General features: G+C 45.6%; 4 protein-coding genes and 2 long non-coding RNA genes across 14 annotated transcripts; 2 read left to right on the top strand and 4 right to left on the bottom strand.

Moving 5' to 3' along the window:
* Positions 1 to 7,394: 7,394 nt before the first annotated feature.
* LOC308570849 (uncharacterized protein) lies at positions 7,395 to 21,932 on the bottom strand. The gene is made up of 11 exons (XM_081165861.1): positions 18,346 to 21,932; positions 16,877 to 17,149; positions 15,032 to 15,146; positions 13,240 to 13,529; positions 13,061 to 13,145; positions 11,380 to 11,603; positions 10,534 to 10,778; positions 9,389 to 9,511; positions 8,796 to 8,937; positions 8,642 to 8,692; positions 7,395 to 7,716 (listed from the first exon to the last, which is right to left on the bottom strand). The coding sequence occupies exons 1-11, from the start codon at positions 18,698 to 18,700 to the stop codon at positions 7,436 to 7,438; spliced, it is 2,184 nt and encodes a 727-aa protein (XP_081021987.1). The 5' UTR covers positions 18,701 to 21,932; the 3' UTR covers positions 7,395 to 7,435.
* Positions 21,933 to 23,329: 1,397 nt separating this feature from the next.
* On the bottom strand, positions 23,330 to 29,140 carry LOC308570873 (NACHT, LRR and PYD domains-containing protein 1a allele 5-like). Of its 2 annotated transcripts, none has more exons than XM_081165916.1 (8): positions 28,511 to 29,140; positions 28,348 to 28,412; positions 26,924 to 27,147; positions 25,945 to 26,189; positions 25,000 to 25,122; positions 24,694 to 24,835; positions 24,533 to 24,583; positions 23,330 to 23,684 (listed from the first exon to the last, which is right to left on the bottom strand). In XM_081165916.1, exons 1-8 carry the CDS (start codon positions 28,658 to 28,660, stop codon positions 23,404 to 23,406), a joined length of 1,281 nt encoding a protein of 426 aa, XP_081022042.1. In that variant the 5' UTR covers positions 28,661 to 29,140; the 3' UTR covers positions 23,330 to 23,403. The 2 variants fall into 2 exon arrangements, with proteins under 2 accessions (XP_081022042.1, XP_081022043.1); XM_081165917.1 differs by having other exon boundaries at positions 28,619 to 29,138.
* Positions 29,141 to 35,465: 6,325 nt separating this feature from the next.
* On the bottom strand, positions 35,466 to 82,817 carry LOC308570843 (uncharacterized protein). Of its 5 annotated transcripts, none has more exons than XM_081165844.1 (13): positions 81,673 to 82,812; positions 78,289 to 78,343; positions 69,326 to 69,621; positions 69,091 to 69,236; positions 55,437 to 55,501; positions 53,911 to 54,143; positions 47,958 to 48,217; positions 47,002 to 47,127; positions 46,688 to 46,829; positions 46,523 to 46,573; positions 44,661 to 44,715; positions 42,689 to 42,970; positions 35,466 to 36,385 (listed from the first exon to the last, which is right to left on the bottom strand). In XM_081165844.1, exons 1-13 carry the CDS (start codon positions 82,667 to 82,669, stop codon positions 36,379 to 36,381), a joined length of 2,715 nt encoding a protein of 904 aa, XP_081021970.1. In that variant the 5' UTR covers positions 82,670 to 82,812; the 3' UTR covers positions 35,466 to 36,378. The 5 variants fall into 5 exon arrangements, with proteins under 5 accessions (XP_081021970.1, XP_081021969.1, XP_081021971.1 ...); XM_081165843.1 differs by lacking the exon at positions 35,466 to 36,385 and adding an exon at positions 36,479 to 36,887 and having other exon boundaries at positions 81,673 to 82,811; XM_081165845.1 differs by lacking the exon at positions 35,466 to 36,385 and adding an exon at positions 36,479 to 36,887 and having other exon boundaries at positions 53,920 to 54,143; positions 81,673 to 82,806.
* On the top strand, positions 54,274 to 55,410 carry LOC308570925. The gene is made up of 2 exons (XR_014001232.1): positions 54,274 to 54,651; positions 55,301 to 55,410. It is a non-coding gene; the product is annotated as an uncharacterized lncRNA (long non-coding RNA).
* On the top strand, positions 61,731 to 68,931 carry LOC308570922. The gene is made up of 2 exons (XR_014001225.1): positions 61,731 to 61,848; positions 67,870 to 68,931. It is a non-coding gene; the product is annotated as an uncharacterized lncRNA (long non-coding RNA).
* Positions 82,818 to 83,995: 1,178 nt separating the features above from the next.
* LOC308570848 (uncharacterized protein) lies at positions 83,996 to 108,646 on the bottom strand. Of its 4 annotated transcripts, none has more exons than XM_081165857.1 (13): positions 107,971 to 108,645; positions 100,991 to 101,045; positions 94,180 to 94,475; positions 93,935 to 94,095; positions 91,993 to 92,057; positions 91,044 to 91,267; positions 90,129 to 90,382; positions 88,481 to 88,606; positions 87,646 to 87,787; positions 87,480 to 87,530; positions 86,699 to 86,768; positions 85,957 to 86,247; positions 83,996 to 85,585 (listed from the first exon to the last, which is right to left on the bottom strand). In XM_081165857.1, exons 1-13 carry the CDS (start codon positions 108,473 to 108,475, stop codon positions 85,573 to 85,575), a joined length of 2,253 nt encoding a protein of 750 aa, XP_081021983.1. In that variant the 5' UTR covers positions 108,476 to 108,645; the 3' UTR covers positions 83,996 to 85,572. The 4 variants fall into 4 exon arrangements, with proteins under 4 accessions (XP_081021983.1, XP_081021984.1, XP_081021985.1 ...); XM_081165858.1 differs by having other exon boundaries at positions 83,996 to 85,589; positions 107,971 to 108,644; XM_081165859.1 differs by having other exon boundaries at positions 93,935 to 94,080; positions 107,971 to 108,643.
* Positions 108,647 to 113,305: the final 4,659 nt, after the last annotated feature.

Below are 113,305 nucleotides of genomic sequence, written 5' to 3'. Positions count from 1 at the left end.
AGACCAGATGGATCTCTGCAGGAGCCCACAAGCCCAGTGCTTATATACGGATTCATCCATGCCCAATCTTTCTCTATGTCGCTACCTACAAGGAAGAGACCACTTTGCTACAGTGCAGATTATGTCTCCATAACATGCAATGCTTCAATGTTTACTCTTGCTGTGGCCCAGCCTTTGTTTACAATAAGCTGCCTGAATTCTTCATGCTACCAGCAAACGTTATTAGCTGGGTTGGTTGGCATAAAACTAAAGTTCAAAAATACAGCTTCACATCTCCCTACAATGTAGGGCAGGGCTAGGTATGAGAAAGCAACAGGTGTGAATCAGAGAAATATAGAGTCCTTGTGCCCTGGGAAGATGTTTGCAGAAACACTTTGGAGGTTTGTACTCAAGATCTATTGATGCTGAGGAATCACCATGCTATAATAAATCAGGGTGATTTCAGAGGGACAGACATGCTACAAAGGGGGAAATACAAGCCTGGGTTTAGAAAACAAGCACCCCTATTTCTCTTTCTGTGTTCCACCACATTATATTCAATTCAACTTAGAATTCCTGCTGTTGTGGGTATTTTCAGATGGTGTGTCATGGCACCCTGGGGTGACTTGAGGAACATTCAGGGGAGCCCTCCTTTCATTAACTTGCAACCCTGATCTTCCTGCACTCTCTCTCTCTCTCTCTCTCTCTCTCTCTCTCTCTCTCTCTCTCCCCGAGGAACATTAAGGTGAGCTGGCAGCTTTAACTTTCAACCCATTATCTTCCCAAAATAAAACAGTGACAAAAAAGTGGCAAACACTTTTGCATGACTGTTTATATTTTGAAAATTTCCCTCCTCCAAACAAAAAACCCTCCCCAGCTTCAGTAACTAACAGTTCCTTAGTTTTATACAGAGGGTTTGAAAAATGCAAGAAACCAACAAAGTAGCTGTCAGGGAACTGCCATCAGAGCATCAGGTGGTGGAGGGACTCAGGCAGGATGAAAGAGACTCAACTGCTGAAGCAGGGACCAGCAGGGGGAGGAGTGGGTCTCTGAGGGAATGCGAGCAGGAGGGAGGGCTCAGGGAGGCTTCCAGCGAGAACAGTGGGGAGGTATCGGAGTCTCCCATAGGGAGACCCATACCTCGCAGGAAACTGTCACGCCGTGAGTCCAGGAGACGCGTTTCCGTTAAGGAACTTCTTTGCTGGAAACGCTTCCGCAGACAGCCACTGTCGGACTCTACTAGTGACTAGAGCAGACATGTCTGAGGAGCTCCGTCACACACGGAGGTTTGTGGGGGCGCACAAACTCTGAGGGAGCACGTTTTCACGCACAAGCAGCTAATCAAACCCTCACAGCAGTCCGACAGTCTTTGTACGCTGCCTGTGCAAGAGAAGGCATCATGAGCGAACCAACCGGAACCGGAGGAGCAGGGGCTGGAGCTGGTCCAAGCTTGGAAGATAGATACCGAGCGTTGGAGGTTCAACTGGCCCTGCAGACGGCGAGGCTGGAGGAGAGAAGGGCTCAGGATGCAGACAAGAAGGGGAGAGCCACTCAATTCCCCAGAAAGGTACCAGGATTGGTGCAGAAATTTGGGGGGGACCCCAAGGACTACCATGCTTTTAGGACAGAGATGCAATATGCCCTTAATGTGCAGTTCGATGAGTTCCCTGATGAGGAATCGCGAGTTGCTTTTGTAATTGGGCATCTTGAGAAAGGGGCTAGAGACTGGGTTCGACCCCTAATGGCAACGCACAATGACATACTAAAGGACACAATGAAGTTCTTTCGTGCAATGGATATCATGTTTTCCAGCGATATTGAGGAAGGGGTGGTGCGCAGACAGCTAATGGCTTGTAAGCAGGGGAGTCGATCTGTCCGTGAATATTGGACTGAGTTTACCATGCTGATTCACAGACTGAGTTGGGATTTATCGGCGGCACCCGTTCAAATGCTATTTGAAGAAGGTCTTTCTTCGGGGGTGAAAGACGAGCTGGCACGGAGCCCCAGGGCGGAGTCTATGGATCAGCTGACCAAATCTGCGCTGACCATAGGAGCGCGGCAGGAGGCAAGAGCCTTGGAGAGGCGGGAAGGGAGAGGGGAACGTTGGAAGGAGTTCCGCATTCCAGACATTCCTGAGCCAGCTTTCCCGCCGGCAGAGCCGATGGAAATCGGAACAGCGCGCGCGCGCGCATTTTCAAAAACCAGCGAGGGAGCTAAGAAGGAGGGAAAGGGCCCCCGGAAATGCTATCTCTGCCAACAGCCAGGCCACTTTGCCAGAGTCTGCCCCCAGAGGAAGGAATGGCAAGGGATGGTGGGAGCTGTTGAGGGGGGAGAAGAAGGGGGAGCGGAGCAGGTAAAAGCCAACGCCTGGTTGCCACAATTGGGGCACTGCAGCCAGGCCAAAGAGCAGTGAAAGTGCCCGTGCCAGAAGCTCCTCGACCTGCTCTAGTGATTGAAGTGTCGCTAGAGCTGCAGAATGGGCACCCCCTAAAAATAAAGGCGCTATTGGACTCAGGCAGCTCCTGCAATTTTATGAGCAAGGAGTTTGCTGCTGAACACCAGATACAGACCATCCCTTTAAGCAACCCCCTGCAGGTGACCACGATTGATGGCAGGGAGTTGTTGGGAGGAGGAGTCCGCTTGCAGACTGTCCCAATGATAATGAGGGTGGCAAGGCACACAGAACTGATAGCGTTTAATGTGGCCACCCTGGGAGGCGCTCCCATTATTTTGGGAATGAGCTGGCTAGCTCTACATGATCCGCTGGTTGGCTGGCATCAAAGAGTGGTGTCCTTTGGTTCAGCACATTGCCTAGAACACTGCAAAGGGGAGAAGGGTTCAGTAGGGGCCCAAGCCACCCTAGCAGGGACTGAAGTAATGGGGAAGGTGAAGGTACCACCACAGTATGCAGATCTCAGCGACGTGTTCAGCGAGAAGGAAGCTGACCAACTACCACCTCATAGACCCTTTGATTGTCAGATCAATTTACTCCCTGGAGCACAGCTTCCCGTGGGCAAGTTGTATGCCATGTCAGACAGGGAAATGCAGGAGTTGCGAGGGTTCATTGACAAGAACCTGAAGAGAGGCTTCATCAGAGAGTCCAAAGCAGCAGGGGGGAGCCCAGTGTTCTTTGTGGACAAAAAAAATGCGGACAAGCCGAGACTTGTATGTGATTTTAGGCGGCTGAATGCAGTGACTGAACCGGTGGCGTTCCCTATGCCCAGAATTGATGATATTTTGACCATGGTGAGGAAGGGAAAGATTTTCACAAAGCTGGATCTAAGGGGGGCGTACAACCTGATACGCATAAGGAAAGGGGATGAATGGAAAACCACCATGTTTACCCCTTTGGGGGCGTTTGAATACCTCGTTATGCCATTTGGATTACAAGCAGGCTCCGCGTGTTTTCAATCTTTTATGAACCACGTGCTGGGCCCTTTGCTCTACAAGAATTGCGTTGCCTTTCTAGATGATGTGTTGGTGTATTCTGAGAATGAGGAGCAACATGTGAGAGACGTCAGAGAAGTGTTGAGCAGACTGCAAGCCAACAGGCTGTGGGTCAAACTGGAGAAGTGTCGGTTCCATACCAAGGAGGTGGAATTCCTGGGGTACCGCCTGTCAGACAAGGGATTGGCCATGGATCCCGGCAAGGTACAGGCAGTGCTGGAATGGAAAACACCCAAAACCAAGAAGGATGTGCAGAGGTTCCTAGGGTTTGGAAACTTTTATCGTAAGTTCATCCGCAACTTCGCCCATCTGACGGCGCCCATCACTGACTGTCTCAGCAGTAAGAAGAAGTTTGTATGGACGGCGGAGGCGGAGCGAGCGTTTGAGGAACTGAAAAGGGCCTTCGCCTCTGAAGAACAACTTCTGCATGTGGATTTACGAAAGAAGCTAAGGGTTGAAACAGACGCATCTGACAGAGCCATAGGGGCGGTGCTTCTTCTGCAGCCGGGGAAGGAGGAGTCGGAGTGGCGTCCGTGTGCCTTCTTCTCGCGGAAGCTGAACAAATCCGAGAGGAACTACACGGTGTACGACCGAGAACTGCTTGCTATCCATGAGGCGTTCCGGAGATGGAGGCATCTGCTAGTTGGTGCACAACATAAAGTGCAAGTGTGCACGGACCATAAAAATCTAGAGTACTGGAGAACGGCGCGAGTGCTCAACCAAAGGCAGTTGAGATGGGCCCAAGAGTTCTCCAAATTTAACTTTGAGATTTGTTATGTGCCAGGCCCAGAGAATGTTAGGGCGGACGCTCTCTCACGCAAACCTGAATATTTGGAGGGGGAGGGAGCACCCGAAGAAACCCATATCATTCCAGAGGACCGCTGGGTGTGTGGGGCGACTTTGGTGGGGCAAAGGGAATTGGTAGAGGGTACGGTGCAGGATGCATACGCCCAGGGGAAACTCAGGGATCTCAGAGGGGAGGAAGACAAACCCGGTGGTTTTGAGGAGAGAAATGGGGCATTGTATTATAAGGGAGCGTTATATATACCGGAAGGGGAATTGAGGGAGAAAGTACTCAAGCAGCTGCACGATAGCCCCACAGCAGGGCACTTTGGGCAACACAAAACCATGTGGCTGGTTACCAGGGAATTTTGGTGGCCCAAGGTCAGGGAAGATGTGCGGGAGTATGTGAGAGGGTGTGAACAATGCCAAAGAGCCAAGGGGGAGAGGCAGGCGTCGGCTGGTTTATTAGAACCACTGCCCACACCTGAGAGACCGTGGGAAGCAGTGGCAATAGATTTCATGACTGATCTGCCAAGGTCTAGAGGGAAAACAGCCATCATGGTTGTAGTAGACCTGTTAACTAAAATGGCCCACTTCATAGCCTGTTCACATGCGGTTACAGCAGAAGAAACCGCCAAATTGTTTGTAGAGAATGTGTTTAGGTTGCATGGCGCCCCCTTGAGGGTGGTTTCAGACCGAGGGAAACAATTTACTTCCAGGTTCTGGAGGAAGCTCATGAGCTTACTGCATGTAGAGGTTAATTTCTCGACGGCCCGTCATCCTGAAACCAACGGGCAGGCGGAAAGAGCAAATGGGGTTCTCCAACAATATTTGAGGTGTTATGTTAATGACAGAGAGAATGATTGGGTGGAGAAGCTGGCGTTGGCAGAATTTGCCTACAACAATGCAGAGAACGTGTCCACGGGGATGAGCCCCTTTTTGGCTAATCACGGGTGCCATCCCAGAGCCTTCCCAGGGGGGGAGGGGGAGAACTGGAGCGTTCCAGCTGCAGAACAGTTCGTGGAAGAAATGGAAGCGATCCATCGCCAGCTCCAACTCAACTTAAACAGGGCTAAGGAGGAATATAAGAGGCAAGCAGACAAAAACAGAAGGGAAGGTGAAAGCATCAGGGTGGGGGACCAGGTGTGGCTGTCAACCCAAGGGTTGCCATTCAAAGGAGGTTGTAAGAAATTAAGACCCAAAAGGCTGGGTCCGTTTGAAGTCATACAGCAGGTCAATCCAGTGGCTTTCAGGCTCCGGTTACCGAACCACATGAAGCTGCACCCAGTTTTTCACAGGTCGTTGCTGTCACCGTATAGAGGAGACAGTGAGGGGAGGGTCACTAGGGGACCAGCAATGGAGGAGAAGGAACACAGCTACCATGTAGCGGAGATCCTCGATTCCAGGTGGAAGGGAGATCAAGTAGAGTATTTGGTAATGTGGGAAGGGGAACCGGAGTCGGAAAACACCTGGGTTAGGGCAGAGGATGTCAATGACGAGGTTTTAATAGAGACTTTTCATCAGAGGTTCCCACGTAAACCTCAGCCTGTAGCGAGGTTCCGAAGGGAATACTTTGCCACCACCGACGAGGAAGAGGAGTTGGAGGGGTTCCCAGATTCTGAAGAGGAGGAGGATTCAGCTGGCCAGGACGACGATCGATGGAGAGAATTGTTCGAGACGTCAGAAGATGAGGAAGATTCGTTTCGGGGTTTTAGCCCTTCACCTCCCAGGGGGGAGGAATTGGGAGGGGGTGAGGGGGGCCCTGGAGGGGAGGTGGATGTCAGGGAACTGCCATCAGAGCATCAGGTGGTGGAGGGACTCAGGCAGGATGAAAGAGACTCAACTGCTGAAGCAGGGACCAGCAGGGGGAGGAGTGGGTCTCTGAGGGAATGCGAGCAGGAGGGAGGGCTCAGGGAGGCTTCCAGCGAGAACAGTGGGGAGGTATCGGAGTCTCCCATAGGGAGACCCATACCTCGCAGGAAACTGTCACGCCGTGAGTCCAGGAGACGCGTTTCCGTTAAGGAACTTCTTTGCTGGAAACGCTTCCGCAGACAGCCACTGTCGGACTCTACTAGTGACTAGAGCAGACATGTCTGAGGAGCTCCGTCACACACGGAGGTTTGTGGGGGCGCACAAACTCTGAGGGAGCACGTTTTCACGCACAAGCAGCTAATCAAACCCTCACAGCAGCTTGATGGTGTGTGTGTGTGTGTGTACGCACGCACACCCACCCCATAAAGAGGGATTTAAAAATAACCCTGAAAGTGAGCAGTGTCTTTTGTTTTTCTTACTCCTTCTACCTTCAACATTCCCCCTCCCCTTCATCTCTACCTCTCCCCCCAGGCAACCCCCTCCTCCTTAAGAGTCAGCCAGCTTTATGGGGACAGGGAGAATGTCGCAGGAAAGGATCATGTCTGCATGTTTGTCCAGTGCTATGTGTTTCTTGCTTTTCCTTCTGATCCTAATCTTGTTTTGCGCTCTCCATGCCCCCCACCCAACCAAAGGGAAGCTGGGCTGCCATGCAGAGTCCATCAACTTGGCCCTGCAGAGCGTTGCTTGGCTTCCCGTCGACACATGCCTCCCCACTACATGTGTGCCAAAAATAGCGCTGAAAAGGGGTGGGATGGAATGGAGAGATTCCCCAGTACGTGTGCCTTGTAACAGAACCCCAGCATCAGTGGCTCCCAGAGGGGAGCTGCAGAAAGGGTGTGTGGTTGGTCAAGGAAGCTGTGGACTCAAAAGGGTTGAAAACCACTGGGAGATGAGAGACACAAGAAGTGAGGAAAGTGTGTGGAACTGCTTGGAGGTTGAGCAAAGGACCAGCAACAAGCAATTGTCTTCCATTTGTGCAGGGGCTTAGACCATGAATCAAAGTGGTATGTTATGATCACAGATCCTCTCATCTCACATAGGAGATCAGTATCACTGCAAAGGAAGCAGTGAGCCTCTGTGGAGCACATTCTGAATGTGAGGAAGCCAGGAAAGCAATTCACCCAGCAGTCTATGTGCCCAGCTCAGACCAAGCTGTCCATTTTGCCAGTCATTGAAGCCCCCACTACCAGGATCCCTCTGGCCTCTGCGAAAATATCATCAGAACGTGCAACAACTTCTTTGTTGAGATAGGTCTACTCAGAGAGCCAAAGCTGACAAGTGTTTTAATATGCACTTTACTTTTATAAATAAAATGCCTTGAAAGGGGTCTTGCCTTCTGCCTTCCCTTGGGGCCTCATCGCCCTTCCAGGTCTTTCACAAGGTATGGGATTTTGGCCTTCAGTGCCTCATACAGCTTATTCTTGCACCAGAGGTCCCAGCTTGGCACAAGCTTGTAGAGCTCTCGCATCTTGTCTGGGTTAGTTTCCTGAGCAATGATTTTTTGGTATTGCTCCTCACTGAGGACGGAGCCATACAATCTATCCAGCACCGGTTCCACTGAGGTGGTCCGTTGGATTAGAGCCTCCCTGTGCCGCTCGATGAAGAGCACTTTGGAAGAGTTTAGAAGCTGCGGCCCTGCCAGGAAAGCGAAAAAGAATGGAAATCTTGCTACACGTTCACACTGCAGGCTTAAAACTTGTTGCCTAACTCATTTCCTCCTCCCCCACACCCTGGGAATTGTAGTTTCATGAGGAGAGAAATTGCTAACAGAGCATTCCTAGTAGCTCATCTGCCCACAGCTCCCAGAATTCTTTGGGCAAAGCCATAACTGTTGAGGAAGTATAAAACTGAAATACAGTAAGTGAGAGCAGTTGCAAGGGAGCCAGGGCTGGGGCCAGCCCTACCATTTGGGAGAGTGAGGCGGCATCATAATTTGGGGTATCATGAAACAACAGCCCATTGTCAGACAATTAATTCATTACAGTTTCACATAGTATTACAAAGCAAGCAGGAACAATGAATAAAATGAGCATGGTGGGAGATGAGCCCAAGACTTCCAAATCACGTCCAAGTTTCTCTTGGATATGCTAAGAACAGATACTCATTTTAAAATGGAGAAGCTCACACTGTAAAACTTCAAGAGAGGAATTCAATGTCAGCAAAGGCAGTTCTGCTTGCCAGATGGGACAATTTCCCGACTCCTCCCTCTGAACTCTGTTCTGCAGAGTTTTATGACCCTCCAGAGAAGATTGAGGTGAGGAGGGTGAGGAGAGGACAAAGTCCCATTGCCCTGGTGGTGCCTTGTGCTGCCATGCTGAATTAGTTGAATCTGGGTGGGAAACGTCTGTAAAAAAACCTAGCTGACTTGAAAGATTTTCATCTGGCACCAAACCAAATGATAAGCCCAGACCACCTTATCCAGGAGGGCTGTTGTTGAATAAAGTCACAAACATTACTTTTTATCTTCCTGCAGTTCATCTGCTACTGTATCCTCAGCCCTCTCTGCTCCTATTGGGAGGAAAGTGGGATACAAATACAAGGGAAATTACAACCTGCTGACCTTGTGCTGGGTGTAGAATAGGAGAATCCAGCTCCCCTGAAATTAACTCTTCTGAAAAAGAATAAGAAAGAGGCAGTCAAAGAGGGAATGCCACCAGTGGTCCTTTTCTATCCTGCCTCCTTGATCCTGCTATGATCCCTTGATCAAAACTCACTTTTTTTTAAATGCGCCTCCCAAACAATTTCAGTGGTGCCCTTCTTCATCAGGTAGAAGTTGAACTTGTCTTGCATTTGCTCAGCAGACAGTTCTACGTACTGCTGCAGTTTCTCTGCATCCAGGTATTGAAACTCCAGTTCCTGTGGGAAAGAATGAAACCTCTGTAAGTGTGAATCTGGCTTAGCCCAACCCGCCATTCCGAGGGAGTCAAATTAAAGGGTGAAGAGGGATTCTGGTTGAATTTCTCCCATTCTCTCTCTCTTTTTTATAAGATATTTATTGAAAATTTTAAAATACAAATGAAAACAAAAAGACAAACATACAAAATAACAAACACTTATAAAAACACACATTAATTTTCATTTACATAAATTCCATACCCTTATTTCCTCAGACCTCCTCATACTTCCCTTCTTTGTACTCCAGTTCAATTTGTTAATTCAGCAAATCCTTACCATTAAACTTTTACCCATTTATAATCCTTTTTTTCATATCTCTTAAAATATTACCGCTGGAAACCACTTTTCTCCCATTCTCAGACTTCACAGTTTGACTCTCCCCCAGTAAAACTTTTCATCACATTTGTCTCACCTCAGGATAGACTGTGACATCCTCTGAAGCCTTCAAAGATACCTGAGAACCAATCATTAGAGGTTTCAGGGTCACAGGGGGTTTCTCTATTCTCTTTGAATTTACTTCACGCTTTTCGACCGCCTGGGAATGGCAAATAAATTCACTTTTTAGATATGCAAAGAGGGAACCAAACTTCTTGAAGACTGGATCCCTACGACCTTCTTGGCACCGTAACACCAGCTAAGGCAGGAATGGGGAACCTGATGCCCTCCAGATGTTGTTGGACTCAAATCAACCCCAACCAGCTGGGGTCAGGGATGATGGATGCTGTAGTCCAAGAGCATCGGCAGATACATAGATTCCACATCTGCAGTATGAAGAAGATTAAACCACTATGGCGCCAGAAATTACACATGGGGAACTCAAGCCAGAGCTCTTGAACTGGGCAGCCTGAACTAAGCCTGAGCAAGTTGGCAGAGAGGTACCAGCAATCCTGCGTCCACCTGCATCTTGTCTTGATGAGACCATGCAGGAAACCACAGAAGCCATAAAACCTCAATATTTGAATGAAGCATAAGAAGGCAATTTTAAGAAAAGTTCAGATTGAGAAGGTAATATGATAATGTGCTTTATCTCCCATGTGCCAACACTGCAAATCAGGAAGAATGTTTTTCCTCAAGAGTTCTTATAGACAGCTCATAATTATCAAGCTGATTCCTTAATGAACAAAGCTGAATTTGTTCATCAATAAATCTGAAGGAAGCCTTACTTATTTCCATGAAGGCTTCCAAGAGAATGTGCTTAGAATTTTGTTTTCACAAGTCAGTGACAACAACGTTTGTTTAGAGAACCAGGCAGGACATTTGGCCTCTAGCAAGCAGGGTGGCTAACAAAGGAAAAGGGTGTATTTCAATATTCACTTTGAAACAACAGTATTGGTGAGAAGCTAAGTCACCCAGTGGAGGGCAACTGTGAATCTTCTCTCTAGTAGCATGTTGATGTTGGCTAGAAGTTTGGTAAAACAGATCAAGTCCAACAAAGGTAAGTACAGTTCATGCGCCCCAATGTATAATTTTGCATAGGTATTCTCTCATGGTTAGAGTGATCTAGCAAAAGATCCAGGTAATCTGCAACACCAATCAAAGTTGGAGATTCCCAGTTACCTTTACTATAGAAGGGTCATTGGGCAGGAGGTACAGGTGAAATGTTGGTGTTTCCAGTCGAAGTCTCTGATAGAGCAGTACGACAGTGTTGATCTTTTGCTTAAACCACTTTTTGAAAATGACTCCAAGGGAAGAGAACTTGGGGTTTTCCAACACAGCATGGTGAGGCTCCACTCTGTCTGGCTTCTCCAGCCTCATCTCCCCTTCAACAAAATGTGCAACGTAGACATGGGAACTGTCGTCACCTGAAAAGACAAACATGTTAGCAGTGGGAAAGTGGGAAATAGGGAACCCCTCCCTATTCCAGCTCCTGCCAACCTAGCAGTTCGAAAGCACATCAAATTGCAAGTAGATTAATAGGTACTGCTCCGGTCGGAAGCGTTTCCGTGTGCTGCTCTGGTTTTGTCAGAAGTGGCTTAGTCATGCTGGCCACATGACCCGAAAAAACTGTCTGCGGACAAACACCGGCTCCCTCAGCCAGTAAAGGAAGATGAGCACTGCAACTCCGGAGTCGTCTGCGACTGGACTTAATTGTCAGGGGTCCTTTACCTTTTTATTTCATGCAAACGTTTGTTTTCTTATTGTCTTTTAAGAGGTTTATAACATTGTTTCACAGGGCAATATGCTCCCATGGCAGCTTACTACAGAATGCAAATCATAGAAAATAATAAAACAGCACAGTTGGAAAATTTTGAGAAATTACAAAAGACTAGTAAGCCAATACTACTGACTTCTAGAATCCACACCGCAGGCCCCATAGCATTCAGGAAACGTCAATGGAAGTTATTCCTGTTTAGGATTGATCCTACTATGGTTATAATGCTGGGAACATTCCCCCTGCCATACCTTCAAGACACAAGAAGTGAGGGACGTGAATGGCGGCCACAGCTTCTACTGCATCTACTTTAATGTTGAGCAGAGGGCCAGCGACATGCAACTCCTCAGTGGTCTGTTCTTCCAGGTGCTTAGGCCATGAATCAAAGTGGTATGTTACAGTCACAGCTTCTTTCGTGTCACATATGAGATCTGTATTACCGCAATGGAAGGAGCCAGCCTCTGTTGAGCGCACTCTGAATGGCACAAAGAGAAAGATGAATCAGGTTGAACATTGTATTTGAGAGCAGAAGCAGTAAAGGAGTCTAGAAATGTTGTGAAATGCTGAAAAGCTGCAGAATCATTTAGCATGCGGAATCACTGAATCCTGAGGATGAGTTATAAATATTGTATCTGTTTGCAGGCAGACCCAGTGTCCCTGGTGTATCTGTCTGCAGTGACTGTCTGAGCTTTGTGGTGCCTGTGCACATTGAAGACTCTGTGTGACTCAGTAACTCTGTGTATGCTCTAAAGCTAATTTAATCTTCTGTTCACTATGCTGTGAGAGCCAGTGAGGTGTTGTGGTAAGAACGATGGACTCGTAATCTGGTGAACCGGGTTCGCGTCCTCGCTTCTCCACATGCAGCTGATGGGTGACCTTGGGCTAGTCACACTTCTCTGAAGTCTCTCAGTCTCACTCACCTCACTGAGGGTTTGTTGTGGGGGAGGAAGGGAAAGGAGAATGTTAGCCGCTTTGAGACTCCTTAAAGGGAGTGAATGTCAGGATATTTATTTTAACTCAGTAAAACTTTTATTCTTTTACTGAAGAAGACTCTGCATTATTAATTTACACTGCACGTCAAACATGAATTGGGAGAACTTCCACTGCTGGTCTAATTGATATTTTTGCAGGAGATGCTTCACACACTGAGTTATGGAGGTAAAATATTGACAGAAGGACGTCTCCTGGTCAAGCATCACTCATCTGAAGCACAACTGCTATGAGGCCACCCAAAAAGTAAAAAAGGTGGTTTTTCATATACAGAGAAGGTGTTTTTAAAATGGTGCCTTCATGCAGAGCAAAGCAAGCTGGTGAAAGTAACTACTCATCTTCTGTTTACCCTTGTGTTGATGATACGAGATCATCAGGGAAATTTCTCATACTCGGTAACCACGGCAAGAGTTCTGTAACCCATGCACCCATTTAGCTCTAAACACCAGACCAAAAAGCACAGTGCTTTAAAGTGATGGGGAGGGAAACCATGCATGCCACCTTGAACTCTTTGGGAGAAAGGTGGGATATAACTTAAACCATATCAATAAAATGATTTTAAGGGGGGGAAACCAACAGTTCCTCAAAAAAAAAAAAATGCAGAGTTCCATATTTTTCACTCTCTTGGAAATAATAAGCAACAGCAATGCTCCAAGGTAATGATTTTCCAGCTGTGTTTGAGGTACCCAGGAGTTCCTCAATGAAGAGATCAGGATTGGTGGGTAAGCTTCCTTCAGAGAGAATTTGCCCACCATGGCCAACTGTTCATTGCAACGTGAAGAACATACTGTAGATGTACTCTGTGTATGTTTTAGGGAGCACCACCATATCTGATGATTGTGAGACCCACAGAAACCAGATGTGCTCTGTGGAACAATTAAATGTAAAAACCGTTCCCTGAATGGAAAAGGTGTTTAAATGTCTGATGGAGAGATCACTCACCTGTATGCTTCGTTGCCCCTTTCGGAGTCCCAAAGCACCTCTGGCTCTATTGGGCCAGCTGCCTTAAGTGGAGTTTGATCCAAATCTGTAAAAGGAGGACAATTATTTGCCTGATGACTTTGCAAGGAGGAAGTTAGTTGAACTGCCTTTGAAGTTTAAGAACTCGAAGTCAAACTCACCATGCATTGCAGATAGCAGAATCAGAACAGTACCTGGATGTGCCATTTCTACACATTCCAGGAACCTGCAACAAGCTTGCTCCCCCCTTTCCTGGATTAGACTCAGCAATTTTTCACTTTTTAAAATTTTCAACATTTCGCAAATGTCTCTGTATTCTTTCAGAGTGATGACATAGAAATAGTATAGCACATCTACAAAATGTTCAATATCCGGTTCAAGAATTTCCATTAATTGTTTTCTTCCCTTGCAGATCATCTCATTACTAGAGATTGTGGATCTTTCCAATGACCTGTGGAAGAAACATTTATTTTATTTAGGTGACAGAAGGTGGGGAGAGGAGACACAACCTCCTCAATATTTTCTCCCCACCACTGCCCACCCACCTGCCTTCCCATCTCCCTCCCTTGGTTTTCTGTCTACCCCCAGCCAGGCATCACTCTCTGTTTCTGGCTTTCCTCCAGGAGGAGCAAAGTGGGACACAGCAGTGGCGGGGGGTGGTGCATGTGAGTGTGTGGTTTGTTTGTTTGTGTGTGTCTGTCTCCTACCTGGCTTCCCATCCCTCCATCCATTGCTCACTCCCTCTCTCTGTGTGGCACCCTCCTGCAGTGAGGACAGTCCCCACCCAACCTACCATGGTGGCAGCCTGAGCAAAGATGAGCATGCCTGGCCAGTGGGTGATGACAGGCATGGGCAAGGCGGATGCCTGGCTGAGAGGAGGCAGCTGACGTAGGGACAGAGGGAGGCAGAGCAAGCACCCTGGCCATGCTGCAAACACCAACACCGACTGCCTACACTCAATGCAGCTGCCTGGGTGCACACTGGCCTGACACCAGACTTAGTGCACCAAGGGGAAGTAGGCAGGCCTGCCCCACCCATATTTTGTTGGCGCCACTGTCTCTCATACGGAATCAAACTGTTGGCCCACCTAAATTCATATTATCAACATGTTATGATGAAACTATGCTAATTTGTCATATTATTATGAAGTTGCTTTTGTAGTGTTTGAAATTGGCTTATGGGTTGCTTTCTAGCCTCCCACCTCAGGGTTGCCTCAAGTTTATGTGAACCATACCACTCCTTGCTGTGGTCCTTTCCTTCAACCTTCCCCCAATCTTTGGGTTCCCTGCCCCCTAGGGGTTCTTTTCCCCAAAACAAATTCCAATCCTTACCGTGCCCTCCCAACTCGTCCCTCCACGGGCCGGGAGTGAGATGATAATCCCAGCCAAGCTATCCTGACTGTAAGCCATTCACTGAGGACCACTTTGTCCCCCAAGCAACTGGAAAGTTCCCTGCCCTCAGACCAGCTTAATGTGGCATACAGGGCTGGAGGGTTTAAAAGGTCTTTCAGATACCAGGAGTCATTTGCTGGGGAGGCTGTAGCTCTTGCTTTCCTGCTTCAAGCAGCAGTTGGACTAGAATAGATGGCCCACCGAGTTCCCTCCAGGACTGGTATTCTATGACACAGGCAGGATACCTGCAGCCAGTGGACCACAGGTAGCCCTCGGATGCACTCCCTGGGGCCTTCCAAGGCCTGCCCAATGGTTGACGCAGAAAGTGGGAAAGGTCCAAAATAGCAATTTTCAAAGTATTTTTTCCCCAAGCAGGGGCACACACACATTTATTAAATTAGTGCTAAAGCATTTTTGTTTTAAGCAGGAAAGCTTGTATTGTTTTAAGATTAATGGATTTTACGTTTGTTTTGGATTGGAAGGGTTAGCTGAGAGGGGGAAACATTGCTATAATTGTAGCTAAAATGGTGGCTTCCGTCAATTATATAAGTACAGAAATTACCCTTTGGTGGCTTTTTCTGATGGAACAAGTTCCTCCAGAGCTTGATTAACTTTTGACGACAAGAATTCAGCTGACCGGTGCCTTGAAACATGCATTTCGCAAAGTCGCTCTGCTGCTAGATATTGAGAAAGTGAGTGCATGTCAACGGCTTTACTGAGTCCTTTTCCCTTTCTACATATTTTGAACCATTATTTGGCACTGACACACAGATTTGGCAAAGGATTCACTTCCATCTCATACAGGTCAGTCTGGGTGACCTAAAGCTTAATGTGGAATGCATACTTCTTTCCAACACTATTTTGGCTGTTGATGTCATGGGTGACATACTGAAGGCACAAAGGCAGACAATACCAACACTACAGTGGGAAGACTTTTATTAGCCAAAAATTGGAAATTGCAAGAAATACCAACAATAGAAGATTGGCAGATGAAGATGTTGGATTTTTTGGAGCTAGCCGACCCGACTGGAAGAATCCAAGACCAGAAAGAAGAGGAGACACAAGAGGATTGGAAGAAATGTAAAGAATATTTAGCTAAATATTGTAATATAAGATAACTAGAAAATTCTTGGAATCAAGGAATAGGTTTTGGGGTAGAATAAGAATATGTGTTAGTAAATATTAAGGATTAGAATATTAATAAAGGAGAAGAGGTTAGTAAATGTTAGGAGTCAATATTATTAAAAATATGGAGAACTGTCATACAGGTGAGATAAATAAATTCAGTTAGAGGGGATGCAAGGGAGTCAGTTATAATGTTATGACAATTAAATATCTGAAGAAATATTTTGTGTGTGTGTTTAGCTTACTGTCTTGTGAAGTGTTTTTCTTTGTTGTGTGTTTTGTAATGTTTTTTTGTCATAAATGTGGAAAAACAATTTTAAAAATGGGGGGGGGAATAATCAGAGTGCTTGTCTTGTGTGGGAGAGCCTATCGACCTGACAACTCATAGCATATGTGAAAAGGATCTAGGGGTCTTAGTGGACTACAAGTTTGACATGAGTCAGCAGTGTGATACAGCAGCAAAAAGTGGCTAATGCTATTCTCGGCTGCATCAACAGAAGTATATTGTCCAGATCAAGGGAAATAATAGTATGACTTTATTTTGCCTTGGTCAAACCACATCTGGAATACTGTGTCCAGTTCTGAGCACCGCAACTTAAGAGGGATGTTGACAAGCTGGAACGTGTACAGAGGGGGGCAACCAAGATGAACAAGGGTCTGGAAATCAAGCCTTATGAGGAGTGCTTAAAGTAGCTGGGTGTGTTTAGCCTGGAAAAGAGGAGACTGAGAGGAGATATGACAGCCATCTTCAAATATTTTACGGGCTGTAAACGGAGGGAGCATGTTTGTTTTCTCCTGCTCTTGAGGGTAGGACACAAACCAATGGCTTCAAGTTACAAGAATGGAGATTATGACTAAATACCAGGAAGAACTTTCTGACAGTAAGAGCTGTTCAGCAGTGCAACTGACTCCCTTGGGACGTTATGGTCTCTCCTTCCTTGGAGGTTTATCAGCAGAGGTTCTAATGAATCATCAACTTGCTTCCAATAAGTTGCAAAGGGAATGTGCTCTGCTATTTATCACTAGCATGAGTGAGGGGGGATAATATCAAAAAGATATGTCATTTCCAACCTTCCTTAACATTCCCAAAATGTCAAGAAGACATATTCAGATTGGCACATAGGTGTCTCTCTCTCTCTCTCTCTCTCTCTCTCTCTCTCTCTCTCTCTCACACACACACACACACACACACACAAAACAAAAACAAAACCCTGTTCTAGAAGCCTCCTCTCCACCCAGTCCCATCAGACTCAGCCCACATTCTCCCTTCCAAGTTCCTTACCTTCCCTGGTGGAACTTGGGGGACATTCTGGCAGGGGCTCACGGTCGAAGGCTTTCAGCACCTCTGAAGCCACTTCCACAGCATAATCCTCATCAAAGTATGCAAGAAGCAGTTCTGTGAGCTCCCAAGCATTTGCTTTCTTCAGCAGTTTCCTGGGGATACTGACATAGCCTTCCTTGATGGGGAACATGCTGAGATCCTTCTTGAACTTCTTCAGATCTGACTCCTTCAATGTATTCAGTGCGGCCAGCAGCCATAATTGTGTAAACTGCACTGTGGTGATTATTGATGTTAGTAGAAGTATTGAACAGAAAAATCCAGCATTCCTACATTCCCCTTCTCTTCCTGTTGGAGCACTTTCAGACTGGACTAAGTAGGGAAGGGCTGTGGATTTGTAGTAGATCACATGCATGCAAAGGATCCCAGGTTTAATCACTGGAGGATCCAGAAAGGGCTTGGAAAGATTCCTGCCTAAATCCCTGGAACGAACTAGATGGACCCAGTGACCCAATGTGCCCTAAGGCAGCTTCCCATCCTTCTAGCCTCTCAGGTGATTGAAGGAGCTCAGCCTGGCCCGGAAGAGAGAAACTGATCCAGGAGGGTTTGAAGACTCCCTTAACTTACAGGCCTCTTCTTAACACTTTAGCGGCTTCTACAATTATTTCCCACCCTGTTTCTGATGTTCCTTCTTCCCCGGTGGGGAGCGGATGCCGTGTAGTGTTTTGCCTCAGGTGCTAACATGTCTTGGGGCAGCCCTGGTTCAGATGGAGGGCAGAGGGGTGTGGGAAGGCGCCACCTCACTTTACACAGGGAAGATTTACATCCATCATTCCACTCACTTTCACCCTGGACCTCCACCTCCCCCCACTCCTGGAATTTGGGTCTTTTCTCCTGCTCTGGAGGGTAGGACTCCAGGCAATGGCTTCAAGTTCCAAGAAAGGAGATTCCAGCTAAACATTTGGAAAAAGCTTCTGACAGTAAGAGCTGTTCAGCAGTGGAACAGACTCCCACAAGAGGTGGTAGACTCTCCTTCCTTGGAGGCAGCGGTGTAGCGTGGGGGGTGCAGGGGGGCTGGCCGCACTGGGCACAACATTTGGGGGGGACGCTCGCACTTGAGTGCTAAAATCCACGGGTTAGGGGGCGCAAATTACTTGCCTTGCCCTGGGTGCTGACAACCCACGCTACGCCACTGCTTGGAGGTTTTTAAGAAGAGGTTGGCCATCTGTAATGGAAGCTTTAGCTGAAATCCCTAAATTGCAGGTGTCCCTTGGGGTCCCTTCCAACTCTTAGATCCTATGATTGTTTGGAATGTTGCCCAGGAGGATATGCGACTCTCCTGTTGGAAAGGTTTCCCCACCCAAGGACGAAGGCAACCATGGGAAGGAGCTGAGCTCTCGGTACTGACAGAACCCGCGAGGCGTCAGCACCATCAGTCGGATCGAGCCCCCGCCCCGCTCCAAGTCCCTTACTTAGCCAGGTGATACCCGAGGGATCGTCCACCGGCGGATTGTAGTCCATTGCCTGCAGCACCAGGGCCGTCACCTCCACAGCATAAGCCTCACCGTAGTAGCTGAACAGCAGGTCTACGAGCTGCAAAGGCATGGCTTCCTTGAGCAACTCCTCGGAGATTCTTCTTCCATTGACCGGGAATCTGAGCAGTTCGCGCTTGAATTTCTCCCACTCCCCTCCCCCCTCCTTCAACTCCTGCAAGACGTCCAGAAGGAGATACCTGGCGGATTGCAGATTCGGGTACTCAGGATTTAAGAAAATGAGGGCACGCATGTGATTTGTGGAAAAGAAGAACTTAGTCCCCATTGCGCTCATTCTCCGCCAGCCACAGCCCAGCCAAAGCCTCGGCCAGAGAAAAACTCAGAAGATCTGGAGACTGTGCCAAGGCAGAGAGGCAGGTGGGCGCGATCCCCGGGCCAACTCGCCGGGAAAGAGAGAGGCCTGGCCGGTGAGCAGCAGGAAACCCGCTCCGAGAGCCCCGTCTCTTGCCCTGCGCGTCGCCTTCTTTTCCCTTTGGCGAGGAAACTCTTGGAGATCCTTCCCTCCGGCAGCAGCAGGAGACTGGAGGGCGGGAAGGGCGGAAGGGGCGTCTTTCCAGCAGCTCGCCTTCCGGCCTCCCCAGCCCAGCCCTGCGTTGGAAGAATTTGGCTGAGCGGTTCTCGGGGGAAGACCTCCGAAGGCAGCCCTCGCAAGATTTGCAGGGGCGCTTTGGCTGCAAGACGGGGGTGAAGAAAATCCGCTCTTGCTCTCCCTTTGCGCAGGATCTGAAGCCGGGAGGAGCGGCGAGGAGGCAGAGCAGGAAAATGTGGGGGCGCGCGAGAAAAACCTGCTAGTCTTTTGGAAATCTAACGCACCCCACCCAAAGAAAAGGAATCTGTTATTTTGTTCAGGGTGCTGGGACTTGTAGATCTCTCAGAGGTGAACTGTGGTTCCCAGGATTCTTCCTGGGCGTGGGCTTGAAATGCGTGCCTTCTGCCACTTGTGCTGCGCTCTCGGATGCTAGTTTCTAAGGGCGGCAGCTGAGGAGACTGGCACAGAAAAACCAAAGAGCCCACCGGAACATTTTCCACACACACAATCACACACACAGCGTGGCAATCGAGCGCACTGGAATATAACAAACCTAGGCAGTGAGTGCTTTTATTTTTAACTGCATGAGGCATAATCCTGCCACAGAAACTTTCATTTACTTGCAGCGTGGCAGCCAAGATATTAAACCTGGTGGGTGGGGGTCAGGAGTGCCAACTTGAAAAATACATGGGGGGGGGCGGAGAAGCCCAGCCCTGCATTATCGATCACATGAGGCGATGCACACACTATCAGTCTGCATTTCTTAGTGCAGAGTGTATTGATATGATGTGTAGACATCTTTCCTATTCTACTTAATTCAAGAGGGTTCTGGAAGCTTCTCTGTGTGAAAGAAACAAGCAGAAGTCACCATGATTACTATTTCTCTCCTTTTTGAATGTTTGGTTATCTGCTCATCCAAGTCTTCAATCTGGTAAGGTCACTGCTGTTTCTTTCTCCTACAATTTTTACCCATAACCCTCAATCTGCTTTTCATCCTCAAAGTCATGGATTTTTTTCAAAAATTTACACATCCTTCATATATAATGCTACTCCTCCACCCTTCCTGATTGGTCAATCCCTACAGTCCAGTCATAAGTCTCATCCCACCTAGTTTCAGTAATGCCTACCAGGTCGTATTTGTGATCCTGGATAAAAAGCTCCAGTTCATCTTGTTTGTGTCCCATGCTTTGTGCATTATGGAGAGACAAATGAAATCATGAGTTGTTCTCTGCAGCTGCTTCCTTCCTGCAGTTTCTTGCCCTTTAGCAGGTTTCTAGAGCATCACCTCAGTTTCCTGTGACTAAACTAATATCTTTAGTCAGGAGATACTTCAGCTGAGATTCCTGCATTGCAGGGGGTTGGACTAGATTACCCTTGACGTCTCTTCCAACAGTAAGATTCTATGATTCTAACCAGATTCACCCACCCAATGCTGCAGATTTTGCATACAAAAGGGTTGCAACAGGTAACCGGCCCACTTATCCCAGTAATTAATATCCAGATTCTGCACCCACAACTTGTATGCAGACAAGTCTCAGACCTGAATGCAGGACCTCCACCTTCTCCCTGAAATAATGTGAGGAGGGGAGAGAGGAGTATCATCAGCATCTTCTATGGCTGGAGGGAATTTTCTAGGTCATCTGGCCTGATGCAGAAAATCCAGCCCTACAGCATTTTCAACAGGTGGCTGTCAAGAGTCTGCCTGAAGACCTCCAGCAGGGGTGCCAACTTGAAAAAAATATGAACAGGTTGCAGATTTAACATATAGAAGAGAACAAGAAGAATATACCACAATATGTGGTACACACAAACCTTTTGAATGTCAATGACTGTCAACTTGGGGGGGTCACATATTTTATGAGGGGGCGAAGGGTCCTTGGCCACTAGGAACTGGCTCCTATGGCCTTCAGTGAGGGAGCTCCCCACCCCAGGAATTGGCTCCATGAAACCATATGAGAAATTTCCAAATAAAACTCTTCCAGCAGTTTCATGCAAATGCTAAGCTGCATCAGAGACCAGATGGATCTCTGCAGGAGCCCACAAGCCCAATGCTCATATACGGATTCATCCATGCCCGATCTTTCTCCACCTTGCTGCCTACAAGGAAGAGATCACTGGCCCAGCCTTTGTTTACAGTAACCTGCCTGAAATCCTCATGCTACCAGGAAACATTATTAGGTGGGTTGGTAGGCATAAAACTAAAGTTCAAAGTACAATGTAGGGCAGGTGTGAATCATAGAAATATAGAGTCCTTGTGCCCTGGGAAGATGTTTGCAGAAACACTTTGGAGGTTTGTACTCAAGAACTACTGATGCTGAGGAATCACCATGCTAAAATCAGTCAGGGTGATTTCAGAGGGACAGACATGCTACAAAGGGGGAAATACAAGCCTGGGTTTAGAAACCAAGCACCATTATTTCTCTTTCTGTGTTCCACAACATTATATTTAATTCAATTTAGGATTTCTACTGTTGTGGTTATAACATTGTTTTTAAACTAGTGTGCCGGGGCACATTGAGGAACATTCAGGGGTGTCGTCCTTTCACTAACTTGCAACCCTGATCTTCCTGCATTCTCTCTCTCTCTCTCTCTCTCTCTCTCTCTCTCTCTCTCTCTCTCGTTCTGAGGAACATTCAGGGGAGCTGGCAGCTTTAACTTGCAACACATTATCTTCCAAAAATAAAACAGTGACAAAAAAAGAGGGAAACACTTTTGCATGACTGTTTATATTCTGAAAATCTCCCTCCTCCAAACAAAAACCCTCCCCAGCTTCAGTAACAAACAGTTCCTTAGTTCTACATAGATGGCTTGAGAAATCACCATGCTAAGGTAGCAAAGTAGCTTGATGATGATGGTGTGTGGGTGTCCACCCTATAAAGAGGGTTTTAAAAATACAGTGGTACCTCAGGTTAAGAACTTAATTCATCCTGGAGGTCTGTTCTTATCCTGAAACTGTTCTTAACCTGAAGCACCACTTTAGTTAGTGAGGCCTCCTGCTGCTGCTGATAAATAATTACCTGACATTCAGAAGACATCTTAAGGCAGCCCTGTTCAGGGAAGTTTTTAATATGTAATGCTGTATTGTTTTTAACACTGATTGGGAGCCGCCCAGAGTGGCTGGGGAAACTCAGCCAGATGGGCGGGGTATAAATAATAAATTATTATTATTATTATTATTATTATTATTATTATTATTATTATTATTATCATACGCCGCTGCATGATTTCTGTTCTCATCCTGAAGCAAAGTTCTTAACCCGAAGTAATATTTCTGGGTTAGTGGAGTCTGTAACCTGAAGCGTATGTAACCCGAGGTACCACTGTAGCCCTGAAAGTGAGCAGTGTCTTTTGTGTTTCTCACTCCTTCTACCCTCAACACCACCCCCTGCTCTTCTCTACCTCTCCCCCCAGGCAACCCCCTCCTCCTTAACAGTCAGCCAGCTTTATGGGGACAGGGAGAATGTTGCAGGAAAGGATTGTGTCTGTATGTGTGTCCTTTGCTGTGTGTTTATTGCTTTCCTTCCCCATGGTAACAAAAAAAAATCTGCTTCTGATCCTAATCTTGTTTTGCCCTCTCCATGCCCCCCACCCAACCAAAGGGAAGCTGGGCTGCCATGTGGAGTCCATCAATTTGGACCTGCAGCACATTGCTTGGCTTCCCACCGACACATGCCTCCCCACTTACATGTGTGCCAAAAATAGCGCTGAAAGGGGGTGGGACGGAAGGGAGAGATTCCCCAGTACGTGTGCCTTGTAGCAGAACCCCAGCGTCAGTGGCTCCCAGAGGGGAGCTGCAGAAAGGATGAGTGGCTGGTCAAGGAAGCGGTGGACTCAAAAAGGTTGAAAACCACTGGGAGATGAGAGACACAGGAAGTTAGGAAAGTGTATGGAACTGCTTGGACCAGCAACAAGGAATTGTCTTCCATTCATGTAGAGCCGGCATAGGCAAACTTGGCCCTCCAGATGTTTTGGGGCTACAATTCCCACCATCTCTGACCACTGGTCCTGTTGGCTAGGGATGATGAGAGTTGTAGTGCCAAAACATCTGGAGGGCCAAGTTTGCCTATGCCTGGTGCAGGTGCTTAGACCATGAATCAAAGTGGTATGTTATGATCACAGATCCTCTCATCTCACATAGATCAGTATCGCCACAAAGTAAGGAGTCAGTCTCTGTGGAGCACACTCTGAATGTGAGGAAGCCAGAAAAGCAATTCACCCAGCAGTCTGTGTGCCCAGCTCACACCCAGCTGTCCATGTTGCCAGTCATTGAAGTACCCACTACCAGGATCTCTCTGGCCTCTGGGAAAATATCCTCAGAATGTGAAACAACTTATTTGTTGAGACAGGCCTGCTCAGAGAGCTAAAGCTGACAAGTGTTTTAATATGCACTTTATTTTATAAATAAAATGCCTTGAAAGGGGTCTTGCCTTCTGCCTTCCCTTGGGGCCTCATTGCCCTTCCAGGTCTTTCACGAGGTATGGGTTTTTGGCCTTCAGTGCCTCATACAGCATATCCTTGCACCGGAGGTCCCAGCTTGGCACAAGCTTGTAGAGCTCTCGCATCTTGTCTGGGTTAGTTTCCTGAGCAATGATTCTTTGATATTGCTCCTCACTGAGGACGGAGCCATACAATCTATCCAGCACCGGTTCTGCTGAGGTGGTCCGTTGGATTAGCGCCTCCCTGTGCCGCTCGATGAAGTGCACGTTGGAAGAGTTTGGAAACTGCGGCCCTGCCAGGAAAGCGAAAAAGAACGGAAATCTTGCTACAGGTTCACACTGCAGGCTTAAGACTGGTTGCCCAACTCATTCCCTCCTCCCCCATGCCCTGGGAATTGTAGTTCCATGAGGGGAGGGATTGTGAACAGAGCATTACTAGTAGCTCATCTGCCTACAGTTCCCAGAATTCTTTGGGCAAAGCCATAACTGTTGAGGAAGTATAAAACTGAAATACAGTAAGTGAGAGCAGTTGCAAGGGAGCCAGGGATGGGGCCAGCCCTACCATTAGGGAGAGTGAGGTGGCATCATAATATGGGGTATCATGAAACAACAGCACATTATCAGATAATTAATTTCACATAGTATTATACTCAGCTTTATATTTTATTGCTTGAAAGCCCGGGAATTGATAGCTCCTTCATTGTAGTGGGTTGAACTAGATGAGACTTGGAATCCCTCCAAATTCTATGCTTCTGTTATTGTCGTTATAATTACTGAACCCAGCTTTCTCCCACAGGGAGAGAAGAGACCATTTCGCTCACTATCCAAAAGCCATGAAAACTTTGCCCACAAGGTCTCTGTCCTTGGAAGAAGACGAGCCTATGGAACATTGTCTCACAGATTTATGTATTATGCTTGCAGTATCACTTCATAAACAAATGACAATAAAAGCAAGTAACAGTTAATATTTAAAAGAACTGACACTCGGTTTAAAACTGATAAGCTCACACTGTAAAACTTAGAGTGAGGAGTTCAAGGTCAGCAAAACCAGTTCTGCTACTGTTTCATCAGCCCTCTGTGCTCCTATTGGGAGGGAAGTGGGATACAAATACATGCAGAGAAATAATTAAAACCTGCTCACCTTGTGCTGGGTGTGGAATAGGAGAATCCATCTCCTCTGAAATGAACTCTCCTGAAATAGAATAAGAGGCAGTCAAAGAGGGAACGTGACTGGTGGTCTTTTTCTGTCCTGCCTCCTAAGATATGACCCAACCTCATGATCATCCCTTGATTAAAACTCACTTTTTTTCAAATGCGCCTTCCAGACAATTTCAGGTGTGCCCTTCTTCATCAGGCAGAAGAAGAACTCGTCTTGCATTCGCTCAGCAGACAGTTCTACGTACTGCTGCAGTTTCTCGGCATCCAGGTATTGAAACTCCAGTTCCTGTGGGAAAGAATGAAACCTTCGTACGTGTGAATCTGGCTTAGCCCAACCCGCCATTGTAAGGGAGTCAACTTAAAGGGTGAAGAGGGATCCTGGTTGAATTTCTCCCATTCTCAGGCTTCACCATCTGGGCTCTGCAAAACCTTTCATCATATTTGTCTCACCTCAGGACAGGCTGCGACATTCTTTGAAGGCTTCAAAGAAACCTGAGAGCCAATTGTCAGAGGTCTCAGAGTCACAGGGGGGTTCTCTATTCTCTTTGAATTTTCTTCACTGTCATTGACCGCCTGGGAAAGACAAATAAAGTCACATTTGAGATAAGCGGAGAGGAAGCCAAGACTAGATCCCTACAACTTTCTTGGCATTGTTACACCAGCTAAGGCAGGAATGGGGAACCTGATGCCCTCCAGTCAGCAAGAGTCAGGGCTGATGGGTTTTGTAGTCCAGTAACATCTGCAGAGACACAGATTCTCCATCTGCAATATGAAGAAAATTAAAGCACATGGCACCAGAAACTAAAATGTAAGGAGGAGATTCCCTGGCCCAGGGCTCTTGGACTGGACATCCTGGTGGCCGAGAGGTACCAGCAATCCTGGGTCCATCTGCACCTTGATGAGTCCATGCAGGAAACCACAGAAGCCATGAAACCCATGAAGAAGGATGTTCTTCCTCAAAAGTTCATTTAGATAGCTTGTATGAATTAAGCAGAATTTCCTCATCACTAAATCCGTTTACCCTGGAGGAAGCCTGATTTCAGTGAATGTTTCCGGAAGAAATCCATTGGGACTCACAAGGGAGGCTAAGGACTGAATTGTTTCACAATTCAGTGACAACACCGTTGTTTGGAGAACCAGACAGGGAATTTGGGCTTTAGCAAGCAGGTTGTTTAAGAAGTGAAAAGGGTGTATTTCAATTTTGGAAAAATCACTTTAAAGCAACAGTGTTGGTGAGAAGATAAGTAACCCAGCAGAGGGCAACTTGTTAATTTTCTCTCTACTGGCATGTCGGGTAGAACTGATCAAGTCCAACAATTGTTCATAGTTGGGGTTAATATGATCAAGTAAATGATCCAGGCAATCGGAATACCAGACTTGGAGGTTCCTCGTTACCTTTATTATCGAAAGGTCATTGGGTAGAAGGTACAGGTGAAACGTTGGTGTTTCCAGTCGAAGGCTCTGATAGAGCAGCACAACAGTGTTGATATTTTGCTTAAACCACTTTTTGAAAATGACTCCAAGGGAAGAGAACTTGGGGTTTTCCAACACAGCATGGTGAGGCTCCACTCTGTCTGGTTTCTCCAGCCTCATCCCCCCTTCGACAAAATGTGCAATGTAGACATGGGAACTATCTTTACCTGAAAAGGAGCCCAAAGGAAACATAGACAAACATGTTACAAGTGGGAAAGTGAAAAAAAAAATCACCATCACTTAACCCTCACCCTCTCTGTATCATGCAAGTATTTATTTTCTCATCATCATTTAAGAGGTCTATAGCATTGTTTCACAGTACTGTATGTTCTCATGGTAAAGGTAAAGGGACCCCTGACCGTTAGGTCCAGTCGTGGACGACTCTGGGGTTGCAGTGCTCATCTCACTTTACTGGCCGAGGGAGCCAGCGTACAGCTTCCAGGTCATGTGGCCAGCATGACTAAGCCGCTTCTGACGAACCAGAGCAGCACACGGAAACGCCATTTACCTTCCCGCCAGAACGGTACCTATTTATCTACTTGCACTTTGATGGGCTTTTGAACTGCTAGGTTGGCAGGAGCAGGGACCGAGCAATGGGAGCTCACCCCGCCGCGGGGATTCGAACCGCCAACCTTCTGATCGGCAAGCCCTAGGCTCTGTGGTTTAGATGACAGCTCCAACATGTCTTACAACAAAATAAAAAGCATCACAAAAACAGTAAAATAGCAGAACATTTTGCAAAATTGAAACAAATCAGAAAAGACAATTTAGCCAGCACTACTGATCCCTAGAACCCACACCACTGGCCCCCAAACATTCTGGAAATGTCAATGGAAGTTATTCCTGTTTAAGCTTCTTCCTATTATGGTTATAATGCTGTAAGGTTTTTCCCATGTAATACCTGAAAGAGACAAGGAGTGAGGGACGCAAATTGCTGCCATGGCTTCTACTGCATCCACTTTAATGTTGAGCAGAGGGCCAGCGATCTGCCACTCCTTGGTGTTTTGTTCTTCCAGGTGCTTAGGCCATGAATCAAAGTGGTATGTTATGGTCACAGCTCCTCTCACTTCCCATATGAGACCAGTAACACAGCAATGGAAGGAGCCAGCCTTTGTGAAGCGCGCTCTGAATGGCACAAAGGGAAAGATGAAAGGGGAATCAGGTTGAACATGGATGAAGAGAACTTCCTCTGCTGGTCTAATTGATATTTTTGCAGGAGGTGCTTCACACGCTGAGTAAGGAGGTAAAAAAAATTATGGAAGGAAATTTCCTGGGCAGGCACCACTCTGCACACTCAGGATTTTGCCACAGAGAAGCATGTTTATTATGAGGCTGCCCAAAAAGTATTCTTCTGATACTGAGAAGGTGACTTTAAAATGCCTGCGTTCATGCAGAGTAAAGCCAAGTGGTAGGATTAACTACTAATCTTCTGATTCCTGGTGTGTTGATGATACTAGAACTTCAGGGGAAACTATCATATTCATTGAGCAGGCCAGGGGTTCTACAAGCCATGAACCCATTTTGCTCTAAACCAGTATTTCTCATAGTGGGTGATCCCACCCCCTGCAGGGTGCTGGAATGATTGAGGGGGGCAGTGGGAGCTTCAGGTGCAATTGGGGGGCATTGAATAAAAATAAGGGGGCGGTGAAAGCATAAAGAAGAAAAAAGAAGAAAATTTTGAAAAAACATATGTTGTGTAATGACGCTTACCGCAACCTGGGCACTGTTGTGGGACACTGACAATGCCTCCCCTTGATCTGACGGTTGTGCTGGAGGTGAGGGGTTTTCCTGGGTTTGGGTGAATCCATTTTAGCTTCACCCAGGCCCAGGAAGTGGATCGCGCCTTGACTGCCTATTTGGCCAATGGCAGGCAGGCTGCGACACTGGCCCCACCCCTGGGGCAGATTGAACTGACATGACAGGCTTCACTCTGGTCCTCCTCATAGGTTTTTAATCCTGGGCCTAGTCCACCTCCTCATCCAGTTCTGAAAAACCATTTGTACATGTTTCATCCGTTCTGTAACAATGCTTACCAATGTAACATGGAGTTAAAGTTGTAGTGATTATTTTCCAAATAAACACACAAAATGCATGTTATAACTGATCAGTGGTCAAGTCCACCAGCGGGTCTTATATGCGCTACAGTACAAAAGTTTTAAATTGCATTTCCTTCATCATATTTAGAGGAACATGGGTGGAGACAGCAACCATATTTGATGACTGTGAGACCCACAGAAACCAGATGCGTTCCGAAGAACAATTCAATGTAGAAACCATTCCCTGAAGGGAGAAATTTTCAAGAGATTGGGGAGAGAGATCACTTACCTGTAAGCTTCATGGTCCCTTTCTGAGTCCCAAAACACCTCTGCTTTTATTCTTTCTGGAAGATCCTATAATAAAACCACAAGCATGAATGAGGATTCCAGAATCCTTCTCCCATCTGAAAACGGGACGTTCTTGTCTATTTCCAGCACCGCTGTGACCATACCAAGGAGCACTGCTTGAGGCCAAAGCCACAACTAGGCAGCCGCGCCCTCAGGTTGCCGTCGTGGTCCTCCTCGCTACCCATCTCCAGCCTTCGGAACTCCCCCTCTACCTGGGCTTCCGCGAAGCGTCCCCTGGGAGTCTTCTTGGCCATCGCGCTCCTTCCCCGCCAGCCCCAGCCCAGCCAGCGAAAGACCCAGATCCGGAGACTGTGCCAAGGCAGAGAGGCAGGAGAGCCAGACTCTGGTGCCCAACTCGCGGCGCCTGATGCCCCGGAGGAGAGATGCCTGGCCCGAGGGCAGCGGGAAACCCGTCGCTTGCTGCTCCCTTTGGCGAAGAAACCCTTTGAGATGCTTCCCTCCGTCCGCGGCAGGAGACTCGAGGGCGGGGCGAGCGCAAGAGGCGTCTTTCCCGGGAGCGCTCGCTCTCTTTCCCAGCAGGTTCTGAAGCAGGGAGGAGCGGCAAGGAGTTGGAGCAGGAAAACGTGTGAGCGTGAGAGAAGAACCTGCTCCTCCTTTGGGAATTTCAAAAACACACAACCCTCCCCCTCAAAAAAAAAGCAATCCTTGAAGTTGCTTGGGGGAGAGCTGGATGAGAGTGAAGCAGCCAAACAGCTGCTCAACGAGGAGGAGCACAGAAAGGGCGCCTGCAGGACCCAGGTATTACAATAAACAATTATTTTCTTACCCAGAATCATCTCTTTGAAATTGAAATTACAGAGTCATGAGAAATTGAAGACCAAAGTACGAGATTGGCTCCATTATTATCAAATAATGGAGGTTTATAAACAAGACAGGAAAATTGGTTTCCAGGTGGAGAAATCAAAATTAGAAACAGAATTGTTAGAACCCAATGCCAAGAATTTGTCTAGAATGTATAACTTGTTGCTGAAATGGAATACACAAGATGAAACAGTTAAATCTGCTATGATTAAGTGGGCACAGGACATTGGTCATAACATTATGTTTGCTGACTGGGAACAGTTGTGGACCACCAGTTTGAAATTTACGGCATGTAATGCCTTAAAGGAAAATATTATGAAAATGATTTATAGGTGGTACCTGACCCCAATCAAGCTTGCAAAAATTTACCATTTGCCTGATAACAAGTGTTGGAAATGTAAAGAAACTGAAGGTACTTTTTATCACCTTTGGTGGACGTGCCCGAAGATTAAGGCTTTCTGGGAAATGATATATAATGAAATGAAAAAGGTACTTAAATGTGCTTTCCCTAAGAAACCAGAGGCCTTTCTCTTGGGCATTGTCGGCCAATTGGTGCCAAAGAAAGATAGAACATTTTTTATGTATGCTACAACAGCAGCAAGAATACTCATCGCAAAGCATTGGAAGACTCAAGATCTACCCACTCTGGAAGAATGGCAGATGAAGGTGATAGACTATATGGGACTGGCTGAAATGACCGGCAGAATCCGTGATCAGGGGAAAGAGACGGCGGAAGAAGATTGGAAGAAATTCAAAATTTATCTTAAGAAACATTGTAAAATTAATGAAAGCTAAAATGTCGAGGTTTTAGGGAAAAAAGGGGTTTACAACTGTAAAAGATTAAGTAAAAGAAAAGAATATGGGAAAAATTTGATAAAACCAAAAGCTAGGATTTGCTGAAATAAGTTTGGAATTTGGGATGTAGAAAGGGGAGGTATGGGGAAGTCGGTGAAGTAAGGTTTAAGAAAAAGGGATACGAAATTATACATGTTTGTTTGTGTGTTTGTTTGTTTGTAGTGTGTATTGTTTGTCTTTATAAAAACTGAAAAACCAATAAAAATTTTATTAAAAAAAAACCCAGAATCATCTCTGTGTATGATTGCAACAGGTAAACCCTAATCTCTATCCAGCAGCCAAATGTTGCATATGAAAGGGTTGCAACAGGTAACTGACCCACTTTTGCCAGTAATTCATATTCCATTTCTGCACCCACATCCTGTCTGCTGACAGCCAAGAATGCAGGACCTTCACATCCTCCCTGAAATAATGTGAGGAGAAGAGAGAGGAGTATCCACAGCATCCTACACAGCTGGAGGGAGTTTTGTACGCCATCTGGCCTGATGCAGGAAATCTAGCCCTACAGTATGTTCAGCAGGTGGCTGTCAAGACTCTGCCTGAAGACCTCCAAATGAAGGAGCTCCTCACCCCAGGAATTGGCTCCATGAAACCATGAGAAATTTCCAGACAAAACTCTTCCAGCAGTTTCATGCAAATGTTAAGCTGCATCAGAGACAAGATGGATCTCTGTAGGAACCCAAAACCCAAAGGTCATATATGGATTCATCCATGTCAGTTCTTTCTCCACCTTCCTGCCTACAGGTAAAGATAAGAGGTTAATTAACCCTTGGACGGTTAAGTTCACTCAAAGGTGACTATGGGGTTGTGGCACTCATATTGCTTCAGGCCAAGGGAGCTGGTGTTTGTCTGCAGACAGCTTTCCAGGTCATGTGGCCAGCATGACTAAACCGCTTCTGGCACAATGGAACACTGATGGAAGCCAGAGCACACGGAAATGCTGTTTACCTTCCTATCACAGTGGGACCTATTTATCTACTTGCACTGGTGTGCTTTCAAACTGCTAGGTTGGCAGAAGCTGGGACAGGGCAATGGGAGCTCACTCGGATCGCAAGCCCAAGAGACTCAATGGTGTAGACCACAGTGCCACCCTACAAAGAAGAGATCACTGCCCATAACATGCAGTTCTTCAAAGAAGAGATCACTGCCCATAACATGCTTAATCTTGCAATGGGTCTGGCTCTGTTTACAATAACATGCTATCAGCAAACTTTATGATCTGGATTGGTAGGCATGAAACTGAGGTTCAAAGAGCAGCTTCACATCCTCCTACAATGTAAGATCAAGGGGGGTGGAGTGACTGTGCTGAGAAGACAGGTTGCAACATTTGGGACTTTTAGTTCAGGGAAAGGGCGAGTCAGAGCTGACATGATTGAAGTTCATACGGCATGGAGACAGTGGTTGGAGAAATGTTTTTCTCCCTCTCTTCCCTCTCTTGTATCACGAGAACCTGGTACCATCCAATGAAGGTGAGTGTTGGAAGATTCAGGACTGAAAAATGAAATTACTTCTCCATGCAATGCAGAGTTAAACGATGGAACTTGCTCGCACAAGAGGCAGTGCTGGCTACCAACCTGGATGTCTTTAAAAGAGGGTTAGACATATTAGTGGACCGGGGGCTGTTGTTGGCTGCTAGCCACAATGGCTGCCCTCTGTCTCCAGTTGGAGGCAGCAATGCTTCTGAATAGCAGTTGCAGGAAACCACAGGAGGGAGGAGTTGTGAGCCCTTGTGCTCAAATCCTGCTTGCTGGTTCCTGACAGGCAACAGTTCGGCCACTGTGAGACCAGGATGATGGAGTATATGGGCCATTGGCCTGATCCAGCAAACTCTTCTAATGTTATTTTGTGTCCTTTTGTAAACCTCTAAATTAACCATTATCTCTTTTCTCACTTGACTGTTGTAAGGACAAAGAAAGCAGAACCCTGAATCAAACTAGCCATGACCTTTTGTGGCAACCACACAGGGTCCCCGGACGTTTAACGGTCTAATGATCCCTGTGCCACCACTGTGCTCGCTTCCCCGCTGCCACCAACCAGTTACACTCTGGTAAAACACTGAGTTCAGTCAGTTATTAAAAGTGAACAAAAAAACAAAAACAAAACAAGTTTATTTTACAAACATTAACAAGTTTATGGTTTCTCAGATAATATTCCTGTTAACTTTAGTTTCTTTACCGGCCTATACCTTTCTAATACCTTCTGACGGATTATCTCAACTGTTTGACTGACTCCTCTTAACCGATTCTCTCTCTCACACACACCAGGCTAGCCCAACCCACAGACTTATCTTCTCTTGTCTCTTCTAACTCCAGACTGTCTTCTCAACAACTCTAACTCCTAAAAAAACCCCTCTGTGCTTAAACCTTATGCAGTTAACTCTGCCCCCTGGGTTCCCATTGGTTAGTCATTTTACAATTAGTTAACCCTTTCCCTGTGAACCCAGTATTATGTTACACACCTAGGAGGGCAAAAGCCACACCTATATATTGCCAGGCCTGATTTGAACCTGCTTTGTCACTTCTACACATTCCAGGAACTAGCAACAAGCTCTCCCCCTCACCTTTCCTGGATCACACTTACCGATTTTTAACTTGCCTTTTTGAAATGTTCAGCATTTTGAGTGAGTTCTCTGGGCCGGCGCTATCCTCAGTCTGTCTGAGGCAGGTGCCTCAAGCAACACTCTGGAAAGGGTGGCATATTTGCATCTGGGTGCTGTGCCCACTCCCTGCCCCCTTGCTTGTGGCGCTGTCACCTCCTACTCCCTGGGACAGTTTCTTCAGGAATGCAGGAAAGCTTTCCCTCCTCACCCACCGTTTTCCTTCTCCATTTCGTCCCCCTTGCTTTCCTGCTTTATTCCTTCTCCCTCTGTTTTCCTACTCCATTTCACACCCTGCTTTCCTACTTTCCCTCTCCCCCCATTACAATAATCATCCTACAATACTAATCTATTTTCCCCTGCTGTTCAAAGTTCACTCACTTTATTAAACGACAATTAATGTACCACCTGCTCTCTCTGAGTGTTTTATCAAATGACCTCTCAGCATTCCAAGGACACTTTTAGACTTTTCCATGTAGGATTCAGAGAATCATAGACTTGTAGAGTTGGAAGGGACCACGATGTTCCTCTAGTCCAACTCCCTACAATGCAGGAAGTTTTCACCCAAAGCGGGGCTCAAACCATGAGGCACAGAGGAGACTGTGGTGTCTTTATTATATTTGGTTTATTTACACATATACCATATACAGCCTGAGCCTACTGTTCAAAGCATTACATTCCAAGAGGGTCCCTTGCTTCTCCCATAGGTGCAGCAGCTTTGAATCCAAAACAGAAATCTGCTCTCCCATTTATAGCCTTTCAGCCCACATGATTCTTTGCCTCCACCTTCTTGCTAGTCACCACTAATAGACCCAAAGGATTTCCCCTCCTGTCCACACCAGGCAAACCTATTGGCCTTTGTTCATCTAACTCCCTTTGGCTCAGGGTGGGCTGCATCCAGAAGATTATTTGCCTGGTTGGTGGCTTTCTTGATTGTCATCACGCTGCCTTTGTTTGCTTATGACTTGACCATTATCAGGCTGCCTCATGAGTAAGCTGTCTTGTGTTATTTCCAACACTTGCTAGATCCAGGGATTTAGGGGGTTGCTTAAATACTAACCCTTTTCGGAATCTAGGGATTTAGGGGAGTCTGACCGCCTCCCTCAGCAAACTCATAACCATACATTGTGCTGCATCCATGGCTTTCTTGAATGAGGGGCTTTGCTTACCATATACAAGAGAATTTTAGTGTGGAAGAGGCAGGCCTGGAAATCTACTGCAAAAGTCCTCTAGAAGAATGCTATACCAGGACTGCCAGTTCTTCTCTCTCTCATACACACACACACACACACACACACACACACACACACACACACACACACACATTACACACTGCCTTTCTCTTTGTCTTACTGAGTCGTTTTTAGGAAGTACTTATATAATAATAATAATAATAATAATAATAATAATAATAATAATAATAATAATAATATTTATATCCTGCCCATCTGGCTGGGTTTCCCAAAAGAATTAAAAGCACAATAAAACATCAAACATTAAAAACCTCCCTAAACAGGGCTGCCTTCAGATATCTTCTAAAAGTCAGATACAGTGATACCTCGGGTTAAGTACTTAATTCGTTCCGGAGGTCCGTTCTTAACCTGAAACTGTTCTTAACCTGAAGCATCACTTTAGCTAATGGGGCCTCCCACTGCTGCCGCGCCACCAGAGTACAATTTCTGTTCTCATCCTGAAGCAAAGTTCTTAAGCTGAAGCACTATTTCTGGGTTAGTGGAGTCTGTAACCTGAAGCGTATGTAACCTGAGATACCACTGTAGTTGTTTATTTCCTTGACATCTGACGGAAAGGCACTCCACAGGATGGGCACCACTACCCAGAAGGCCCTCTGCTTGGTTCCCTGCAACCTCACTTCTCGTGGGGAGGGAACTACCAGAAGGCCCTCAGAGCTGGACCTCAGTGTCCGGGCTGAGCAATGGGAGTGGAGATGCTCCTTTAGGTATAACACATACTTAACACACAGAGTGAGTCTTTAAACTGTACAGCTTAGCACCAGCACATAGCCAAACAGGATCAGGTCCAAAACGAGTGTGATAATTTGCAGGGCTGATTTTTCTTTGGAAAAACAGCAAATTTTAAATTTGGTTAACAAAACAAACAAAAAACAAACCCTTGAGCTAACTTTCTGAAATTTGGCAGTTCATTCCCTCTGGAGGGACTACCATGTGTCCAAATTACATGCACCTATGGGGAAAAACAAGTAAGTTATGGCCATTTTGGTTCTCTCATTCTGAGTGAATGAGAATACTGATGATTCAAATATCTAGGTTGTGATTCAGATCCAGGGTCCTGATTGGTTCATATTGGGTCTCGGTTGCGCCTAATCAGGACCAGATCCCAAACTGATTGTACAATGCTTGCATCTGCATTTCCTGATAGTAAACACCACTCCCATCAATGCAGTCCATTGGACCAGCTGCTTCCAGTGTCCCTTGATGAAATGTGGCACTGATGCAACACGTTGGCTGGGGCTGATGGGAGTTGTAGTTTGGAACATCTGGAGGGCAAGAGGCCAGCCAAAGCTGAAACTCTTCTATCAGTATGCATTTTCCTGGACAGCTGGAAACTGTAGTTTCATTGGAAGTTTGGGTTTTTTTAGGGAGATAATTGTTAGCAGCTAACTAGACTACAATTCCCAGGATTCTCTGGGGGAAGCTGTTGTAAATAAAAATATGCCCTTTTCCCTTATGGGGTATCCAAGAGCCCATATAGAGTCCTTACATAGGTTCCCTATTGGTAGGAGAAAATAACAGAGGCCAACCAGAGAATATTGAGAAGCAAAGCAGCTAGTAAGCTTGATCTTTATTGATCTGTTGCAACAGGGTGCTCCCCTCACACGCAGGAGAGGAAGAGCACCCACAAAAATGCTTTGCAATGGCTTATAAAGACTTTTGAAATTCCCATCCTCTAGATCAAGACCACCCCCAGAAACATTATGCATACATCACAGAAGGGGTGTAACGTAAGACCACCCCTCAGATACATCCCACCTACATCACAGAAATTTTAATGTTGTTTTTCTCCTGTTGTTGTTTATCTCCTGTCTAGCAGGTTACTTGATTGGATTTCCTGGGGAGCCTGGCCATTCTTTTGTAGTGGTAAAATACTTATTTCCTAGGCCAGGTCACAGGCTCACACCTTATTCAAACACAGATTAGGACAGGATTTGTGAAGGAAGAGACAATGGGGAGGCTTTTCCATTTTTACCATGCAGAGAAACATTTGCTCAGTTTAGGAATCAAAATGGTTCCAGGTTGGCTTTCCTGTGCTGATCTATGTACGTGTGGTTATGAACGTTGCCATATATCTAAAACCATAAAATTCCTATCACAAAGCCAATGCATTATAAAACTGGCAAATGTTTGTGGTATTGAAGTGTTGTAGAGGATTCTGGGTGGCAGCCATGGTTGGGCTGAGACAAAACAATTTGGCTTCCAGATATTTTTGGAGATTGTCAGGATCAGTTACAGATAGGTAGCCGTGTTGGTCTGCCATAGTCAAAATAAAAAATTCCTTCCAGTAGCACCTTAAAGACCAACTAAGTTAGTTCTTGGTATGAGCTTTCGTGTGCATGCACACTTCTTCAGATAAAGCAGATAAAGGATCAGATAAAGCAGGAAAGGGATCACCATTGTTCCCTGAGGAGGGCTGACAAAACGCAGAGGTTTTAACAAAGAATGGCTAGTTCCTAGGAGAGAGAGGGAGAGAATTAATAAGTTTATATGGAAGCGTAACACTTTTTTAAAAATCATTTTTATTGATTTTCCAATAAAATCAGCCAATCAACATATCCACATCATTATCCAATTAAAAACAATAAACTAAAATAAAAAAGACCAATTTGCAGTCCAAATTGTTAATTATTAATTTTTCTGGGCTCCCCATAGTCTGGACTTCTGAAGAATATCTCAAAATCTTCGTTCCTGTCTCTTCTTGTTCTTTTCCTAATTTCCACATTCTGATCTTAACACTTTACAGCCCAGGCTATGCGATTCTCAATCATGTCAAAAAATCATATATCCTTTCATCCATCGAATACAGCTTTATTTCTGAATATTTTTTTCCAACTGTCTATTTACCACCACAGCTTTTCCTGACTTCATTTCAATCTTCCAATCCAGGCTGTTGTCCAAGTTTATCATTTGAAGTTTAACGACGCAGCAACTCCCAAGTTGTTCAATCACTCCAATCTGGAGAAGGATATTTTATATAATAATCAAAAGACACTTGCAAAAATGTACAAACTACTTTTGAATTGGCTAAGAACGGAGGAGGATATCAAAGAAATTACAGTAAAATGGGAGAGGGACCTGGGACATACAATCAAACCCAATATTTGGAATGAATTATGGACTAAAAATATAAAATTCACGGCTTGTTTCCTTATAAGGGAAAATCTTATAAAAATGTACTATAGGTGGTACCTGACCCCTGTAAAACTTGCAAAAATAAATAAATCAAACAATAACAAGTGCTGGAGATGTAAGGAACAGATAGGAACATACTACCATATGTGGTGGTCCTGTCTAGAGATACAAAGATTTTGGAATATGATTTATGAAGCGATAAAGAGATTGTTAAAAACTACATTTAGCAAGAAACCGGAAGAATTTTTACTAGGAATGGTTTCAGATAATATTCCCAAAAATAAAACCAGGCTATTTATGTATGCAACGTCAGCAGCAAGGGTTATAGTGGCAAAACACTGGAAAGATAAAAATACACCCGCTAAATATGAATGGGTAGTCAAATTGTGTGAGTATTTGGAGCTCACAAAGCTGACAGATGCAATACGAGATAAACCTAAAAAAATGGTGAAAGAAGAATGGGAATGTTGAAATAATTATTTAGGGGACAAGGGCTCAACAAGAAAGACCTGGTTATGTTTAGAATGATACCGCATAGAGAAATGCTCCCTGATACCAAGATGAGGGATTCCTTTGGAATGCAGATAGAGAGAATTGATAAGAATAATGATCTATTGTGAGCTTGACGGAAGGGTACAATAGATGAGCTTTCCTGTTTTGGCTCATCTTCCTTTTTCTTCCCGCCCCCTATTTTTCTTTTTTCTTTCCCATAGTTGCTTATGTTCTGTGCCATGTACTTTGATTTCTTTGTAGTTTTTTTAGCTTTTTCATTATTATTATTATTATTAAGGATTTTTTTTTTGTAATTTTGGTTGTCTATATTTATATGTATTTGTTTAAAGCAAAATAAAAGTATCTAATAAAAATACCGTATTTTTCGCCCCATAGGGCGCACCGGCCCATAAGGCGCACCTAGTTTTTTGGAGGGGAAATAAAGAAAAAAATTTATTTTCCCCCCAAGGTGCGAGGCTGGGGCGGGAGAAGCCCGAGCTTCCCCCGACCCCAGCCCCCAGAACAGGCTGCTCTCCGCAAGCCGTGGGAGCCCTCCCGTGGCTTGCACAGAGCTACCCGAAGCCCCGGCACAACTGCTCAGCGCGCCGGGGCTTCAGGATGAGAGGCAGCGCTGCGCAAGCCGGGGGAGCTCTCCCGCGGCTTGCGCAGAGCTACCCAAAGCCCCGGCGCGACTACTCAGCGCGCCAGGGCTTCGGGGTGCAGGCAGCTCTGCCCAACCCATGGGAGCCCGGGGGAACTCCTGCGGGCTCCCACGGGTTGCGGATAGCTTCCTGAAGCCTGGAGAGGGAGAGGGGTCGGTGCGCACTGACCCCTCTCCCTCTCCAGGCTTCAGCGAAAGCCTGCATTCGCCCCATAGGACGCACACACATTTCCCCTTCATTTTTGGAGGGGGAAAAGTGCATCCTATAGGGCGAAAAATACGGTAATTTTTTTTAAAAAAATCACTCCAATCCAGGCTGTTGTCCAAGCCTTTCTTTTGAGATTTAATGATGCAGTACCTGGAAGTGTAACACTTAAATATGGTACTGCCAGGAGAAGAAAGGGAGGATTCACAGCAAGTGGCCTAGCCAGTCTCCAGACCTTAATCCCATCGAAAATCTGTGGAGGGAGCTGAAGGTTCAAGTAGCTACACTTCAGCCTTGAAATTTTGCTGACTTGGAGAGGATCTGCAAAGAGGAGTGGGACAAAATACCTCCTGAGATGTGTGCAAACCTGGTGGCCACCTACAAGAAACGTCTGACCTCTCTAATTGCCAACAAGGGTTTTGCCACCAAGTACTAAGTCATCTTTTGCAATGGGATCAAATACTTATTTCACTCATTATAATGCACATCAATCTCTGACTTTTGTCTTCTGGGTTTCTGGGGGTTTCCCTGTTGTTATTCTGTCTCTCACAGCTACAATAAACCTACCATTAAAATTATGGACTGGTAATTTCTTCGTCAGAGGGCAAACGGGCAAATTTAGCAGGAGATCAAATACTTTCCCCCCTCACTGTGTATATATATATATATATATATATGTATATATATATATATATATATATATGCTTTCGTAGATTTTCACGGGTACAGGAATGTAGGTTTTGGTGTCTTCGGGTGTCTTCCCGTGTAAGAGTTGGGGTGTCTAGGCGACGTTTCGACGAGGTCTCACTCGTCATCTTCAGGCTGGTGCTTTCGGCTTCTTGTTACTAGAACAGAGCAGGATCTCAGTGTTTGAGTTCCTATAAATACTGTTGAGGGGGTGTGGTGTATAGCCTCCAACGTTCTGGGCAGAGAGGAAGTTCCTAGGTTAATGTGCCTTTTCTTCTTTTGTTCATTAATTACTTGAGGGATATCTTGAGTGATTACTTGAGTGATATTCTGGGTACCACTTAGGAGGGTCATTAGGTGTGGATTAGTTGCTAAAGCTTTCGTGTCTTGACCTCTTGACCTTGTAAAGAGTTTTTCTGAGAAGATGGCTGTACTGCACTTAGTTGTGCTCTGGCTTGGCTTCGTGTATAGGGGCGAGCTGTGGTTTTGTGCCCTGTGCCAGCCAGATCTGTGTAGGGATTGCAGGGGGGTGCAGCATCCGGAGGTGCCACTATGGTTTGGCTACTGGATGGTGTCTGTAATTTATCTGTGGAGAGGGTCTGGGTTTGGGTCTGGTGTGGTTGATTGGAGATGGCGTTCTGTGTGCCTCTGGTTCTGGTGTCGGTTTTTGTGGGGAGGGCTAATTTCCAGATGTCTGGCAGGCGGGACGTGTCGTCACGCTTGTTCATGTTGTGAGGGTGTTTCTCTATCTCGATGGCTTCCATGATTATTCTCTTGTGGTGATGTTCCATGTTAAAGAGCAATTTGGAATCTGCAAAATTAATTTCGTGTCCTGTTTCTTTCATGTGTTGGTAAAGAGAGGAAGTTTTTTCTTCTTTTTTGACGGCATTCTTGTGTTCTGCGATACGTGCATTTATTCGTCTGTTTGTTTGTCCAATGTACGTGGCTGGGCAGACTTTGCAGGGTATTTCATAGACCCCTTGGTTTTCTAACTGGATTTTATCTTTTGGAAGCAATTTACACAAAGAAGAACAGAAAGCACTCACCAACCTGAGGAAAGACAACAACATAATCATTCTCCCAGCAGACAAAGGTAATGCCACTGTTGTGATGAACACATCGGACTACCAAGCAAAACTATCAAATCTACTCCAAGACCCTACCTACCAACCTATAAAAACAGATCCCACCACCTATCTGGAAAAAACCACCAAATCCAAAATAAAAGCCTCTCCTATCAGTGAAGAAATCCAGCTAAGAATCATCCCCAGAGAAAAATCATCCAGATGCCCCAAACTCTACGGTCTCCCCAAGATACACAAAGAAGGAACACCACTCAGACCAATAGTCAGCTCCATAGGCTCACCTCTACAAAATCTCGCTAAATTTCTCGCTAAGCAACTTCAGCCCTATGCAGAATCTATCGCTTCACACGTTACAAACTCCTTCCAGTTCATAGAAACAATAAAGAAGCAAAACCTACATCCCGATGACCTACTTGTGAGCTTCGATGTTGTATCTCTCTTCACACAAGTGCCCATTAATGAAGCCTTGACAGCCATTCAAAACAAATACAATCCCCCCGAATACATCCTGGACCTGACCAACCACTGCCTAACCAACACGTACTTCATCCACAATGGACAAAGATACAAACAGATAGAAGGAGCACCTATGGGATCACCCCTCTCACCGGTCATCGCAAATCTGTACATGGAACACTTTGAAACCAATGCTTTAGACAAGTCAGAACACAAACCCAAACTTTGGCTCAGATATGTTGACGACACCTTTGTAATTTGGCCACACGGGAAGGAAAAACTAGATAGCTTCCTCACACATCTCAACAGCCTACACCCCAAAATACAATTCACTATGGAAATAGAAGCCAACAACCAACTTCCCTTCCTTGACGTCCTAATCTACAAAAAACCTGATGGCTCCCTAGGACACACTATCTACCGGAAAAAAACACACACCAACCGCTACTTACATGCACAATCACACCACCACCCTGCACAAATAAACTCCGTAGCCAAGACTCTCATCTCCAGAACCAAACGCCTGGCTGACAAAGACCACTTGACAACTGAGTTACAGAATCTCTCAAATGTGTTAATCGCCAACGGATACCAGCAAAACAGGGTTACGAAGCTAATCCAAAAAGAAACACCCCCCAAAAACCAAGACACAGAAGAAAACAATGGCATGGCCCTCCTTCCTTATATCAAGGGCACTACAGATAAAATTAGCAAAATCCTCCATAAACACAATATCAAAACAGCCTTTTGCACCAACCAAAAAATAGCCAATATCCTCAGAAACCCAAAAGATAAAATCCAGTTAGAAAACCAAGGGGTCTATGAAATACCCTGCAAAGTCTGCCCAGCCACGTACATTGGACAAACAAACAGACGAATAAATGCACGTATCGCAGAACACAAGAATGCCGTCAAAAAAGAAGAAAAAACTTCCTCTCTTTACCAACACATGAAAGAAACAGGACACGAAATTAATTTTGCAGATTCCAAATTGCTCTTTAACATGGAACATCACCACAAGAGAATAATCATGGAAGCCATCGAGATAGAGAAACACCCTCACAACATGAACAAGCGTGACGACACGTCCCGCCTGCCAGACATCTGGAAATTAGCCCTCCCCACAAAAACCGACACCAGAACCAGAGGCACACAGAACGCCATCTCCAATCAACCACACCAGACCCAAACCCAGACCCTCTCCACAGATAAATTACAGACACCATCCAGTAGCCAAACCATAGTGGCACCTCCGGATGCTGCACCCCCCTGCAATCCCTACACAGATCTGGCTGGCACAGGGCACAAAACCACAGCTCGCCCCTATACACGAAGCCAAGCCAGAGCACAACTAAGTGCAGTACAGCCATCTTCTCAGAAAAACTCTTTACAAGGTCAAGAGGTCAAGACACGAAAGCTTTAGCAACTAATCCACACCTAATGACCCTCCTAAGTGGTACCCAGAATATCACTCAAGTAATCACTCAAGATATCCCTCAAGTAATTAATGAACAAAAGAAGAAAAGGCACATTAACCTGGGAACTTCCTCTCTGCCCAGAACGTTGGAGGCTATACACCACACCCCCTCAACAGTATTTATAGGAACTCAAACACTGAGATCCTGCTCTGTTCTAGTAACAAGAAGCCGAAAGCACCAGCCTGAAGATGACGAGTGAGACCTCGTCGAAACGTCGCCTAGACACCCCAACTCTTACACGGGAAGACACCCGAAGACACCAAAACCTACATATATATATATATATATATATATATATATATATATATAAATACAAACTGCTTAGAGGTGTTTACAGCTAAAAGGTATGCAAATTCTGTTAAGTAAGTAAAATAAATGAAGAGCTGAAGGGCACTAGATTGGCTGGCCTTGATATAAGGCTTTCCTCCTTTCACCCCCATGAAGAGATGGCCAGAATCAATCACCCCCACCTTACAGTGGGTGGGGCATCAGGGGCGACTGGCCCTCTATTTGCCTTCCCTCCCAGCGAGTTCCATGAGATGGCCCTCCTTCTTTCTTACCTCTTCCTGGTGAGGCTGAGGAGCCTCTCTGCCTCATCCCTGCAGTTGATGGCATTGAGCACATCAACTGTCACCTGCACAGCATAATCCTCCATGTAGAAACCCAGCAGGAGTCGGCTCAGTTCCATGGCATTCGCTTTCTCCAGTGGCCCTTGGGGTATGTTGTCAAAGCGCTCTGCAATGGGGAGTTCACTGAGCTTGAACTTGAACCTGTTGAGATCATCCTCCCTCAGGTTCTCCAGGGTGAACACCAGGTGGTCTCTGATGGTCTTCTTCATCGCTCTGCATTGTCACCCCCAGAGGCAGGGAAAAACAGGCACAAAAATAGAGAAGATCAGCAAAGGGACATGGAAAGGAGCCACACCATCTGCAAGTGCCGCCAACTTCCATAACTGGAATTGACAATGAGGGAGCAGGCAGAGAATAGGTGTGGCCTGACATGCTCCTAAAGTAGCAATTCTCAACCTGTGGGTCCCCAGATGTTGCTGGACTACAACTCCCATCATCCCTGAGCTCTGGCCTTGCTAGCTAGGAGTGATGGGAATTGTAGTTCAACAACATCTGGGGACCCACAGGCTGAGAAAGGCTGTCCTAAAGTTTAGAGAGTCATCTTTGATCAGCCATGTGGACCAAGCATCACAATGCTGAGATCATAGCTAAACCTCCTCCTGCTCTTAAAGGTTAAAAGGCAACATCTGTCCACTTCAGGGTGTCCTGTGTGCTGTTTGAGAGAGCGTGTTTCATTCCATTTCAGTTAATGAACTGCTTCCTATGAAACTGCTGAATCTACTTTATAATATATAAAACCATTCCAGATCCAATACTACTGCCGACTGGGGGATAAAGATCTCCACCAGTTGAAAAAACAAGGTCTTCAAAAAGAGCATGGAGACAGTGCTTAACTGATGCGTAACAGCAGTGAGTTCCAAAGGGCAGCTGCTGCCAGAATAAAGACTCAGTTCAAAAACGGACCTCCTGAAGAGATGGTTCCAGCAGGAGGTTTTGTCCTGAAAAGTGTGCAGTAATCCCTGGGGTATAATAGGGGCAAATCCATCATTTTGGCATCCTGATTTCACACTGAGTAGTAGTAGTAGTAGTAGTATTTATTTATTTATACCCCTCCCCAGGTTTCCCCAGCCACTCTAGGCAGCTCCCAACAGAACACTAAGTACAAAATAAAAATTCAAACCGTAAAAAATTCCCTAAACAGAGCTGCTTTCAGATGTCTTCTAAAAGTCAGATAGTTCTTTATTTCCTTGACATCTGATGGGAGGGCATTCCACAGGACCGGCACCACTACTGAGAGGGCCCTCTGCCTGCTTCCCTGTGAAACTCATTTCTCACAGAGAGGGAACCGCCAGAAGGCCCTCAGCCTTGGACCTCATTGTAGTGTTTTGTACGAGGAAGTGTTTGACTGTGCATGTGTAAAGTGGAGATTTATGTGACACTGCATGTCTGAGTTTTGTGCCTTATGCCTGGTGAGCCTGCATGCTCCATAGGTGTGCTTCTGTGCAATGCATGCGCAGTATTTGTGTGTGTGATCTCTGTGTGTTGTGTGCACATACATTGGCCATGCCCACCAGTGGCCTGTGACCCTCAAAGAGGTATCTGACCATCCTCAGGCCAAAAAGTTTAGCTGGCCCTATCTGAAAAAATTATGTCTCCCCCTCTTCTGCTGCCCCATTCCAAATTGAGCAACAGGCTAGGCTTATAATCTCTTGGCCATGGAATAAGAAAAAGCAGCCGTCTCTCTCTTCCCTGGAGGGAACCTTCTATGCAACTGATAGGTAGAGTGACCCAATTTAGCTTCTGTTAAATTTGCATGTTTGTATGTTTCTGCCCCTCCAGAGACCGCACTGCAGCCCATGCATAAACAGCACCACCCCTTCAATATCTGCTGCCTCTCTGTGGCAGCTGCTTCATTGTCCCTAATAGCAGGACTGGCCTTTCATGAGGAACAGTTAAGCCCTACCTGCTTTCCACACTATGTCCTGATGCAGCATGGGACATAGTGAAGCAACAAGCACCTGGAAAAACGAGAGAGAAGGTGTGTTTATGAAACTTGCAGGGACTATGGGAAAATCATAATCACTGGACATGAACCCAGGATTTTCAAATCTCTCCAGCATTTTGCATCATGAACAAGTGTGTTGAGTTCACTACCAACAAGCAAATGGGAGCAGGGAAAGAATGTCAGGAAAATCGTAGCATTCCCAGTGTGTTCAATTTGCAAGGTTGCTGTCTTGACAATTTCTGGGCTGGACTGAATTATTTCTTTTTAAGAAAAATCCCAGAAAAAGTGTGCCTGGCATAGAAGCAAACCCTCTACTTAGAAAAATGTGATTGATGCTGTGTGGAGTGATAGTGAGGGTGTTGGGAGTTGTTAGGAGATGCTTAACAAATTACAGTTCCCAGGATTCCCCACCACTGTTGAAATGATGTAAGAGGGCTTTAAAAAAAAGTATGGTGTGGGGATGCAAGCCAACTATGGCTGGCTGTGCTGGCTGTTGACTCCCAATCTATCATGGCAGAGGTTTCCTGGCCGAAACTATGACTAATCAAATAAGACAGTCCTAATATTCTATGAAATGCATTTCTTAAGGAACTCTCTGTCCCCAGTACTGGAATTATGAATAGACAATAAACCTTTGTGAATAGTAGTTAAGGAAAGGGTTCTCTGGTTCAGGGGGCCATGCATATCTGGGGAACTATAGCACATTCCCCATTCTCACCAGAATGATGCCCCATCTTGATAGGAGTCTGAATGCACTCACACCTCACATAATAAATACTTCATTCATTTTTATCTGAAGTCTCACATCTCTAATCATGTCTTATTAATCATGTCATACTCATTTCTATCTTCTCTCATTTTAAAACCCAAGAAGAATCAATTGTTCTTAATAGTGCCATGAGCTTTCCTTTCTTCTGCGGGGAGAGTTCATACCACTGACTACCCAGCTTTTAAATCCATGAAAACTTTACCCACAAGGCCTGTGCCCTGGAAGAAGGCCCCTTTTAAGGACTTTGTGCTACAAATGTTACTTATTTATACCTTGCACTCAGCACTCAGCTATACAGCTGCTAATAAAACGTTTTATGAGTGTTGTTAAGTGCAATATATAAATGTGACACTAGATGGTGAAAGAGAGCTATGGAAAATTCAATGTAGATTTCAAAACATTTTTAAAAAAGCATTTTCACAGTGTTTTTTATATCTATGTAAATTTTACCTTATATTGCCACTTCATGACACAAATTCTCCAGCTGGCTCACAAGGAAAAGCAAAGCAACAAACACACACATTAACATGCAGTTAGAAAACCAATTAAACCAATTTAAAAGTGACAATTTAACAAATAACACTCAGCTGAAAACTAAGAAGCCCAGGCTGTAAAACATACAGGGAGAAATTAAATGTCACCCTCTTGCCAGACAGAGCTATCCCTCCCCAACAACCAAGTATACACACCGTACCCTTTCCGGCTATTCTGGGGGTTCTCCTTGATCTTCCAAAGTGCATTTTAGGGTAGTGGCGGGTGAAGGGAGAAAAGCCCAATTGCAGTATCATGAGCATTTGCACTGGATTCTGTTAGCACACTGGGTGTGCTGAATCCAAGCCAAAGCTGTTTCTACAAAATTTAGCTGCGTTGAAAGACCTTCATCTGGCACCAAAGGAGACTATAAAGCAATGGGGAACCTGCACCGGTAGGCGATTCCCTAACATTACAAAAGTGACTTATCTATGGTACTGTATCACCAGCCACTCTGTGCTGCCATTGGGAGGAAGCTGGGATTTAACTACGAGGAAATAAGTAATTAAAACCTGCAGACCTTGCTCTGAGCTTGAAGGAGAAGACGTCATCTCAGGAGACTTTAACTCTTCTGAAAGAGCAGAGGAAAGAGGCAGTCAAAGAGGGAATGTGACTGGGATGTCCTTTATCACCCTGCCTCCCAAATTATGGTCCAACCTTCCAATTTTCTTCCAACTAAGCTCACCTTGTGTCACAAGGGCCTCCCAGATGAGTTCATTCTTGGGCTTCTCCATCACACTGAAGTTGAACATGTCTTGCATTTGCTGAGCAAACAGTTCCACATACTGCTGCAGCTTGTCAGCATCCAGGTATTGAAACTCCACTTCCTGTGGGGAAGCATAAAACCTCCTTATGTGCAAACAAGGCTTAGCCCAGTCGACCAGTCCAAGGGAGTCAAATTAAAGGGTGACGAGGGATCCTGGTGGAGTCCCTCCTGTTCTCATACTTCACAGCCATGGCTCTGCCCTAGCAAAGCCTTTTATCATCTTTGCGTCTCACCTTGGGACAGACTCTGACATCATTTGTCTCCACAAAGAAGTGGCAGCCAATCGTCAGAGGCCTCAGAGTCCAGGGGGGTTTGTCTATTCTTCGTGAAGGGCATTGTGCTTCGTGCTCATGAACCGCCTAGGAAAGGCAAAGGTCACTTTTGAGACATGCAAGAAAGGTAACCAACTTCTGGAATACTGGATCCCTACCCCTTTCTTGGCTTTGTTGAAGCATGCAAGGCAGGGATGGGGAAGCTGCAACCTTCCAGATGTCATTGGATTCCTATCAGCCACAGCCAGTGTGGGTCAGGAATGATGGGTTTTGAGCCCAAGAGCATCTGCAGAGACACAGATTCTCCATCTTCAATATAAAGAAAACTAAATCTCATCAGAAACCAAAATATGGACAGGCAATTTTCAGACTGCATGGGGAGCAGTTTCTCTCATGTGCCAGCCTTGCACACCAGAAAGAATGTTCTTGTAGAAAGCTTGTAACTACTAAACGAAGCAAGGAGAATTTGCACATCACTAAATGCATTTACTTTGAAGGTAGTGCCACTGATTTCAGAGAAGGCTGGGTGTACTTAGAACTATAGAATAAACATATTTTGTTCGCACGATTGACTAACCATGCTGTCTATGGAACCAAGCAGGGCATTTGGAAAGGAGGTTGCCCAGCAAATGAAAAATGCTTATTACACTGTTGGAAAGCTCACTTTAAAAACCACTACTGGTGGCAACCAAAATAACTCAGTTGGAGAGCAACTGCTAATCTTTTCTCCAGCAGCAAGTTGATGTTGGCTAGCTGTTTGGTAAATTAGCTCAAGCCCAACAATGGGAGATACAGTTCATGAACCATGACACACTCGGAGGCATAATTTTGCATAGCTACTCTGTCAGGCTTACTATGGTCAGGCAAATGATCCAGGCCATCTGGAATACCAATCAGAGTTGGCGAATCCCGATTACCTTTCTCAGAGAAGAGTCATTGGGTAGGAGATACAGGTGGAATTTTGGTGAGCTGAATCGAAGCATTTGATAGAGCAGTGCTACAGTGTGGACCTTTATCTTTCGCTTAAACAATGACCATGACGTTCTCAAAATGGCTCCACGGGGAGAGAAGTTTGGGTTTTCCAACACAACATGATACGGCCCCACTCTGTCTGGCTTCTCTAGACTCATCCCCCCTTCCACAAAATGTGCAATGTGGACTTGGGAATCACTTTTGCCTGGAAAGCAGCACAAAGGAAAAACAAACAAATGTGTCACAAGTGGGAAACTGTGGACCATCTGTCACCTGGTGTCAGTAAAGTCAACTATTTATTCAAAGAAAGAAGGCAGGCCTAGTGAGCATAGCAACTCATTCTGGTAGATCTAGCCCCCATGAGGCAGTTCCCTAAGGCTCCTTTCCCCCTGGGTCCTTCCCAAGCAATCTGAGACTCCGTCGCCATATCTGTATTTGCTCTGCTCTTTTCATACCTCTTTCGTGGTGCAGGTGACATTTTATGTAGGTGAACAGTTATGGTGTGAGGCACCAGCTTGTGAAGGCAATTTGGGGGGTGGGGTGAAAACATTGTGACGTTGCATGCATGAGTATAGCACCTCCCTCCCTAAGCCAGGCAGAAGCTTCCTGGGCTTTGGGAAGGGGCACCAGGTCTCTGAAAGGATGCTGAAGCCCTGCTGCCTTCTTCCCAATGTTAGGTGGGCTTTGAAAAGGGGACGGGAAGGCTCTTGCACCCATCAGAGTAATGTGCCTCTCTCCCTGAGGCAGGCAGAAGCTTCACAGGCTTTGAGAAGAAGGTGCCAGCAGAACACTTAGTGAAATATACTCGGAGTCGCGTGTGGATTTCATGCTCTTTATTCAGCTCATAGTAGTGAGGAATGCAAGTTCCCCCAAAATATCTGCTTTATACACATTATTACACAATGGGCCACACGTGATTGGCTAATTCTGGGATTCTCCTGTAGGCCAATCAGGTTGTGGATTCACTTCCACCTGGAGCTGGATTGGGTGGCTCCTGCGGACCAATCAGACTGCTGCATTGTTCTAGGACCAATCAGACTGCTGCATTCTGGACCCTATTGTTCTAGGACCAATCAGACTGCTGCCTTCTGGATCCTATTCAACTCAGTACATAACACCCCTCCCCTCTAAGTTCCAGTCCTGCCCGGGAGGTCGCATTCATAGTCCTCAAGGTATGCCAGTGGCCTACGTGTGCGTTGCGGCCTGGGGTGTTCCCTGGTCCGGGCTCCAGGTTCTGGCTCGTGTTCCAAGGAGGCTGGCTGTGATGGGGTTGTTTGGTCTGGTGCAACCGGCTCGCTCAGTCGTGGTTCTGGTTCTGGTGTCCTTTCGGCCTCACGGGTCCTCTCTGTATTTACTGATTCTGCCTCTCCTGCTGGCCCCTCCTGCTCTATGGGCCTCACTGCCCCGCTGTTCCCTTGGGACTCCTCTGACCTGTCCTCCTCCTGGGTTTCTCCCGGGAATCGTCGCCGTATCTGGTCGCAGTGGCGGCGCCAGCATTCCCCCCCCCCTGTTAGCACTTCGTACAACACGGGGCCAGTGACCCTGGTGACTGTGGTGGGCCTGCCCCAAAATTCTTTGCGTACACTGGGTCCTGGGCCACAAAGGTCCAGGCGTTCCTGCCTCCCCCCACCGCTACCTAATCCTGAGCTCTGTCAGGGTGAAGGCAGTCCAGTCTGATTGCGAGGCGCCTGCCCATTAGTAGTTCAGCGGGGCTCCGGCCAGTGGTTGAGCTGGGGGTGCTGTGCTGTGCTAGAAGGAATGTGGCAAGGTGGTACTCCCAATCCCCTTGCATCATGCGGCGGATGGTGTCCTTGGTGGTCCGCACCATGCGCTCTGCTTGGCCATTGGTGGCATGGTGGAATGGCGCCAAGCGGATGTGGCGGATGGTGTTCTGCGCTGTGATGGTCTGGAATTCTCCTGACGTAAATGTGGTTCCGTTGTCTGAGATGAGAGTGTCAGGGAGCCCGTGGGTTGCAAACAGCCTGCGTAGTACCCGGATGGCTCCGGACGTGGAAGTGGATGGTACCAGTGTGACCAGCCATTTGGTGTAGGAGTCCACCACTATGAAGAATGTCTTCCCCTGAAAGGGGCCAGCGAAGTCCACATGCAGGCGTGACCATGGTGCTCGGACGGACTCCCAGGACTGGACTGGGGCCCTTGGGGGATCTGGGCGGGATTCTTGGCAGGCCTGGCAGTGTTTGACCCAGGTCTCTATCTCTCCGTCAATCCCCAGCCACCACACATAACTCCTGGCAAGGGCCTTCACTCTCACTATCCCTGGGTATGTCTTATGTAGGGCTGTGAAGACCCTTTTGTGGAGGAGCTGGGGAACAACGACCCTGCTTCCCCATAACGGGCACCCCTTGTGGGCCAACAGTTCATGTTTGCGGGTTGTGTAGCCAGTGAATTCTGGCCCGGGGCTGCTGCTGCGCCATCCCCTCCACACCCAGTCAAGGACCCGGGAGATGACCCTACCTTTCTTGGAATGGTGCACAACTTCTTGTGCCTAAATGGGGCAGTCGGGAAGCAGCTCCAGGCTCATAACCTCTTGTGCAGGTGCTGGGTCAGGGCCTGTTTCCGGTAGTGGTAGCCTGCTGAGGGCATCCGCATGGCCCATCGCCTTCCCAGGTCGGTGAATCAGTGCATACTGGTAGCTGGCAAGACCCTCCTTGTCAGTTTGAGAGTAGTTCCGCTCAGTTGCGTCGAGTGTCTGGGAAAAATACGCCACCGGCACCTCTCTTCCATCCAGGCGTTGGTGTCCCAGGACAGCGCCGATGCCGTAGGGTGAGGCATCGCATGCTAGCACCACCGGCAGCTTCTCGTCGAAGTGTGCCAAGACCAAGTTTGAGACGATCAAGTCTGTGACTGCCTGGAATGCGGCCTCCTGGCGCTGGCCCCACACCCAAGGGGCCCGCTTGTCCAGGAGTCCAGTAGGGGCTCTGCTACCGCTGCCTTGTGGGGAAGGAAAGTATGGTAAATGTTTAATAATCCCAAGAAGGCCTGAAGTTCAGTCTTGCCCTTGGGCGCTGTGGCATCACAAATGGCCCGTACCTTGTCCCCAGTTGGGTGGACCCCTTCTGCGTCCACCATAAATCCCAGAAAGTCCACCTGAGGCACTCCTAGTAGACACTTTTCCCACTTCACCTTGAGACCCGCCATCTGGAAACGGTGGAGAACAGTGCGGAGGCGGTCCTCAAACTCCTCTGGCGTGGGCCCGGCAATCAACACATCATCGAAGAAGGGGGTGACACCAGGAATCCCTTTGAGGAGAGAGTCCATTAGATCCCTTTAAGAAGAGAGTCCATTAGATTCTGGAATATGTCTGGTGCCACGCTGACACCGAATTGTAGCCGCTTTACCCTGAATGCTCCTCTGTGCGTCACAATCGTCTGTGCCTCTGCTGTGGCTTCATCCACTGGCAGCTGTTGATAGGCTTGGGCCAAGTTCAGCTTGCCGAAAATTTTTTACCCAGCCAGGGTGGCGAGGACATGGCTGACCACTGGCACTGGGTAGGCGTGGGCCGTGAGGGCCTTGTTTGTGGTACATTTGTAGTCTGCGCAGATGCAGACTGAATTAGGCTTGACGGGTGTGACAATTGGGGTTTCCCAGGGGGCATTAGGCACAGGCTCCAGCACTCCTTGCTCCACAAGCCGGTCCAATTCCTCGTCTATACGGGGTTTCAGGGCGAACAGAACCCGATGGGCCTTGAACCTGACCGGTCGTAATGGGGGGCATATACTGTCCCAATTTCCCATCGAAAACCTCCAGAAATTCCTTGCATATGGCATCCATGTCCACTTGTAAGCTAGTACGGTTCACCCCAGGGACGGCTAGCCCCAGTGGTCCAAACCATGCCAATCCCAGTAAGCTAATGCAGGGGCCCTTGACCACAAGCAAGTCCAGTTGCTGTGTCCATCCTCAATATTGCACCCTGAAGGTCCCCACCCCCATTGTGGGGACCTTACGTTTCTGGAAGTCCCGGAAGGTGAATGGGGCTGGCCTGAGTTTGGGACCCCCAGTAGGGCAGTTTCCTTAAGGTTCTTGCCGAGATTATGGATAGAGTTGAACCCGTGTCAAGCTCCATGTGGCACGGAGCCCCTTCTATCTGTACCTCTACATAAATTTTCTCTGCTGGGGTGGGGCAACTGGTATACCCGGCAGTCCATGATCTCTGTCGAGTTGCCTTGGTGTGTTGGGCCCCGGGGCCTGGGGCCCTTGGATCGGTCATCTGAGGCCTGGCCTCGGGTGGGCTGAGCCCAACACACCCAGGCAATGTGTCCTGATTTCCTGCACTGCCTGCAGTCTGAGTTGCGGAAATGGCAGGTCCTTTTCTCGTGACTCTCTCCACAGCTTACGCAGTTCCCTCCTTTTCGTTGAGGCAGCTGTGGTCTGTGCGCTGCTTGAGTGCACTGCTGTACTCGGTGCACCACCTCCCTGTCAGATCCTGAGTCGTCAGCGACCCTCGGTTCGGACAGGCTCGGCCGAGCCTCTTGCGTCGACCTCTCGGCAGCTTCCGTTGCCAGGGCTTCCTCCAGCGCGACCTGGAACATTAGGTCCTTCCTGGCGTAGAGGCGTCATTGAAGCTTCTCATCCTTCAGGCCACCGACGAGGCGGTCACAAAGCATGTCCTCCAGCTCTGAGAAGTTGCAGAACCGGGCGGCTTGGCAGAGAGAGGTCACAAACCCAGTTATGGTTTCCCCAGGGGCTTGCCGCTTTGCGTACAAGGCATTTTGACAAGCCACCACTGAGGGCTGCGGCGAGAAGTGCCCCTTCAGCCGTTCCATTCTTGTATTGTAAGGAACAGTAGTGACATCTTCAGACGCAAGGAGAGCCCAGGTGATTTCAAACGTCTCCTCTCCAAAGATGCTGAAGAATATCGCCCTCTTCTTGGCATCTTCTTCGTTGGTGACCCCCTTGGCCTCTAGGAGGAAGGTGAAATGGGAGGCGTACGCTTCCCAGTCTCCTGATGCTGAGCTGAATGCCGAGAAGCTGCTGTTGGATGCCATTCTGAGTTCCTTGGGGCCCGGAGCTGAAGCCCGGATACACGGTGTGAGGCAGCGGTGCGGCAGGTGGCGGTGCTGTGTGTGGCAGTCAGCTCAGCAGGATCCCATCCTCGTCGCCAGTGAAATAAACTCGGAGTCAAGTGTGGATTTCATGCTATTTATTCAGCTCATAGTAGTGAGGAATGCAAGTTCTCCCAAAATATATGCTTTATATACATTATTGACACAATGGGCGGCACGTGATTGGCTAATTCTGGGATTCTCCTGTAGGCCAATCAGGTTGCGGATTCACTTCCACCTAGAGCTGGATTGAGTGGCTCCTGCGGAGCAATCATACTGCTGCATTCTGGACCCTATTGTTCTAGGACCAATCAGACTGCTGCATTCTGAATACTATTGTTCAAGGACCAATCAGACTGCTGCCTTTTGGATCCTATTCAACTCAGTGCATAATACTTAGGAAACTAGCCTCTTCCCCCAAGTCCACTGACCACATGCCACTGTACCTCTTCTGGTTCTGGGAGACCAGTGGGGAAGGGAGCTTGTCGCAGCAGGGAGGAGAGACTCCCCTGGCTTCTTCAGCAGCCTGCCTCACATCTGTCTCCTGGTCCACCTCCTCCAGCCTCAACTTCAGCCTCTCCCTGCTCAGTAAAGTACCTCAGTTTTTTAATGTCTCTGTTGACGAACATTTTGGTTTTTGAACGGCATAAACCCGAAAGTAAATGCTTCGGTTTTTGAATACACCATGAAAGTCAAACAGGAAACGCAGCTTCCACTGAGTGCAAGTTATTTGTTTCCCTATCTGCAAACTACCTTAGTTTTTCAACGTTTCAGAATTTGATTACGTTCAAAAAGCGAGGTACTGCTGTATTTATTTTGTTGCAAGCTTTTTTACCTGTCATACCTGCAAGACACAAGAAGTGAGGGAAGTGAACAGCTGCCACAGCCTCTGCTGGATCTGCTTCAATGTTGATCAAAGGCCCAGCGACAACCCAGTCCTCCGTGTTCTGTTCAGCCAGGTGCTTAGACCATGAATCAAAGTGGTAGGTGATGGTCACAGCTCCTCTCACCTCAAATATGACATCAGTATAAAAGCAAAGGAAGAATCCAGCCTCCGTGAAGCACAGTCTGAATGGCACAAAGGGAAAAATGGAAAAAGAAGTGGATTAAACACCAGCTGAACACCCTCTGCATCTTCCTGATGGGAAGCAGCCTGCCTCACATCTGTCTCCTGGCCCACCTCCCCTCTAGCCTCCACCTCTGCCTCTTCCTGATGGGAAGCAATCCCCACTCCAAACTCGCCCCCCCAACCTTCCAGGGAGGAGGAAGAGGAAGACAGTATGGGGGGGGTGTCTTTGCTCTCCTACTGTTAAGGCTCGCTGGGTTCTGGAAGATGGAGGGTCTGGAATACTTTCTAATGATAACGTGTTAGCGGTGCGTTGCTCTGGCTCTCCCATGATTTCCCAAATTTCCCTCTCATCTGACTCTGAGCTGTGACCTCCCTCAAACCCCTGTTCTAAATCTATACTGTCTTCCTCGTCTTCCTCCCTGGAAGGTTCGGGGGGGGGGGCGGTCTCCACCACTCCTCCTCTGCCCAGTCCCTGACACAGATGTAGTTTGGGAATGTTTTAGAGAAGTGTTTCCCAACCGGTGTTCCGCGGCACACGAGTGTGCCGTGAGACGTTGCCTCGTGTGCCGCGAGATGCCTGGAGGGAGGCGGGCAAGTCGGGCGGCGAGAGGCGGGGCGGCGGCGGTGAGGAGAGGCCGCGCCTCCTGCTGCTGCCTGGCGCTCCTCCTCGCAGCCGGCAGCGCTGCCTGGGCGCCTCCGCGCGACTCTGCCTCGCTGGGTTTGGTCTCCCAGCAGAGATGGGTCACACGCGCACCTCCCTCCCTCCCTCAGCCTGCGCGGAGGGAGAGCCAGAGAGAGGCATCGCTCCTGCGCGGCGGGAGAGGGAGCAGCCGGAGCGATGCCCCAAACGAAGGCATGGGACCGGAGGGGAAATCCTCTCCGAGGAGGATTGAGCGCAGCTGAGAGAAGCCTTTCGAGGAGCTGCCGTGTCCCCTGGAAACCCCCTTCCCAGCTCTGCCTGCCTGCCTGCCCAAAGCTTGGAGGTTCCCCGGCAAGGGGGAGGGAAAAAACTTTCACTTTTGTGCGTCCCTCCCGGCGTGACGCTGCGCGCTGACGTCACGGGGCGGGGCTTTAATGGTGGTGTGCCGCGAGATTTTTTTTCAGTAAACAGGTGTGCCGTTGCCCAAAAACGTTTGGGAAACACTGTTTTAGAGAGTACCACCACATGTGATCATTGCGAGACCTTCATATACCAGATGTGTTCTGCGGAACACTTCTCTGAAACCTAAAAAGAAAATCAACTTTCCCTTAAAGGAGAAAGCTCTGCGAGATCTGAGAGAGACATTGCTCACCTGTAACTTTCATGACTTGTTTCTGAGTCCAAAAACACCTCTGGTCTGATTGTCTCTGGAAGATCCTGTTACAAAATAATTTATCATTAATATGGGCACCAGACCCCTTTTCCACCTGAAAGCAGGACATTCCTGTTTGTTTCTAACACCCATATGACCACACCAAGGAGCACTGCTTGAGGTCAAACCCACAAATACAAATATAGCTACTGTATTTTTTGCTCTATAACACGCACCAGACCATAACATGTTCAGTTTCGGTTTCAGTTTCTGTTAATTGGTTCTCGTGAGAAACTTGCAGATTCTAGCTTCTCCAATTAACTCAAGCTGGAGTCAATTTACTCTTGGCAGAAAGCCCAGGTCTGCTTGACCTAGAAACTACTCACTCTGATTGGTTAACGAGCAGCACTCAACTCTGTTATCTAGGGATTGCTAGCACAGTTTGATGTGAGGTGTGTTAGGAGTTAGAAGTGCTGTGTATGGTTATGAGAGAGAGAGAGAAAGAAAGAAAGAGAGGGTTTATTTTGCTTTTATTTGTATGCAGAAACTCTGCTGGTTTTATTTTTCCTTTTAATAAATCCTGTAAATAGTTATTCTGAGTCTAGCTGACTAGTCATTACTGCCGCAACTAGCTTCTTCGCTGTGCAGGAAAACTCTGCTACGTTTGGGCTAAAGCCAATAGGGCTATGCCTGACACTCCAAAGTTCCATGAGGTTATGGGCATTGTGCTGCCAGCCTGAGTTGTGGTGGTGTCAGCATCAACGGCGTTGGTTCCAGTAGTTCCAGAAGTTGTTGTTCTCTGGCTGGTTCCTGACCGTGGTGAGCTGGTGACGCAGCGGACACAAGGACAACAGCTGCAGCGTGTGAGTGCTGGGTGCTGTGGTTCCTGTTTTCTCTCTCGGTGGTCGTGAGTAGCTGGTTCCGGGTTCCAGGGACATCGCTTTCAAGATGACCTCACAACCAGTTCAGATGGCTTTTGAGCGTCTGAATGACTCCAATTACTTGCTGTGGTCGGAACGCATGCAGGCAGTGCTGCAGAGGGATCGTCTCTGGCAAGTGGTGAGTAAGTTTCCTACGAAGCCTGATGATGAAGACCTCGATAAAGACCAAAGAGCAAGGGCCACAATTGTCTTGGGACTGGAAGATTCCCAGTTGCCGTATGTGAGGGGAATCAAGACAGCTAGAGGTGTGTGGCAAGCACTTAAAGAACTCCATGTGCGTGAGACAGCGGTTTCCAAGCTGTTCATTCGCAAGGCATTGTACAAGGCAATGTTACAGCCTGGGGTTACAATGCAGGAACACCTACACAGTTTACAGTTAAAGTTTTCTGCGCTACAGGAAAGAGACTGTGCATTAGACCAGCAGGAGAAGGTGGCTATTATTTTGAGTTCTCTCCCGGAAAGCTGGGATAATTTAGTTTTGTCTCTAGAAGGCATACAGGAGCGTGATTTATCAGTCAGTTACGTTACTGGGCGTTTGATTGAAGAATGGCAGAAGAGGCAAGAAAGGTCGTTGGCTGCAGAGGCTTCTACAGGCGGGCGGTTTGGAAGGAGTTCTCATGCCGTGCCAGAGGTGAAGCAAAAGCAGCGTACTGGTGAGGAGTCAGCGTTTGCTGTTAGGCGTTGTTTCCGATGTGGGTCTTCAGCGCATCTAAAACGACAATGTCCGGAGTTGGTCAAGTCTCAGTTGCCGGTGCAGGAGCAGAGACGAGATCAGCAGCAGCAGCAGCGTAAAAAGAAATTCTTCAAACGAAAACAGTCGGCTCAGCTGGTGACCGGCGAGGTCAAGAGTGCTGATGAGAAACAAGCGGTCTGGGTGGTCGATTCGGGAGCGTCTCGCCACATCGTGAATTCAGATGAATTATTTGTTTCCAAGAACTCAGCACAGCGCAGCCAGGTGGCTCTAGCAGACGGAAGTACTTCCGAAGTGATTTCGGGGGGTGCGGTTTTTGTTCCTTGTCTTCGTGAATGCCTGCAAAATGTACTTTGTGTGCCGTCATTAAGGAGCAATCTGATGTCTGTAGATTGTTTGCTAAAAGCTGGGTTTAAAGTGTATTTTGAAGGAGACAGTTGCATTATTAAGAAGGCTGGTGAGATTTTAGGCACTGCTAAGTCAGAGGGAGGCTTGTTTTGGCTTAAAGCAGGATCTCAAGTTGCAGCAGTAGTCAGTAAATCTCAGCCTGCAGTGAATAACAAAGCTATACATGACAACTGTGTGCACTTATTGCATAGGAAAATGGGGCATGCTTGCTGGAAAAGTGTACTAAAAATGTCTGAATTGGCTGATGGGGGTAATTTAAAGAGTTGTAACAAGTACCTTGATTGTAATGTCTGTAAAAAGGTTAAAACCCACAGAGTCTCTTACCCCAGAAGTGACAGAGTTAGTGAGTCACCGCTACAGCTGGTTCACATGGACGTAATTGGTCCATTTGCTGTAAGCAGGGGTGGATCGCGTTTTTCACTAACAATTGTGGATGACGCCACGCGTTATTCTTGGGTTTTTCCCATGAAAAATAAGGGTGACGTGTTCACTAAGTTTAAAGGCTGGGTGGCATCTGTGGAAAGATTTCTGTCTGTTAAACTCAGAAGGATTCAGACGGACAGAGGTGGCGAATTTATGTCAAATGCCTTTAGAGATTGGTTACAAAAGCGTGGCATTGGGCATAGAAAAACAAACGTTTTTTCCCCAGAGGAGAATGGCGTTGCAGAACGAAAAAACAGATCTTTACAAGATATGATGTTTGCCATGCTTGATGATGCTGATTTACCCATGTCTTATTGGGGGGAGAGCATGCTCACCGCGTGTTATCTCCAAAATAGGCTCTTTCATCAAACAATAGGTACAACCCCGTACTTTAAATTGTTTCAGAAAAAACCCAAAATTGACCATTTGCATGTGTTTGGATCAAAAGCCTGGGTATTAATTCCGAAACAAATGAGGAAGAAGGGAGATCCTAAGACCAAACAGCTAGTGTTTGTGGGTTACCAGGAGCTGGGAAAAGGTTTCCGCTTTGCTGAAGGGACAAATGGCATTGTGATCTCCAGGAATGCCAGTTTTTGTGAACATAGTGGCTGGGAGAGACTACATGCCAATACTGAGGTTTGGTTTGAACCTTCCCAGGAGCTTCATGACTCTGAAGGTAGACACAGAGAATCAGAGTCTGAGGGGGAGGAAAGTTCAGATAAGAGCTCTCAAGAAAGTGGAGTTAGCCAGAGACCAGTTGCTAAGCAACAAAAGAGAGGTCGTAGTTCTGAGGAGGAAAGTGGGTCAGAAGAAAAATTTTCTCCCAGAAGATCTAAAAGACAAAACAAAGGAGTGCCTCCGGTGCGTTTTTCTCCTGATACTGCAAATGTGTTTAGTGTAAGTGCAGAACCCAAGAGTTTTCAGGAAGTGTTAAAGTTACCAAAAGAGAAGGCAGAGCGCTGGAAACAGGCAATGGAGGAAGAGATGTCCTCTCTGAATGAGCACAAGGTTTTTACACCAGTAGCAGCGCCTGAGGGGGCAAAGATTGTAGGCTGCAGGTGGGTGTACAAACTTAAACCTCTGGTGACAGGAGAGTACAAATACAAAGCTCGTTTAGTGGCTCAAGGATATTCTCAGAGGCCTGGAAAAGATTATGACGAAACTTTTTCCCCTACTGCTAAGGGGGACAGTGTAAGGCTGATTCTAACGCTTGGAGCAAAGAGAAAACTCCTGTTAAACCATTTTGACATTCAGACTGCATATTTACATGCATCAATATCAGAAGACCTGTATCTAGCCGAACCGCCTGGTTATGAGACAGGTTCCAATAGAGTGTTGAAATTAAACAAAGCTCTATACGGTCTCAAACAGGCTGCAAGATCTTGGAACAGATGTTTCCATGAGGCCTTAGTGTCATTTGGTTTCAAGCAGAGTACAGCTGACAATTGTGTTTATGTACGTGGTACAGGCAGTGATCAAGAGTTTTGTCTGATTTATGTAGATGATGTTTTGTATGCCTGTAAAACAGATAAACAAACTAAAAGATTTGCCAAGCAATTGTCCAGTAAGTTCAAAGTGAAGGACTTAGGCCCGGTTAGGACATATCTAGGGTTGGAAGTGTGCTGGGCCCAAGATGGCAGCTGTCTAATTAGTCAGCAGAACAAAGTTAAACAACTACTGACTACATACAGGATGCAGGATTGCAAAGGGGCAGCGGTGCCTATGGATCCAGGTTTCATAAAAACACTTCACGTAGATGAGAGTCCTGAATTTGAACATCCTGATGTATATCACTCTGTAATTGGAAGTTTATTGTATCTAGCACAGTGGTCCAGACCTGATATTAGCTACGCAGTAGGCATATTAAGTAGATTGGTCTCAAAACCCACACTAAATGCCTGGAAAGGGGTAAAACAAGTTCTGAGGTATCTCAAACAGACAATTGGCTATATGTTACAATTAAATTCTTCCGAGGATGAAATGTTGAGTTGCTACTGTGATAGTGACTGGGGAAATTTGCCAGATAGAAAATCTGTCACAGGACTAGTCATAATGGTCGGTGGAGCTTTAATCAGCTGGCGGTCACGCAAGCAAGACGTTGTAAGTGTGTCATCAACGGAATCAGAGTACGCCGCATTGAGTGAATTGTGCAACGAGGTGATTTATTTCAAGCATTTGTTAGCAGATTTAAATGTAAATTGTGGAGAACCAGTACAAGTTTACATTGATAATCAAGCTTGTATAACCTTAAGTAAAACAGAGGGTTTCAAATCGCGTTCCAAACATATCTCTGTAAAATACCAAAATGTACGTTGCTGTGTACAAGACAATGTAATCACCTGTACTTATGTGTCAAGTGAAGAAAATGTAGCAGATGTGTTAACTAAACCATTGGCAAAGATAAAGAACAAGCGAATGTGCAAGGGTTTAGGTTTGCTGGAAAAATAATCTCCTACATAGGTGTATTTGGTGTTAATTGTTCAGCAGAATCTGTGAGGGGGTGTTCAGTTTCGGTTTCAGTTTCTGTTAATTGGTTCTCGTGAGAAACTTGCAGATTCTAGCTTCTCCAATTAACTCAAGCTGGAGTCAATTTACTCTTGGCAGAAAGCCCAGGTCTGCTTGACCTAGAAACTACTCACTCTGATTGGTTAACGAGCAGCACTCAACTCTGTTATCTAGGGATTGCTAGCACAGTTTGATGTGAGGTGTGTTAGGAGTTAGAAGTGCTGTGTATGGTTATGAGAGAGAGAGAGAAAGAAAGAAAGAGAGGGTTTATTTTGCTTTTATTTGTATGCAGAAACTCTGCTGGTTTTATTTTTCCTTTTAATAAATCCTGTAAATAGTTATTCTGAGTCTAGCTGACTAGTCATTACTGCCGCAACTAGCTTCTTCGCTGTGCAGGAAAACTCTGCTACGTTTGGGCTAAAGCCAATAGGGCTATGCCTGACACTCCAAAGTTCCATGATAACACGCACGTAGTTTTTAGAGGAGGAAGACAAGAAAAAAAAATTCTAAATGAAACAGTGGATGTATGGTTTTTGTGATTCATGCTGTGGCCACAGACATGTGATCTGACAGTGAGTTTGGAGTAGCCCAATGCAAAAATCCTGAGGATCCATGTGGATCCATGCTTTGTAACCACATTTTTGCACCACTGCGACCCTAGGCAACTGTGGGTGCGTGATTTTTTGGTGCAAGATGTAGCCATGGACATGCTATGTGATCTGATGGTGAATTTGGGGTGACCCAATGCAAAAATCCTGAGGATCCATGTGGATCCGTGCTTTGTCACCATGTTTCAAATGGGGAGGGAAGGAAAAACACAGAAGGGACAAGGAGCACAAGAGGGGTGTGCGGAGAAGCAGCTGGTTAAGAATGCAGGGGAGGGGTTTAACAGGGGGGGAGGAAAGGAAGGCAAAAGTTCCCCCCCACCCAAGCCAGCCCTCTCTCTCTCTCTCCCACCTGCATATTTTTCGGCTGCCTGCGAGTCCCTAGAGCACGGAGAGGAGGAGGTGGTGGGCTGGAGCCTGCATGCAGTGTGACTAGGAAAGAATTAGAAGGAAGGACTCAATCCTTTCCTCTTTGTTGAGTTTGAGCAAACGCAGCAACAGAAGCGGGTGGGCAGTAAGACCCTGAGGCAGAATGCAGGAAAGCAGCAGCTTCCGCCTTCCCTCCGCCTGCCCGATCTTATTTTTGCCTGATTTTTGCCCCTGCGCTCCGGCGAGTCAGCTCCAGGGACCACACATTCGCTCAATAACAAGCACAGACATTTCCCCTTACTTTTTAGGAGAAAAAAATCTGCGTGTTATAGAGCGAAATTTACGGTACTTTGTTCTGCATTCATTTTGGCCATAGTAGTTCTCACTCAGGTCTTACAGTTTCTTATGAAAGGTTTTTTCTTTCACCTCAGCAGTATTCCCCCTGTTCCTTACACAGAGCCCCTGCACAGGTTTCTCCCTATAAACGTTTAGGGATCTTTCTCTTTCATCTAAAAAAAATTAACAATTATTGAGTTTATTTATAACATACACACACACTTGTCAAACTGGACATGAAAATAATAATACAGGTACAGAATCAAAAGAGAAACAAACAACAAATAGAAACAACAAAACAACACAACACAAAACAAAAAAGTACAAATAAACATAACGTACGAAAACGTATACAAAACAAATAGTCAATTTTATACATACACCCCCCACCCACAAATCATATTTCAGTTCTTCTTTTCTTCCAATTGACTTCCTTCATCCTCATCATGGTTTTTTTATCGTTTTTGGTAAACTGTCTCCCTTTTAGTTCATTATTACCCCTTTTTCTGTTTTTAACTTAAGTACCATAAACTATTTTGCAGAATTTAATGGAAACTAGTCCAAGTATTAATTTGAGGGCACTGCTTTTTAAGATATTCTCTGTATTCTACTCATTCTTTTTGGAATTTTTGATTGGGTTGGTTTGACTCCTAACAGCCTCTATCAATCTGGCCAATTCAATATAATCAAATAATTTGTCTTGCCATTCTTTTTTTGTTGGGATTATTTCTTTTTTCCAATTTTTGGCAATTAGTGTTCTTGCCACTCCCGTGGCGTAAAAGAATATTTTATTATTTTCTCTGGCAATATCTGTGTCTTGTTGTTGTTTAGTCGTTTAGTCGTGTCCAACTCTTCGTGACCCCCTGGACCAGAGCACGCCAGGCACTCCTGTCTTCCACTGCCTCCCGCAGTTTGGTCAGACTCATGTTTGTAGCTTCGAGAACACTGTCCAACCATCTCATCCCCTTCTCCTTGTGCCCTCAATCTTTCCCAACAGGGTCTTTTCCAAGGAGTCTTCTCTTCTCATGAGGTGGCCAAAGTATTGGAGCCTCAGCTTCAGGATCTGTCCTTCGAGTGAGCACTCAGGGCTGATTTCCTTAAGAATGGATACATTTGATCTCCTTGCAGTCCATGGGACTCTCAAGAGTCTCCTCCAGCACCATAATTCAAAAGCATCAATTCTTCGGCAATCAGTCTTCTTTATGGTCCAGCTCTCACTTCCATACATCACTACTGGAAAAACCATGGCTTTAACTATACGGACCTTTGTTGGCAAGGGTGTCTAGTTTCCTCAATAAAAAAGCTTCTGTTTTCTTAACAAAGTTTTGTTAAACGTTTTCTTTAACTCTTTGTACATGATATCTCAGAAGCCTTTGATTTTATCACATTCAACACATATGTATGAGACACATGTATTTGTTACACCTCCAACACAGATTTGGTTTTGTTTTATACATTTTACATATTTTTAAAAAGGTAAAGGACCCCTGACCATTAGGTCCAGTCGCAAACAACTCTGAGGTTGCAGCGCTTATCTCGCTTTATTGGCCGAGGGAGCCGACGTCTGTCCACAGACAGTTTTTCCAGGTCATGTGGCCAGCATGACAAAGCCACTTTCAGCGAAACTAGAGCAGCACACAGAAATGCCATTTACCTTCCCGCTGGAGCGGTACCTATTTATCTACTTGCACTTTGACGTGCTTTCGAACTGCTAGGTTGGCTGGAGCTGGGACAGAGCAATGGGTGTTCACCCCGTCGCAGGGATTCGAACCGCCGACCTTCTGATCAGCAAGTCCTAGGCTCTGTGGTTTAACCCACAGTGCCACCTATGTCCCGAATAAGTCCTTATATGTAGCCCAATTTAGTTCCATATTTTTCTTTTTTACCGTTATCGCTTCTAAGGGTGAAATCCACCAGGGTGTCTTCGGTTCTAGTAGTTCTTTGTATTTTGCCCATACTCTGTATATCAATTTTCTTATGATATGATTGGTAAATCCCCTGTGAACTTTCACCTTTTTGTATCCTAAATACGCATGCCACCCATAGCGGTTATTAAACCCTTCTAGGTCCAATAAGTCTCCATCCTGTAGCAATATCAACTCTATATATATATATATATATATGCAGGTTTTGGTGTCTTCGGGTGTCTTCCCGTGTAAGAGTTGGGGTGTCTAGGCGACGTTTCGACGAGGTCTCACTCGTCATCTTCAGGCTGGTGCTTTCGGCTTCTTGTTACTGGAACAGAGCAGGATCTCAGTGTTTGAGTTCCTATAAATACTGTTGAGGGGGTGTGGTGTATAGCCTCCAACGTTCTGGGCAGAGAGGAAGTTCCCAGGTTAGTGTGCCTTTTCTTCTTTTGTTCATTAATTACTTGAGGGATATCTTGAGAGATTTCTTGAGTGATATTCTGAGTACCATTTAGGAGGGTCATTAGGTGTGGATTAGTTGCTAAAGCTTTCGTGTCTTGACCTCTTGAGCTTGTGAAGAGTTTTTCTGAGAAGATGGCTGTACTGCACTTAGTTGTGCTCTGGCTTGGCTTCGTGTATAGGGGCGAGCTGTGGTTTTGTGCCCTGTGCCAGCCAGATCTGTGTAGGGATTGCAGGGGGGTGCAGCATCCGGAGGTGCCACTATGGTTTGGCTACTGGATGGTGTCTGTAATTTATCTGTGGAGATGGTCTGGGTTTGGGTCTGGTGTGGTTGATTGGAGATGGCGTTCTGTGTGCCTCTGGTTCTGGTGTCGGTTTTTGTGGGGAGGGCTAATTTCCAGATGTCTGGCAGGCGGGACGTGTCGTCACGCTTGTTCATGTTGTGAGGGTGTTTCTCTATCTCGATGGCTTCCATGATTATTCTCTTGTGGTGATGTTCCATGTTAAAGAGCAATTTGGAATCTGCAAAATTAATTTCGTGTCCTGTTTCTTTCATGTGTTGGTAAAGAGAGGAAGTTTTTTCTTCTTTTTTGACGGCATTCTTGTGTTCTGCGATACGTGCATTTATTCGTCTGTTTGTTTGTCCAATGTACGTGGCTGGGCAGACTTTGCAGGGTATTTCATAGACCCCTTGGTTTTCTAACTGGATTTTATCTTTGGGGTTTCTGAGGATATTGGCTATTTTTTGGTTGGTGCAAAAGGCTGTTTTGATATTGTGTTTATGGAGGATTTTGCTAATTTTATCTGTAGTGCCCTTGATATAAGGAAGGAGGGCCTCAGAAACCCCAAAGATAAAATCCAGTTAGAAAACCAAGGGGTCTATGAAATACCCTGCAAAGTCTGCCCAGCCACGTACATTGGACAAACAAACAGACGAATAAATGCACGTATCGCAGAACACAAGAATGCCGTCAAAAAAGAAGAAAAAACTTCCTCTCTTTACCAACACATGAAAGAAACAGGACACGAAATTAATTTTGCAGATTCCAAATTGCTCTTTAACATGGAACATCACCACAAGAGAATAATCATGGAAGCCATCGAGATAGAGAAACACCCTCACAACATGAACAAGCGTGACGACACGTCCCGCCTGCCAGACATCTGGAAATTAGCCCTCCCCACAAAAACCGACACCAGAACCAGAGGCACACAGAACGCCATCTCCAATCAACCACACCAGACCCAAACCCAGACCATCTCCACAGATAAATTACAGACACCATCCAGTAGCCAAACCATAGTGGCACCTCCGGATGCTGCACCCCCCTGCAATCCCTACACAGATCTGGCTGGCACAGGGCACAAAACCACAGCTCGCCCCTATACACGAAGCCAAGCCAGAGCACAACTAAGTGCAGTACAGCCATCTTCTCAGAAAAACTCTTCACAAGCTCAAGAGGTCAAGACACGAAAGCTTTAGCAACTAATCCACACCTAATGACCCTCCTAAATGGTACTCAGAATATCACTCAAGAAATCTCTCAAGATATCCCTCAAGTAATTAATGAACAAAAGAAGAAAAGGCACACTAACCTGGGAACTTCCTCTCTGCCCAGAACGTTGGAGGCTATACACCACACCCCCTCAACAGTATTTATAGGAACTCAAACACTGAGATCCTGCTCTGTTCCAGTAACAAGAAGCCGAAAGCACCAGCCTGAAGATGACGAGTGAGACCTCGTCGAAACGTCGCCTAGACACCCCAACTCTTACACGGGAAGACACCCGAAGACACCAAAACCTGCATTCCTGTACCCGTGAAAATCTACGAAAGCAAATATATATATATATATATATATATATGCTTTTTCTTCATACTTGCATCTGTACATCAAAGACATACCTTCCTTATTTTACATAAGTCAATTTTGTCAAAACGAAAATCCAACAAAAGAATATGTCTTCCTACAATACATTTAATACATAATCTTGACCTCCTGTCCTTCCCAGTTTTTCCACTCTAATAAACCTATTGCCTCAATATATTACTAATGAAATAATAATTTTCATACATATATAAATCTGTTTTCTCCCTTTTAACCTATATGACTCACAGAGATTACTCAAAGGCTGCTACCGAGTTCAGATTGCAACAATTGTTCTTTAAATATCTCCTTAGAGGTTCCCAGTTTGAAACGAACTCCTGTTTTGACTCCTCTTTGATTTTTTCAGAGAGACTGTCTAATTCAGCATATTCTACCAGCTTTAGTAACCATTCAGATTTAGTGGGAATTTTGTCACTCTTCCAGTGTTTTGCTATAAGTACCCTTGCGGCAGTGGTGGCATACAGAAACATTTCTTTTCTTCCTAACAATGTCTGGACCTGTAATGCCCAATAAAAATGATTCTGGTTTTTTCAGAAAAGTTACATTTAACATTGTTTTGAGCTCTCTCTATATATATATCATTCCAAAAGGTCTTAATCTATTTACATACCCACCACATGTGGAAGGGAGTTCCACCTGGTTCTCTACATCTTCAGCATGTATTTGGAACATTTTTGTACATTTTGGAAAGTTTACAGGTGGTTAAATACCATCGATACAGCATCTTTTGGAGGTTCTCCCTTAACATAAAACATGCCATAAATTTCCAATTAACTTTCCGTAGGTGTTCCCATTGGCTCATCTCTATGTTGTGGCCAAAGTCTTTGGCCCATTTAATCACTGCTGATTTGACCTCCTCCTCCTTGACTTGCCAGTCAAAGAGGAGTCGGTATGCTTCAGAAAGGGTTTTGGTCTTATAGTTTACTAGGTCGGATTTGAAACTCCATCGCAAATCCTTTCTTTTTATCATTTTTAAAAGTTTCAAATAATTGATAATATTGAAACCAATCCGACACTTGGTCTCATATTTCTTGAAAATTTTTAAGTTTTAACTGGTTTTCTTCTTCTTTTAATAATTATATATATACAGGCGAATTTCCGTTTGTGTTCTTCCTTCTCACTGCAAGTGCTTCAATTGGTGAGACCCACCAAGGCACTTTTGGTTCAAGAAGGTCTTTATATTTTTCCCAGACCATGTAGTGGGATTTTCTGATATGATTCAAAAAGTTGCTGTGAACTCTGAATTGCCCATAACCCAGGTAGGCATGCCAGCCATGCCTGTTGTTATACCCTTCCAGGTCTAACAATTCCGGGTTTTTGAGTGTGCACTACTCCTTTAGCCAGGTGAGACAGGCCGCCTCATAATACAGTCTTAAATCCAACAGGGAAAAGCCTCCTCTATCCTTAATATCAACTAAGATTTGATGTTTAATTCGAGGTCTTTTCCCTTGCCAGAATATCCACTCTTTTAGCCAATTTAAACAAACCGAATCTTAATACAAATTTAGGACAGGTAATGCCAATCCACCTCTGTATTTTTTACCTATTAAAAGTTTATGTTTTAATAAACTTTTATTCTTGGTTTTTTATACTGCAAAATAAATTTTGATAGGTCTTTTTGCCATAATTTGAAACAGCCCTTCCTCCAATGATTGGTATAATTTGAAATAAAAACATCATTTTAGGCAACATGTTCATTTTTACTACTGATATCCTGCCAAGAGTGATAGTCTTAACTTATTCTACATCTGCAAATCTCTTTTAATTTATTTCCAAATTTTTGTATAATTGTCCTTAAATAGGTTACTATTTTTGTTTGTTAGCCATATTCCCAAGTACTTAGTTTTATTTACTATTGCCAATCCTGATATCTTCTGTAATTCTTCATTTTCTTGCACAGGTTTCTCACTATTAGCATTTAGGGATCTTCCTCTTTCTGTTTCACTTTAGACAGATCACACTAACACACACGGCCCAAATGAGTATCCTGAAAACTCTCTCTTGGCAGCCATTCCTCCTCCTCACACACACAGAAAGAAGCAGAAAGACAGTTGAAGAAGACAGTTACTGGAATAACAGTTGGAAGAGAACGGAATGTCTCTTATGTGACCCACAGTCAGCCAATCACATGAGAGATACAGTGAAAGGACGGGCGCCCCCCCCCCAAAGTACACAGCCATTTAACATAAGAAAACATCTCCATTCCAGGAAATGGGAATGCAGTGCCACAGAATAGGTCTTCAAAGAAGCTCTAGTCTGTGTTCAGACGGACTCATTCTGCCAACTTTCTTGTAGTCACCCTCTCGACACACTTAATCATTACCAGCTCCCTAGAGAACCAGGCGGCTGGTTTGGCTCCAGTTCCTGAGCTGGGACACTCAGGAGTAATCTGTCTGGCTGTGTCTTGCAGATTTGGAATGAAATGTCTAAACAACAGCTATACGCAACTGCGGCCGCCCGAACCTTAATTGCAATGAACTGGAAAGGGTTCCAACGAGAATAGACTGGCAGACTAAATTACTAGAATATGCATAAATGGCACAATTGACTAATTGGTTGAGAGGTAATACAAAACAATCATTTATTCAAAAATGGGACATGTTTAAGATATATTAACAAAAATATAACAGCAGTGTGACATCTATGGCTACATTTGAGTGACCCTTGTGTAAAATAATAACAAAGAAATAAGCAAAATTGGTATATGTTGTAAGAATGTATAGAAAATATAAATAGATGAAGGTAATAATTATAAGTACACTCGATATTAGAAATGTTAAACGCACTGGGAGTTGACGGGAAGTCTATTATACTTTAGTAAGAATGTTGAACTAAAGAGATTGTATAAGGTTGAATCTTTTTTATATGTATATTTACATAAGATTACTTACATAAGATCATTTTTTGTTTGTTTTTTGTTATTTATGAAACTCAATAAAGCACTGAATTGGAAAAAAAATAATAATAATACTTTTTTTTACCCCAAGTGCTCAGAAAAATCTGTCAAAATCTTTCTAGAATTTCTACTTTTAGTTAAGCATTTTTATTCATTTATTTGATTGGGGGGTGGCAGCTGCCCCACCCCCACCCCCAGTCTGGGCCCATGTGTTCAGCCACTTACCTCACAGGGACACAGATTACACACAACACTTTCCCCACAAACTGCTGGGTTTTCCACCTTACTGCTTCTTCCTTCCTCCGCAAACAGGGGGGATTCTGACTTCAGCCCTGAGAGGCCTGTCCCCTGGACCAATTTTTTACCTGAGCCTGTAAAAGACAATTCTTTACCTGACATGACTGTTGCAAGGAGGAGGAACTGTCCTTGAAGTTCAGAAAGTACTCTAAGTCAAACTCACCATGGACTGCAACTAGCAGAATCTGAATGGAGCCTGGATGTTTCCTTTCTACTTCTTCCAGGAACCAGCAACAAGTTGCCTCCCCCCTTTCCTGGATCATATTCAGCAATTTTTGACTTTTCTCCTTGGAGTCTTCCCCTGCTTTCCAGAAATCCCAGTATTCTTTCCGTGTGATAATAAAGCCATAGCTTAATAAACCTATAAAGAATCCTAGGTCCTTTTCAATAATTTCAAGTAATTCTTTTCTTCCCTTGCAGAACATCTCATCACCAGTGATAACGACTCCTTCCAGTGACCTGTGGCAAAAACATTTATTTGATTTTAGGCATTGTTGTGGGGAGACAATTAGAGCTTGATTAGGAACAAGCTGGGGCTTAATTTTTCCACCCCTAGTATACTGCCCTCACTGATACTCTGAGCATGCTAAGCTCTGCTTTTCCTTTACAACCTCGAAAATATGTTGATATACTCCACACTGAAAAGAAATCATGATGTCATTTGCCACCCCTTTTTTAATGGCCAAGAATATACAAAGTATTCGTGATACATTTTGCACTCCTATCTAGGTTGCATCCAAATGAGGTGCCCTTGCTGACTTTGTTATTAGGCAGCCCATGATGAGGGTGAGGCAAGCTGCCTTGGGGGGGGGCATACCTGGACCCTCCTAAGAGGGGTTGCAGATCTGCCTGCCACTGCCTCTGTGACCAGCTCTTCCACAGACCCTCTTGCTGCCTCTCTTTCTCCACCGACCGCTAACTCACCACTTCCTCCTCCTCCTCCTCAACTGCACATCTGCCCTTCCTTGCAGGTCTCTGTTTTGAAAATGGAAGTGTTACAACTTCATCCACACCCCTAAGGAACAAGGAAGGCAAAGTTGGAATAGAGTGATTTTCAAAATGGAGACCTGAAAGGAAGCTGTAAAGAATAGATTTCAGAAATATACTGGCAGGAGAATGGGGCAGTCTTTCTAGCAGAAAGAAAATTTGGCTTGCTTATCTACCAAGTTAACAAGAGGCTTCAAAGCGACTCATTAGCTTGACTGCCCATCTTCCAGAGCCCCCCACCCACAGATCTGGATTCTGTATACATTTAGGTGTCGAATTTCAAAAGGGGGGGGTTAGCACGGACATCAAAAGAGAAGCGCAGAATGACCGCTCTGGTAAGTGTGGGGTTTTTTTAGAGGTCTGTAAGGGCTCTACAGACCTCAAAACCTCAAGGGGGATACCTTGGGGGGCGGAGCACCCAGCGGCGCCCAGAAGTGCTCTCCTGCTTCTCGGGTTTTTAAGTAAGAATCCGAGGACGGGATAGAGCTCTGGGCACAAAAGGGAAGCACCTACCTCGCGCTGTGCAGTCTCAGGCTTCTGATGAAAAGTGTTAAACTTCCACGAGGAAACTGAATTCCAAGAAACAAGATACATTTGAAATCTGACTAATGGAAGGAATTCAAGGAATTTGGTCAGCTGAGGGACATAAAAATAGAGTCCGTCCCAGCCACGGTGTTAAGATGGTGCAGAGAACAAAGACATGAGAACAATACGGAAGTGAAAGTTTCCTGCTGAGCAAGTGTAAGCTGAAAGTTCTCAGAGGCAGCGTTCTGAGGCAAGTATCATTTTACAACGCTGGAAGAGGGATAAGAGCTTAAAAGGAACTTTGTTTCTCCTCTTCTTTTGAGAAGACTTGGTGACTTGGCTGGAGAAACAGTAGCATTTTGAACCTCAGCTCAGAGATTTAGATACTTTGTATAAATCCTTGTATAAAGCAAAGGGGAAGAAGTTGGCAACATCGGAAGGGACTGACAAAGGAAAGTGGAGCAGCTAGAGTTTTAAAGTGCTGCAGGAATACCTATGTTTTTCTACTTCCCTTTGACTAAATGGATATAGAAGAGGCTTGAAAATAAACTGTGATTATTCTCATATCCCCATTGGAGTACGAAGGGAGGAAGAAAGATTAACTGGGGAAAATCTTCCTATATTTAAACACTGTGAGGATTAAGCCTTCAAGTGGCTAGAAAATTAACATTCTGGCTCCCTGATTGGATTACAGTTATATTTGGATTTATATGGACTTGTATGGATTTTTATTTGGACTCATATGTTGGACTGAGCCCACAAGAGGCGGAAGAAAAGAAGAGGATAGAAAGGACAGAAGAGGATCCTAAAACTGAAACAGTATCTGAGATGGTCAATCCATGCTGGAATAAACATTTAGGACTGAGTTGACAAATGATCAAAGTGTAGAAGGGGACATTTAAATTGTGATATCATCTGGGACAATGTCTATATATTTCTGATGTGTGCCATTTCCTGTTTTTCTCCTTTTCCTTTTCTTTGAAATAATATTTGATATACAGTTTGAAAAAATATTTGATATACAGTTGATATATGTTTAAAGGGGTGAATTTTGAAGTGTGTGGTTAAGACAAGAACTAAAAGTCACTGTGAAGAGAAGGACCCCTAGGGGCCATTGTTGTTTAAACTATAACTAGTGACAAATACAATTTCTAGCTCTCTGGTGTAACTGCTCCCCCTAGTGGTGAAAGTATATAACATTGAGTTATCTGTTTAAAAATGTCAGGGGAAAATGGGAAAAAAATGGAGGAACCCCAGGTGACCGAAGACAGTCAAAACAGAAAGAAATTAAGGATTTGGACATCCTTTGGCTAAAAATAAAGGAAGAATTTAAACAAAATGAACAACACATGGAGAAAAAATTGGCAGAAGTGCAAGAAACCCTGAATAAGAAAATAGAGGGAGTGGTGGGGGACTTGTCAAGTAAAATCAAAGACTTAACGGTTAGATCTAAAACAACAGAAGAGCTAGCAAAACAAACTCAGAAGGAAGTTAAGGAAAATAGAAAAGAGGCAGATAGAATTAAAGAGGAACTGGTAGAGGTTAGTAAAGTACAAGAACAGACCTGGGAAAACATGGCTCTGATGGAGATGAGGCAGAAACAGAAAAATTTAAAATTTAGAGGGGTAGAAGAAGCAAATGAAGATATTAAAACAAAAATGATCAAAGAATTGGCAAGATGGATGGATATGAAGGAAGAAGAAATTGAGTATACAATTGAGAATGTGTTTAGAATTAAGGTGAGATCAGTAAAAGCTAAAACCAAAAAACTACCTGGAGATTGTCTGATGATTTTTAATTCATTAGAGATGAGAAATGCAATTTTGAGAATGAGTTACAATAACAAGTTATTAATCGATGGAAGACCAATTATTATATTTAAAGAGGTTCCTGTTAGATTTCTACGAGGAAGAGATGGGTACAAACAATTGTTGACTTTACTGAAGAAAAATGGAATCCAACATAGGTGGGAGTTCCCTGAAGGAATCTCTTTTTACTACAAAGATACAGTGGTGCCTCGCAAGACGAAATTAATTCGTTCCACAAGTTTTTTCTTCTTGCGAGTTTTTCGTCTTGCGAAGCACGGTTTCCCATAGGAATGCATTGAAAATCAATTAATGCGTTCCTAGGGAAACCGCCTTCAGACCAGGTCCGGGGACAGTCTGTCCCCCGACCTCTTCTGAAGGCTGGGGGGGGGGACAAGGGCTTTTCTTCCCACCCCCAGCATTTTTAAAAACCCCGGGACAGCGGAGGACTTCTCTGCTGTCCGGGGCGATCTTAAAATGCTGGCGGGCGGCATTTTAAAATCGCCCCGGGACAGCGGCGGACTTCTCCGCTGTCCGGGGCGATTTAAAAGCCCCTGGGAAGGCAGGCAGGGGGGAGCAAAGACTTTCGCCCCCCGCCAGCCTTCAGAAGAGGTCCAGGACCTCTTTCTTCTTGCGAAGCAAGCCCATAGGGAAATTCGTCTTGCGAAGCAACTCGCAAACGGAAAACCCTTTCGTCTTGCGGGTTTTCCGTCTTGCGAGGCACCACTGTAAAAGATTTAGATTAACAGACCTACAAGAGGTAAAGAAATTTTCTAGAAGATATGAGAAAGAATTAGGTAAGATGGAAGGAAGCCTTGCTGGGCCCAGACCCACCGGAGCAGACCCCTACAGCGAAGAGGAAAACAAAAAGAATAAAAAGAAAGAAAGAAAGAAAGTAGATGAGGAAGAAGGAGAGGGAGGAGAAGCAGAAGAAGAGGAAGAGGAAGAGGAAGAGGAGGAAGAAGAAGAGGACACTAATAAAACCACCCGAATTTAACTTTTTCTCTCTGTAACAAAATTATTAAGGAAATGACGTTGAAATTGATAACTTGGAATATTCATGGGTTTAATGACAAATCTAAACGAAATAAAGTTGAACATGTTTTGGGAAAAAAAGAATGCTGATGTAATCTGTTTACAGAAAACTCACGTTGCTAAAAAACATAGACATATTTTGATTAATAAAAGACTGGGTAGAGAGTTTGTAACTTCCGATGTTAACAAAAAAAGAGGGGTGGTGCTATATATAAAGGAGAGATTAGATCCTAAATTGATCTCTAAAGATGAGGAGGGGAGAGTGATTGTGGTTCAATAACATTACAGGGTGAGAAGATAATCCTTGTGGGAATATATGCCCCTAATGGAAATAAAGCGGACTTTTTTAAAAGACTAGAGGAAAGACTGATAGAATTTATGGATCAGAAAAATAATTCTGATGGGAGACTGTAATGGAGTGGTAATGCCAGAAATGGACAGAATGCCAAAGAAAAAAGTATAAATGAGGGTAAACTCCCTAAGACTTTCTTTGAATTGGTTGAAAATTTTGGTTTAATAGATATTTGGAGGTGGAAATACCCAATTACAAAACAGTTCACTTTTTTCTCGGAGCCCCACCAAAGCTCAAGCCGGATAGATTATGTTTGGGTATCTAAAGAATTAGTCTCTAGAGAAAACAAAATTGAGATTACCCCACAAACTCTATCTGATCATAACTCAATCTATTTGGAATTAAAAGGTAAAGAACAATCCTCTTTTAGATGGAGGATGAATGATACATTGTTTGAGAACCCAAAAATAGTAGAGAAAGCGAAAGAGACAATAAAGGAATATTTTGACTGGAACTTACATAGAGAAACTAGTTTGGAAACTGTGTGGGACGCGAGTAAAGCGGTCATGAGAGGCTTCCTAATTCAGCAAAACAGCCATAAAAAAAAGAAAGAGAAAGGAAAAAAAGGAAATTTTGACTCAACTCATGGAAAATGAGAAAAAACTGGTAATAAAACCAAAAGATGAACAAACTAAGCAGATTATTAAAATGCTACAAACTCAGTATTCCATGCAGGTGAACCAAGAAGTGGAATGGAAATTAAAATTAATGAGACAGAAATATTTCGAATCAGCAAACAAAACTGGGAAGCTATTGGCTTGGCAGCTAAGAAAGCGTCAAAGTCAAAACATAATCAACAAAATCAGGATAGGGGAACAGCTGACGGAAGACCCAAAAGAAATAAGAGCCTTTCAAGGATTTTACAAGGAGCTTTACAGGAAAGAAAAAGAAGATATAAAAAAGATAGAAAGATACTTGGAAATACATAAAGGAAAACAGATTTCACCAGAAGAAAGATACACTGCATGCACACGAAAGCTTATACCAAGAACTAACTTAGTTGGTCTTTAAGGTGCTACAGGAAGGAATTTTTTTATTTGGACTATGGCAGACCAACACGGCTACCCATCTGTAACCAGAAGAAAGAGAACATTTAAATGCCCCAATAACAAACCAGGAAATCCAAAGGTCAATAAAGAAGATGAAACAAGGCAAAGCCCCAGGACCGGATGGGCTCACCGCTAAGTATTACAAATCACTTAGCAAATAGCTGATACCGGTACTAGGGGAAGTAATGAATGCTATTTTACAAGGAAAAGGAAAAATACCGAACTCCTGGAAGGAGGCATATATAACGTTGATCCCCAAACAAGACACAGACCATCAGAGTGTTAAAAACTTTAGACCAATATCATTGTTAAACAATGATTATAAACTTTTTGTGGATATTATGGCTAACAGATTGAAGACAATACTAAATGAATTAATTCATAAAGACCAAGGAGGTTTCCTACCAGGCAGGCAATTAAAAGATAATGTGAGACATATCATTAATATATTGGAATACCTGGAGGTAAGAAATGATAAGCCAGCCGTACTAATGTTCATTGATGCTGAAAAAGCATTTGATAATGTATCTTGGTCATTTATGAAGAAGAGTATGGAGAAGATGGGGATTTGTGACACCTTCTTAAGAGGAATTGAGGCAATTTACTCGGAGCAGAAAGCGAAATTAATTGTGAATAACACCTTGACAGATTCATTTGATATTACAAAGGGTACCAGACAAGGGTGCCCACTGTCTCCGCTACTGTTTATTATAGTGTTGGAAGTATTAGTAAATTGCCTGAGAGGAACATCAGAGATAAAAGGGGTCAAAATAGGTGCCAAGGAGTTTAAACTTAAGGCCTACGTGGATGATCTGGTATTAACTTTAGAAGAACCCCAAGAAAGTGTCAACATAGCATTGGAGGAAATGGGAAAATTTGGACAACTGGCAGAATTTAAATTGAATAAGAAAAAGACGAAAATGTTGGGCAAAAATTTGGAAAGGAGCAAGGTAGAAAGGTTGGAACAAGAAAGTAAAATTAAGGTGGTCAAAAAAGTAAAATATTTGGGAATTTGGATGACGGCAAAGAATATAAATCTATTTAATGATAATTATCAACCAGTGTTGAAGGAGATTAAAAGAGATTTAGAAATATGGGATAAATTAAAGCTGTCAATGAGTGGAAGAATGTCAGCAATTAAAATGAATTTACTTCCGAAAATGTTATTTTTGTTCGAAACAATCCCGATAATTAGAGGTCTAAGACAATTCAAAGAATGGCAAAAGACTCTCTTGCGCTTCGTATGGCAAGGGAGAAGACCAAGAATTTAATAATATTGACGGACAGGAAGGAAAGAGGGGGGTTCGCTGAACCTGACTTGAAACTTTATTTTGAAGCAGCTTGTTTATGCTGGATAAAGGATTGGATAACTCTGGAAAACCCAGACTTGTTAGATTTGGAGGGACACAACAATAGATATGGGTGGCACTCTTACCTCTGGTATGGGAAAGCAAAAGTGCATGGAGGGTTTACAAACCATATGATAAGGGGTGCTCTTTTTGAAGTCTGAGACAGAAATAAGAACTTGCTGGAAAGGAAAACACCGTGGTGGGTGTCACCAATCGATATGTTAACGGTTAAAAAACTGAACATGGAAGGGAGACGGGCCAAATACGAGGAGATTCTGATGAAATCTGAGAAAGGTTGGAAATTGAAGCCCTACAATTAAATTGCACAAAAATTGACAGGATGGTTGCAATACCATCAGGTCAATGATGTTCTTAAAGACAATAAAAAATTAAGATTTGAAGATAAGAAATCGAAATTCCAAACAGATATTATAGACAGTAAGCTCAAACCACTCTCGAAAATGTACAATCTTTTATTAGAATGGAACACAAAAGATGAATTCATAAAAGAAGCCATGACAAAATGGGCTATTGACTTGGGACACAACATAGACTATGATGCATGGGCTAAACTTTGGAACGAGACTCTAAAATTCACTGCATGCTCTGCTTTAAAAGAGAATGTTATGAAAATGGTCTATCGTTGGTATCTCACTCCCACCAAGCTGGCAAAAATGTATAGGACAAGTCGCAAAACTTGTTGGAAATGCAAAGAAAAGGATGGCGATTTTCACCACATGTGGTGGTCATGTAATAAAATAAAAGTGTTTTGGGAATTGATCTATAATGAGTTTAAAAATATGTTTAAATATACTTTTCCAAAAAAGCCGGAAGAATTTCTGCTAGGTTTGGTGGGAGAAGATATTAAGAAGACAGACCAAAGATTATATCTGTATGCAACAATAGCAGCTAGAGTTTTGATGGCCCAAAAGTGGAAGTTACAGGAAATTCCGACTGTAAGGGAATGGCAGATAAAGCTGGTGGAATACACTGAAATGGCAAAATTGACACACAGAATTCGCAGTCAGGAGGAGACGAAGTACCAAAAATAATGGAGTAATTTTATGGTTTATATAAGTGAGAACTGCAGAAATATGAAAACTTTGGCAGGATTGAATTAAATCTTACGTCACAGAGTAATTTTTAACCAATGAAACTGTGAATTATAGATTGGAATAAGAAAACTTGCGGAAGGGAAGGATGGAAGTTAACGGCTCTATGGAGCATAAAGTAGGATATATGTAATATGTAATAAGATTTGATGTTTTTGTTGGTTGGTGTTCTTAAATCTCAATAAAAAGCATTTGAAAAACAAAAACAAAAAGGGGGGTTGTGTGTGCATGTGTGTACATAACATGCATTGTGGAAAAAGATTTCCACCCCTGGTTAAAGACCCCTCTTAACTGCATGAGATTTCCCATTTCTTTTTCCTCCTCCATGAGAGGAGAAGCTGATCGAGGAAGGATGCTGCTAAATGAGGGTCCTCTCTCTCCTCCAGTCACAATGGCTCCTGCATCTTTGGTGGCTCTCAGGTCACCTTGTGTGTGTGTGTGTGTGTGTGTGTGTGTGTGTGTAGAAAGAGAAAGAGAGAGAGTCCCTTAGCAAACTACAATTCCTGGGGGAGAACCAATTTGTTTTGCCTCAGGCACCAAAATGTCTGCATGAAAACCATGCTCCATAATAATAAGCAGAAGCTTGAAGTCATAAAAATGGCTGAGAAGTTGCCCTCTGGACTCACACAAGCCTTTCTCCAAGGCTGCTTCTCCCATTCCCCCATTCATCAGGTTCCTGAGGACCACTGAACTACTTGTGTCTCTTTACTAGTACACCAACATCACCTAGCAACCCCGTTTCCTAGGAAGTGATACTTATCACTAAATCCCTTAGCACTGTCCATTCAAGTGACACATTTGCCCATCCTGGTTCCTGGATGAAGCTCCCTCCCAAGCTAAGATCAGATTCTCACACCATCCAATCAATGCTCGTCCACTGTAAGCTGCAAGTAGAATTGCAATGGGACTTACCACACAATGTTCTTTCGTACATTCCTCTGCATACCATGGGACATAGCACTGTACTCTGTGGACAGGTAAGGGAGAGGTCAAAACTGGCTGTTTCATCCCCCCCCAGCAGTATTTTGCTATATTTAATTAGCACCAGTGCATTTCTTGCTGGGTAAGCACTTTTCCCTTTGACTATTGATGTATGTGTGACTCTAGCCCTTTGGAATTCCAAAGGGTATTCCAAACGGTATGGATATCACACCGTGAAATGTATATAAGAGAAAGAGTAGGGGCGAATGGTCAATTGACACTTGACAGCTCTAGCTCTAACAACAAATGGAGTAGGACAAGCGTGCTTATCGGCACCTCTGCTGTTTAACATTTATGTAAATGATGTAATAACTAGAACTAAAACAACCAGAATTTTTTCCTGTTACAGCTTTATCTCATAAGGTATCCATCTTGCTATATGCCGGCAATATGGTGCTATGAACACAAACACGTGGGTATGAGGCGATTACTAAAGAACTTTGGGATAGTTTGTCCTAACAAAGGTTTGAATATAAATTATTCCAAGACAAAAGCTGTAGTATTTGAGGCACAGCCTGTGAAGCATAAATGGTTCCTAAATAGACAAATAATTGAACAAGTGAGACATTTCAATTATTTGGAGATTTGTTCTCCGATAGGAGTATTTGGTCACACCATATAGCAGCACTTAGGCCTTGAAGACATCAAGATCTGCACAAGCAATTCTTAGTTTTACCAGAAGCAAAGGCAGCAATATGATTGCCCTGCACTGAGAACATATAATGGTTAGGTGCTTCCACAGTTAACGTATTGGGGAGAAATTAATTTCTAAGAAGACTACTCGGTTTACCCACCCCCAACTCCAGCAGCTAGTATCGGAGCAGAAACAGGAACTATGCAAGTACAGTGTCAAATTCCTATGGTCTTATTTAGGTATTAGTTTAAACTCTGTAATATGGAAGACATTTTGTGGAACAACAAAAAATACAATGAAATATTTCTTAGGAGTCAAACTGTGAACAGCAAATGATAGCACCTGATATAATTCCCTTTTAAAAAGCTCTTTAAAACTGTTCCTTGAAACAAATCTGAAGGTTTTTTACGTGCAAAAAGTTATACAAACAATCCATAAATCATTATTCTCCACACAGTTGTATTTAATTAAACATGGTTTTGAGAACTATCTATATGATTTACCATTCTGCTCACTTAGGAAAGCATTCATTCATGGCTCTGCATTTTCAGACTATGCCCTCAGAGTATTTAGAGGGCGGCTACAGGAAAATTCTGGCAGAAAAGCGACATTGTATATGTAGCATCCAAGCAATAGACCTATACCACTATGTAGTATACTGCCCTATGTGCTCTGAACCAAGAGCTACGTACATTTGTGAACTATTGTGTAAGTTGCCTGAAATGGATGGTCATGTGAAGAGAATATATTTGTTGTCTGGCTCTGATTCGTTCGTGACAGGCAATATTTCTAGATAGGCGGTTGCAACCCCAAAATTGAGAAGAACATTCATCTAAGATTATATGGTGGACTGTAAAGTATGGTCAGCAATGTAATACAGTGGAACCTCGGTTGTCGAACATAATCCGTTCCCGAAGATCGTTTGTCTTCCGAAATGTCCGACAACCGAGGCGCAATTGCCGGTTGGCAAAATCCATTGAAAAAATGGAGAAACACGCCTCAGAAGCCGTTCGACTTCCGAGACATGTTTAAAAACAGAAGCATTCACTTCCGGGTTGTCGGCGTTTGAAAGCTGAAACTTCTGAAGCGTTTGCCAACTGAGGTTCCACTGTATAGAAACTTATTGGGCTTATTATTATAATTGGACTATTGGAATAAAAGAAAAAGAAAATGCCCTTGGTTACAGAAATGTAAACTACTGATATTTCCATGATCTTTCACTGACCATTTGTCTATGGAAAAAAAAGATGGAATCTTTTACTACCCCAACCTGCAAATATTGCCTGGGTAATAAATGCCAGAGGCAAAATTGAATGCAATTCTGGGGCATATTATGCCAAAGGTTGGGGGGGTTTCTCCAGAAGAAAAATGGTAAGCAGTCCCTGGATGGGGGGAAAAAATGGGGGGGTTGTACATGTGATAATTGCAGTGGCAGAGGAAGGGGGGTGCGGCAGGCGTGGTCCACCCCAAGTGTCACCACTGAAGGGAGTGACAAAATGCCAGGCAGCACTCACCGCGGGGCCTGCAGCACGCCCAAGCCACATGTCTTTCCTGCCCAAACGGTCCACCTACTGCCTGTCCCCCAGCTGTAGAGCGGCTGAGTAGGAGGAGGCAGGCAGAATCTGGAGGCCCCGTGGTGTGCCCCGCCCCTATGGGCAGTACACCCTGCCCTGGAATAAGTTTTTATGGAGAAAACATCACTAAAATTGTAGCTTCTGTCAATTATTTAAGCACATACATTGCTCTTAAAGAGCTTTCTGATTAAACCTTTCTTGAGCTCCTGAATTATTTTCCATGTACAGAATTGGGCTGATCTGAAGGAAGGTTAACCAAAAGTTTATTGAGGGGTGGAAACCCTTTTCCTTATTTATAATAATCATCTGATGTCATCCTCTAATAATGGGCATGCAGCATGTTCAGCAGACAGCCATTTGGAGACTGTGCTGTAGTGGCAGTACTGAATAGAAAATTCAGGGAACCTCCTTATACCATCGTAAAGCATGAGAATTCCTCCTTCTCTTCCTGGAGAAAGCTATTTGCAGGACATTCAGCAGGAAGCACTTCTGGAAGAGCCATGGCTCAGTGGCAGAACACCTGCTTTGCAGGCAGAAGGTCCCAGGTTCAATCCCTGGTGTCTCCAGGTAGGGCTGCAAAAGACTCCTGCCTGGAACCCGGGAGAGCCGCAGTCAGGCAATATTAGCAATCCTGAGCTAGATGGATCCTGAGGCCCATTTGGGACCTTCCTCTGTTCCAGAGATGTTAGGATGGCCTGCAAACTTTCTGAACTTACAGGCCTGATTAAAAATTTTTTGCAGGGCTCAAGCAGGAAAGAAAAAGGACTTTCCCTTCTACAAAGGGACAAACTTAACTGTGTGTCCAAAGAACAGCCAGCCCTTTTGCTTAAGGCTGATTCTTTGCTGTTCTGTGTGTCCTAAGGGCCCTGAAGGTATTTCTAATATTTTAAGCAATAGCAATCAGACGGTTGAAACATACCATATTCTTCCATATGCGCTAAATGCCTGGCGCTAAAGTAAAGGTATTTCCAAACATTCCAAGCCCATGGTTGTTTTTCCTTCCCTTCTTCGCGGCTGCAGCTCAGCGCTGGGCTGGCGCAACCAGGGAAGGAAAGATCTGTTGTCAGACTGAACGGTTGCGAAGGTCAGGATCCAGCAAAGCCTTACCTTCCCTGACCGAGAAGAGGAGCTTGTCCACCTCTAGCTTCCGGCCCAGGGTGCTCAGTACTTTGGCCGCCACCTCAATGGCGTAAACTCCGCCGTAGTAGCTGAGCAGCAGGTCTCGGAGGTGAGGGGCGCCTGCCTTGTGCAGCGCCACATCAGGGATGCGGACGAAGCCCTCCTCGAGCGGGATCTCGCGCAGTTTGCGCCGGAACCTCCGCCGCTCTTCTGGAATCAAATGCCGCAGGGAGAATTGCAGGAAGCGAGCGATACAGAACAGAGCAAGAAAAAGATTCTGATCCTCAAAGTGAAACTGCTGGGCGAACGAGTGCGGCAATCCCGACGTGTTGAGGTCCCAGTCATCGTCGTCGTCGTCGTCGCTGCTGCTGCTGCTACTCTGACGTCCACCACCCTCGAGCCATTGGGACCCCTGGAACTTGAGGAGGGAATCCACCTCCCTCTCCCCCTTCTTCTCGGTGAACTTGCCGGTCTCTTTCACCTTAAACATCTCGCCTTCTTCCTCCAGGGGCTCCTTCGGCCGCCCACCACCCACGAGCCATAGGAACCTCTGGAACATGAGGCGGTAATCCACCTCCCTCACCCTCTCCTCCTTGCCCCCCTTCTTCTCGGTGGTCCTGCCGGCCTCCTCCGTCTTCAGCTTCTCGCCTTCCTCCAGGGGCTCCTTCTGGCGCCCACCGCCCTTGAGCCATCGGGGCCACTGGAACTTGAGGAGAGGATCCTCCTCCCTCTCCCCTTCCTCCCTCTCCCCCTTCTTCTCGGTGAACTTGCCGGCCTCTTTCGCCTTAAACATCTCGCCTCCTTCCTCCAGGGCCTCCTTCCGCCGCCCACCACCCACGAACCATCGGAACATCTGGAACATGAGGCGGGGATCCTCCTCCCTCTCCCCCTTCTTCTCGGTGGACTTGCCGGCCTCTTTCGCCTTCAGCTTCTCGCCTCCTTCCTCCAGGGCCTCCTTCGCCCAGGGGTCTTCGGGGGTCGCCATGGCGCCCCTGCCCAGAGGAAAGTCTCGCCCCGCGGCAGAGCCGGAGAGGACGCAGCGTCCGAAGGAGGAAGAAGGAAGTGGGCGACGCCCTCGGGGAAGCGGCTCCTCCGCGGGCGCTTGGCGGGGGCAGAGTTCATTGGGGCGGAGACTCCCGAGGTTCCCTCCCTCGGAGCAGAGAATCAGTGCTGGACCTGGGAAGGCGAGAACGTGGGAAGGGCCTTCCCGGCGCTCCCAGAAGGCTGGCTGGCTGGCGGGGGGAATGAAAACACGCCGCTTCCTTCCAGGTTTGGCTCAACCTAATCGCCACCAGCATCTCCTCTCTCCCCCCGCTGCCAAAAGGAGCACATCCGCCCTTGCTGAACCGCAGGACCCAGAAAGGCAGAAACGGAACCGCCAGGTGAGCAAAGAAAGAGGGTGGAGCGCGCCTCTTTCTCAGCGCGGAAGGGAAGCCCTTGGCCGCCGCCTCTTCCTCGGAAAACCCAAAGTGCCTGCCCACCTTCTGGCTGCGGGATCCCGAAGACCGTCCGCCGGTGCAGGGGGGGCGCAACCGGGGGTGAGGGCAGCGGGGCCTAGATGAAGTAAAGCAATAGAAAGGACTAACTGAACAATCACGTCGGTTCTGCCCCCTAACAAAGGTCTACCCCCCCCCAAAAAAGCCCTGGCTACGTCCACACGCCGGTGCCTGAAGGACACCCTCGAGAACCTGGAGAAAGACGAGCTGCAGAAGTTCAAGTCCGCTGAAGGAGCGGATGCCAGACACGTGAGCCTGCTCCGGCTTCGCTACTACACGAAGAAAGACGCCCCACACCTGACCGCCCAGATCTTCAATGGGATTAACTGCAGCATAGGAGCCAGGGCCCTTTGCCCCTCCTAAAATATTTGAGGGGGCCAGGTCCACCTCCGAGGTTGACGGTCATTGCCATTCAAAGGGTGCGATCTTGTGATTATGTGATACCCGCACCTGCCCCCATTTTTCATTCTAGTTGGCTGCCCTGAACTGCAGCGACCAGGCACAGACTCCGGGAAGTGGATTGGACTAGGGATAGGAAGGAGAACTCCCCCAAGTTCTCTGGTAGGTCGGTCCTGATCAAATTATCTGGATCTGTAGGGAGCTGGTTAGAGGAGGGCTTTCTTCGATATCTAGCGCAGGTGCCCAGAAATCTTGGGTGGACTTCTGTGCATCCCAGACTATTCCTCTCATTTCTTTCAAATAACCAAATTCCCATGATGAAGTGTACCAAAAATTGAGAGAGACTTCTTGGACCAGTTTCCTTTGGATGAAAGAATATTGGAAGCTTATGCAGGCCTAATGAAAAGGACAGAATGTTATTGGTAAAATATCTTTATTACAAAGTACTTTTATTTACAATGTACAAACTGGAAAGGAGAAATGTTAGGAAGCCCTAAGGCAAACCAACCCAGGAAGTTCAGAGGTGGACAGGCTGTCTCTCTCTGGCTTCATCTCCTAGGATTGAAACCTGCTCCTCCTCCCAAGATGTACATCTCCCAGCAAGAGAAAAGGTCCTGTCAGGAAAGGAAGATGCACTGAACTGCAGCCTCAGGAGGGACTTTGCTCACCAGAGGCACTGTGCTTAGTGAATGAGACAGCTCTGCTGTGGTATGTCAAACACAAGAGCAGTTAAGTACAACATTCCTAGAGTGAACGTTTACACATGGGGAGGAATGTTTGTCCAGCCAGTGGGTAAACTTCCTCTGCATGTGACTAGAGGTGGTGTGGCCGCACCCGTGCAGGTAACAACAATAGCACAGGGCAGGGCAGCCATCTCTCTCTCTCTCTCTGGCTACTTTAGTTGAAGAAGCAACATCTGCTTAGCCAAAGATGCTCTCTTGGCCTCCAGTCAAGAGAGGACAAAGGCACTGTCTCCTTATGAGTTAGCTTTGAAAAATAACATACACCTGAAAACTAAGTTTGCCTTCTGGGATCCAATTGTGAACAGAATGTGAGTAAACTCTTTTTATACTTTTATAGAAGACTGTGTCGTGTCTTTTCTTTTATAAGGGAATAAAGGGGGAAATACCGGAACTGCTTTGTGTGGCTCATTGGTATTTCCCTGGAGGTCTGGAAATTGAAGCTCTGTTGGGAAAGGCTAGGGATTTTGTGGGAGAATTCTTAAGAGCTCAATGGGCTAAAATTCACAGTGGGTAGCATGATGAAGAGGTGGATCTAGTGTGTGGCAGCTGTGAAAAAGTCCAATTCCATGCTGGGGATCATTAGGAAAGGAGCTGAACTTAAAACTGTGAATATCATACCATTTTGCAAATCCATGGCCAACCACATTTGGAATACTGTGTACAGTTCTGGTTCCACACTGCAAAAAGGACATTGTAGAGTTGGGAAATGTTCAGAAAAGGGCAAGCAAAATGATTGAGGGGATGCAGCAACTCCCATAGGAGAGAGGCTGCAGGGTTTCAGACTGTTTAGAGAAAAAGTAAGAGAGGACATGATAGAAGTTTATAACATTATTCAGGGTGTGAGGAAAGTGGACAGGGAAATGTTTTTATCCCTTTCTTGGAATGCTAGAACCAGTGAGCATCCAATGAGGTTGGAGTTTGGAAGACGCAGGACAGATAGAAGTCCTTCACACAGCGCAGAGTTAGACCATGGAACTCATTTCCACAGGAGACAGTGCTGGTCACCAACTTGGGTGGTTTCAAAAAAGTTACTGGACAACTTCATGGAAGACACGGCTCCTTGCCATGATGGCTGTGCTCTCCCTCCTCAGTCAGAGGCAGAAATGCTTCTGAATACCAGTTGCTGGAAGCCACAGAAAGGGAGCGAGTTGTTGCACTTGCAGGTTTCCCACAGCCATCTGGTTGGCAGCGGTGAGAACAGGATGCTGGCCTGATCCAGCAAACTCTTCTTAAGTTCTAAGGCACAGGTTTCAGCATGAACTACTTCCTGGAGGAAGGAAAAAAGGGATCATTGAGTACATGTGTGAAGCAATTAAATACTGTCAGGAAATGAAGAGAAAAGAAGCCCCCAAATTTCTAAAGTGTGGGAAACCTTTGGCCCTCCAAATGTTGCTGAACTACAACTCCCACCATCCTGGGCTCCATTGGCCAAGCTGGCTGGGTGTGATGGGAGTTGGTTCAACAACTTCTGGAGCTTCAGCGGTTACCTGCTCCTGCTCTAGAGAATGATCTTCAACTTTGGGCCCCCAGATGTTGTTGGTCTACAAGTTCCATCACCCCCAGCCAGCTTAACCTGACCTCCATTTGCCTTCCATCCTAGCAAGTTCTGTGAGCTGGAATTCCTTCTTTCTTACTCAGTCTCAGAGAGGGAGATGAGCCTCTCTGCCTCGGGCCTGCAGTTGATGGCTCTGAGCACCTCAGCCGCCACCTGCACAGCATCTTCCATGTAGAAACCAAGCAGCAGCAAGCTCAGGTCCAGGACATCCGCCTTCATTAGCCTCCCTCGAGGGATGTTGTCATAGCCACCCCTGATGGGGGAATCGCTGAGATTGAGCTTGAACCTCTTGAGTTCATCCTCATCCAGATTCTCCAGGACGGACACCAGACGTTCTCTGATGGTCCTCCCCTTCACTCTGCACTGGCGCCTCCAACAGCAGGCAAAAGCAGACACAAAACAAGAGAAGCTCAGCAAAGGGATACGGGAAGGAACTACATCATCAGGAGGTGCTCTCACCTTCCATGACTGTGACTGGCACTGAGGGAGGAGAAAGAGGGGTGGCCTGAAGTTGCTTTGAAGTTTAGAGAGCCATCTTTGATCAGTGATTTGAGGTCCGAGCAGCACAATGCTGGGATTGGAGCTAAACCTCCTCCTGCTCTGAGGGGAGCCTTGTATGCAACTGATATGTAGAGAGATACCCAATTTAGCTTCTGTTGACTTTACACATTTGCATGTTCCTGCTCCTCCAGCAACAGCAGTGCAGCCGATGCCTAAACAGCACCCCCCCCCCAACATCTGCTGTCTGTCTGTGGCAGCTGCTGCATTGTCCCTAATAGCAGGACTGGCTTTGTGTGAGGAAAGAGAATGTCAAGCCCTACCTGCTTTCCACACCATGTCCTGAGTCAGTGCGGCTGGAAGCAGCATGGGTCAGAGTGCAGCAACAAGCACCTGGAAAAGAGAAATTTAGTGGATTGGTAGGAAACAAGGAGGGATTATGGGAAAATGATAATTATGGGACATGAACCTGTGCCACGATTTCGGGTCTCAAATTATAGCAGCGCATTGTGCAACATCAAAATTTTCTAGCCCCCACTTCTCACCTTCTATTCTACATTATAGCAGCGTGGGGTGCCAGGGGGCATAAGCCCCACGTGCACAATTTTTACAGGGCCCAAACCAGACACACAGTGATCCCTGTTCCACCCTGCCTGCCGTGGGGGTCTCCCATGATCCTTCCTTTCTTCTGCGGGAAGAGAGTGGCCATTATGCCAGCTTTTAAATCCATGAAAACTTTACCCACAAGGCCTCTACCCTGGGAAGAAAGCCACTTTTTAGGACTCTGTGCAATAAACCTTACTGTGTTACACTTATATTGCCACTTCATAACAAAAGTTCTCTAGCTGGCTCACAAGGAAAAACAAAGCAACAAGAACACACATTAACATGCAGTTAGAAAACCAATTAAACCCATTAAAAACAATATTTTAACAACTGACGCTAAGTTGAAAACTGAGAAGCCTAGGTTGTAAAACATACCAGTAGAAATCACGCCCCCATTCAGGGATCTCTGTCTGACCCTGCCTGCTGCCGGACGTTTCTGTGCTCCCATTGGGAGGAAGGTGAGATTTAAGTATGAGGAAATAATTAAAACCTGCTGACCTTGTGCTGCATGTAGAAGAGGAGACGTCATCTCAGGGGACTTTAACTCTTCTGAAACAGAACAGGAAAGAGGCAGTCTAAAGAGGGAATGTGACTGGCATGTCCTTTATCACCCTGCCTCCCAAATTATGGTCCAACCTTCTGATCTTCCTCCATTCAAACTCACCTTGTGTCACATGGGCCTCCCAGATGAGTTTATTCTTGCGCTTGTCCATCACACGGAAGTTGAACGTGTCTTGCATTTGCTCAGCAGACAGTTCCACATATTGCTGCAGCTTGTCAGCATCCAGGTATTGAAACTTCACTTCCTGTGGGGAAGCATTAAACCAGGGGTTGGGGAAAAAATTTAGCCACGGACTGGTCCACTGTCCCTCAGACCTTGTGGCGGGCTGGAAAAGCGACACGCGGGGGGGGGGGAGCTGGAAGAAGAGGTGAGGGGGGCAAGTAGCCCTCCTCCCCACCCCCACCCCCAGCTTACCTTCCCTGGGGCTACCACCACCGCTGCTTCTCGTGGGTAGGCAGAGTGAGCTTGTCCACTCCACTCTCTGGCCCACAGGAGCACCAGTGCAGCGGCAGCAGAGGGAAGATGAGCAGTGCAAAAGGGCTGGCTCTGGAGAGGGGCTGCTTAAAATGTCAGTCAGCCAGTTCAGTCCAGCCCCCTTCCTTCTCTAGGCAGGGTGGGGAGAAGCCAGGAGGGAGGAGGTGGTGCCTCGGTATGTGTGATAGAGTAGGGCGGGGATGGAATGGCACTGGGGGGGGGGGATGGCGCAGCCCAAACGAACAGAATCCCCACGCTGATCCACGGACAGTCCATGGGCCGGATCTTGAAGGCAATTGGGCCTGATCCAGCCCGTGGAACTTGGTTTGCCAAGCCCTGCATTAAACCTTATGTGGGAATCAAATTAAGGTGTGACGAGGGATCTGGTGGAGTCCCCTCCATTCTCATACTTCACAGCCTTGGCTGTACCCTAGCAAAGCTTTTCATCATCTTTGTGCCTCACCTTGGGGCAAATTTTAGCACCATTTGTCTCCACAAAGAAGCGACAGCCAATTCTCAGAGGTCTCAGAGTGCAAGGGGGCTTCTCTATTTTCTGTGAACGACTACGTGGTTCATTATCATCAACCGCCTGGGAAAGGCAAAGAAGGTCACTTCTGAGATATGCAAGAAAGGTAACCAACTTCTGGAAGACTGGGTCCCTACCCCTTGCTTGGCTCTGTTGCAGCTTGTAAGGTAGGGATGGAGAACCTGCAACCTGTGGATTCCTATCAGCCACAGACAGTATAGGTCAGGAATGATGGGCTTTGTAGTCCCACAGAATTTAAAGGGACACAGGATCTCTATCAGTAATATAAAGAAAACTAAACCACTTTGGTAGTAGAGGCCAAAATATGGACAGGCAATTTTCTGACCACCTGGGGAACTCTATTCTGGACCCCTGAATTTGTGGGATGCAAAACACAGGAGCAGTCAATTACAACATTCCTAGAGTGTACATGTTAAGACATGGGGAGGGATGTCTGTCCAGCCAGCAGGTAAACTTCCTGGGACAGACTTCCTCCACATGGGACCAGAGGTGGGTGTGGCCTCACCTGTGCAGGTAATGATAAAAGCACAGGGCAGGGGTAGCCATCTCTCTCTTGCCTCTCTCTCTCTCTCTGCCATCTTCCTTCGAAGAAGCAACATCTAAAGATGCCCTCTTGGCTCCCAGCCAAGAGAGGAGAAAGGGACTATCTTCCTATAAGATAGATTCTAAATGTATTTTACCTTTTTAAGCCTGTCTGCCTTCTGGGATCCTATTGTGAACAGAACGTGAGTAAATTCTCTTTATACTTTTATGAAAGACTGTGTCGTGTCTTGTATTTTAAGAGGGAACAAAGGGGAAATTACCAGAGTGATTGTTATAGAGGTTCTAGCGAACCTGAGCACACGTTACCGTTGCAAACTTAAAAAGGGGAATGTCTTACTCTGCTGATATTTTGGGAGCTTGTTAGCACAAGTTGGATAAGGATATAATCTCACAATATAGCCTCTCCTGCACCCCTGAACATTCCCACATAATTGGCCAGCTTGACCTATGAAACAGCAGAGGTACCAGCTATCCTGGGTCACCCTGCTAACTCTCTTGAGGAGGCAACACAGGAAACCATTGAAAGCATTACACTTTGATCAAAACATAACATAATATTCTTAGGAATACTTGAAATTGAGAAGGCAATTTATCTATCATGTGCCAACTTTGCAAACCAAAAGCAACATTTTCCCTTATGAGTTCTTGGAGAAAGCTCCTAGTAAATACCAAGCCAATTCCTAAGCAAATTCAGTGCCAATGCTGTTGTCTATGGAACCAGGCATGGCATTTGCCCTCTGGAAAGGAGGCTGCCTAGCATTGGAAATGTCACTTTTAAACATCACTACTGGTGGGAGTCAAAGTAACTCAGTGAAGGGCAACTACTGATCTCTCTAGGGGCATGTTGATGTTAGTGAGAAGTTTCGTAAATTAGTTCAAGCCAACACAGGGTGGTACACTTCATGAGCCATAACACACTCTGATGCATTATTTTGCATAGCTACTCTGTCAGGCTTCCTATGATCAAGCAAATGATCCAGGCCATCTGGAATACCAATCAGAGTTGGAGAATCCCAGTTACCTTTCTCACGGAAGAGTCATTGGGTAGGAGGTACAGGTGGAATTTTGGTGGCTGGAACTGAACCATTTGATAAAGCAGTGCCACAGTGTGGACCTTTCTCATTAGCTTAAACAATGGTATTTCCGAAATGGCTCCACGGGAAGAGAAGTTTGGGTTTTCCAACACAACATGATACAGCCCCACTCTGTTTGGCTTCTCTACGCTCATCCTCCCTTCCATAAAATGTGCAATGTGGACTTGGGAACCATCTTTACCTGGAAAGAAGCACAAAAGAGCAGGTCAGCAATAAAACACCTTGTTTCAGTGAAATAAACCCTTTATTCAAGGAAACAAGGCCATCCCAGGATGCCAGGCCTAGTGAGCACAGCAACACATTCCAGTAGATTTGGCCCATAGAGGCAGTTCCCTAAGGCTCCTTCCCAAGCAATCTTAGATTACATCACCACATCTGTATTTGCTCTGCCTTCTTCATACCACTTCTGATTCTGGGAGACGAATGAAGAAGAAAGCTGGTCACATCAGGAGGGGAGACTCCCTGGCTTCTCAGTGGCCTGCCTCACATCTGTCTCCTGGCCCCATTCCTCTCCAGTCTCCACTTCTGCCCCCAATTTTGCACTGCTCTCGGTCACAGCCTCTTCCTGCTCACTAAACCCTGTTCCCTCTCCAATCCCCAACACCACCTCCTCCCAGGCTGCTCCCTCTGATCCCTCATCATAGTCCCACCAGCACTCTTCTGGCTCTGAGCCTTCTTCCCCTGGGGGTTCCCTTGGGGGTTCCCCAACGGGTGCCTCCCACCACTCCTCTGCAGCCAGCCTATGCATGACCTCCCCTGAGTGTGGATGACAAAGCTCATCACTGCACCCTTCCTGTTACATGCAATATTTATTTTGTTACAAACTTTTTCGCCTGCCATACCTGCAAGACACAAGAAGTGAGGGAAGTGAACAGCTGCCACAGCCTTTGCTGGATCTGCTTCAATGTTGATCAAAGGCCCAGCGACAACCCAATTCTCCGTGTTCTGTTCGGCCAGGTGTTTAGACCATGAATCAAAGTGGTAGGTGATGGTCACAGCTCCTCTCACCTCAAATATGACATCAGTATACAAGCAAAGGAAGGATCCGGCCTTCCTGAAGCACAACCTGAATGCCACAAAGGGAAAAATGGAAAGAGAAGTAGATTGAACACCAGCCGGACACCCTCTGCATCTTCCTGATGGGAAGAAATCCCCACCCCAACTACTTGGACTCGATAATATTTAACTATAAAATATCATGGTGCTGATCAGTGCCAGGGTTGCAAGTTCAATCCCTGTATGGGAGAGATGCATATTCCCGCATTGCAGGGGGTTGGACTAGATGATCCCCTGGGTCCCTTCCAACTCTACAATTCTATCATTCTATGAAGATTAAGAATAGACCTATGCACACTTAAACCCCTATGGAAAGCAGTGCACAAAAATAATGGCTTGGCGATGTGGAATATTAATGCCAGGATCACAACTAAAAAGTGGGATGGATGGTTTGCATCCCAGCAAATGTCTGGACAGTGTAGCAAATCATAAGTAGAGACAGTTATTTGGACGAAGGGGCAATAAAGCCCAGGAAGTGGAGAAAGAGAAAGCAGGACAATGATCTTCCTTCATGAAGCTCCTTGGGTGGTTTTGGGCTAGCCACTTTCTTCATGTTTTGCCAGATAGGGCCATGAGAGGTGCTGGGGCTGAGCACATATTATTTTTACCTTTCACCACACCAGACCTTTCTTTGAGTCAGAACTCTCCGGAACTCAGTTCCGGCATCTCTCAGGTGGGTGCTAGTGCCATTCAAAGAGAACAAGGGAGGCATTCATGAAAGCTTTGGAAGATCACCTGTATCTTTCATGACTCCGGTCTGTGTCCGAAAGCACCTCTGGTCTGACTGTTTCTGGAAGACCCTGTAACAAAACCCTTATTAATTAATGTGGCCGCCAGACACCTTTTCGCATCTGAAAACAGGGCATTCTTGTCTGTTTCTAACATCCTTATGACCACACCAAGGAGCACTACTTGCGGTCAAACCCACAAAAAACACCTCTAAAGGCTCTTCTGTATCTGCTTTGTTCTGCATTCGTTTTGGCTGTAGTAGCCTGACCGTACAATGCTCAGAGAAATTGGGGGGGGGGACCCAAGAGTTACACCTCAGGCTGTACAGGCCTCAGTTAGCAAGTTAAATGTTAAAGTTTATGGCAGTACAATTAGCAAAAGACTGAACAAATATAGTTTGTTTGGAAGGGTAGCCAGGAGAAACCTTGTTTTTCAGCCACAGGACCTGGGAACATTGCAGTCATTGAGTCAGAGTTAACTCCTCTGTATACCATAGTATTCTAGAGTCAAACATGAGGCCATCCAAGACAGCTTAAAGCTTGGCCAAATTTGGGTCATGCATCAGGACAATGATGCGAAGCATGCCCACAAATCTACAACAGAATGGCTGAAAAAGAACAGAATTGGGGTGTTGTAATGGCTCAGTCAAACTGCAGACCTCAACCCAATTGAAATGCTGTGATGGGACTTGAAGAGACCTACACATAAACAAATGCCAGCAAACCTCAATGAACTGAAGCAATGTTGTGAAGAAGAGTGGGCCAAAATTCCTCCACAACGATGTGAGAGACTGATAAAGTAATACAGAAAACAAGTAATATAGAAAACAATTACTTCAAGTTATTGCTGCTAAGGTGGTTGTGTAAACTATTGAATCGTAAGGTGTACTTAGTTTTCCACACATGGCTTCTCCATTTTGGCTTTATTTCTGTTAAATAAACCATGGCATGGTGTTAGACATCATGTGCTACCTATTTTGAAGACCTGCTAAGGAACATATGGTTGTTATTATGTCCTCCTATGTAGAACCACAGAATTCAAAAAGGGTGTACTTTCTTTTCCCCCATGACTGTAGAGCAGGCATAGGCAAACTCGGCCCTCCAGATGTTTTGGGACTACAACTCCCATGATCCCTAGCTAACAGGACCAGTGATCAGGGATGATGGGAATTGTAGTCCCAAAACATCTGGAGGGCTGAGTTTGCCTACGCCTGCGGTAGAGAGGCAAATTGGGCATGGCCAATACTGATGAAGATGGCTGCCTAAATCCTTAACTCCAGCAAAGGCCAGAATCAAACCCTCTTACAAAACCAACCCTGCATTTACTTTTCATCATAAATTTATTATTAATTCTTTGGGCATGTCGGTGATTCTGAATCAACAAAAAAACAGGCAATCTTTCTGATTTCTTCAAGCTGTGCAACTGCAAGCAATCTAGTACGGGTCCACTACAGAAACAGACACAGACTTCTAGCAACATGGCAGACACTTTGAGAAATGTGGGAGACCAAGCAGAAAATGGTGATTCTAGTCTTCGTCAGAAATGGAATCAGGTGGATTAGGGGAATGCTGTGGACGTAGTGTATCTTGATTTCAAAAAGGCTTTTGAAAATGTTCCCCATGATAGTCTTGCAGGGAAGCTGTCAAAATGAGGGCTGGATGACCGTTAGGTGGATTTGTAGCTGGTTGACTGACCAAAGGAACACAGAGAGTGCTCATTAATGTTTCCTTTTCATCCTCAGGCAAAAATGAAAAGTGGGGTGCCAAAGGGTTCTGTCCTGGGCCTGTTGCTGTTCAACTATTATTATAAACAACCAGGGGACTTGGCTCCAGTTGCAGAGAAGAGAAGCTGCCCTGGTCATTTCTCCATTCCAGAAATCCATCAGAGCTTTGACAGAACCACCTGCCAAGTATCAATGTGTATGCAAGTAAGATGTCCAGTCACCTACCTCACTGGGACACAGGTTACACACGACTCTTATGCCAGAACATGCTGGGTTTTCCATCTTGGTTTTTCTTCCTTCCTCTGCAAATAGTGGGGATTCTGACTGCGTCACTGAGGAGCCTGTCGCCTGGACCAATTTTTTACCTGAGCCTGTAAAAGACAATTCTTTACCTGACATGAATGCTGGAAGGAAAAGGAAGGTAGTTGAACTGTCCCTGAAGCTTAGAAAGTACTCTAAGTCAAACTCACCATGGACTGCAACTAGCAGAATCTGAATGGAGCCTGGATGTTTCCTTTCTACTTGTTCCAGGAACCAGCAACAAGTTGCCTCCCCCCTTTCCTGGATCATATCCAGCAGTTTTTGACTTTTCTCTTTGGAGTCTTCCTCTGCTTTCTGAAAGTCTCGGTATTCTTTCTGTGTGATAATAAAGCCATAGCATAATTCACGTAAAAAGAATTCTAGGTCCTTTTCAATAATTTCAAGTAATTCTTTTCTTCCCTTGCAGACTATTTCATCACCAGTGATAGCAACTCCTTCCAGTGACCTGTGGCAAAAACATTTATTTGATTTTAGGCATCGTTGTGGGGAGAGAATTATTATTATTTTTTTATAAATTTTTTATTGCGTTTCTTTTCATAGGTTCACAGGTTCATTTACATAGCAACATATAAGAAACAATTTTTATAAATAAAGAAAAATAGAAAAAGAAGAAGAAATTAAATATGTTTCAAATCATCTTTCAACAAATTACTTTCTATTGGACCTCCTCACGTCCTCCCAACATTGCGTTCTTTAATCTAGCAATATCAGCAATTTATTACCTTGTTTCACCGCTTATTGTACCTTTAAATTTATTATGTTGCCAATTTCAAAAGTTTGTAATTTAATTTTAATACCTTTATAATAAACATAATATATTTGTTTCAAATTTGTCTCCTTTTTTTGTCATAACTTACTTTATCATTTACCTAATCAAGTTGCAGAAGCATAACGTTTCCTAATCGTGCACAATCTTAACATTCAAACAGCTTATAGTATTTTTGCAAATAGTCCTTGAATTTTTTCCAGTCCTCCTCCATTGTTTCTTCGCTCAGATCTCGGATTCTGCCAGTCATTTCTGCCAACTCCATGTAATCCATCAACTGCGTCTGCCAGTCCTCCAGTGTGGGTAAATCTTGTGTCTTCCAATACTTTGCGATAAGAATTCTTGCTGCTGTGGTTGCATACATAAACAAAGTTCTGTCCTTCTTTAACACCTTCCGGTCCACCATGCCCAGAAGAAAGGCCTCTGGTTTCTTGGGGAAGGTATATTTAAATACCTTTTTCAATTCGTTATATATCAATTCCCAGAAGGCCTTTACTTTCGGGCAGGTCCACCAGAGGTGAAAGAATGTCCCTTCTGCCTCCTTACATTTCCAGCATTTGTTATCAGACAGATGGTATATCTTAGCCAACTTGACTGGGGTCATGTACCACCGGTATACCATTTTCATAATGTTCTCTTTCAAGGCACTACATGCCATAAATTTCATACCGGTGTTCCACAACCTTTCCCAGTCCTGTGCCCATTTTATCATAGCAGATTTAACTGTCTCATCCTGTGTATTCCATTTAAGCAGCAAGTTATACATTCTCGAAAGTACCTTAGTTTTTGGTTCTAATAACTCCGTCTCCAGTTTCGATTTCTCCACCTGGAAACCAACTTTTTTATCCATTTTAAAGACCTCTTGAATTTGAGCATAATGTAACCAATCTCGCACCTTACTTTTTAGTTTGTCTTGGCTTTGTAGCTTCCAATTGTCTCCAACTCTTTCAATTAATTCCCAATATTTTGGCCAGTAGGCCTCCATATTGGGCCTTTTTTTGAGAACCTTGGCTTCCATCGGTGATAACCACCTCGGGGTCTTACTTTCTAGTAGATCCTTATACTTCATCCAGACGGCAAAAATTGATTTTCTGACAATATGGTTTTTAAACAATTTATGAACTTTCGCCTTGTCATACCACAAATATGCATGCCAACCAAAAGCATTGTCAAACCCTTCCAGATCTAGGACATCGGTGTTCTCCAACAAAAACCAATCCTTCAACCAGCAGAAGGCTGCAGCTTCATAATATAACCTTAAGTCCGGCAGGGCAAACCCCCCTCTTTCTTTTGAGTCAGTTAGTATTTTAAATTTTATTCGGGGCTTTTTGCCCTGCCAGACAAACCTAGATATATCCTTCTGCCATTTTCCAAAGCATTCCACTCTGTCCACGACCTGTAGGGTTTGAAACAGAAATAACATTTTCGGCAAAACACACATCTTTATAGCTGCAATTCGACCTGACAAGGTAAGTTTCAATCTTGACCAAATATCCAAGTCCTTTTTAATTTCCAACCAACATTTTTCATAATTGTCTTTAAATAAATTTAGGTTTTTGGTGGACAAAAATACCCCCAGGTACTTCACTTTTTTAACCACACTTAATTCTGTTTCTTTCTGGTACCCCTCTGTCTCTGTAGGTGTCAAATTTTTGGCCAAAACCTTAGTTTTTTGTTTGTTTAGCTTGAATCCCGCCACCCGACCAAACTCCGAGATAAGTTCAAGAACTCTTTTTGTACTAGATTCTGGCTCCTGTAATGTTAAAACTAGGTCATCTGCAAAAGCTTTCAGTTTGTACTGTTTCGCTCCGACCACTATACCCTGCACCAACCGGTCCTCCCTAATCATGTTCAGCAACACCTCCAGGACAGAAATAAATAACAGAGGAGATAGAGGGCACCCCTGTCGTGTCCCTTTTTCAATTTTGAGTTCCTCCGACACCACATTGTTCACTATCAGTTTAGCTTTTTGTTCTGAATAAATTGCTTCTAATCCATTTTCAAACCCCCGCCCCACTCCCATCCCTTCCAAATTTTTCTTCATGAACATCCAAGAGATGTTGTCAAATGCTTTCTCCGCATCAATAAAGATTAGCACCGCCCTTGTGTTCCTAATCCGCAAAAGCTCCAATATGTCAATGATGTTCCTGGTATTATCAGACATATGTCTACCAGGGAGAAAGCCTGCTTGGTCCTTGTGAATTACTTCATTTAGTACTTTTTTAAATCTACTTGCTAAAATGTCTGCGAATATTTTGTAATCCACATTCAGGAGTGAGATGGGACGGTAGTTCTTAAGCTGAGTCTTTTCCAATTCTGACTTGGGTATCAATGTGATGAATGCTTCTTTCCACGTTTCCGGTGCCCTCTTCCCCTCCATAATCTGGTTGCAAACCTCCAACAACGGTTGTATCAAAAAATCCTTCAAAGTCTTATAATATTTGGAGGTGAGTCCATCCGGGCCTGGAGATTTGCCAAGTTGCATATTCTGAATGGCACCTTCAATTTCCTGTTGAGTTATTTTGCAATTGAGAATTGACCTTTTATCTTGGCTTATTTTAAGTAGTCCATTTGTCTTTAAAAATTGGTCTATTTCCGATTCTTTCTGAGGCCCCTGTGCATACAGATCTTTAAAGTATCTGTGGAAGCACTTCCTTATTTCTTCTGGTTTCTGAACTATTTTTCCTTGAATCTCTAAGTTTGTAACCGTATTTAACTTTTGCCTTTTTTTCAGCTGCCAGGCTAGCAGCTTTCCACATTTATTTGCTGATTCAAACGATCTCTGCTTCATTTGTTTGATTTTCCATTCTATCTCTTGGTTAATCAATTTCGAATATTGTACTTGATGGAATTTAATTTCTCTTAACACCTCCTTTGACTTTGGTTTGGTTCTCAACTTTTTCTCTCCTTCACTTATTTTCTCTAAAATTTTCTCCTTTTTTCCATTCCAGAATTTTCTCTTTATTGTGTTCTGTTGTATCAGAAACCCTCTCATAACTGCTTTACTTGCGTCCCAGATTGTTCTTTTCTCCACCGTAGTGTTCAAATTTATTTCAAAATAGTCCTTTAGCGTTTTTTGGGCCTTCTTAACAATCTCTTGGTCCCTTAACAAGGTGTCATTCATCCTCCATCTGAAGGATCCGGTTGGCATAAGTCTCAATTCCATTTTCAAAGCGTTATGGTCGGAGCAGGTTTTTGGGCAGATTTCCACTTTTCTTGTTTTAGGTGCCAGCCCTCTAGATATCCAAATTTGGTCGATTCGTGTCCATGACAGATGGGCCTCAGAAAAGAAGGTTCCTTCTTTGCCCAAGGGGTTCTTTGTCCTCCAAATGTCAATCAAATCCATATTGTCTGTCATTTCAAAAAACGTTTTAGGAAGTCTGCCGTCTGTTGTCAAATTTTGATTTTGGGATTTGTCCATATTTGTTGACACCACCCCATTCATATCTCCCATCACAATGATATTAGAATAGTCCAAATAATCCAGCATTGTCTCATGCAGCTTCTTATAAAATTCTGATTTTCCATCATTTGGCGCATAAATTCCTAATATCAAAATTTTCTCCCCTTGTGTTTGAATTTCAATTGCAAGAATTCTTCCATAGTCGTCTTTAAATAAAAGTTTTGGTGACAGGTTCTCCTTTGCATATATTACCACACCTCTTTTTTTGACTTTGTCTGATGAGATAAATTCTTGGCCTAGTCTTTTGTTGATTAATACTTTCCTGTGGAGCCTAGTCACATGTGTTTCTTGAAGACATATTACATCCAATTGTTCTTTTTTTAGGATATGAAATATCCTCCTTCTTTTTTCCGGAGAATTCCCGCCATTTATATTCCAACTAAGTAGCTGCAGAGACATCCTGTTCTATTTAAGTTGCTCTTAAGATGGGGTGTCTTCCTTTTCCTCAGATCCCGAGGGTGCAGGCGTAGACCCACCTCCAGGCGGTGTTGGTATAGGTAGAGGTGGAAGCCAATTTGCTCCTTTTTGGAGATCTTCTCCGTGGTCGTGAAGGAACTTTTGGTTGTCTTCAGGTGTTCTAATTTTAACCTTCTTTTCTTTGTAAGTAAAAGATAATCCTTGTGGGAACTCCCACCTATAGGGTATTGCGTTGTGTCTCAGCAATTTTGCTAGTTCTGTATAGGTGGCTCTGAGGTCCAACAGCTGTCTCGGGATATCTCTATAGATTTCCACCCTTTTGTCTTGTATTTCAATTGCTTTTTTAAAGTGAAGGCCTAGGATCTTGTCTCTCTCTTCCTTTGATCTTAGAATTATCAAACAGTCTCTAGATCTGTCCTTCCTTACCAATCTTCCCAGTCTAAATGCCGAGACAATCTTGAAGTCCGTTGTGGGGAGAGAATTAGAGCTTGATTGGGATACAAGCTGGGGCTTAATTTCTCCACCCCTAGTATACTGCCCTCACTGATCCTCTGAGCACGCTGAGATCTGCTTTTCCACTGCAACCTGGAAAACATGCTGATTTATTCCACATTGAAAAGAAAGCCATCCCTTTTTTAACGGCCAAGAATATACTCAGTCTTCGTGATAGTGATACATTTTGCACTGCTCTCTAGGTTGCATCCAAGGCTGATGCCCCTGACGACTTAGTTTTTATACTTTCTGCATGCAAACAGAGCCAGGCTGCCCATGAAGAGGCAGCTTATTTCACCTTGCTTGGGTGCCTCTTCGCAGCCCACTAACTCTCCCCCCTCCTCAGTTGCACACCTGTTTTGACAATGGAACTGTTACGACTTCACTTGTACCCCCAAGGAACAAGGAGGGCAAAGTTGTAATGGAGTGATTTTCAAAACAGAGACCTGAAAGGAAGGTGTGTGGCTGGTTTGAAGCTGTGCTGGTGGCCCAAATCTGTAAAGGAAGCTCAATCCCATCAGCTGCCTCTCTTGTTGTTGCTTCTCCCTCTCTCCCTTCTGGGCTATAGTATTATTATTATCAAGCTGGCTTCCAGGCAAGGCAGCCTCCTTTCCACCAGCAGAAGGAAATAGCCACTAGCCACCCCATCAGGGGGTGGGGAACTGACAAGCTGGCAACTCAGGATTTGATTTTAGGGTTTTTTAAAAGTCCAAAGTGAGGAACCCTTCTGCCCCTGGGCAGCTATAAATAATGGACTTCAGAAATATACTGGGAGCAGAATGGGGCAGTCTTTCTAGCAGAGCTAGCTAATCAACCAAGTTAACTCGAGGTTTAGCGTGAGAGTCCTCCTCCTGGAGCCCACCACCCACCAATTGGATTTTGTATACATTTAGGTGTTGGTTTTGAAAAAGGGAAAGTGTGTGCATGTGTGTACATAACATGCGTTTTGGAAAAAGATTGCCATCTCTTGTTAAGGACCCCCCTGGATTGCATGTGACTTCTCCACTCTTTTTATTCCTCCTTGAGAGGAGCAGAAGCCCCAGCACTGCCTCCCCCCACAGCAGGGCGAGGGTCTTCCCTGCCACTGATGCTGCTCCTGCCACTGCTCATTGCTGGTGGGGCTGCTGAGAAGGAAAGAAGGCAGGAGGGAAAGAAAGAAGTGACTTTCCCCTGTGTTTTCCAGCACAAACCCTTAGCAAATACAATTCCTGGGGGAACACCAATTTGATTTGCCTCAGGCTCCAAAATGTCTGGGGCCAGCCCTGCATGCAAACCATGTGGGAATGTTCAGGGATGCAGGAGAGGATATATTGTTTGATTATAGCCTTTCCAACTTGTGTAAACAGGTTCACATTTTAGCAGAGTAACATTCCCCTTTTTAAACTCACAGCGGATGCGTTTGCTCAGGCTCGCCTCTATAATAACTGTTCTGGTATTTTCCCTTTATTCCCTCATAAAAGATAAGACACCACAGTCTTCTATAAAAGTATAAAAAAGTTCACTCACATTCTGTTCACAATCAGATCCCAGAAGGATTCGGAGGGGAGAGACAGCTGCCCCCCTGCCTACGTCCATGGTCACAACCACAGAATATTGAGGGGATCCAGACCCCTCCTTGAAATCTGGGGGGTTGTCAGTCCCCTGTCCCCCTTGCTTATCACCGAATCTCTTAGCACTGTTCTTTCCAGAAACACATTTGCCCATTCTGGTTCCTAGATGCAGCTCTCTCCCAAGCTAAGGTCTAATCCTGTCTTCTGAAACTCATAGCATCCAATCATTGCTCTTCCACTGTAAGCTGCAAACAGAATTGTGATGGACTTACCACACTTTTTTCTTTCTTACATTCCTCTGCATAACAAGGGACTTGGTACTGTAACCTGTGGGCAGGTAAGGGAGAGGTCAAAATTGGGTGTTTTTATCCCCCCGTCTTTTTCTGTATTGAATTGGCTCTAGTGCATTTCTTGCCGGTTAAGCGCTTATTTCCTTAACCAATGACCGGGGTGGGGTATCACACTAGCGGGGTGTGTGTGTGTTTTTCTACCCTAATGAGAATTTCAACATATTTGGGAAGAGGCTTAGACTGTAGACCTTCTAAATACCACTTGTCAACAGTCAAAACACTCAGAACCAGAAAACACTTATTCAGAGAAAGTTTGGGCCAACTTACTGACACATCCTTGACCTTTCATTGATAATTTCTCTATTTTAAAAATGATGGAATCCAATCTGGTAAATTCAATGCATTTCTGGGGCATTTTATGCAAAATGGGGTGGGTTTTTTGTTTATTTGGGTTTCCAGAGGAAAAATAGTACCGCATATACTCGAATATAAGACAACTTTTCCAGCATACTTTCTGCTGTGCTGCGCTGTGCCTCCCCCAACCGGGCTCCTATGCCTGCTCTTGCAAGCGGCAGAGGGACGAATAGCGAGAAAGGAGCCCTTTCAGGCTGCTCCTTCCTCCTCCACCGCCTTTGCCACTGTCTGCAGCGGCAGAGGAGGAACAAGCAGGAAAAAGGAGGATAGGGGCTGGAAAACAGCCAAAAAGTGTTTCCTCTGTCAACGACCAGGGCACTTTGCCAAGGCTTGCCCGCAGCGTCAAGGCTGGCAAGGGATGGTGGGGGCAACGGCCAAGGAGGAAGGACAGGGGGCCAAGGAACAGGGAAACAATGATTCCACAGGAAAGGAAAGCCAAGGTCGTGACGATGCGTCTGGGGGAGGAGAAAATCCCTCCACAGTACGCAGATTTTGAGGAGGTGTTCAGCAAGCGGGAAGCTGACACGTTACCCCCACATCAGCCGTACAATTGTCAGATCAATTTAGTCCCAGGGACCAAACTGCCGGCAGGTAAGCTGTAATCAATGTCCGACTAAGAAATACATGATTTGAAGGAGTTTATTGATAAGAACTTGAGGAGGGGTTTCATCAGGGAATCCAAGGCGGTGGGAGGGAGTCCTGTGTTCTTTGTGGACAAGAAGGGGACAAATGAGCACCGCCTAGTGGTGGATTTCAGGATTGTCAATTCCTTGACGGAACCCCTGGCCTTCCCCATGCCGAGAATCGACGACATTTTGGCGAGAGTCAGGCGTGGCAGGATTTTTACCAAACTGGACCTCAGGGGAACGTACAATCTGATCAGGGTGTGGGAGGGGGATGAATGGAAAACGACCATGTTTACCCCCCTAGGGGCATTTGAATATCTTGTTATGCCATTTGGATTACAAAGTGGAAGCCCCTGTTTCCAGGCATTCATGCACCATGTACTGGAGTCCCTACTGTACCGGAACTGCGTCTGCTTTTCAGATGACATACTAGTCTTCTCGGAGATGAGGAACAGCACGTAAGAGATGTCCTGCAAGTGTTGGAGAAGCTAAAGGAGCATCAGTTATGGGTCAATCTGGAGAAATGCCAGTTCCATATTTGGGAAGTGGAGGTCCTAGGGTACCGGCTGTCAGATAGGGGACTGGCAATGGACTGGGAGAAGGTGAGAGCCATTTTGGAAAGGGAAAAACCCAAAACCAAAGAAGGATGTACAGAGATTTCTTGGCTTCAGCAACTTCTACAGAAAGTTTATCAAGAACTTTGCCCATTTGTCAGCGCCCATAACTGATTGTCTCAGTGGGAAGAAAAAGTTTATGTGGACTGAGGAGGCGCAAAGGGGATTTGAGAAACTGAAGAATGTTTTTGCATCAGAGGAGCAGCTACTGCACGTGAATCCTGACAAGCCATTACAGGTGGAAACTGACACCTCCGATCGGGCCATCGGAGCAGTCCTGTTGCAGCAAGATGCAGGGGGGGATTGGAGGCCTTGCGCCTTTTTCTCCCGGAAACTGAACAAATTGGAGCAAAACTACAGTATCTATGACAAAGAATTGTTGGCAATTTTTGCGGCTTTTAAGCAGTGGAGACACTTCCTGATTGGGGCTCAGCAGCAGATACAGGTGCATACAGATCGCAAGCACTTGGAATACTGGCGCACTGCGCATGTGCTTTACCAGAGGCAGAACTGTTGGGCGGAGTTTTTGCCAACTTTAATTTTAGGATCCAGTACGTCCCGGGAGAGCAGAACGTGAGGGCAGATGCGTTATCTCGGAAACCAGAGTACTTGGAGGAAAAAGAACCCACCCACCCCCACCCCCCGTGGCTAGGAATACGTTACAGAAGGACAAATGGACCTGTGGAGGAGCACTAGTGGAAGAAGCAAAACTGGTGTGACTCACCAGAGAAGATGACTTTGCTCAAAGGAAATTCAGCGAGCTCAAGCGGGGGTTGGGAGCAGGGGGGGTTAAGGAGAAAGGGGGGCTGTTGTTCTACAGAGGAGCATTGTATGTACCAGGAGAGTCCCTAAGGGTCAGAGTTCTCAAACAGCTCCATGACAACCCCACTGCTGGGCATTTTGGGCAACACAAGATCATATTGTTAGTTACGCGGGATTTTTGGTGGCCCAAAGTAAGGGAGGATGTGTGAGATTATGTGCGAGGATGCGACATTTGTCAAAGGGCAAAGGGTGAGAGGGCGGCGCCAGCGGGGTTGCTAGAACCCTTGCCCACACCCGGGAGGCCATGGGACGTGGTGTCCATAGACTTCATGACGAACCTGCCCATATCCAGAGGTAAGATGGTGGTGATGGATCTACTAACTAAGATGTGTCACTTTGTGGCATGTTCCCATCCAGTGACAGCGGAGGAGACCACCAAGTTGTTCGTGGATCACGTATTCCAACTGCATGGGGTCCCTTCGAGGGTAATTTCAGACCATAGAAGGCAGTTCACCTCGTGTTTCTGGCACAAGCTCATGAGTTTGTTGGAGGTAGAGGTGAGCTTCTCGACAGCAAGGCACCCAGAAACTAACGGACAAGCTGAGATAGCGAATGCCCTTTTGCAGCAGTACGTGCGCTGTTATGTCAATCAGGCAGAACGATTGGGTGGAGAAACTAGCACTGGCAGGGTTTGCGTACAATAATGCTGAACATGTGTCTACAGGGATGAGTCCCTTTCTTGCCAATTAAGGGTGCCACCCCAGGGCCTTCCTAGGACGGGGGGAAGAGGCTTGGAGTGTGCCGGCCGCAGAGCAATTTACGGAAGAGATGGAGGCCATACACCAACAGCTCAAGATGAACTTGGAGAGGGCAAGGGAGGCATAAAAGAAAGAGGCCAACAAGCATAGAAGACCAGGGGAGGTCATACAGGTGGTGTGGGATGTAAACACAGGAGCAGTCAATGACAACATTCCTAGAGTGTACATGTTACAACATGGGGAGGGATGTCTGTCCAGCAAGCAGGTAAACTTCCTGGGGACGGACTTCCTCCGCATGTGACCAGAGGTGGGTGTGGCCTCACCTGTGCAGGTAATGACAAAAGCACAGGGCAGGCAGCCATCTCTCTCTCTCTGCCATCACCTTTCCAAGAAGCAGGGTGCCCTCTTGGCTCTCAGCCAAGAGAGGAGAGGGCTATCTTCCTATAAGATAGATTCTAAGTGTATTTTACCTTTTTAAGCCTGTCTGCCATCTGGGATCATATTGTGAACAGATCGTGAATAAACTCTTTTATACTTTTATAAAGACTGTGTTGTGTCTTGTATTTTAAGAGGGAACAAAGGGGAAATTACCAGAGTAATTATTATAGAGGTTCTAGCGAACCTGTGCACACTTTACCGTTGCGAACTTAAAGGGGAATGTCTATAAACTCTGCTGATATTTTGGGAGCTTGTTAGCACAAGTTGGATAAGGATATAATTAGTCAATATATCCTCTCCTGCACCCCAGAACATTCCCACAGGTGGGAGACAAGGTGTGGTTGTCATCCAGGGGCTGCCCTTGAGGAGGAGGTGCAAGAAACTGCAGCCTAGGAGAGTGGGCCCCTTTGAGGTCATCCAGCAGGTCAATCCAGTAGCATTTAGGTTGAAGCTGCCAGACAACATGAGAATACACCCGGTTTTCCACAGGTCCCTGCTGTCACCTTACAGGGAGAGGCAAGGCTGCCCAGGGAGGGGGCAGGAGGTACCCACCTCACCAAACGTAGAAGAGAGGGAACAATGCAACAGTGACGGAGAGACTTGACTCCAGGTGGAACAGACATCAACTAGAATATCTAGTTGCCTGGGAGGAGGTGCCCAATTCTGAAAATGCGTGGATTTCTGAGGGGTGCGCAACAGAGGAGTTTCTCATAGAGGAATTCCACGCTCTCTTCCCAGACAAGCCCAAACACTCGGGGAGGTTTTTTGGAGAAGTGTTTGGACCCACAGAGGATGAGGGGGACTTCAAGGGATTCCCACCCTTGGGGGGGGGGGAATAGTTGATGAAGTTGCTGAGAGCTCTGATGAGGAGAAACACCCCGAGGACTCTCCAATGGGGACGGGGTTGGGGGGGTTGAGAAGCAGTTTTTGAGGACACAGAGGATGACGATTCTTTCCTTAGATTCCCACCCCCTCCTCCCATCGCCAGTGAGGGTGAGGTAGTTCAGAACCCCACCGATGGGGGGGGGTTTGAGGGGGGTGGATGTCAGCCTCCTCTGGCTTCTCCCTTCCAGACTTGAAATTATACTATGAAGCAGCTTGCATCACGTGGATTCGGGATTGGATAAAATTAGAAAGAGATGAAATACTGGACTTGGAAGGACATGATAATAGATTTGGTTGGCATTCATAATTATGGTACAGGAAAGATATAAAAAAGGTTTTCATAATCATATAATAAGAAAAACACTTATAAAAGTTTGGAATAAATATAAAAACTTTCTAGAACCAAAAAACCCATGGTGGCTCTCACCGGTGGAAGCATTAGCATTAAAACCACTTAGTAAGGGAGGAATTGGCTGACATAGAGAATTATTAATAGAGGCGGGAAAAGGGTTAAGGCTGAAAGGCTATGAGGAACTGAAGACCTTTTTACAAAGCTGGCTACATCATAGACAATTAAATGAACAGTTTAAGGAAGACAATAAGAAAGGTTTTAGTTATACAGTTTCAAACTTTCAAAAAGAGATAGTCGAGAGTGACACAAAATTACTTTAAAAAACGTATTATCTCCTACTTTATGGGGAAACGTTAGATGAAATGGTAAAATCAGCACAAATAAAGTGGGCTCAGGGTTTAGGTCATAATATACAACTTGAAGATTGGGAAAAGATGTGGAAGGTGAACCTAAAATTTACAGATTGTATCTTACTGAAAGAGAATTATATGAAAATGATATATAGATGGTATATAACACCAGAGAAAGTGGTCAAAATGTATAAAAAGGGATAAGAAACTTGTTGGAAATGTAAAGAAAAAGATGGGACATTCTATCATATGTGGTGGGAATGCAAAAAGATTAGAAATTATTGGGAAATGATATATAATGAATTGAAAAAAATGTTTAAAAAGACTTTTGTTAAGAAACCAGAAGCATTCCTTCTAGGAATTTTAGACCAAGATGTAAAAAAAGAAAATTGGAAATTATTTATGTATGCAACAACAGCGGCAAGAATTATATTAACACAAACTTGGAAGACAGAAGAAATACCAACAAAAGAACAATGGCAAGGGAAACTTATGGAATATGCAGAACTGGCAAAACTAACAGAAAATTTACATGAAAAGGACAACAAATACTTTAAAGGAGAATGGGAACCATTTACAACATATATGAAGAGGCAACATAAAGTAATGGACTCATTGGCAGGGTTTGAGTAAACAATAACAACTGTTTACAACAACAAAAAAATAAGACTACAGTGGTACCTCAGGTTACAGACGCTTCAGGTTACAGACTGTGCGAATCCAGAAATAGTACCTCAGATTAAGAACTTTGCTTCAGGATGAGAACAGAAATCGGGCGGCGGCGGGAGGCCCCATTAGCTAAAGTGGTCCCTCAGGTTAAGAACAGTTTCAGGTTAAGAACGGACCTCCAGAACGAATTAAGTTCTTAACCCGAGGTACCACAGTATATGTATTGAGCAAATTTTAGGGAAACAATATGCAGGGTGAACGATATGGAAATAAAACAAAACGGGAGTATGAGGGAAGTCCAGGGGAGGAGGGTGGAAATATGATAAATTGTTAAAGATATATTGTTAGAAGAAGTATACATGGAAAAATCAATAGAAAAGAAAGGTGAAAGTGACCTTTTCCTTCTGAATTTCACCAGTTGCCTCTCAATCTGAAACAAAATTGACAATGACCTGAGAATTCTTACAAGGAAAAGGATGGCTGTGAAAAGCACTTTATTCTAGTCTAAATATTTTGGCAATTTTTTTGCTGTTGGGTCCATATACATTAGAAATTTGGAAGGCTATGATCCACCGACAGTCTCCTGGGGGTGTGGCTGTATCACTGTGGGTGGAGAGAAGCTTACTGTGGGGTGCACACTCTCAGCTCCTCATTATTTTTAATATATAGGCTATTCTTGGCAATGGCTGACACCCTTGACAGTTTTTTGGACCCCAAAAATCACTGGGTTGGACACAATGCCATCTTGTAGAGGCCAGTATCCTCCATACTGAGTGTCTTGTTTGAAATGGTCCAAAGCTTATGGTGGTCACATTTCTACTTCCTTGTTCTTTTTCTACATATTTTGGCTATTAATTTTAATGGGTATTGTTCTGTGTGTCCTAAGGGCGCTGAAGGTATTTGTAAAGCCACAAGACTGCTGAAACGTTCCAAATTATTCCAAATGCGCTAAATGCCTGGCGGCTGGCGCTAAAGTAAAGATACTCCCCAAAATTGCAAGCAGATGGTTGTTTTCCTTCCCTCCTTCACTGCTGCAGCTCAGCGCTGCTGTCAGACTGATCGGCTGCGAAGGTCGGGATCCACCAAAGCCTTACCATCCCTGACGGAGAGGAGCCTGTCCGCCTTGTCTTTGCGACCAACGGTCCTCAGTGCTTTGGCCGCCACCTCGACTGCGTAACTTCCGCCGTAGTAGCTGAGCAGCGGGTCTCCGAGACGAGAGGCGCCTGCCTTGTGCAGAACCTCCCCGGGGATGCGGACGAAGCCCTCCTCGAGCGGGATCTCGCGCAGTTTGCCCAGGAAACTCCGCCGCTCGTCCTCATTCAAATCCTGCAGGGCCCATCGCAAGGCGCAAGAGATATGAAGATTGCTCCTGGGGAGGCACCAGAGGGAAAAGTCGCCCCCGCTGCTACTCGGGTGCCCAGCATCGTAAAGGCTTCGGGACCCCTGCTGTCTCAGCAACTTGAGGAGGGGATCCTCCTCCCTCTCCCCTTCCTTCCTCCCCCCCTTCTCCTCGGTGGACCTGCCGGCCTCTTTCGCCTTCAGCTTCTCGCCTCCTTCCTCCAGGGGCTCCTTCGCCGAGGGGTCTTCGGGGGTCGCCATGGCGCCCCTGCCCAGAGGAAAGTCTCGCCCCGCGGCAGAGCCGGAGACGCGGCAGCGTCCGAAAAGAGGAAGAAGGAGGCAGGCGACGCCCTCGGGGAAGCGGCTCCTCCGCGGGCGCTTGGCGGGGGCGGAGAATCCCGAGGTTTCCTCCTGTCGTGTAAAGAATCAGCGCCGGACCTGGGAAGGGTCTTCCCGGCGTTCCCAGAAGACTGGCTGGCTTGCTGGCAGGGGGGGGGGGCGGCAAAATGAAACACGCCGTTTCCTTCCAATTTGGCTCAACCTCTAAAAGCGTATCAGCCACCAGCATCTCCTCTCTCCCCCGCTGCCAAAAGGAGCGCATCCGCCCTTGCTTAACCGCAGGACCCAAAAAGGCAGAAACGAAACTGCCTGGTGAGCAAAGAAAGAGGGTGGAGCGCGCCTCTTTCTCAGCGCGGAAGGGAAGCCCTTGGCCGCCGCCTCTTCCTCGGAGAACCCAAAGTGCCTGCCCACCTTCTGGCTGCGGGATTCCGAAGACCGTCTGCCGCTGCAGGGGGGGGCGCAACCAGGGGGGCCTAGATGAAGTAAAACAAGAGAAAGGACTAACTGAACAATCACGTCGGCTTTGCCCCCCCAACAAAACTCCTACCCCCCCCCCAAAAAAAATCCTGTGAACGCCCACGCGCCGGTGCCTGAAGGACCCCCTCGAGAACCTGAAAGATGAGCTGCAGAAGTTCAGGGGAAAACTGAAGGCAATTCCAGTTGATGGATGCATGCCATTCCCAGAGGGCGCTGAAGGAGAGGATGCCATGCACGTGAGCCTGCTCCAGCTTCACTGCTACACGGAGGGGGACGCCCCACACCTGACTGCCCAGATCAGGGGTCCCCAAACTAAGGTCCGCAGGCCGGATAAGGCCCGAGGCACTCGTTTATCTGGCCCAGGGTCACCCACTGCCACTGCCCGCTCTTATCGGTGCTGCGCTGCGCGGCTGCCCACTTCCGGGTTGGAGGAGCACCGGAAATAGCTTGTGCACATGCGTTATTTGCACATGTGCAAGCATTATTTCCAGTTCACATCTGAGTTGGAGGAGGCGCTGGAGACACTGGCCCGAGGCGTGGTATGTTTGCTGACCCCTGGCCCAGATCTTCAGTGGGATTAACTGCAGCATAGGAGCCAAGTCCCAGGGCCCAAGGTCCCTTTGCCCCCCCTAAAATATTTGAAGGGGCCAGGTCCACCTCCAAGGTTGATGGTCACAGCCATTCAAAGGATGTGATCTTGTGATCCATTATGTGGGGTGAGGCTTACCTGCACCCCTGAACAGCTTAATCAAGTTGGCTCCCCTGAACTGCAAGTGGCACCTTTGGGAAAGCAGCAGCAAAGGTGCTTGGCAGGGTGGAGTCCGCGGGCTCTTTGGGCACCTGCAGCAGGTGGTGCCAACGCTGGAGGGAGCTTGCAGGAAAGCCTGCCTGTTCGCTCTTTCTTTCTTTCTTTCTTTCTTTCTTTCTTTCTTTCCCTCCCTCCCTCCCTCCCTCCCTCCCTCCCTCTCTTTCTGCAGACGATTGGGGGCTGGGGGCATTTTGGGCTGCACTAAGAAAGATGTCACCACCCCAGCACAGAAGGAGTGTTTTTTCCTGTTTTCCTCCTCTGCTTTGTCTTTTGGCAGGGGAGGGGGAAACTCAACGCTTTCTCAAACGCTCCGGGTTCCATCAGTGCCTTAGTTCTCTAACAATGGTTAAGGAAACATGATGCATCTCAAGGGTTTTCCCATCTGTCGGCAGCTGCTTCCTACTGCTACCCAAGCATTGCTCTTCTGCTGTAAACTATGAGTAAAAATTGAAATTGACCTTCCACGTGTGTGTTTTCTTTTCTGTGTGTAGTTTCTTCCATTCACACCACAGTGAGCAAGAAACGGATGCTGCAGCCAAAATGACCATTTCTGTTTACTGTACATGTGTATAAAGGGATTAATAGACTTCATAAATTCCTCTGTGAACACCTCTATGAATTGTTTTTCACTGAGCTTCTATGGAAGGAAATTTAGACAAAGGGTTTCACATTTCCTCCTTGCCTCAGATCATACTCTTTTTTGTTTGCCTGCTGATGGAAATGTGTTGTTTGCTCTCGCTCTCTCTCTCTCTCCCGGGGAAGCATTGCAGAAGAGCTAATAAAGTGGAACAATGGCTGAATTGGAAATAAATGACTGAGATAATTCCAAACAAATCCCCCCTGATAGGTCACTCCAGCCCACTTTTTCACCAAATGAAGACACCTCTAGCCTGTATAATAAACATAAATCTGCCCTTATTCCCTTATGGGGGACACAAGAGCCCTTATAGAGTCCTTTGCAGGTTCTCCATCGGTCGGAGAAAATAAGAGGCCAACCAGAGAATATTGAGAAGCAAAGCAGCTAGTAAGCCTGATCTTTATTGATCTGATGCCCCCCTTCACACACAGGAGGAGGACCCAGAACCAAGGTGTGTCTGCCCTTATATAGACATTTTAAATTGCCCGCCTTAGAGTCCAAGACCACCCCCAGAAACATCATACCTACATCACAGAAGAGGCTGTCTACAACAGAAATCTGAGTGTGTTGTTTACTTCCTGTCTGGCAGGTTATCTGTTAATGCTTACTTGATTGGATACCCTGGGGAGCCTGGCCAGTCTTTTATAATGATAAATACTTAGTTCCTGAGCCAGGTCACAGGCTCAGCCTATTCATACACAGACATACCCTTAAGACAGGATTCGTGAAGGAAAAGGCAATGGGGAGGCTTTTCCATTTCCTTGACCTTGCAGAGAAATCATTTGGTCAGTTTGGGAGCCGAAAATGGTTTCAAGGCTGTTTTCCTGTGCTGCTTCAGAAATGTGGTTTATATATTTATGTACGTGTTTGCTTGGTACATTTATGAACATTTATTATATATTTCTTTAGTCCTGTCCGACTCTTCGTGACCCCATGGACCAGAGCACGCCAGGCACTCCTGTCTTCCATGCCTCCTGCAGTTTGGTCAAACTCATGGTCGTAGCTTCGAGAACACTGTCCAACCATCTCGTCCTCTGTCGTCCCCTTCCCCTTGTGCCCTCATATATATATATATATAGAGAGAGAGAGAGAGAGAGACCTTACATTTTTTGTTTCACCTGGAACTGAAAACATAATCTGTGTTTATTTAAAAAAAAAAAAAACCACCCAGAAGGCACAAATATACTTATTCAACAGACACTCTTACCTCATTTACAAAACAATGTACGGAGTTGCTAAACTGTTTTCCCAACCCATCCACAAATACACAAACATATACACATTTTGCCTGCCAATTTGGGGGAATTTGGACAAGGCAGTCTGATTATAAAATGGGAAACCAAGTATGGGAATTTTGTGATATTGGACTAGGGACAAAGGAGGTCCACCATTGCTGGATTGTCCTGCAACATAGCAAGTTGTCTTATACAGTGGTACCTTGGTTCTCAAATGCCTTGGTTCCCAAACACTGAAAACCCAGAAGTGTTCTGGTTTTCGAATGTTTTTTGGAAACCAAATGTCCAATGCGACTGTTGGCTATTGTTTCAGGGGTGCCTGCACAATCAGAAGCTGTGGCTTAGTTTTCAAACATTTCAGAAGTCAAACGGACTTCCAGTTTGCGTTTTTGTTTTTGAGGCTTTTTCGGTTAATTTGTTTTTGTGACTGTGTGGAAGCCAGTTCAGCTACTGACTGATTGTGTGACTGCGGAAATGGATAAAAGCCCCCGCCCCCATCCAAACAATGACTATCATCAGTGCAGGTAAGAAAAAAATGTAATTTTACTTTTCCGCATCTACAATACATAGTACAGTACATTGATTATTGCTTTCATTTTATAAATCAATGGTCTTGTTAGATAGTAAAATTCATGTTAAATGCTGTTTCAGGGGTTGTTTTTAAAAGTCTAGAACGAATTAATCCATTTTGCATTACTTTCTATGGGAAAGTGCACCTTGGTTTTGGAACGCTTTGGTTTTGGAACAGACTTCCGGAACAGATTAAGTTTGAGAACCAAGGTACCACTGTACTGAGTCAGATTATTTGCCTGATGTAGTTCAGTGCTGTCTACACTGACAGAGTTTTCCAGAGTTTCAAAGAGGAGATTGAACCCAGGACCTTCTACATGCAAAGAAATTTATCCCTTAAATTGTATGGCTGCTGCAGAGAAAGAGCTTGAGAGATCTGCATCCATTAGCCGCCTCCTCCTCCCTCTAAACTATCACCAGCAAGTGACCACGTGGCTGCAGTGGAGGAAGAGGTGGAGCAGAAAGCTTTCTCCCTTGGTTCAGCTGAGCAAACAGCTGCCATTCGGTTCCTCTCCTCCCTGAAATGTTTCATTCAAGCTCATCGTACTCAGAACCATGTAACTAAGAGCTAGTGCTAGAGGTGCTTGTTTTCATCTTCCCTCCTCTTCTCTTTTTCCTTTTGGATTCTGAATTTTAGATTGCAAGCCGGTGAGGTAGGACTTTTAATCTGCATACAAATCCTTAGTCAATTTTAAGTATTTGAAAAATGATAAATATAGTATCAATAACAAAATGTACTAGTTTATTCGCCACCTCTTTACTGGGTGGAAAGGTTAGAATCCAGGCCCCTGGTTGTCTGTTCTTCATATAGGAGGTAGAATCATTTTCTCTGGAGCAGATTTCCTAAACTTTTGGGTATCAGGGGCCCATTTGGAAATCTAAGAAACTGCCATGGGCACTACAAAATCCCAATTCACGGGGGGGGGGGGGGATGGCAATGCTCAGAACCTACCCACTCAAAACACCTCAAACATCTCACAAAAGCAGAGAACAGGTTTCCAAACAAGGACCCCCCCCCAAAAAAA

This window comes from Podarcis bocagei, assembly GCF_964188305.1.
Source record: "Podarcis bocagei genome assembly, chromosome: 13".
Lineage (NCBI taxonomy): Eukaryota > Metazoa > Chordata > Lepidosauria > Squamata > Lacertidae > Podarcis > Podarcis bocagei.
This window is presented reverse-complemented; position numbering and strand designations above follow the sequence as displayed.

Excerpts from the sequence above, each read along its gene's own strand:
- LOC308570849 (XM_081165861.1), bottom strand. The coding sequence starts at position 18,700 with ATGAGCGCAATGGGGACTAAGTTCTTCTTTTCCACAAATCACATGCGT. Across the intron at positions 10,779-11,379 it reads TCACTTCTTGTGTCTTGAAG|GTGACGACAGTTCCCATGTC; the intron begins GTATGGCAGGGG and ends TTGTCTTTTCAG. Across the intron at positions 9,512-10,533 it reads ATGACCCTTCTATAGTAAAG|GCGGTCGAAAAGCGTGAAGT; the intron begins GTAACTGGGAAT and ends TGCCATTCCCAG.
- LOC308570873 (XM_081165916.1), bottom strand. The coding sequence starts at position 28,660 with ATGGCCAAGAAGACTCCCAGGGGACGCTTCGCGGAAGCCCAGGTAGAG. Across the intron at positions 24,584-24,693 it reads GAAGGCGCATTTGAAAAAAA|GAGAGTTCATTTCAGAGGAG; the intron begins GTGAGTTTTAAT and ends ATTCTATTTCAG. Across the intron at positions 23,685-24,532 it reads TATTCCACACCCAGCACAAG|GGCCGCAGTTTCCAAACTCT; the intron begins GTGAGCAGGTTT and ends CTTTCCTGGCAG.
- LOC308570843 (XM_081165843.1), bottom strand. The coding sequence starts at position 82,669 with ATGGCGACCCCCGAAGACCCCTGGGCGAAGGAGGCCCTGGAGGAAGGA. Across the intron at positions 55,502-69,090 it reads GTAATCTGTGTCCCTGTGAG|GATCTTCCAGAGACAATCAG; the intron begins GTAAGTGGCTGA and ends ATTTTGTAACAG. Across the intron at positions 46,830-47,001 it reads ATGTCAGAGTCTGTCCCAAG|GAAGTGGAGTTTCAATACCT; the intron begins GTGAGACGCAAA and ends GCTTCCCCACAG.
- LOC308570848 (XM_081165857.1), bottom strand. The coding sequence starts at position 108,475 with ATGGCGACCCCCGAAGACCCCTCGGCGAAGGAGCCCCTGGAGGAAGGA. Across the intron at positions 90,383-91,043 it reads TCACTTCTTGTGTCTTGCAG|GTAAAGATGGTTCCCAAGTC; the intron begins GTATGGCAGGCG and ends GCTTCTTTCCAG. Across the intron at positions 87,788-88,480 it reads GTGCTAAAATTTGCCCCAAG|GAAGTGAAGTTTCAATACCT; the intron begins GTGAGGCACAAA and ends GCTTCCCCACAG.